The sequence below is a fragment of the Corythoichthys intestinalis genome, chromosome 12 (genome assembly GCF_030265065.1).
Source record: "Corythoichthys intestinalis isolate RoL2023-P3 chromosome 12, ASM3026506v1, whole genome shotgun sequence".
Taxonomy (NCBI): domain Eukaryota; kingdom Metazoa; phylum Chordata; class Actinopteri; order Syngnathiformes; family Syngnathidae; genus Corythoichthys; species Corythoichthys intestinalis.
The window spans coordinates 7,093,436-7,237,614 of NC_080406.1; the positions used below are offsets into that span (position 1 = coordinate 7,093,436).

A 144,179-nucleotide genomic window follows, 5' to 3' on the forward strand; every position below is an offset into this window, starting at 1 on the left:
CCAGCCACGATGAGTGAGGATGATGACCCAGGACTGCTCCATGGCAAATTCCGTTTTAAAAAGCTGCCTAATGGAAATCTGGATAAAAGAAAAGTTGTGTTCACATACTGCTGTGATGAACTGTCCTTCCACCGAAGCACAACTAGCCTAAAGTACCACCTTCGGGCAAAGCATATCTTCGCTAGTGTTTGCAATGACGCTAACACCGCAAACACAAGCCGCAGTCATCTAGCTACACTGGCAGAGTGCGGACTCGGACGTGTCAACAAAAGGACAACAAGTAGGTTGACTACTGCTATCGCTAGATGGGTAGCCAGAGACTGTAGATCCATTAACTTAGTCGAAGACAAGGGCCTTGAAAATCTTATCCAGATAGCATCGGGCGACCCAACATACAGAACACCTTTACGGGCGACTATTGCCACAAAAATTCATGAACTTTTTGAAAATGAAAAGGCAACGAAGGTGGAGCAACTAGCCAGAGTTACGTTTGTTGCACTGACAGGAGACCACTGGACAAAAAAAAGGGTATGACTGGCTAACCTAAGCAGTGTTTCTAAACACCTTTACACACATTTTAGTGTAATGCTTTTCAGTTAAGTGTGTGAAAATTGACAAATTATAAAAAAAAATTTTTTAAATCTCACACAGCTATCAGGCCATTTAGTGTAAAACTGCAAATGCTGCATTTACTGTATTTGTGTGAAATGTTTAATTTAACAGAGAAGTTGTTTACACATTTTTTGAAACACTAGCTATTTTTACTGTATTGTGCTTGTCTGCTCTTTAAGTTGGCAGTTAATTTTGGGCAATATGCCAAACGGTACTTGAGCCACATTGTTAGTCTGAGGCACTTTAATCTGTTAAGCTCTTTTCTGTATAATACTGACAATTTATTTTATTTTATGTGAGCTGAGTTGTTAAATAAAAATGTAAAACTATTTGGTTAAGTATTAATTCATTCATACATCATACAATTCATCTGAAAACAAATTTTAAGTCAATTATAGTATTTTCCTTTTTTTTCCTGAAGAGCAACTTTATTCATCCCGAGGGAAATGTGATTAATCATGATTAATCACACAGTTGGCATATGATTAACTAGATTAAATTTTTTAATCATTTGACAGCACTAATATATAGACCCTACCCACGTGACGTCACAACTCCGCCCTCCTGACTGGTGCCGCTCAATTGTCCGTCAACACATCGTGTTTACCTGTTACGGCTACGTACATTCCTCCTATTTACGGCGTGTTTTTCTGCTCGTTAACATTAATAATCAAAATGGTGAAGGCGTGTGTGGCGGTCGGTTACAATACCAGAGAAGATAGACGGAGAGACTTGAAGTTCTACCGGATTCCGAGAGACCCGGAGAGAAGAGAGCGAGATGGGCTGCTGCAATTCGACGAGAAAACTGGGCTCCAAACGATTACCACAGATTATGTAGTAGTCATTTTATATCTGGTAAGATGCATTTAATATATATTTAGAGGGTTTTGGGCTGACAACCACAATTAAGATCATTGCTAGGCTAATCGCCGACAACATACAAGTATGTATGTAGTGAGAGTGCTATCGCTAAACCATATAAACATTAAAAGCCCTAGCTCCATTGACAAATGACAAGAACTACATTAGACTTGACAGTGGATGTTAGCAAGAACAAAAGATTTTGAATTGAAAATTTCGTAACTCACCTTCCCGAGCACAAGATTCCTGCCGAATTTTCGTGTACGAGGACCTGTTTCACCCAACCAGCAACGTAGCATTTATAAGCCTCCAAGCTCTTAAAGTTTTTCAAACTTTCGTGAGAATAGGCTGATTTTGTGTGGACAAGATAGTTGTAAATATCAGGGTCAGGCAAAGACGGCGAAGACAGCGGGTCGAAAAACATCGATTTAGGCATCAAATATGGATCTGGCGAATGGATAAACTGAAGCTTTTCCACATAACGCCTTTTATGCAACGCATCCAGTGAGTTTACGGCATCCGAAAGCACCGGGTCTTCCATGAAATGCATTATAAATTGCTCGATCAATTGAGACCATTGATAATACAGACACAAAAGGATGGACAATGGGGCGGAACAATACAGCGATCACGTGATTTTGTGACGTCGGTGGGTAGGGTCTATAGACAGTATATATATGTACAGTGTATCACAAAAGCGAGTACACCCCTCGCATTTCTGCAGATATTTAAGTATATCTTTTCATGGGACGACAATGACAAAATGACACTGACACAATGAAAAGTAGTCTGTGTGCAGCTTATATAATAGAGTTCATTTATTTTCCCCTCCAAATAACTCAAAATATACCCATTAATATCTAAACCCCTGGCAACAAAAGTGAGTACACCGCATGGGAACTACGTACATCCCTAAATGTCCAAATTGAGTACTGCTTGCAATTTTCCTTCCAAAATGTCATGTGACTCGTTACAGGAGTCCTGTCGGCATTGCTGCAGAGAATTAGGGTTGTTCCGATCATGTTTTTTTGCTCCCGATCCGATCCCGATCGTTTTAGTTTGAGTATCTGCCGATCCCGATATTTCCCGATCCGATTGCTTTTTTTTTTTGGCTCCCGATTCAATTCCAATCATTCCTGATAATTTTTCCCGATCATATACATTTTGGCAATGCATTAAGAAAAAAATGAATAAAACTCGGACGAATATATACATTCAACATACAGTACATAAGTACTGTATTTGTTTATTATGACAATAAATCCTCAAGATGCCATTTACATTATTAACATTCTTTCTGTGAGACGGATCCACGGATAGAAAGACTTATAATTCTTAAAGGATAAATGTGACTTTGTATATTGTGACTAAATATTGCCATCTAGTGTATTTGTTGAGCTTTCAGTAAATGATACTGTAGCCATTTAACTGTCCTGCCCAAATGCATGATGGGAAGTGCAACCATGACTGTGTGTAGTGGTACCAATTGATATATCTTCTCTGCGTTGGGAAATAACATAGGGTGTTAAGAAAAAGATCTATTACTACCTTTCTTCCCCACATTGCTTCCCACGATATTTCTAAACGTAGGGAGAGGGATTGTAAGGCTTTAGCCAATTAAAAAAAGGCTCCAAAGGCTGCCAAAATTCACTCTACTCATTTTATGCTGCCTTTTAGCTCTATATATAGGTAAAACGGCGCCATTACAGATTGAAAGCGACAATGCGTGAGTGGGTCGTGCAGCGCATGCGTTAATTGCATTAAATATTTTAACATGATAAATTAAAAAAAAAAAAAAATTACCACCGTTAACGGGATAAATTTGATAACCCTACCTTAAGCCTAAAGACTCTGGATGAGTGTAACATATTATGTCTGTAACGTTAAATACAATTAGAAAACGATTTAATTAAAAAATACAGTGGTACCTCTACATACGAAGTTAATCCGTTCCAGGACCTTGTTTGTAAGTCGAAATGGTCGTATGTCGAGCAGGATTTTCCCATAGGAATACATTATAATTCCATTAATTCGTTCCACAGCCCAAAAACCTTCACTAAATCCTTAAAAAATACTGCTGGTACTATTACAAATGGCAATTACACATAGCAAAACAAATAAATTATAAATCAAAATCGGAATAATAATAATAATAATAATAATAATAATTCCTGTATTAATGTAACGAATCGAGTTCTAATGTGGCGGACGTTTTTTGCTGACCCTGAACGCACCGCGGGGCTCACGTGCCAGACAGACCGGTGAGCTTGAGTTTCACTTTCACTTTGAATGTTTTCTTGAGAACAGCTCAATTGTGGCAGACAGAAGGTGTTTTTGTTTTGAATAAGTTGTGAAATAAATGATAAAAACGTGGCGAAGTTGGCGATTTCTCTGGAGATGTTACCACAAAAGGAATTGTCAGCTTAACTTATAAAGACTGGCGAACGATGGCCGGAGGAGGACCGTGGAGATGTATTTTTGAGCCATTTCACGGATGCCCTCCCTACGCTCATATTTTTCTGTCATTTGCATCTTCATTTAGAAGGTAAGCGTCAACTTTTTCCTTGTTTCACCACCTGTACCAACCTTTTCTGAAACCAGTGTTGATTTGTCACACAAGAAAATCCGCCGTGCATTCGTTTGCGGTGCTGCCATTGTCGTCGTATTTCGAGCATGTCGTCGGATGTAGAAACAAATGGCGAGTCAAATTTTACGTCGGATGTCGAAAAGTTCGTGTGTCGAAGCGATCGTATGTAGAGGTACCACTGTATATATACTGTATATTAAAAAAAGGCATGATCGATATTTTTTTGCCGATTCCGATACTTTGAAAATGACGTGATCGGACCCGATCGATCGGGACATCTCTAGCAGAGATTGAAGATCAAATTGGTTTGCATGGCTGTCACCCCAGGAGGAAGCCTCTTCTGAGAGCGGTACACAAGAAAGCCCGCCTGCCCGGACGTCTCATCAGACCTTAGGACATGGTTCCAGTAATCCATGTGCTTTGTTGACATGTCTTCAGCAAACTGTTTGCAGGCTTTCTTGTGTACAGTCTTCAGAAGAGGCTTCCTCCTGGGGTGACAGTCATGCACACCAATTTGATGTAGAGTACAGCGTATGGTCTGAGCACTAACAGGCTGACCCCCAACCTCTTCAATTTCTGCAGCAATGCTGACAGCACTCCTGTTACGAGTCACATGGCATTTTGGAGGGAAAATGACAAGCACTACTCAATATGGACATTTAGGGATGTACAGTATGTAGTTTCTATGGGGTGTACTCACTTTTCTTGCCAGGGGTTTAGATATTAAAGGCTATATTTTGAAGGGAAAATAAATGAATTCTATTATATAAGCTGCACACAGACTACTTTTGATTGTGTGAAACTGTCATTTTGTCAGTGCTGTCCCATGAAAACATATACTTAAATATCTGCAGAAATGCGAGGGGTGTACTCACTTTTATGATACAATTTAATTTGGCCTTTACTCCACTACTTTGGGCTACACTGGAGTCGTTACATTTTTCCTCTTTATTCTACATATTGACTTTATTTTTGCCACAGATGCCAACAGTGGCTGTCTCAGTTTCACCAATCAGACATTGCAACAATTCCCACATGACACCATTATACCAATCAGAGCCTCTGATTGGTATAATGGTGTCATGTGGTAAAAAAAAAAAAAAAAAACATTGACTCAGAGGTGTCAATGTTTTTTTTTTTTTACTAGAGTAGAGGGTACTCATGCTCTTTGGACAGGTGATGTTTCCTGGTTTTGTTCTGAATTCGATGACTTTTGAGGGTCTTTTTTGGCCGAATTTGGTCATCTAATTGGCTATAGTAAAGTATAATAATAACAACAGATCATAGAGATGAAGTTGTGCTGAGGGGGGAATAAAAATCTGACATTATAAGCTGTTCCTCACAATGTTACTCATTACTTGAGTATTCTTTTCAACTGCTTTTTTTTTTTATTTTTTTAACTCGAACCTGACTAAAATTTTGGATGACTACTTTTACTTTTACTAGAGGATTATTATTTAGAAGTAATGCTACTCTTACCTGGGTAGTGACAGGAATCACACAAAACCAAAATAACTCACAGCATTACATACCGCACCATAAACAAACACCGCCAGTAGGAAAATATCATGCTAGCCGTCATAGGAAGCTAACGTTAAAATGGCGTCATGGAATTGTGTTAATGTTTGAAGTATGGAAATATTTTACATTTGGATATTGTGAGTGGCATTTCCTGAATTTCCAGCATTTCATTTAAACTTTGGCAAAAGTTGTGATTTCACAATTAAAACATTTGTGTGATTACTTGTAATTATTGGTCAGTTTTTTGCAGTTATTTTCATAATTTTTGCCATGTTCTTGGACAAGCTGCCATATGTTAAACATACATGATGGGGGAAAAAAAGTTTGACACTTTTTTATTAGGACGGACAGCTTTCTCAAACAAACCACCGCTAACATCACATTTAACGTTGCAGTGTTTCCATATCAATTTAAAGTCAACAACAAAATTATGTACACATTTGTATAAAATGAGTAGTCAATATGTACACAGTATGATATAAAATTACATTCAATTCACTGGTAACTATTAGATTGATACTGTGCTTTTAAATAATCCCTCATAACTCATCCATGTTCTTCCCGTCCTTCCCAAACTTCCACCAAACCACGGTGAGGCCGACGGCCGTCACCAGTATGAGGCAGCTCGTGATCAAGTAAGCAATGGGCAGGAACTGGTTGGGACCGCCGAACCAGTTCAGCGTGGTCAGGACCACCTGCTTCCTGCCTTGGAAGTACTGCACGGGGAAGTCTGGAGGGAAGGGTCGTGAGTCAAGGTGGCAAATAAACAGATACAACTTGAAAAAAATCTTCAGTGGCATCAAAAATATTATCTGCTTATTTGTAAAATGCGTCTGATTAAGTCATGCTGCACTGTGGTTAAACATACAAATTTACATTAACCCCAAAAATCAATATCAACAGGAAAAAAAAAAAAATGCACCCAAATCAATAGAAAGTGACCCAGAGTGCTCGCAAATCAACGGGAAGTGACCCCAAAATGCCACCAAAACAACAGTAAGTGACACAATATCAACAGGAAGTAACCCTGAAACCTCGCCAGATCAACAGGAATGTCAATGGCAAGTTACCCTGAAATGCTCCCAAATCAACCGGAAGTGTACCCGACATACCCCTAAAATTAACAGGAAGTGGCCCAGTATCAACAAGAGGTGACCGTGTTTGCCCCGAAATCAAAGTTACCCGACATTGAAGGGAATTTCGCTGCTCAGCCTTCGCCGCGTACAGACGCACTCTGAAGCACTCTTTTATCTTAACCGATAAGCGCTCAGAGCCAACAAGCACGACTCCCAGTATGGCTCCAAAGAATTTGAAACCTGGAGACTTGGATGAAACAAAATCCTCCATACAGAAGTTGTGACTGGCTTGATTCAAAACCAGAATCAAGAAATCGCCAGAGAGCTCCAGTTAATTCGCGCTGAAAACGAGAAACTCAAGCAGGTGGTCGAGGAGAGAGATGTTCGCATCAAGAAGCTGGAAATTTTGGCTGACGTTTTCGTCCAGTGCCGACGCGCAAATGAGCTCATCATTTCTGGATTACAACTGACGCCTAGCCCAGAGGACACAGTGGCGCAACTGGCAATTGCTAAGCTGAAAGAGTATGGAATAAACATGGAACCGCTGGACATCCGTCGCTGCCTTCTGCTCCCATCTGGGGGGAGAGGACCGGCGACGGTGCTCATGAAGCTGGCAGACCACAAGACCAAGACTGCCCTGCTTAACCAGCGCCGCCACGGGAAAGGGTCGAAGATTTTCTTGAATGACAACTTGACTCGCCGAAATGCCGAAATTGCAAGAAAAGCACGTCAACTCAAGAAAGCTGGGAAAATAGCCAACACCTGGGTCTCGGATTGCAGGATCCTTGTCAAGACGCAGGATATGAAGATTAGAGCTATTACGAGTCTTGACCAACTGACTACAATAGCTGGATAACTGTAAATCCTACACAGCCCACCAGTATAACAACTCGTGGATGTGGACGGTAGCTGAAACTTCTCAACGGCAGGAGTTACAAGAATCTTGAACACATTAAGGATTATCTACCAAAGACCTCAAAGGCTCTGACCTTAAATTGCACGGATATAACATGACGTAAAAGTACGGAGCAACTAAGGGGCGAGGGTGTGTTGCAATTATGATTGACAATCTCCTGGAATGTATTACAATTTCACTCCTAATCCCCAATTGTAAAAACATTTATCTGCTGTGTCTACCGAGCTCCTGATTCAAATGTCTAGTTTACTGAGTATATGGAAAAGATACTGTATAAAACGAATAATAAGCATGTTTTCGTTGTGGAGACAGTAATCTTGGGACAAAATATGTACAGCATGTTGTTTGATTTTCTCATACATTCATGTCTGATGAAACTGTTACAGTGACCTTGTGTGCGCCAATTGTTGCCACTATGCACACCTCAGCAATGTATCCTTTTAAGAGACTTATAAGAAAAGCATTTCGAGTCGTTACTCACACCAGCTGTGATAACATGTCATACACATAGCCACAACAAAATGTTCGACAGCAAACAGATGCAAAAATGTCAGGGCCATGACAAAGTCATAACCTTAAAATTAATAGAGCTGTTTGACTGGGCGCTTAGTCACTAAACCCAGATTGTTGACTGTGTTATTCTACAGTTTTGATGTACAGTTGTGATCAAAAGTTTACATACACTTGTGAAGAACATAATGTCATGGCTCTCTTGAGTTACCAGTTATTTCTACAACTCTGATTTTTCTCCGTTAGAGTGATTGGAACAGATGCTTCTTTGTCACAAAAAACATTCATGAAGTTTGGTTCTTTTATGACTTTATTATGGGTTAACAGAAAAAGTGATCAAGTCTGCTGGGTCAAAAATCTACATACATGGATCTGAAAAAGCGAATCATTGACTTGAACAAGTCAGGAAAGTCACTTGGAGCCATTTCAAAGCAGCTGCAGGTCCCAAGAGCAACAGTGTAAACAATTGTAAGTATAAAGTGCATGGCACTGTTTTGTCACTGCCACGATCAGGAAGAAAACGCAAGCTATCACCTGCGGCTGAGAGAAAATTGGTCAGGAGGGTGAAGATTCAACTGAGAATCACCAAAAAGCAGATCTGCCAAGAATTAGAAGCTGCTGGAACACAGGTGTCAGTGTCCACAGTCAAGCGCGTTTTGCACCTCCATGGACTGAGAGGCTACCGTGCAAGAAGGAAGCCCTTGCTCCAAAAGCGGCACCTTAAGGCTCGACTGAAGTTTGCTGCTGATCATACGGACAAAGATAAGACCTTCTGGAGGAAAGTTCTGTGGTCAGACGAAACAAAAATCGAGCTGTTTGGCCACAATGCCCAGCAATATGTTTGGAGGAGAAAAGGTGAGGCCTTTAACCCCAAGTACACCATGCCTACCGTCAAGCACGGGGGTGGTAGTATTATGCTGTGGGGCTGTTTTGCTGCCAATGGAACTGGTGCTTTACAGAGAGTAAATGGGATAATGAAGAAGGAGGATTACCTTCAAATTCTTCAAGATAACCTAACGTCATCAGCCCGAAGATTGGGTCTTGGGCGCAGTTGGGTGTTCCAACAGGACAATGACCCCAAACACACATCAAAAGTGGTAATGGAATGGCTAAATCAGGCTAGAATTAAGGTTTTCGAATCGCCTTCCCAAAGTCCTGACTTAAACCCCATTGAGTACTTGTGGACAATGCTGAAGAAACAAGTCCATGTCAGAAAGCCATCAAATTTAACTGAACTGCACCAATTCTGTCAAGAGGAGTGGTCAAAGATTCAACCAGAAGCTTACCAGAAGCTTGTGGATGGCTACCAAAAGCGCCTAATTGAAGTGAAAATGGCCAAGGGACATGTTACCAAATATTAGCGCTGCTGTATGTATATTTTTGACCCAGCAGATTTGATCACTTTTTTCTGTTCACCCATAATAAAGTCATAAAAGAACCAAACTTCATGAATGTTTTTTGTGACAAAGAAGTATCTGTTCCAATCACTCTATCAGAGAAAAATCAGAGTTGTAGAAATAACTGGGAACTCAAGAGAGCCATGACATTATGTTCTTCACAACTGTATGTAAACTTTTGACCACAACTGTATGTTCCGTGCCTGAATGTGCGTCCTTAGTTGTATGGGGGACAGGAAACTGATAAGCATATACTTTATCTCGTCCGCCTTTGTCGTCTTCTTCGGTTTGTTCGGGCAAATCATATCACATTTTGTAAATGTCAATGATTGTCAATGATACTGATGATGATGACAATAAAATTCCATTAAAAAATAAATAAAATAAATACCTTTTCTAGTAGTAATTGTTAACTGTTTGTATTATTCTAACATACTCAATATAATAAAAGGCATTTAATCATATTTTAGGGAAACAAGCAGACTATATTTTAAAGCATGAAAGGCCGAATAAATATGGGCAGACAAAAAAGCACGATCTGAATGATTAACAGTTGCAGGATCAGCACAACCTCACCCTGACCAGAGAAGATGGACTTCAAGAACGTAGCCACACCTATGGCTGAGGGGTCGAGATTAACACCGATGCATGCTTCACACAGCAGAAGCGATGGTATCAGATAGCTCAGCGCCTCTCAGATGCTAACGCGGGCTGAACCTCCCGCTTCGGTTGCCTCATTAACCATGACTCGGCAATGGTGACGCACGAACTTTACTGCCCAATTTGAATCAGATTGGCTTGTCAGCCCGTGTCTGACAAGCGAAGAAAACGCAACAGATTAACCTAAACAAAATCCAGCCTTACCCTTCTTCCAACCCATCGCTTGGCTCACCGCAGCCTTCAAAAAGACTTAACGCTTAGCTAACATTTGTCGTTTCTCAGGGGCATTCCATTGTACTCGTGATTTGCTGACCCTGGATCCAGTTTGCCCCCTTGCCTGGGTCTCTCCTTGCTGCATGATTGCTGCCGACTTGGAATAAATTGTCAACTTGCGTTTCAAAGCCTTTTTACACCTTTTAAGATGGAGTCAATACAAAGAGTTAAAACTAGGGTGAACGCGCGAAGTTTGGCCTTTTGGCCGGGGTTCCGCCGGCCCGGGTTGTTGGAAATGAGCTAACGCGGTTCCAGCAGTTCGGCTAGTGTGAAATACTCCCAAATTATCAGGACCTGAGAGCAACAGGAAGTGACCCAGAATCGCCACAAAATTAACAGGAGGTGACCCTGAATAGCCCCAAATCAACAGGAAGTGTCCCAATATCAACAAGAAGTGACCCCGAGTTGCCCCCAAATAAAAAAGAAGTGACCCAATATCAACGGGAAGTGATTGCGAAATGCTCAAAATCAACAGGAAGTGACCCCGAAATGCCCCAAAATCAACAGGAAGTGACCTAATATCAACAAGAAGTGACCCTGAGATGCCCCCAAATAAGAAGTCCCTTTTAAAATTGAGTCAGTAGAAAGAGTTAAAACTAGGGGGACCGTGCAGAGTTTTGCCTTTTGGCCGGGTTGACGGGGTTCTGCCGGCCCGGGTCGTTGGAACTGTGCTAGTGCGGTTCCGGTGGTTCGGCTGGCGTGAAATACCCCCAAATTAGCAGGACCCCATATCAAAAGGAAGTGACCTTGAAATACCCACAAATTAGCAGGACCCGACATCAACAGGAAGTGATTCCGAAATGCCCCAGATCAACAAAAAGTGACCCCGAGATGCCCCCAAATAAAAAGAAAGTGACCCGATATCAACAAGAAGTGACCCGAGTTGCCCCCAAATAAAAAGGAAGTGACCCAATATCGACGGGAAGTGATTGCGAAATGCTCCAAATCAACAGGAAGTGACCCCGAAATGCCCCAAAATCAACAGGAAGTGACCTAATATCAACAAGAAGTGACCCTGAGATGCCCCCAAATAAGAAGTCCTTTTAAAATTGAGTCAGTAGAAAGAGTTAAAAACTAGGAGGACCGTGCAGAGTTTGGCCTTTTGGCCGGGTTGTCGGAGTTCTGCCAGCCAGGGTCGTTGGAAGTGACTCTGAAATACCCCAAATCAACAAGAAGTGACCCCAAGATGCTCCAAAATAAAAAGGAAGTGACCTGATAACAACAGAAAGTGACCCCGAATGCCTCCATATCAACAAGAAGTCTTCTGATATACCAACCATCACAGCAAGGCTACAATTTTTTACTTCCTAAATGATTAAAAAAAGGGGGGTTATACTATATGTTCAAAAAGGATACTGTAGGTAATAGTCACACTGTAGTTTCCTTTCGGAAGGCCATTTTGGAAGGGTTTGTCAGCCCGCTGCAAAATACCGTACAGTTTCTTGAAATTGGGGAAGGCGGCCTCCCGCATCCACACGATCAGGTCTTCATTGATAAAGCCGTTGTTGTTAGGGTCCATCTTGTCCAGCTCGTACGCGGGCTTTTGCCAATAAGGAGGCGGTGCCGTGCCTGTCAGTTTTACGCACTTAGTCAGTTACCGTGATGTGGAATTAGAAAATACAGAAATAAAATTCACCTTCGAAGACTTCAGTCAAGCTCAAATTTTCCACTCGCGGGTTGCGGTACTTGACGTTTTTGTCTGTGTACCAGCTGATGCCTTTGCGTAATAGAGGGACCTCGTACTTGGAATTACCGGAGCCGAGATAATGGAATTTGAAGGTATCTGTGAGTAAGGATCAAAGTGACTACAGTATAAACAGCTTATTTGTGATTTACAATAAGTGTATATTTACCATTAAAGATGCTATTGGCCACAGCGCCACAGGGGGCGATAGGGAGCCCTTTGTCATTGGTGGAGAATGGCTTGCAGTATGAACTGGGTTTCTGTACTAATAGAATCAAGAATGTATTATTATTATTCAGTTTTTTTAAAGAAAACTAAATGTTGTGAAAACTAGCCTTCAAGTTCTTCTTCCTGCCGACCATCTGCGCATCGTCCCTAGAGTCCATGTATCTGCGCAGGTTCTGGTGGAAGTTTTGGAGGCCGTAGTAGAAGAAGACGTCTCCCTGAGACGGCACAGAGCACAAGTTCAGTGAACGCTATACGAGATAGGAGAGGAGGGGCATCCGTTTTGGAAGCTAAATTGATCTCTGTGAAGTTAGCCCTCCATCAGATGCATATTTACCTAAAAATGATATCAATCGTTTGTGCTACGTTTGTGCTGTAAATAGTTTTGTTTGTGCTGCTATTGTTTTTGAGATATTTACATTTCTTTTAAACATCAATCTGAGGTCAACCGGCCCGCCATTTTGATTAAAAATGGCTCAAAATTCTGACAATTGTTTGTGCTAGTTTCTTCTGTAAAATTTTTGTTTGTGCTGCAACAATTTTGTAGATACAGTGCCTTGCAAAAGTATTCGGCCCTCTTGAATCTTGCAACCTTTCGCCACATTTCAGGCTTCAAACAGAAAGATATGAAATTTAATTTTTTTTGTCAAGAATCAACAACAAGTGGGACACAATTGTGAAGTGGAACAACATTTATTGGATAATTTAAACTTTTTTAACAAATAAAAAACTGAAAAGTGGGGCGTGCAATAGTATTCGGCCCCCTTGCGTTAATACTTTGTAGCGCCACCTTTTGCTCCAATTACAGCTGCAAGTCGCTTGGGGTATGTTTCTATCAGTTTTGCACATCGAGAGACTGACATTCTTGCCCATTCTTCCTTGCAAAACAGCTCGAGCTCAGTGAGGTTGGATGGAGAGTGTTTGTGAACAGCAGTCTTCAGCTCTTTCCACAGATTCTCGATTGGATTCAGGTCTGGACTTTGACTTGGCCATTCTAACACCTGGATACGTTTGTTTTTGAACTATTCCATTGTAGATTTGGCTTTATGTTTTGGATCATTGTCCTGTTGGAAGATAAATCTCCGTCCCAGTCTCAGGTCTTGTGCAGATACCAACAGTTTTTTTTCCAGAATGTTCCTGTATTTGGCTGCATCCATCTTCCCGTCAATTTTAACCATCTTCCCTGTCCCTGCTGAAGAAAAGCAGGCCCAAACCATGATGCTGCCACCACCATGTTTGACAGTGGGGATGGTGTGTTCAGGATGATGAGCTGTGTTGCTTTTACGCCAAACATATCGTTTTGCATTGTGGCCAAAAAGTTCCATTTTGGTTTCATCTGACCAGAGCACCTTCTTCCACATGTTTGGTGTGTCTCCCAGGTGGCTTGTGGCAAACTTTAAACGAGACTTTTTATGGATATCTTTGAGAAATGGCTTTCTTCTTGCCACTCTTCCATAAAGGCCAGATTTGTGCAGTGTACGACTGATTGTTGTCCTATGGACAGACTCTCCCACCTCAGCTGTAGATCTCTGCAGTTCATCCAGAGTGATCATGGGCCTCGTGGCTGCATCTCTGATCAGTTTTCTCCTTGTTTGAGAAGAAAGTTTGGAAGGACGGCCGGGTCTTGGTAGATTTGCAGTGGTCTGATGCTCCTTCCATTTCAATATGATGGCTTGCACAGTGCTCCTTGAGATGTTTAAAGCTTGGGAAATCTTTTTGTATCCAAATCCGGCTTTAAACTTCTCCACAACAGTATCTCGGACCTGCCTGGTGTGTTCCTTGGTTTTCATAATGCTCTCTGCACTTTAAACAGAACCCTGAGACGATCACAGAGCAGGTACATTTATACGGAGACTTGATTACACACAGGTGGATTCTATTTATCATCATCGGTCATTTAGGACAACATTGGATCATTCAGAGATCCTCACTGAACTTCTGGAGTGAGTTTGCTGCACTGAAAGTAAAGGGGCCAAATAATATTGCACGCCCCATTTTTCAGTTTTTTATTTGTTAAAAAAGTTTAAATAATCCAATAAATGTTGTTCCACTTCACGATTGTGTCCCACTTGTTGTTGATTCTTGACAAAAAAATTAAATTTCATATCTTTATGTTTGAAGCCTGAAATGTGGCGAAAGGTTGCAAGATTCAAGGGGGCCAAATACTTTTGCAAGGCACTGTATTCTACTTTAGATTTGGAGTGACGACATCACGCAGCCCATCCCATCTACGGCGGAATGGGACGACACGTTCGTTTGTGCCGTAATTTTTTTTTGTTTGTGCCGTTATCGTTTTATAGAAATTGACATATTAAAGAGCGTACAACAGGAGGAAAAAAGTTTTGAATAGCATTATTATGTGAATTAGAATTATATTTTGGGACGATTCGACTATATAAGACAATTTAGCAAAGCGCAGATGACGAGAAATTATTCTTTTAATGTGCCGGTTAGCCACGCCTACCATTATAGGGCTCTAGCGTCCCCAACAGGTGGATGACGTCAGCGGAGTAACGATTTTATCTGATTTAGTATGCAGCTCATTGAGGGGGAATTATTCGGAACGAGGAAAACGCAATGAAGAGAGCCGCAAAATGTCATTGTTTCAGTCTCTCTACTGCAATATTTTGACAGGATACTCTTTTGATCCAAGTATTTTTCCCCAAAAGCTAAATAAATGGCATGGTCATGACAAATAACAGTCTAGTGCTAAATGGAAAATGAAATAATAAAAATGTATTTATTCATGACGACATGGCAAAATTACTCCATAATGGTCAAAACTGTCAACTTCACCTTGACTGTCGCACCTCCCGAACGATATTTTATGCCAACTAAATCGGGCTTATGTCATTTCCCTTCCCCGGCTTCGGAGAATGTAAACAAACCAAGAGGCGTGACAGCTAGCCGACATGCTAACCCAAACAGAGTGATGTTTCAAAGTCTTCGAGGTGGAAAATCACACATAACTAGCCCGGACATTTCACATGACGACTGGGTTGTCGATTGTACTCGCCGATCGGCAACTCGCCCGGCGTAGAGTAATTTACAGCTCGTTCCAACGCTACTACGGACAGGAGAGCTCGCCAAATGGTCAACACGAATATGGCAAAATAATGCTTTACTGCACGGCTAAGACATAAACAGTGAGAGTCATACTAGAGCGGCTGCAGTTGTTGTGCAGCTAACATGTGCAGCTAATGTGTATGAGGAGAGCTTTTTACATACCCATACATGATCAAACGTAAGTAGTCCTTTATTTAAAGAAAGTTTGTTGTATTTACTTTGTAATCGCTTTTCGTAGCACGGGATTAAAAAATTGAATAATATATCGATCGCTTCTTCACACATCTAAGTGGTCCATTTCATTCAGGAGCATAAAATACCACGTGTATTATGAAATAAACATGCTTTTTCGTGTCATAGGCACTTTAATTTCGCAGACCCCCATTTACTGCAAAACGGACCCGTCCGTTGATGCTACATTTTTTTGTGCTGTAAAAATTTTTCATTTGTGCATATTATAGATATTGAGATATACAGTATAGGGCTGCAGCTATCGAGTATTTAAGTAATCAATTAATCGATCAGCTAGTTAGTTCGAATAATCGAGTATTCAGATTAGGAACATTTAATGTGTTGCAAAATAAATTTTAGGATATGTAAAACAAACTCTTGCTACGATTGCACATTGAAATTTTTTTTAATGCAAATACAAAATAAAATTCCAGACTGTTTCTTCAAACAATGCAGGATTGCACTTGCATTTCATAACAGCAATAAATTCATTTAAAACTGAATCAAAATAACTGAGTTCAGCCTCAAACAGTATTAAAAAATGAGGATCTAAGTACAACAAAAGAACAATTGGCTAACTTACATAGCAAAAGTCCGTTAGCTTAAATGCTATAAAATGCTAACTTTTGTTTACAATGCTCTTAACAACTTGTTCAAACACATATTCCCACAAAAACCTGCTAAATATACCTATAAACTAAAGTTGGGGAAAAGAGACAAAATGGCGGACGAGACTCCGGAGTCGGAAAGTTGAAATCACGCAACTCGACTGCGTCGAAATCTGGGGATTACCTGTAATCAGTGTCTTATCTATTAACAAAATAGACCGATTCTTCTGTACGGTTTTAAATAATGCTTAGAGCCTTTCTAGTTAATGTTTTATGAAATACATCAGCAAAATACAACAGATGAGATAAAAGTGACACTTACACCTTACCTTCAAAGTTCTGCTGACTTGAAAGTGTAATTCACAAGTGCAGATCACAGCTGCATTGCTGGCATTCTTCCGCATGTCGTGACAAAAAGCACACCGTCCATTGTCGGTATAGTCCACCTAAAATGACAGGAAAGATTTAAGCCTTCAGTGACGGCACTGAAAGTTTTTATAAGTTTTTTTTTTTAAATTCCAAGAATAATCAATCACCCTATAAAGGGTTAAGATTACAAGACACGTGGGTTCACAACATCAACATTGACCTCCACCTTGACGCTCCCTCTTTTATAGCACATGAAGACACAATCTCACCGCCATCTTGCAGTCATATTAGTAGAAAATAAACTCTACAGTCCCTGACAAAAGTCTTGTCGCTAATCCATTTTGTTGAAACAATTGCTAATAACCTGACTTTTAATGATTCAATTGGTTTCAGAAATGACTCATATGAAAGATAAGACCCTCCCAAATGATGTTGAATGTACAAAAATATATTTGTTTCACTGAAAAAAAGATTTATCATTTAATGAAGACATAAAGGTCCAATTTTGGCAAGACAAAAGTTTTGTCACCGAGAGAAATTAGTGTGAAAACTGAACAAAAAATGTACTTCAAATACAAAAATATGTTACATAACTAGGACTGTCAAAATTATCGCGTTAACGAGCGGTAATTAATTTTTGAAAATTAATCACGTTAAAATATTTGACGCAATTAACGCATTTGCCCCACTCAAACAGATTAAAATGACAGCAGAGTGTAATGTCCGCTTGTTACTTGTTTTTTGGTGTTTGGCGCCCTCTGCTGGCACTTGGGTCCAACTGATTTTATGGCTTTCAGCACCATGACTGAAAATGGTTTAATTATTGACATCAACAATGGCGAGCTATTAGTTTATTTTTTGATTGAAAATTTTAAAAACTTTATTGAAACGAAAACATTAAGAGGGGTTTTAATTAGGGCTGTCAAAATTATCGCGTTAATGGGCGGGAATTAATTTTTTAAATTAATCACGTTGAAATATTTGACGCAATTAACGCACATGTCCCGTTCAGACAGATTTAAATGACAGTACAGTGAACTGCCCAGTTGTTAATTGTGTTTTATGGAGTTTTGCTGCCCTCTGCTGGCGCTTGGGTGCGACTGATTTTATAGGCTTCATCATCCATGAGCATTGTGTAAGTAATTATTGACATCAACAATGGCGGCCTACTAATTTATTTTTTGATTGACAATTTTACAAATTTTATTAAAACGAAAACATTAAGAGGGGTTTTAATATAAAATTTCTATAACTTATACCAACATTTATCTTTTAAGAACTACAAGTCTTTCTATCCATGGGTCGGTTTAACAGAATGTTAATAATGTTAATGTCATTTTGTTGATTTATTGTTATAATAAACAAATACAGTCCTTGTGTACCGCATGTTGAATGTATATATCCATCTTGTGTCTTATATTTCCATTCCAACAATAATTTACAGAAAAATATGGCATATTTTATAGTTGGTTTGAATTGCGATTAATTGCGATTAATTACGATTATTAAATTTTTAAGCTGTAATTAACTCGATTAAAAATTTTAATCGTTTAACACCCCTAGTTTTAATATAAAATTTCTATAACTTGTACTAACATTTATCTTTTAAGAACTACAAGTCTTTCTATCCATGGATCACTTTAAGAGAATGTTAATAACGTTAATGCCATCTTGTTGATTTATTGTTATAATAAACTAATACAGTACTTATGTACCGTATGTTGAATGTACATATCCGTCTTGTGTCTTATCTTTCCATTCCAACAATAATTTACAGAAAAATACGGCATATTTTAGAGATGGTTTGAATTGCGATTAATTCCGATTAATTAATTTTTAAGCTGTAATTAACTCGATTAAAAATTGTAATCGTTTGACAGCCCTATACATAAGCGAATGAAGTAGTGGTGCTGTGAGATCCAAATTTAATATTTTGTATGACTTCCTTGGGCTTGAACGACTGCATCCATGCGGTCCAGCAAGGATTCATACAATTTATTGATGAAGTCATCAAGAACATCAAAGCAAGCAGTCTTGCATGCCTCCCAGAGTTCATCAACATTCTTGGGTTTCGTCTTCCATGCTTCCTTTTTCATCGTGTTCATGTCTGGTGACCGGATGGGCCAGTCTTGGAGGATCTTGATCTTCTTTGCCTTGAGGAATTTTGAGGTAGAGATTGAAGTATGCGATGGAGCACCATCCTGCTACAAAATTTGTCCCTAAGATTTGTTGATATTTCAGACTATTTATGTTGCCTTGCACCCTGTAGATCTCTCACACACCCCTATACTGGAGGTAACCCCAGACCATGATTTTGCCACCACCAAACTTCACTGTTTTTTGAGTGAATTTTGGATCCACGCGGGCTACAGTAGGTCTCCTGCAATATTTGCGGCGACTGTGGTGTAATTCAATGGAAGATTCATCTGAAAAATCCACCTTTTGCCACTTTTCCAGCGTCCATCCTTTTGACAGGCTGTGGTCCTTAGCAAATGCCACACGGCTTTTTAATTGTTTGCACCCTGAGAGAAACCTTAGCTGCCTCTTACATTCCTAACCATAAAAAGGCACAAATTCTGCAGCAGGATGGTGCTCCATAGCATACTTCACTCTCTACCTCAAAGTTCCTCAAAGCAAAGAAGATCAAGATACTCCAGGACTGGCCAACCCAGTCACCTGACATGAACATCACTGAGCATGTCTGGGGTAGGATGAAAGAGGAAGCATGGAAGACGAAACCCAAGAATGTTGATGAACTCTGGGAGGCATGCAAAACTGCTTTCTTTGATGTTCCTGATGACTTCATCAATAAATTGTATGAATCCTTGCCGAAACCATGGAAGTCATACAAAATATTAAATTTGGATCTCACAGCACGACTACTTAATTCGCTTATGTTATGTAATATATTTGAAGTATATTTTTTAATTTCCACACTGCTTTCTCTTGGCGACAAAACTTTTGTCTTGCCAAAATTGGACCTTTATGTCTTCATTAAATGATCAATCTTTTTTCAGTGAAACATATTTTTGTACATTCAACATCATTTGGGAAGGTCTTCGCTTTCATTTGAGCCATTTCTGAAACCAATCGAATCATTAAAAGTCAGGTTATTAGTAGGGTTGTTCCGATCATGTTTTTTTGCTCCCGATTCAATTCCAATCATTCCCGATCATTTTTCCCAATCATATACATTTTGGCAATGCATTAAGAAAAAAATGAATAAAACTCAAACGAATATATACATTCAACATACAGTACATAAGTACTGTATTTGTTTATTATGACAATAAATCCTCAAGATGGCATTTACATTATTAACATTCTTTCTGTGAGAGGGATCCACAGATAGAAAGACTTGTGACTTTGTATATTGTGACTAAATATTGCCATCTAGTGCATTTGTTGAGCTTTCAATAAATGATACTGTAGCCATGCCCAAATGCATGATGGGAAGTGGAACCATGACTGTGTGTAGTGCTACCAATTGATATATCTTGTCTGCGTTGGGAAATTACATAAGGTGTTAAGAAAAAGATCAATTGCTACCTTGCTTCCCCACATTGCTTCCCATGATATTTCTAATCGTAGGGAGAGGGATAGTACGGCTTTAGCCAATTAAAAAAAAAGTCTCCAAAGGCTGCCAAAATTCACTCTACTCATTTTACGTTGCCTTTTAGCTCCCTATACAGGTAAAACGGCGCCATTACAAATTGAGCACGACAATGCGTGAGTGGGTCGTGCAGTGCATGCAATAATTGCGTTAAATATTTTAACGTGATACATTTTTTACATACGGCATCTCTAGTTATTAGCAATTGTTTCTACAAAATGGATAAGTGACAAGACTTTTGTCAGGCACTGTAGACAGACTTACCCGGATTTCTTGCACGCTCTGTACTGTAAGTAGAAGCCAAATTCCCAGCAGCAGACATATGAGCGCCATGAAGTAGAAGAAGGGCAGCACGGTATTCGCCGTCAGCATGGGCGACCAGGCGGGCAGACGCTGCTGCTTGAAGGCCGAGTTATCGGGCCTCCGGGCCAGTGGACCGCTCTTGGCTTTGGCCATGGCGGCGACGGCGTGTGAAACTTAGAGATTTTTGGTCTGATCTCGCTTCCTGTTCCTATTCCTGTGGTTTCACAACGCAAAGACGAACACAGACAAACGCACACACGTCTGACAACGAGGACCCGTGTGGGAGAGGCGGTTGAGTTCTGTTATTTATTAACCACAATCAACAGCCTCTTCCTGCGTACTAATGCTGGCCTTTTTTGTTCAAACTGAACTTGTATTGAAAGAGAAGCAGTTTCATTTCATCTAAGGCAGTGCTTCTCAATTATTTTCTGTTACGCCCCCCCAAGGAAGACGTAAATGTTTCGCGCCCCCCCCCCCCCAACTCTCTACCGCCACTGTAAATAGTATCATTCGTCTATATTACTATTATAAGTACGCCTCAGCCTACCATTGTGTCCTTTTTTTTCTATTAAAGAAAAAAAGTAACATAGATCAACTTATAATAAAGTATAACTTTTTTAACATTGTGTTGCTTATAACAGAAAAGACTTCAGGCGCATCAATTTGCCTGAAGTTAAAAAAAAAAAAAAAGTCACATCCAAACTGTAAAAATACACTCAAGGTACATTTTTGACCATTTGATACTGAAAAATAAAATGTAATAAAATCAGTAAATAACAACAAATTCAAATTGATTAGACACATTTACTCTTCAGGACAACATGCCAAAAAATTTGACCGAAAAAAAACAAAACTGAATAGAAGGGGGGGAAAAAGTCTTTGGACAGAAGGAAAGTTTTTATTTTCGCTGATTCACCATAGTGCTCACTGGTTTACTGATACAACACTGACAAAGCGGGACGATTGTGACAATTGGCAATATTCGGCACATTTTCGCTGAAAAACAATCAAGCGGCTTATCAATGAGATTGAGGTCTAATGTCTTTAAGTGGCGTCTTAACTGATTTGGCTTCTCCGCTATAATCATTTTTAGACTCAGTAAACAGTGGTCTTTCCTCATTTCCCACTATATTAAAAGTCAAAGGCAAACGGCCCGAAAAAAGCGCATTCTCGGCGGCCGAGGGAGAACCGTAGGTGAGGGCGGTGGTCGTGACGATCCCAAGCCGAAAACGGCACTTCTCGGCCGGACACGTGAGAACCGAAGAAGACAGTGGGTCGCTGCGTGAGTCCAGCTCTGCATGAGTCTCTTCCGTGTGCTCTTGCTTACTTCAAAAATACTGCACGCACTTTGAAAATGAGAGCGCCACTGCCACCCACGGAGTGGATGTGCAAGTACACTTTATTCTATCTAGTACGGCAAAAAAAAAAAAAAAAAACATGTTCCCCGAGGTCACTCGCGCCCCCCCTGGCATCGCTCTGCGCCCCCCTGGGGGGGCGCGCCCCACCATTTGAGAAGTACTGATCTAAGGGCACTTTCACATTAGACCAGTACTTCATAAACAGCGGGGCGAGCCAGTGTTGTCACTAGCGCGGTTACTAAGTAATATGTTTTGTAATCAGATCAGGGGCGCCGTATAAGGGTGAAAAGTGATACTGATTCTAATGGCCCATGCCCTGATGGGGGCCCACAAAGAAAATTAGAACATAGGTAATCGTTTGCACATTTAAATAATTATGATTTTAATAGGAATAAAACGAAGGGTTTCTTTTTCTTGATTTGTTTTTGGCAAAAAGTAAACACCCAGCGAGCAGACAGTGGGGCAAATAAATATTTAGTCAACCACTAATTGTACAAGTTCTCCCACTTGAAAATATTAGAGAGGCCTGTAATAGTCAACATGGGTAAACCTCAACCATGACAGACAGAATGTGGAAAAAAAAAAAAACAGAAAATCACATTATTTGATTTTTAAAGAATTTATTTGCAAATCATGGTGGAAAATAAGTATTTGTTCAATACCAAAAGTTCTCAAGACTTTGTTATGTACCCTTTGTTGGCAATAACGGAGCCCAAACCTTTTCTGTAACTCTTCACAAGCTTTCCACACACTGTTGCTGGTATTTTGGCCCATTCCTCCATGCAGATCTCCTCTAGAGCAGTGATATTTTGGGGCTGTCGTTGGGCAACACGGACTTTCAACTCCCTCCACAGATTTTCAATGGGATTGAGATCTGGAGACTGGCTATGCCACTCCAGGACCTTGAAATGCTTCTTACGAAGCCACTCCTTTTTTGCTCTGGCTGTGAATTTGGGATCATTGTCATGCTGAAAGACCCAGCCACGTCTCATCTTCAATGCCCTTGTTGATGGAAGGAGATTTTCACTCAAAAACTCTCAATACATAGTCCCATTAGTTCTTTCCTTTACACAGATCAGTCGTCCTGGTTCCTTTGCAGAAAAACAGCCCCAAAGTATGATGTTTCCACCCGCATGCTTCACAGTGGGTATTGTGTTCTTCGGATGCAATTCAGTATTCTTTGTCCTCCAAACAAGAGAACCTGTGTTTCTACCAAAAAGTTCTATTTTGGTTTCATCTGAACATAACACATTCTCCCAGTCCTCTTCTGGATCATCCAAATGCTCTCTAGCAAACCGCAGACGGGCCTGGACGTGTACTGGCTTCAGCAGGGGGACACATCTGGCAGTGCAGGATTTGAGTCCCTGGCGGCGCATTGTGTTACTGATAGTAGCCTTTGTTACTGTGGTCCCAGCTCTCTGTAGGTCCCCACTTGTGGTTCTGGGATTTTTGCTCACCGTTCTTGTTATCATTTTGACGCCACAGGGTGAGATCTTGCACCAAGTGTTTTATCTATTGCAGATTCAGTCTTCCCAGCCTGGTGCAGGTGTACAATTTTGTCTCTGGTGTCCTTCGACAGCTCTTTGGTCTTGGCCATAGTTGAGTTTGGAGTGAGACTGACTCAAGTTGTGGACAGGTTTCCTTTATACCGATAGTTAAAACAGGTGCCTTTTTTTAAATTAAAATTTTTTTTATTTTTTTTTAAAACCTGTCCTGTTCAGCTGTTTGACACAGAGAATGGAAGTCTAAGTGCCGGATTCTGAACAGTTTTAATGTTTCACATTGAGAGTCTGACATACTCCCATTGTGATCATTCAAAATACCTTTTTATTATGACAAAGCAGCGAACAGGAAGGGATTATGGGGGGACAGAAGAAAAGAAATACAAGAGAAGAAAGAAAAGAAACACATACACAAACAACAACAAGAAATACATTGAACATCTAAACTAGTTACTAATATGCTGGTGCTATCGTCAGCGAGATGTATTTCCGGTTTACACCATGTGGGGGCCTATTGGCCAGTGAAAGAGGAGAATGGGGGTGGGGGTGTCTATAAGCCTATAAGCTAAGTGATTGAAAGGGGTAGAGTGTACACAAATCAGTTCTGTGATCTAGAACCCAGTAATCGTGTGAATCTCTTATGAGTGTAAGCCCGTTGGCGACCAACCCTACGCCGCCGCATCGCCAATCCCGGCACCGGGACCCCCAACCCGAGCATGCCCTACCACATCCAGCAGCACGCAAGCCCCACCGGTTGCGCGACAGCCACGCAGACGGGCGGAGAAACCGCGCGGGCGCCAACCCAGGGCCACGGCCCCCACCCAGCCAGCCCGGGGAGGGAGGGAGGGCGGGCGAGGGGGTGGGGGGGCCATGCGCAGCCCATCCCTCCTCCCGCAGCCCAGCAAAGGAGCCATCGTCCCCCCCCCCCCCCCCCCCCGGGACCCAGGGTGGTCCCCCGGGCCACCCGCGCACCCATCAACCGGCCTTCAGGGATGGCAGGAGGGGACGCATCACCAACCCCATGCCTACAGCCACCCCCGCCCGCCCACCCGGGCCACGAGCCGCAGCCACAACCCCCCAACCGGCACGGCACGCCACGGGACCCCCAGCGGTCCACCAAGCCCCAGGCAAGGCAGGGTCCCCCGCCGGTGCAGGCGACACCCCGCTGATACACCGGCGCCCAGCCAGCGACCCACGACGGAGCGCAGGGCGGATGCCCAGCCAGAGAAGAGAGGGGAAGGCGGAGGCAGGAGAACGCCCAGGAACTGCCACGGGGCGATGCAAGATCGGAGACCCGACCCCCCAACCCACACCCGCGGCCGGCAGCCGAGGCAGAGGGGAGGCCAGACCCCAGGAGCCACGCCATATAGAAAAAGTGTGGGACCCGCCTAACACCCTATTACTGTGGCTGCCAGGTTCCCGACTGGCAAAACAGGTGCCTTTAATACAAGTAACGAGTGGAGCCTCGTTAGAAGAAGTTAGACCTCTTTGACAGCCAGAAATCTTGCTTGTTTGTAGGTGACCAAATACTTATTTTCTACTCTAATTTGGAAATAAATTCTTTAAAAATAAAAAAATGTGATCCCCCCCCCCCCCATTCTGTCTCTCATGGTTGAGGTTTACCCATGTTGACAATTACAGGCCTCCATAATCTTTTTAAGTAGGAGAACTTGCACAATTGGTGGTTGACTAAATACTTATTTGCCCCACTGTATGTATTGCCAGCCACCCCCCAACCGTATTTTGATTAAATGATTTGGTCCGCCCTTCTTTCGATCAGACCAGGAGCAGCGGTGCCCATTAACGCCAGTCGATGACCCGGGAGTGTGCGGAGCGCGGTACTGCAGAAATGTTTTCAAAACAAAAATCGGGTTTTGTGTGCGTCCATGAATGAACGTGAATATTTTTCCTTCATTCTGGAGGGTTCCAGCGATAGGTTGGAGCTGCTACATGTGCGGCTGTTTTGTAGCTTTGCCGTTGAAATGGAGGGTAGTCGGCGAGCATTGTATACAGCATATTCGTGTATCACATTTATGCAGTGAAGCGACATGTTCATTTAGCATCTTTGGGATGTGTTGTAAGTCCAATTGAGTGTAAACTGTTAAGTTGCCATCACGTTTTGTGGCCAAACTGACTATGTGGGTGTACGGCGTACTTCTGAGTTGTGCGTGCACATTCGCGACTGCTATCACGTTTGTGTTTATTGCACTGTGCAATTCATTTGTGTGTTGTTGATTATTCTGTGGTTTGGTTTTTGCGTTTAACCAAAATTAGAGACTGTTTTACGTCCATATTTATAAAGAATTTGTGGATTTAGGCATTTATTCACAAGAATTTTCACCGGAAAAGCTCTGTTTGCATCAGGTGGCCGCTAACTACATTCACTAACAGAATAGCATTGTTCTTCGACATATTTACGTAAAATAAATGCTAACTGCACTTTTTTTTTTAATTTGCTGTTAACAAAGAGCCAAGACTGTTTTACTTCCATATCTATAAAGAATTCGGAAACTAAAGCATTTATTCACACGAATTTTCAACGGAAAAGCTCTGTTTACCTTAGGCGGCCGCTAGGTACATTCACTAACAGACTCACATTGTACTTCGACATGTTTATGTGAAATAAATGCTAATTGCACGTTTTTTGGAGAATCAAAACTGTTTTATGTCCTTATCTATTTAGAATTTGGGGATTTAAGCATTTATTCACAAGATTTTTTCACCGGAAAAGCTCTGTTTACATAAGGCGGCTGCTAGCTACATTCACTAACAGACTAGCATTGTACTTCGACATATTTACGTAAAAATAAATGCTAACTGCACGTTTTTTTTTTTTTTTTTGCTTTTAACCAAGAATCGCGACTGTTTTACGTCCATATCTAAAAAGAATTCGTGGATTTAAGCATTTCTTCACAAGAATTTTCACCGGAAAAGCTCTGTTTACATCAGGCTGCCACTAACTACATTCACTAATGGACTAGCATTGTACTTCGACATATTTACGTAAAATAAATGCTAACTGTACTTTTTTTTTTTTTTTTGCTTTTAACCAAGAATCGAGACTATTCTTCGTCCATATCTTTAAAGAATTCGGAAACTAAAGCATTTATTCACAAGAAGTTTCACCGGAATGCCCTGTTTACATTAGGCGGCCGCTCGCTACGCTCACTAACAGACTAGCATTGTACTTCGACATATTTACGTAAAATAAATGCTAACTGCACGTTTTTTTGTGTGTTTTTTTTGCTTTTAAACAAGAATCGAGACTGTTTTACGTCCAATCTATAAAGAATTCGTGGATTTAAGCATTTCTTCACAATAATTTTCACCGGAAAAGCTCTGTTTACATAAGGCGGCCGCTAGCTACATTCACTAATGAACTGGCATTGTACTTCGACATATTTACGTAAAATAAATGCTAACTGTACGTTTTTTTTTTTTTTTTTTTTGCTTTTAACCAAGAATGGAGACTGTTTTACGTCCATATCTATAAAGAATTCGGAAACTAAAGCTTTTATTCACAAGAAGTTTCACCGGAAAGCCCTGTCTACATTAGGCCGCCGCTAGCTACATTCACTAACGGACTAGCATTGTACTTCAACATATTTACAGAAAATAAATGCTAACTGCACGTTTTTTTTTTTCTTTTGACCAAGAATCGAGACTGTTTTACATCCATATTTATAAGGAATTCAGTGTTTTAAGCATCTATTCACAAGAATCTTCAACGAAAAAGCTCTTTCTGATTCCACTCGGTCAGCTTTGATGCATAATGCAGGCCCCCTATTTATTGGCCCAGCGCCCCGTCAATACATTATGAAGTCTATGATCATCCATAGAAATCTGATTGTATATGCAACTGCAGTCCCAGATCCTCTTTTAAAATCATTGGAAACAATATCATCACATTCCTTTAACCATCAATTTATTGCAGACATCTCGCCAGCACATTGTGTTGAACAAACAACGCGGCACATTTGGACGCATCCTCTGACAAAAGTAAAAAGCATAAAAGAGAGTAAACAAACAGGAAGAAACCACAGGACAAAGCTTTGAAGCTTGTCTCGTGAATCATCAGCTCAGAGTCAAAAGTTGACAAGTTGGAGTTAAAACAGTCCAATTTTGACTTTATCTGCTTTGCATCTGTCGAGGATCCCGCTCTCCAACAGCTTAAAAACGTCCCGTTTGATCTGGGAGGACAAAAAAAGAAGCAGACACACTTGGAGATGAGTACTAAGCCTTTCGCGATATGCAATAAGTTAATTATCGCACGATGTTTACGTATGCTGCGTGCACTCGGCACACGTGCGTGTTCATTGAATATGAGAGTCCTGTTCCTTTAACATATGTTTATTGGTCATTAAAACGCCATAGAACTGAAGTTCAGACATACAAAACATTAGCAGTACTACATTGAGGCTAATGGAAAAAAGACAATGTACTAACCACTTTAGTCTGCTAGAAAAAAATGGCAGTCTTCTCCAAAATGCAAACTTGTGGTTAAAAGTTGACACTTCAAACATGAAAACTCGCTGGTTTACAGCATTTGCAAACGATGCAAACAAAAGAAAAAAAAAACTAATACTGACACCACATGCATAATGAAAACTGAAGACAATTGAGTGCAACGCTTACGGTTAGTGGCTTAGCGAACGTACATCCAGGAACATTTCAAAATATAAGTCCATGTTCAACATGTAAATAAAGATTTCTTAGAGTTAAAGAGTTATTGTCACACACTTCATACTTTACACTAAGAAAAGCTTTTAAATGACACCCATTATGAAAAATATGATTGGCAATGAATTATTTGGCTTCAAATTTTACTACTCATCTAAATGGCTGAATCCAGCTGCTCCCTGTTAAGACCAACACAAGTTTTTGTTTGAGGTAATATGTTTGTTTATGCATTCGTAATTTGGATTAGAGGTATACTTAGCATTTTTTTGTGGGAATATGTGTTTGAATGTTTGGTTAAGAGCTTTGTAAAAAAAAAAAAAAAAAATTTAAAAAAAAAAAAAAAAAAGTTAGCATTTTATAGCGTTTAAACTAGCGGACTTTGCTATGCAAATTAGCCTATTGTTCTTTAGTTGTACTTATATCCACATTATTTGATTATTCATTAGAATCAATGATTACCTAAATAATTGATAGCTGTAGGGTGAAATTCCACACGAAACAAAAATTCAGCTCATGTAAAGCAAAAAGTTGAATAATCGGAATTAAGACACTGGAATTTGACACACTTTTGTGTATTTTATGTAGTTTTGCAATATGAAAAAAGTGGATTCATTACAGTACTTTTTTTTTTGTGTACTTGACTAAAATGACCAAGGTTATAATTTCTACAAGAAATATTTTCAATTTACTAGTCGTCAAAAAATGAATATACCTTCACTGCATGTGTGGAAATTACATAATAATCTGAATTCTTAAACGCGTCCCGCACGAATGCTATTTTTAGACCGCAACGTCGCCATCGTAATGTGAAAGTGGGACATTATAGACATGTCCTTGCATACAATCAATGTTATTTCTGCTTGTTTTCGCCGGTAATTTTTCAAAAAAGAACATGCTGATCAAACACTGCTGTTATGAAACTTGTAGAAACGACTCTAGCCATTACGACATATGAAGGATGTTTTTCTTCAAACCTTTCCCGAAACCAAAAACTCTCAGGAAAAAATATGAAGAATGGATCAACTTGCTCAGACGTCCAAAAGACCAGTTTAACGCCAGCAAGGTGAAGCCATTCATATTTCAGATGCAGTAAACATTTTGTTGGGGGGTTCTACAGAGAACGAAGAGTTAAGCTGTTTTGATATTTTTACAAATTTTTTTAGCGTAGCGTTTTGCCGTGCTGTTTCTGTCTGACAATGACCTGAAAAAATTAAAATGGTATCTGACTGCAAATAAGTAAAAAAAATATAGAATTAAGATGTGTTATTAATTAAAAAATGAAAAGTGTTCGTTGGCTGTCACTGAGTAGCATTTGCGATCGCTACACAAAAATAGTAATGTAAATTGCCCCCAAGAATGGTCAGAGACGTAAGACAACCAGAGGATATAATATATAAGAAAGACAGGGCATACGGTGGTAAAGGATAGATTGTTGAAACAGGAGAATGTCATCGTCAGTGGCGTAAGAAAAAGGTGTCGATAAAAAGTGCTAACTCTGGATCAGGTCAGCTCGTTTTCCCGTCTTTTTCAGCCCTGGACACTCAAGCAATCTCTTTAACTGAACATTTGTATGTTCTTCCACATCATTACCAGTGAATTTGGCACCAGGGACATCATTTTCGGACAAAATTGGTAGGTTTAACTCTCTAAACATCTCGTCCGTACACTATTTCCATTCATTTACTATTGGCACAAACGGGAGGTTGACCCGCCTAGCAAAAATTGCTAATGTCATGAATATTAATGAGCAAAAGTGACGTGTTGGTTGCGGTACGCCATTGAGTTTGGATGTAGATCAACAATGAAGGTCAAGAGCACATTAATAGTGTTTGAAAGTGTAACTTTACACCAACAGGGGGTGGTAACTTACCTCAGGAATACCCATCAGACTCCTGCTCTTTTGGTCTCTCCAGTTCCAGTCCAGAACCAGAAAACGCAACGCTTGCAAATTTAATCCATCTTGAGAAAGACACAGAACAAATGAATGATTTTTATTTGTTTTTTAACCATTCATTGGGCACTCATTTAACTCATTGGATGCCATTTACTGCGGGAGACGACTGGGAGAATGTGGTAGCAAATGATCGTTGCCACCCTCATAGGTATTATGTATTGGACATCTAGTGCCGTCAATGGTAGTGAAAGATGCATTCATAGCCACTACTCCCAGATTAAAAGCATTAGACGTGAGCGTTGTCAGTGGCAATTAAATGATAGGATAACTATGATTTTTTTTTTTTTTTTTTTTACAAAAATGGTCACTTTCCCTTTAAAGGGAACCACAGATAGAAAGAATTGTGTTGTTAAAAGATATACGTTAGTATGAGTTAAATTAATTTGATATCAAAACCCCTCTTGATGCTTTCGTTTTTATACAATTTGTAAAAATAGTTTAACTAGTAGGCCGCCATTGTTGTTGATGACGCAGGGCGGTGACGTCACTGGGTTACGCTGCCAGGCTTCCTTAGTATGACTATAGCGACATGTCATTGTTCAGCAGTTTCAATTTGAACCCGAGAGGAACATTAATGACCATGACAGAAATGTCAGTATTTCACAAAACAAGAAGTAAAAGCAAAACGAACAGGAAAGACGGGATGAGACGAGACGAGAGTAAGACAAAACCGGTGTTCTGCCAAAATGTATAGTACAAGAGTTTACTGAACACACGATATCGAATAGGGAGACAAAAGAAATGGTCCGTGAGAGTTGGTCGGCATAAAAAAAAAAAAACGGAGGGAAAACCACGGTGAGAGGCAGACAAATGAAAAAAAAAACAAGGTGATGGTGCAACTAGCAACGAAGGGATATACAAACTGTCAAATGGCAGCAAGTCAATATCTTGGCAACCTGCCTAGGATTGGTTTAGACCAGGGGTGTCCAAACTTTGTGCAAAAAGGGCCAGATTTGGTGTGGTTAAAATGTGGGGGGCCGACCTTGGCTGACGTCCTTTATGTAGAACAATATATTTAAGCAAATTTTAGCTAGCCATTCTGTGTGTCACATTTGCTTCATTATTTTTTTAATCAATAATTTCAACAATCTCGCAACTAGCCTTTGTGGCGTTTTCTTTCGACTCTCGGGCTCTGCTCTCGGGCTCTTGCGAAATACTGCTGCTGTGAAATTAAACTAGCTTCAAGTTGCTTCAATTTCTCGCTACGTATCTTCCCTGTAATCTTGTCGTACATGTCAGCGTGTCTTGTTTGGTAATATCGCCTCACATTATAATCTTTAAAAACAGCGAATGTCTTTTTGCAAATGAGGCAGACAGTTGTTGCGTATTTTAGTGAAGAATAGTCCAATTTCCACCTATCCTTGACGCGTCGGCCGTGGCAGTCAACTTTTTTTTTGTTTTTTTTGTTGATTGTCGCCATTTTAGAAAATTGGGAGTAAAGGCTCACACGGGGTAATGTTGCTTACAGTGTTGCTGCCTTTTAGTGGGTAAATGAGGAGCAGCATTTAGTGTGTAAGCTACTTCATATGCTGGTAGCAGTACTGCTGACCAATTTAATAAGTCTGAATGCGGGCCAGACGTTATTGATTTTATGACAGAGGCTGGGGGCTGGATGAAATTTGACCACGGGCCACATTTGGACCCCGGGCCGGACTTTGAACATGTCTGGTTTAGACACTACTGATGAGCTGGAATTGGATGCAGGTGATGCATCTCTGTAACAAAACAATCTGACGAGCAGCAGAATGTGACAAAATCATGGCAGTCATCATATTAGCTTCGCATGCTAGCTACTAGCTAGCACAGCTATTCTCCCAGTCCAGCCCAACTACGTTACCACCGCGAGCGTCCATTGCGCGCATAAAACATGGCACCCTCTGTAGGTCAAAACATGGACTAAATATTATAGATTTTTTAAATCAATGTAAATATTTTAAGTGTTTCTTATAACATATTTTGGTAAAACAACAGATGTGGCTTATTAGAGCCTACAAGCCTTTAAGTCTGAAGTTCCCTTTAAAAGGTTCATTTGGACTGTAACCAGTTACCTTTATTAATGAGATCACTGATCCTTCCTGGTGTACCCACTCCTATGTGAATGACTCCCTTTTGCAGCAGCTTCATTTGCTCCTCTATCTTCACACACACAAAAATAAATGACACGAGCACAACGGTTAGTTCTCACACTTAAATCCCTCTAGACATGGGTGGGAAACTATAACTTTACAACCTTGATGTGTTTTGCAAAAAGCTTTACAGCCTTGGCTTCGCCCTTAAAAGTTGTCAGTTGCCTGGGAAAGGAAGGAATCCAATAAAACAGTGTTTAGGATCATCAATCATATTTAGGATTTAGTTTCATTATGGGATTTCAACGTTAAAAATCTTACTTGATTAACTCGATGGCTCGGAGGGCCGAACTGCAGACAATGAGCAGGACCACAGAACCTTTTTCTGTGTGTTGTCTCTGAACCTTGGCCCATTTGGGACAAACTAATAGAAAACATTCATGACTTTTTAGATTTTTTTTTAAACAAGTCCACAAATAGCGAAAAAAAGTCAAAGAAAAATGTCGAATGTAAGGGTGTCCAAACTATGCCCCAGTTTATATTGGCCTGCAGGAAATTATGAAAATATCATTGAACTGGCCAACACAAGAAGCTTGAGTCCAACCTACATTCTGTTGCACTTCTCAGCTTTAAGAATAGATGGAGGCAGTCACTTAAATAGTGCCAGAGCTAGGATGTCAAAATCTGACAACATGTTGAAATCAATGAAGGAAATTGTAGAATTTCAGTATTTGTATTACATTAATAAACTTGTATATTTAATTAAAAAGAAATTAAATGTGATTAACGGATCTACGTATCTAATGAAAACGGCCAATTTGGAGGCCAAATCATGCTTGTCGCCCCCTTCAAATGTTCAAAAAGGTCTCTCCTATTAGGTTTTTTCAATGTAGAGCGATGAAATTTGGGGAGTCGATACATTGTGTAAAACTGCTAAAAGTCTCTTGCACCCATATTCTAAACCCAGCAGAAAATCAGGTATTTTGTATTGAATGTGATTTTTTAAAATCAATTTACAGAGTGCGTCTAGGGAGTTAGTTGGATCCTCCTCAAAATTGGTGAGACTGTTCATGAGACATATGAGCTCTAAAGTTATCAAAATGGTTAGTTTCCGTTCACAGGCCTGGCTTGGGCGGGGTGCCAAAGTCAGTCATTTTTTTGGGCAAAACGCCAAAATCAGTAAAGGACTAATAACTCCCAGTCTTTTTCATATCTGGCATGTATGAAAGGTATCCCAGCCTGAACACGACTGCATTGAAATTTTACCAAAATGGCCTGGCGCCCCCTGCTCGGACCAAGAAACGCCCTTTTTTACTAGACAGGCTTCCCCTCCAAGAGAAAAAAAAACAATTGACATTAAACCTGCATTAGGAGAGCCTTAAGAAATGTTTTCAGTTGCCTGAGAAAAGATATTGTTGTTTTGTTCAAGCACAGGGGTCCAAACAGGAAAGTGAAAATGACCGTCGCCATTTTGTCCCGCCACAAAGTTTGAACAGTCATAACTTGGCAGACATACAACATATCCGCACCAAACTTGACGTGCTTGATGAGAGTCCTGTAGGGGTCATTTGCATCAACTCTGCTGCGCCAACTGGTGGCAACAGAAAATCCCTCATTCTACTTATAAATGTCCAGTTGTTTTCAGGTTGATCACTGTAGTTACAAAACCTTTTGTAATACTACATTTTATGGCCCATGTCTCTGTTTGTTGCCATGGCGACCCTTTGTTCGCCAATAAAGGGAAGTAGATTTCTTCAGGGACTTAGGCAGTTTATAGTGCCATGAAATTTGGCAAACTTTGCCGAATTCACCCAATTAGAAGATTCATTTTAGTTTTAAGCAATGGTATGGCTGCACAGCTCAGCAGTGTCTCCTTTTTTTTGGACCTTCTTTAATAGGGGTTTTTTCTCCTAGGTGTGTGAATGTATTTCAAATCCCATAAAGGAAGCGAGTTTCGAGCATGTTAGGTTCCCATGAGATGATGAGAGGGGGACGATCTGCCACCACCCTGACCTGCGTGCGGTGCCAGTCGCACCAAACTGCGAGGGCCCGTTCAGTTCTGCTTGCAGGCCTAGTTTGGGATTTTTTCTTCTGTTGCTGTCGCTGGACGTTTTCTCTTTGTTCAGCAAGTTTTGTTTCAATACCGTAACTATTTTGGAATATCCTTATACCTCTGGATTATTTTGTTGCCTGTTGCTTTTAATTCATTCATTGTCATTAACAGTTATAGAATAAGTGATCATGATATTAAAACTTTTACTTTAGTAATATTATTTTGCAGTAATGCTACTCTTACTTCAGTACATTTTTTGGCTACTCTCCCACCATAACCAATAAAATGCGAACAATATAATGACAACAATGACACTCACTGTGCTTTAGATAGGATGAGAGGCTGTGTGTCAGGTCGTTGCAGGTCAGAAAACAAGAATCTGGAAAAATATGGGAAAATTTAGAAGGCAAACCCCCTCCACGGATTAAAATACGAAGTCCGAACGCATATTCGCGAGAACTCACCGTGCAGTTTCAGCTCCTCCTGCTCGATTACAGAGCGCTTGTCTGAGAAGAACTGAGTGAGGAAGTTCTGTAGGTCTGCTGGACAGCCTGGTTTTGGGTCAGAGGCGGCCAGCACATCTGTAATGGTCTTCTTCTTCCTCTGGAAAGGGAGTATAAATATGAAGAAATGCTGAGGGTGGACATGAGTCATACTGCTTTGACCTACCTTTCTCTTTTTGGAGGGTTTGGTTGAGGTTTCCTTCTCGTTTTCCTGCTTTGGCACGTTTGACACCTGAAACAACAAAGCACTTTCTAGACAATTTGTATTTTTTTCACTGAAAAAAATTACTCAACTATTTTTGCGGGTTAAATTTCTCAAGGGTGTCATTTATCAGGTTGCTGTCTGTTGATTGGTCGGACACTGGCAAGTTGGGGGGGGGGCGCATGAGTGACACAACCAGACACTGGCTTACCAAACATTAATATGTTACACATTGTGAACATTTGACGTAAAATGTGGCGGATTTTTGTCTCATTCTTTTCTCATCAGACAAAAACTGGCATTTTTCTCTATGTTTCTGTCTTCCAAGACACGTTTTTAGCTCATTATCGTCTCGTCATCATCATGAAAAATTGTCCGTCGACGAAATATTTTCGTTATCGCTGACGAAAACAACGCTGCTTAAGTGTTATAATATTGATCAAAATAATAGGGATTATAATTAGGGCTGTCAAAATTATCGCATTAACGGGCGGTAATTAATTTTTTCAATTAATCATGTTCAAATATTTGACGCATTTAACGCACATGCCCCGCTCAAACAGATTAAAATGACAGCACAGTGTCATGTCCACTTGTTACTTGTGTTTTTTTGGTGTTTTGTCGCCCTCTGCCGGCGCTTGGGTGCGACTGATTTTATGGGTTTCAGCACCATGAGCATTGTGTAATTATTGACATCAACAATGGCGAGCTACTAGTTTATTTTCTGATTGAGAATTTTACAAATGTTATTAAAACGAAAACATTAAGAGGAGTTTTAATATAAAATTTCTATAACTTGTACTAACATTTATCTTTTAAGAACTACAAGCTATCCATGGATCGCTTTAACAGAATGTTAATAATGTTAATGCCATCTTGTTGATTTATTGTTATAATAAACAAATACAGTACTTATGTACAGTATGTTGAATGTATATATCCGTATTGTGTCTTATCTTTCCATTCCAACAATAATTTACATAAAAATATGGTATATTTTAGAGATGGTTTGAATTGCGATTAATTATGATTAATTAATTTTTAAGCTGTGATTAACTCCATTTAAATTTTTAATCATTTGACAGCCCTAGTTATAATTTTAGCCATGATCAAGTTTTTCATACATGTATTTTCATGCAAACCCCTTCTACAACAGAGAAAAAAAACACTCAGTCACTCCAAGTGTTCAAAACCTATTAGCTAATACCTCTTCATTCTTTTTCTTCTTCTTGGCAGTCACATTTTTTTCCGTTAACTTCCTCTTCTCTGCTTTCTTTGGTGCATTTGGCTTTTCTTTCACTGGCTTAGGCTTGCTTTTCTCCTTTTCAGCCTCCCCCTCAGAATCATCTATTGCAAAACAAAACAAAAAGCTGTTAGTTAACATTTAGAGGCTTAAGTAATTTTAATGATATCACATAGACTTCATAATGGTATTGACGGGTCAGATCAATCTTGCACTGCGCCTCGCCTTCAAGTAGGGGACCTCCCACATCAAGAGGAGCTATTCACAAACACGCACGCAGCGATCTAACGCCGGATTTCTGTTGAAAAAGTACAAAAGCATACAAACAGGAAGGATTGTTTCAGGAGTGATTTGTTCAAGGATTCAAGGTATTTATAAATATTTTCCGTACCGCGCATGCATTTTGAAACGTTGTGAAAAAAAAAAATCAATGGGAGAAATTAGCCGCTACTGCATTGGCATCATATTTCGCAATATTTACGTAAAGTAAATGCTAATTGCACGATTTTTTTTTGCTTTTAACCAAGAATCAAGACTGTTTTACGTCCATATCTAGAAAGAATTCTGGGATTTAAGCATTTATTCACGAGAATTTTCACCGGAAAAGCTCTGTTTACATAAGGCGGCCACTAGCTACATTCGCTAACAGACTAGCATTGTACTTCGTAATATTTACGTAAAATAGATGCTAACTGCCCTTTTTTTTGCTTTTAACTAAGAATCGAGGCTGTTTTATGTCCATATCTAGAAAGAATTCGGGGATTTAAGCATTTATTCACAAGAATTTTCACAGGAAAGGCTCTATTTACATAAGACGGCCGCAAGCTACACTGACTAACAGACTAGCATTGTACTTCGAAATATTTATGTAAAATAAATGCTAACTGCATGTTTTTTGGGGGTTTTTAACCAAGTATCGAGACTGTTTTACGTCCCTATCTATAAAGAATTCGGGGATTTAAGCATTTATTCACAAGAATTTTAACTGGAAAGGCTCTGTTTACATAAGACTGCCGCTAGCTACATTGACTAACAGACTAGCATTGTACTTCGAAATATTTACGTAAAATAAATGCTAACTGCAGTTTTTTTTTTTGCTTTCAACCAAGAATCAAGACTTTTTTATGTCCATATCTATAAAGAATTTAGGGATTTAAGCATTTATTCACAAGAATTTTCACTGGAAAAGCTCTGTTTACATAAGGCGGCCGCTAGCTACATTCACTAACAGACTAGCATTGTACCTCGGAATCTTTACGTAAAATAAATGTTAACTGCACGTTTTTTTTTTTTTTTTTTTGCTTTTAACTCAGAATCGAGACTGTTTTAAGTCTCTATCTATAAAGAATTTGGGGATTTAAGCATTTATTCACAAGAATTTTCACCGGAAAAGCTCTGTTGTCATAAGGCGGTTGCTAGCTACATTCACTAACAGAGAAGCATTGTACTTTGAAATATTTACGTAAAATAAATGCTAACTGCACGTTTATTTTGCTTTTATCCAAGAATCGAGACGGTTTTACGTCCATATCTATATAGAATTCAGGGATTTAAGCATTTATTCACAAGAATTTTAAACAAAAAAGCTCTGTCTGAGATTCCACTCGGTCAGCTTTGACGGCCAACAATGCAGGCCCCCTATCTATCAGCCCCGTGCCCGTCAATACATTATGAAGTCTATGGATATGACAGAAAACACTCATCAAAACAGTTGTCGACGAACGGCTTAATCGTTGCAAAGTTGGATAATGTTAGGAAAAATGCAATGCTCGATTTCGGTGACTGTCTGACTCAGGAGCTGATTATTTTCTTTACTTTATGTTTACATTACTTTAGCACCAATCAAAAGTGCGCATGACTGTGGTGAGCAGAAATCTTTCATTTCAATAGAGGTGCAGGTGTACCTAATGCTGTGATTCCACAAGGGTATAAGCATGATCATTGCACATCTGACTCCCATCTTTGACCGTTTATTTCTCCTTCCTCCTTAATACATTAGTACCATCTCATCCATCATCATCACCGCCTGCTTTTGCTTTTCTTAGCCAGGCTCATTACTGTCAGTGGCCTACATAAGACAACGACAAAAGATGAGCATGGGATTGCAGTTCATGATGACTTTTGGCTGTCCGTCGAGACGCAGTTCCGCCCCCTTTTCCAGTCAGTCACAGCCAGACTCATCGATTGTCATTAGTGCAGACGGACGTACACTCCATCAGCTGACCCCCCCCCCCTCCCCCCAACATACACACCCACTAACACGACCGCCAGTCCTCCTCCATTGATGGAGCCAGCCAACAATCTCCCTCATTACAGTAAGGTTGATGTGAGGACACTTGGATGCTACACAACGAAGACCATGAAGGATCAACTTTAAAAACATACCGATTATCTCGTCAACACTCCTTCATTGCAAGTAAGCCTTTTTGCTTAAAAGTACTGCATTATATTAATATTTTTGGTTTGTCGAACCCTCGCTCACCTTTGAATTTTAAAAAGAAAACAAATCAATACGTTAACATTTTGTGTTAACAGGGAAATGATGACTGTGGAATCGTAATAAATGCTCACAACTATTTTCAAATCAGTCGGGACTTTAAAATGCATCCACAAAATTAATGAATCAGCTATGGAATTAACTACTATTATTAAAGAAAATATTAATAAGGGATGACAATCTGACTAATTGCCCTCCCTTAATCAACTATGGTTGGAATTAACAATAACATATGCACACATATATAAAGGGGTTGGAGAAAATAATGGAAACGCCTAACATTTTAGCATTATAATCATTGAACATAATTGTTAAAGAATGGCATGAGGGACATTCTAATGAAGTTGAGCATCTCGTATGACCGGCACAATCCCCAGACCTCAACATTATTGAGTATTCATGGTCAGTTTTAGAGATTCAATTAAGTTGTCGATTTCCACCGCCATGGTCTCTAAAAGAGTTAGAGGGTATTCTAACTGAAGAATAGCTTAAAATTCCTTTGGAAATAATTCACAAGTTGTTGTTGACTCAATACCTCGGAGAATTGAGGTTGTAATTGCCGCAAAAGGCGGACCTACACCATATTTAGTTTTTGTTGATTTTTTTAAGGTGTTTCCATTACTCCTCAACCCATTTTTATTATTTTTTTTATGATTGTTGTCAAGTCCGACCCTTCCTAAAAAGCCGTGTTCAAAGCAAGCTAGGCGCTAATAACGCACAGCTGCACCGTTACCGTAGCGTCTCTCTCGCTTTTTGACACGAAATTGCTGCATGAATTCCGATTTGAGATACAGTACCGGCCGCCGCGACAGTCTGGAAAAATGTGGCCCAGATCGGATTTGAACCACATACGAAAGTGACCCAGATCGGATTTTAAATGGTCCAGTTCTATGCGACTTGCCACGTTCAGACCGTCAAGTTAATGCCTCACTCGAGTCGGAAAAACACTAAAAAATCGGATTCGTGCATTAAGACCTGTAGTATGAAACGTAGCCTAAGTGGGTCTGGCGTGCCACGAAAGATGTGCATGCTGAAAAGCACCTCATACCCACTGTGAAGTATGGGGGTGGGTCAGTGATGCTGTGGGGCTGTTTCGCTTCCAAAGGCCCTGGGAACCTTGTTAGGGTGCATGGCATCATGAATGCTTTAAAATATTAGGACATTTTAAATCAAAATCTGTTGCCCTCTGCCCGAAAGCTGAAGATGGGTCATCACTGGGTCTTTCAGTAAGACAATGACCTTAAAACATATGGCCAAATCTACACAGAAATGGTTCACCAGACACAAAATCAAGCTCCTCCCATGGCCATGTCAGTCCCCAGACCTTGTTTTGTTGGCAAAAGGGGGTTGTACAAAGTATTAACACCAGGGGTGCTAATAATTGTGACACACGTTATTTGATGTCAAATATTTTTTTTCTGTATGTGGGATTTTTTCTCCCCACTGAATGAATGCACTTGTGTTGACGGTTGGATTTTTCTTCTTTTTTTCCATTATGGTCCCATATTATTTGAATTAAAAAAAATATTAGAAGCTAAAAAACACATCTTTTTCATGGGTGCCAATAATTATGGAGTGCACTGTATTAGGCTGAGGGTGCCAATACTTTTGTCCGGCCCATTTTTGAAGTTTTATGTAAAATAATAATGATTTAATTTTTTCCCCATTCTCTTCTGTGTGTTTTCATTTCAAGCAAAATAAATGAAGATATTACTACCACAACATTTGTAACTGCAATCATTTTCTTACAGATATTAAGCATCATCTGACAGACTTGCAGAGGTGCCAATACTTTTGGCCAGCAGTGTAGTTGGGGTTAGTTTTATGAGAATCAGCCATATTTATATGATAGAAGATGGATATCAAACTGTTCCACACATATAAAGCTAGAACAGAAAATCTATGCACTACAAAAGACACAACGCTTACCCCACCCTATAAGCCAAAGGGTCAGGTAACAGGAAATCAATATGAGTCAATGACAGTAGAGGATGTCGACAAGGTAGAAAATGGCTATTGCCTTGTCATCTTTAACCGGTCAATCAATAGTGGTGACTGGTTTTAATGGACGGTAAATGGCGCAGAATGGATACAATGACAGTCAATCGACTAGTACCAGGAAATTACTTTTTTTTTTTTTAAGGGGGAGCCAGACAAATTGCTTTCAGGCTGAAAACGGTGTCATTGTACCGTTGCAATCAGCGATGATTACGGTGGGTCATGACCTCAGATTAGCGGGTTGTAAATGGAACAAGTACGTGCTTAACTCATTGACTGCCATTAGCCTGTTTACATGGAGCCAAATAATACAATCGTCAGATTCTTGCAATATGTGAACTGAAGAGCAATATATTTTTCATGTAATCATGTATAGACGTATTCAATCATTACTGTTTTTTTTTTTTTTTTACTGTCTTCAGGCTTGTTTACAATGTGCCTGTTCGTCTTTATGTAAACATTCGGGGCCTTCCCCTGTAGAAGGAGCCCTTCAATGTCGAGTGGGCAAATCCTGGGCTGGTTTACAATTTGACTTCATAAAATGATTTTTTCCCCTGTCTTTTTGTTCTCAGTTAATTTGATACTTTCTTCCATGATTGGTTCGTAATTCTTATTGTAATACGCTATGATTTGCGTGTTGTCATCTTCTGCTCATTTAATGCAGCACTTGGTAATTTTTCAGTTTTCGTCAATTTTAGTGACGCCGGTGGACAAAAGCGGTAGTGTTTTGCCTTAAGGAAGACTGTTTCTCATGAGAACCAGCGCACACCCGCACAATGTCGTAAAATCCTCAATCTAGGGCTGCAGTTATCAAATATTTTAGTAATCGAGTATTCTACTGAAAATACCATCGATTAATCGAGTAATTGGATAAAACGTTTTTCTCTAGGTAAAGAGCAATTATAAATATCCATAAGAAAACAAGACATTTCACCCAATATTGAACTATTTTTAGACAATCACTGTCATTATTTTAAGATGTACATTGTTGAAAACAGTCAACAATTGCATCTCGGGCAATGTCCACACGTAGCAGGGTTTTTTTTGTTTTTTTTTCCAAAAACGAGGACTCTGTCCTAATACGTCGGGGAAAAATAATTGCGTCCACACCTGCACGTTTGTGTAGAGGAAAAAAAAAAATTCCACAGCCAACCACTTTCATTAATTTTAAAGCACATTCAAAACAATAAAATAACTGTCCAAAATACCCATTATTCAATAAGAAGCACAGTAAGAGTTTGTAAAAAAAAAAAAAAAAAAAATTTTTAAATGGAAGCATAAAAGCGCCTATTTAATATATTCCAAATGTAAAAAATTGGTCTCATGTGTGACGTGAGGACAAAATTTGCCGCAGCCAGTGACGTAAATCTTCGGTTATCAGTGTACACATGATGGAGCCACAAACGCAGAATTCGCAAATCTTCACCTTCCCCGTCGTTTTTAAGAACCCTGGTTTAAATCTGCGTGCGCGTGTGGATGATAAGTCAAACCGTAGAAAAATATCTTCTTTTAGCCAAACTACGTGTGGACATGGCCTCAGATGTGACTGGGAAAATAAAAACAAATTAACTGCTTTCACTAAAAAAAACTCAAGATCTTATTAAAAAAATCGTATTTCTTACCTAAAAATCTCATTACGCTTGATAACACACACTTAAAAGTTAGGTAGGTAGGTATTTTTCCCACGTGTTTCAATTGAATTTCCATATGTGTCAAGCTATTTTTAAGTTCCACTTAAGTTTTAAGTTAGTCTAAATTGTAAGTCCTGATAGGATTTTGAGTTTTTGCAGTGTTCAAAATAATTGTATGATACCTGCTGTATTTGGGCACATTAGGCACCAGTGCTACTTTGTGTTTTATCCAGCAATGATTACCAAGCTAAAATTGACAGTTAGCTTTAATATGTTTTTATTTTACACCCCCATCACTCCACACAGTTTTGTTTCTACAGATTAAATAAAGCCTGTATGTTAGCCATGCATCGACAGTAGTCATAATTAATAGAAACCTAGCCCTCCACAAGGCTAACGTAACGTTAGCAAGGTACAGTAACGTTAATATTATTTATCAGCGCTGAGAAGTCTACTGCTTTAAGATAACAGCTGTTTACTAACAATGGCGAGTGTCATTTCGCATCCTAGTTCTATATACATGTGATATCTATGACACGCATCAGACGCTACCACCATAGCATCATGTGGGCTTAGTTTGTAGCAACGTTGGTGGAGTTTGTAGCGGCTGTCGCCTGCAGTCAGGAATTAATGCTTCTTTCTCTAAGCCTGTGACGTCAGCCGCATTAAAAGTAGTCCGGGCAAAACATCATGCTTAGAGCTGGCAAAATTAACCGATTCCTCGAGGCGGAGAAAATGCCTCGATGAATTTTTAAAATCGAGTTACGCAAATTATTCCAGTAATCGTTTCAACTCTACATCAATCAATCGAAAGTTAATCACCCGGTCACCTGCAGATGGATTAAACAATATTTCTGTTTCCTGTGGTTGTGTGGAGGATGAATATTAATAAGGTAATGAATCCAGTTGTGGCTAAACAATAGCATATGACGGTTAGTTTCAAACCGTCATATTAGGGCTAGGCGATATGGCCTCAAGTACGTATCACGGTAAATTGTGCAGAATTACCTCGACAACGATAAATTCGCCCAAGCGGGCTGTTATATAATTTGAAATTTTGAATCAATGCATGACATACAAATGAACCGTTTCTCGTTAAATTTATTTACCAGCTTTCATTTTAACAATTGCACATGCAGTCTAAACATTAAGTATATAAAAAAAAAAATCTTGTAAACAATAAGAATTCCAGTGTGAACATTTATAACAGCTTGTATGACTTGAAAAATGTACAACATTATAAAAATCAATATGACAGCTGTCCAAACATGTCATTGTAACACAAATGACTTGCAGCTTTAACAGTACACTTCAGACAACTTATTGGTAATGGCTGCTGTGACATAATTATTCAACACAAGTGTTTACGTCAGGTTTCAGTTTTTTTTCCCCATAACATTTTTTAATGCATGCACCCCCCACACAGACACAAACAGATTAAAGCTGTATTGCTCTGATGCCAATGAAACATTTGAAATTTTATGATGGCAGAATAAAGCAAACACATACAGAAAAATAGCTGTGGCCATTAAACTGTCATATTACATATAGGCTTCACTGTTGGATTATACTTTATGCTGAGTGCTTTACCATCATGAAAGCTTTCAGAGAAACAACACAGAGATACCAAATAAAGCAACATAATAATTGCTAGATGATGTCCGTGCCCAGTCCACTCATTAATTTCAGCCTTTCGACAAGGTTAGAGCCGCAATCCGACTCCATCACGTTCATTTGTACCGTTAGCCGCTAGTGTTAGCCTGTGGCTTGGCTACCAGAAGAAAGCACTGAAAGCATCCTCTCCTGAAATCGTGAGAACCAGGGAGGACAGCGGGTGAAAGCCCGCCTGGAACCCGCCAAGAGTTTACTTAATGTCGCGTGAAAGTTTGGCGAAGCTCCCTTAAGCCCGGTGTTCTGACAAATTTTGCAACCCATCACCTGTCTTCTGTTTGTTTGGCTTCCTGAATACCATGTGACTCCATACGTTAGCGCACTGACTGCTTTCTTAAAAGGGAATGAACATAGCCGAGTCAAAGCGTGATGAAAAGACTATATTTTCTTGTTTTATTAAATTACCGAATTTACCGACATGGTCAAAATTACGTCGGTCATCATGAAGAATTTCAGTAACGGTAAATTTTCGGTTTACTGCCCTGCTCTACGTCATATGGCTTAGTAGAGGTGTGCAAAATTTCCGATTCTTAGATTATTCGCGATTCGGCCGTGGAAGATTCGAGAACGATTCACAAACATCCAAATTCCGATTATTGAAATATGCCAAGTAAAGCGGAAGTACAACACACTCAGCGCGCCGCGCGGTCAATGAGCAACGGAGCGAGAGTAGCTAAACATCATGCTTCTCATTACCCGGCCCCTCGGGTAATGCCAATGCTCAACTCACGGCTCTAGCTCAACTCATGCCACGAGATAAAAAAACACAACAACATACCTGAAGCTGCTACAAAAGTACGTCATCCACATAATGTTACGGTAGATATCATTTATATAAGACTAGATGCACTTTGGTAGTGGTAGCGTTTGCAGCACATCTACAAAAAGCTAGATGCAGACGTAGTAAACGGCCGCCATCTTAAAGCAGTACACTTCTCTGCAAGGCTGTTGTAGCGAACCTTCCAAGCAAACCTAATTAACTTTTTATCTAAAATACTCCTAAATCGGTAAAATATTGACTTGAATCTATCTTTAAAATAGTTTTAAAACTTTCACATGTCAAAGTTGACAAAAGGGAAATTATGGATTAACGGGAGCAATTTTAACAACTTTAACGGTTGATTCACAACATTAAATTAATTGAATGTAGTTTAAAGCTGCTGATACAGAATGGGGACTGGAGTTTTTTATTTACTGTTATTTTTGTATATTTGTTTACTGCTATATGTTAACTTGATACTGAAATAGTAGTTTGGTTTAGCATGAGAGTATTTTTGAACAATTTTGGAACTAATGTACAAAACATGTATTAAAAAAATTTTTTTTTTTAAATTTAAAAAAAAAAAAAAAAAGGAGGGGGGTGCATTAATAATCGTTTTATAATCGAATCGGAGCCTCTGAATCGTAATCGTAATCGAATCGTTAGGTGCCCAAAGATTCCCAGCTCTATGGCTTAGTGTGGCTAACCCCCCCACCCCACACGAACTCTCATTTTGTGGTGGTCAGGCCAGCGAGTGAAAGCCGGCCAATGTTTATTCTGTAAATCCTGGTTGCCCCCCATTTTTTCCCTCCTCAGTCAAAACTTTTTGTTTCTTTTGTTGCTCTGCCATCTTTGCAGAATTTGCGTGAAAGCGTTCACATTGACTTTAAATTGAATGGGGAAAGGGAGAAGTGACATATAACGTAGTCAGCACATTTATTGGTTTTTTTTTGTTTTGTTTGGGAGAGTTTCTACCACCCACCTCAAAGTTAATTAGTGCCGGTGAAAGTTACCTATAGAGACCCCCTCAAATTATAAAAGCGGTGTCATTCAACTAGTTGTCAATCGACATATTAAAGTTGAAAAGTTACCTAGGGTTGCTTTAAGAGAATGAAAAAACCTGTAAAAAGAGAAAGTCGACTCCGCCTACCATTTGCCTCGACTTTTTCTCTTCAGAACCTTATCAATGGCCATTTTTGTTGCTGGCGACAGGCCTAAGTATTAGTTCTCTGAATGTCTTATCATCTTAAGACCTCATTCACACATGCTACATCTGCTAAACCCTCAAGTGACAGCAATCATGTGAATTACACTTCCAACAGTGATGCAATAATTGTGGAATCTCGCATCTTATGAGTGAGCGCAGGACTTTTGTGTGTGTGCGTGGGCGCGCAGGAAGACACAAAATAGCAAACAGTAGAATTTCGCAACAGTCCGTCAAAGAACTCTTATTTGGGAGGAGAGGAGAAAGAAAAAACAAATCGCAGAGGACAGTTTACATCAGAGCCCAAAAATGTCGAGCATATTTATTACATTATGGAACCGCCAAGCAGTCATTGTTTGGCTTTCCAACTCGATGCCTGCCATGTGATTTATGGACCTGGGTAAATTCAATAATGAATAGACCACCTACAGGCCAAATCACCCGCAAACTACTTTTGGAAAAATCAGTAAGTAAGGTTTCATTTGTTTTGGGAGAATAACATGCATCGTAAATGTTTCAAGAAGCTCAGATTTAACGATAATTATTTTTTGACAAACAAATTTATGATGACAAAAATTACAAGAAACCAGATTATTTTCTTATTGAGTGTGAACATGAAGATATTGACAAGACATAGAGACTGCTTAGCAAAATGAGGACAATTTGGGGTATTCAATCAGCCTACCATGCCTTTATTGAACAGAAAACACCAGAACATAAGAACGGCAACTACCACTCTCAGTCATGGTTGCCACAACTACCCATGAAACGTTGCTGGCGTAACATATACTAAATAACAGCTGCTACAGTATGAATATCCAGTTGAAAAAAAAAAAAAATCTATTTTAATTTTGTACATGATACCGTAAAGTTGAAAGCCAACTGTGACATTGCAATCGCAATAGACGCATCTTTTGCCGAAAAGATGGCGATCAAACCCAGAGAGAGATCAAACCCATCTAAGAACACTTACAGACACATAAAGTACAACTGTGTAAAATTTCGTAAAAATCTGCCCAGCCTTTTCGGAGTCCATAAGGGAACGAACACACAAACACACAAAGTTCCATTTATCTATAAGTATAGATATCGATATTAGTGCAACAACGATTAATCACTTGAGTAGTCCGATGAGAAACAAGCTTCGAATCAAATTTTGCTGCTTCGAGTATTTGCTTAGAGTGGTGTTGTAATGTTTTGTTTTGAAAGTCTTTGCATTTAGTTTTATTGATTTGGGTGGACACACTGCACTCTAGTGGCAATAGTGAATATGACATAACACATTTAACTTGGCTGAATGCAGCTGCTCCCTGTTTAAACCAACACGAGTTAAAGTTTTTGTTTGAGCTAATATGTTTTTTAATGAATTCGTAATTAAGTTTATGAGTATAATTAGCTGTTTTTTGGTGGGAATATGTGTTTAGAGCTGAAACGAGTACTCGAGCAACTCGAGTTTAAAAACTGATCCGAGTAATTTTATTCACCTCGAGTAATCGTTTAATTTTGACAGCTCTAAGCATCACGTTTTGCCTGGACTACTTTTAATGCGGGGCAACGCGCTGATGTCACGTGCGTAGAGGAAGAAGCAATTAAAAAATAAATAAATAAATAAATAAAAACAATTTACTGCAGCCGACAGCTGCTTCAAACGACGCCGATATTGCTAAAAACTAGCCCGCATGATGCTACGGTAGTAGCAGGTATTGTCTGATGCGTCTCATAGAGATCCCATGTATGTTGAACTAGATGCGAAATGACATAGTCAGCGGCGTTAGTAAACAGCCGCCATCTTAAAGCAGTAGACTTCTAAGCGCTAATAAATAAGTTTATAACGTTACTGTCACTCGCTCACATAACGTCAGCCCTGCGGAGGGCTAGGTTTCTATCAGTTATGACCACTGTCGATGCCTGGCTAACGTGTCTTACATACAGGCTTTATTTAATCTGTGGAAACATAGCGCTGTAGAGTGATGAGGGTGTAAAATAAAACTTAATAATGCTAACTGTCAATTTTAGCTCAGTAGTCATTGCTGGATAAAAAACCAAGTAGCACTGGTCCCTGATGTGCTCCAATACAACAGGTATCATACATTTATTTTGAACACTGCAAAAACTCAAAATCCTATCAGGACTTACAGTTCAAACTAACTTAAAACTTAACTAGAACTTAAAAATAGCTTGACACAAATAGTAATTCAATCGAAACACGTGGGAAAACACTTAACTTTTAAGTGATGTGTGTTATCAAGCGTAATGGCATTTTTAGGTAAGATACATATATATATTTTTTTTTTATAAGATCTGAAAGTTTTGAGTGAAAGCAGTGAATTAGGTTGTTTTTTTTTTTTTTTAAATCTAGTTACATCTGAGATGCAATTGTTGGCTGTTTTTCAACAATGTACATTGAAAATAAAGACATTGATTGACTGAAAATGGTTGAATATTAGATGAAATGTCTTGTTTTCTCATGTATATTTATAATTGCTCTTCACCTAAAAATATATGTTCTATCCGATTACTCGATTAGAATTTTCAGCCGATTACTCGATTACTAAAATATTCGATAGCTGCAGCCCTACATGTGTTTGAATGATTTGTTAAGAGTATTGTAAAAAAATGTTAGCATTTTATAGCATATAAGCTAGCGGACTTTTTCAATTGAAGTTCGCCAATCGTTCTTTTGTTGTGCTTACAGTAGATCCTCATTTAATTTCTTTTATACCGTTTGAGGCTTAGCTCAGGTATTTTAACTGCATAGTTTAAAAAAACTGAAATTTTATTTTGTCTTCGCATGTAAATGCTCTTTTTAAAGTGCAATCTTAGCGAGCCTTTTTTTTTTTTTACATCTCCTAAAATCTATTCTGCAACACATTAAATATTCCTAATCTTATTAATTGATTATTCGAAATATCTAGTTGATAGATTAATCGACAACTAAAATAATCGATAGCTGCAGCCGTAATGGATAGCTTTTATTGTGTTAGCTAAACCGCTAACACCGTCTGTAATGGTGTTGTGCCAAAAGGCCTGTGAATGCCATTTCATCAAGTTTTAAAACGGCAAATTAAACAATATAAAAAAATCTAAATGTCGATGTGTTTCATGCCTCACTCATTTATCAACTCTTAAGTTCCAGGAAATGCATCCTTCTGTTGAAAGTTGTCTGTGCGCTCGCTGGAAACAAGCAGATCCCAAGAAACACGACTTTTAGATGCCTAACATCTCCAAGAATAGCGAAATTCTTTTTCCAATGAACGACGGGCAAGACAACAGACGCAAGTGCGAGAGAAGACGCGCAAGAGCAGATCTTTCCCGCGATGACATGTTATTCTTGCTCAGTGTTTTGGAGGGAGAGCTTCAGGTGGGATGGCCATATTTGGAAGTAGTCAAATATAGAACATGACTCATAAGACACATAAAATATTCAGGAAACTGATTATTGTGTTGTTGGTCACGCCAGGCGAGAGATGAAGTCATTGCCGTGTTGAAATCAGAGAGGACCGACTCGGCTCTACTGAAGGCCCACTACGGTTTTATTGGATTGGAGGGGGCGCTACGTTCCCTGCACGGAGACTTGCTGCAGACGCGACAACAGGACCACCTACACGATGTGTACAAAACAGCTATGTATGAGGTACCAATAACAAGAAAGCAGACACCATAGGGAGTCGCTAATCAAATTTAATGAGGTGAACTTTGCGCCATCTGACAAAAGCGGATTAATTACTGCTGCTTCATTGCGCGTTGAGTAAATTTGTGCTTCCGGAGAAGCAATTAAAGCGTAATGATTTAGCGACCCCCCTGGATTGTTTTGGTTTCGCTTGATTGAGAGTACTTTGCAAGTTCTCATCAGGATCTTCTCTTGTTGCCGAGATGATAGAAAAACAATCCCCAAATTAACGCTGATCTTTCTGAAATTTAATGAATTCCTGGCATTCTAACTGCATTGTGTATTGCTTGATCCTTTTTTTGCAGCTTATGAATTTTATACAGTCCCAGAAAAGGTCAAACAACCTGTTGCAGGAGCAGCTTCTTGAGGTATCCAATGCTCACTGGTATGCTGTTAGCAGAAGTGAAGTGCAGCAGGGATACCACCGGGATTTCGTTCAAAAGAATAAGTGCTTTACGACGCTACTGGAGGACGACCAAGAGAGGTTAGTCAGCGCATCACATCACGGAATGGTTCATACTACGGAAAAGAAATTTGTGAAAGTTTTGGTGGATCATGGTCAGAGGTGGGCAGAGTAGCCAAAAATTAGCCAAGTAGCTAAGTAAGAGTAGCGTTACTTCAAAATAATATTACTCGGGTTGTTCCGATCATGTTTTTTTCCTCCCGATCCGATCCCGATCGTTTTAGTTTGAGTATCTGCCAATCCCGATATTTCCCAATCCGAATGCTTTTTTTTTTGCTCCCGATTCAATTCCAATCAGTCCCGATAATTTTTCCCGATCATATACATTTTGGCAATGCATTAAGAAAAAAATGAATAAAACTCGGACGAATATATACATTAGAGCTGAAACGAGTACTCGAGCAACTCGAGTAACTCGAGTTTAAAAACTGATCCGAGTAATTTTATTCACCTCGAGTAATCGTTTATTTTGACAGTTCTAAGCATCACGTTTTGCTCGGACTACTTTCAACGCGGGACAACGCGCTGTCACGTGCGGAGAGGAAGAAGGGAAAAAAAAAAACTTACTGCAGCCGACAGCCGCCACAAACGACGCCGACGTTGCTAAATACTAGCCCGCACGATGCTACGTTGGTAACAGGTACCGTCTGATGCGTCTCAGAGATCACATGTATGTTGAACTAGATGCAAAATGACAGACTCGGCCGCGTCTGGGCAGCGTTAGTAAACAGCCACCATCTTAAAGCAGTAGAGCGCTAAGCGCTAATAAATAAGATTAACGTTACTGTCGCTACTAGCTCACGTAACGTTAGCCCTGCGGAGGGCTAGGTTTCAATTAATTATGACCACTGTCGATGCGTGGCTAACGTGTCTTACATACAGGCTTTAATATAACGTAGCATTGTGGAGTGATGAGGGTGTAAAATAAAAACTCCATCATGCTAACTATCAATTTTAGCTCAATAGTCATTGCTGGATAAAACACCAAGTAACACTGGTCCCTAATGTGCTCCAATACAGCCAGTATTATACATTTATTTTGAACACTGCAAAAACTCAAAATCCTATCAGGACTTACAGTTTAGACTAACTTAAAACTTAACTAGAACTTAAAAATGGCTTGACATAAAGAGAAATTCAATTGAAACACGTGGGAAAAAATCCTAACTTTTAAGTGATGTGTGTTATCAAGCGTAACGGCATTTTTAGGTAATATATATATATATTTTTTTAAGATCTAAAAGTTTTTTGAATGAAAGCAGTGAATTAGTCTTTTTTTTTTTAATTCTAGTTACATCTGAGATGCAATTGTTGGCTGTTTTCAACAATATACATCGAAAATAAAGACATTGATTGACTGAAAATAGTTCAAGATTAGATGAAATGTCTTGTTTTCTCATGTATATTTATAATTGCTCTTCACCTAAAAATATATTTGTTTTATCCGATTACTCGATTAATCGATAGAATTTTCAGTAGATTACTCGATTACTAAAATATTCGATAGCTGCAGCCCTAATATACATTCAACATACAGTACATAAGTACTGTATTTAGTTTATTATGACAATAAATCCTCAAGATGGCATTTACATTATTAATATTCTTTCTGTGAGAGGGATCCACGGATAAAAAGACTTGTAATTCTTAAAGGATAAATGTGACTTTGTATATTGTGACTAAATATTCCCATCTAGTGTATTTGTTGAGCTTTCAGTAAATGATACTGCAGCCATTAAACTTCTGCCCAAATGCATGATGGGAAGTGCAACCATGACTGTGCGTAGGAGCACCAATTGATATATCTTTACTGAAACAACATAGTGTGTTAAGAAAAGGATCAACTACTACCTTTCTTCCCTACATTGCCTCCCACGCTATTTTTAATTGCTGAGAGAGGTATTGTAAGTCTTTAGCCACGTAAAAAATGGCTCCAAAGGCTGTCAAAATTCTCTCTACTCATTATACGCTGCCTTTTAGCGCTATCTATAGGTACAACGGCGTCTTTATAGATTGAACGCGACAATGTGTGAGTGGGTCGTGCTGCGCATGCGTTAATTATTTAACGTGATTAATCATAAAACATTAAATGCTGCCGTTATTGCAATAAATTTGATAGCCCTACTTTAAGCCAAAACTACTCTGATGGAGTGTAAGACATTTTGTCTGTAACGTTAAATACAATTAGAAAACGATTTAAATAAAAAATATATATTATTAAAAAAAGGCATGTCCGATATTTTTTTGCCGATTCCGATACTTTGAAAATGACGAGATCGGACCCGATCGATCGGGATTATCGATCGGGACATCTTTAAATATTACCCAAGTAAAAGTAGTCATCCAAAAATGTACTCATGTACAAGTAAAATAGTATTTGGTGAAAAGAATACTCAAGTATTGCGTAACATTGTGAGTAACTGCTTGCAAATTTGATTTTTTTTTTTTCCTGATGAATGAACTGTTGTTACAACTGTTACAGTAACCTATTACATAATCACATTAGGCCAAACACACACAAAACCCCCCCCCCAAAAAAACCCAACAATTATTGAACTCCGGTGAGAGAAGAAATTGACAGAAATGAAGCATGATTCGTCCAACAAACATGAGTGCCCTCTGGTGGAGAAAATAGTTTTAGTGTAAATAGTTCCGTCATAGTTACTATTAATAATGGAAGGGACAATGGGAAATTACCTATATTACTGAACTCATTTTATAACACATATAAGGTTGCTTGAAAATTGGTGGGGACAGTTTGAGTATATCTTGAAAAGTTGGTATTGTTATGTCCCTACCATTCCTCTGCAAACCTACGCCCTTGCTATAGACTGAAGCTCAAATCAACATGACGTCTTTGTCTTCCAAACTCTACAGTTTAAGTAAATATCCATCCTGTCCCTCTTGATATAAAAGATGTACAGTGATTTAAGTGTTTCAGCACACAGTCGAAAAACATCTGCACGTTTAGACGTACACGTGAGCACTTTTGTTAATCTGTATTGCCTGTTCAAAGTTCCACCACTTGTACAGCTCATTGCAGCCCGGACTTGGTTCAACCCCCAAGTGTGTCCAAGTTCTAATTGCGCTTGTAAACATATCAACATGCAATTATATGTACCATGTGCTTTTGCCACCTAACTTTGCTCCTAGCCAGTACCTCTACTGAAGCAAACAGGATAAAGATTGATGGCGGCTAGAATGTTTCCCCCTTTCCAAATAGTGACTACATTCAGATGTGGCCTGTGGGTATGGCTGGGTTGGTGAGTATGGCTAGGCCTGGTGTAGCTATGCAATCTTAGGCCTACACTGACTCTAGTCCTGCCAGAGTCCACTCTGTAATCTAATTATGGAGTTTTTGGAAGGGTAGCCTGCATTTGTTGGTAAGGGAGCGAACACTTAAAGCCATCCGCCACAGGAGCACGTTGCAATTTAAGACCAAAAATAATCACAACAAACGAGACACTTTGTTTGCAGCAACTCTATACAAATACAAAGCAGTCAAGACACTCATGAACAAATATACAGTGGGGCAAATAAGTATTTAGTCCACCACTAATTGTGCAAGTTCTCCCACTTGAAAATATTAGAGAGGTCTGTAATTGATAACATGGGTAAACCTGAACCTGAGAGACAGAATGTGGAAAAAAAAAAAACAGAAAATCACATTGTTTGATTAAAACAAAAAAATATTTGCAAATCATGGTGGAAAATAAGTATTTGGTCAATGCCAAAAGTTCATCTCAATACTTTGTTATGTACCCTTTGTTGGCAATAACGGAGGCCAAACATTTTCTGTAACTCTTCACAAGCTTTTCACACACTGTTGCTGGGATTTTGGCCCATTCCTCCAAGCAGATCTCCTCTAGAGGAGTGATGTTTTGGGGCTGTCGTTGGGCAACACCGACTTTCAACTCCCTCCACGGATTTTCTATGGGGTTGAGATCTGGAGACTGGCTAGGCCACTCCAGGACCTTGAAATACTTCTTACGAAGCCACTCCTTTGTTGCCTGGCTGTGTGTTTGGGATCATTGTCATGCTGAAAGACACAGCCACGTTTCATCTTCAATGCCCTTGCTGATGGAAGGAGATTTTCACTCAAAAATTCTCGATACATGGCCACATTCATTCTTTCCTTTACACCACAGGTGTCAAACCGATTCCAGAAAGGGCCAAGTGGGTGCAGGTTTGCTTTCCAACCAATGAAGAGGGCACCTTTTCACCAATCAGACCTTTTACATGTGTAATCAGTTAAACTTTGTCAGGTGCTGTTTGTTTCAGCAGGAAGTTCATTGGTTAAACTCTCTTCACGGAATCGGTTGGAACAAAATCATGCACCCACTCGGCCCTTTCTGGAATCGGTTTGACACCTGTGCTTTACACAGATCCTGGTCCCTTTGCAGAAAAACAGCCCCAACGCACGATGTTTCCACCCCCATGCTTCACAGTAGGTATGGTGTTCTTCGGATGCAATTCAGTATTCTTTCTCCTCCAAACAAGAGAACCTGTGCTTCTACCAAAAAGTTCTATTTTGGTTTCATCTGACCGTAACACATTCTCCCAGTCCTCTTCTGGATCATCCAAATGCTCTCTAGCGAACCCCAGACGGGCCTGGACGTGTACTGGCTTCAGCAGGGGGACACGTCTGGCAGTGCAGGATTTGAGTCTCTGGCAGCGCATTGTGTTACTGATTGTAGCCTTTGTGACTGTGGTCCAGCTCTCTGTAGGTCATTCACTAGGTCCCCCAGTGTGGTTCTGGGATTTTTGCTCACCGTTCTTGTTATCATTTTGACGCCACGGGGTGAGATCTTGCATGGAGCCCCAGATCGAGGGAGATTATCAGTGGTCTTGTATGTCTTCCATTTTCTAATAATTGCTCCCACAGTTGATTTCTTTACACCGAGCATTTTACCCATTTCAGATTCAGTCTTCCCAGCCTGGTGCAGGTCTACAAATTTGTCTCTGGTGTCATTCGACAGCTCTTTGGTCTTGGCCATTGTGGAGTTTGGAGTGTGACTGACTGAGGTTGTGGACAGGTGTCTTTTATACCGATAATGAGTTAAAACAGGTGCCATTAATACAGGTAACTAGTGGAGCCTCGTTAGACCTCGTTAGAAGAAGTTCGACCTCTTTGACAGCCAGAAATCTTGATTGTTTGTAGGTGACCAAATACTTTCCACTGCAAATTTTGAAATAAATTCTTTAAAAATCAATAAATGTGATTTTTTCTATTTTTTTCCCCCCTTATTCTGTCTCTCATGGTTGAGGTTTACCCATGTTGACAATTACAGGCCTCTCTAATCTTTTCAAGTAGGAGAACTTGCACAATTGGTGGTTGACTAACTACTTATTTGCCCCACTGTAAACCTGTGAGTTTCCAATAGCGTAATGATAAATAAGACCAAACGCCACAAGGTTGTACAGTATGGATAATCTTCAGAGGGAAAAAATGACTAAAGAGTTCCACAAAACTCAGGAAATGTTATCATGCATGAAGTCACGCAAGTCTTTCGTTCAGTTGGCCGCTACAACATCCAGTGTAGTGAGAGTACCTAACCCCAGATGCCCAAATACCATAATACTTTCTAAATTCAACGTCCGACTACAATATCACGAGCCGATTCCTTCTCATCTTACTTGGCACGTGAAGAAAAAATACTAAAAATGCGTTGAAGTGTCATGTTATTTGACAATGTCCAACTAAGTATGACCGCCTGTGTCTACTTAGCTTTTTTTGTCTGACAGATTGCACAAATCTTTTCTACACATGCAACATTGCCACAGATTGGGCAATCATTTAATAATGCCAGATGTTAAGAATCGAACAGAACATCTAAGGCCATACAAATCTGAATGAGACCCCGAAAACGCAACACCCTGTTTTCAATTAATTTTCGAGTTATTCTTCTCCGCTAGTTTGCATGACGAAATGTTTGAACCGTTATGTCAATCCCTTCAAAAATCCTTCAATCTGCTTCTGTTTCTTTTCAAAGAGTTTCTTCTAAACAAAGTGACAATCATTTTTTCTTCTTCTTTTCAATGTTGAAGTTCCAACAGCACCCAGGTGCAAAACAGATGTCATTTTGACCCATGTAAGATACAAACTGTAGGTTGAATTCCAATCATTGCGTATCATCTCCTACGCGCTACTATGATTCCTGTTGCGTGTCATGTGCACGACATGATGAAACAATGCGGAGGCTCTAGCCGCTTGCCAAAAGATTACGCATGTTTCATATGGTGATGGTCTGTCATTGGGTGACAGCACCTTCAACATTAAAGACTTGCATGAGTAGGGATGGAAATTGATAGATTTTACGATTCCAATTCCATTATCGATATTGCTTAATGATTGGATTCTTTATCGATTCTCTTATCGATTCTAATTTGGGAAAAAAGAACAAACGTTTTGATTGGCATCGTGTTTGTTTAATCAGAAGTCACAACCTTACAAACTCACAACAAGTTCAAAAGAGGCCCAAAGTCTCAATGTTAACTGTGGAAATAAGTGGCAAATACACAAGAATGTGTAACATTTTACTGAAACATTTTTCTAATAGGAAAAAAAAAAAAAGGTATATATTGGCAAATCGGTCGTTGTTTTGCCTTTGGCAATATGTGTTAAAGTGTAATATTTACCATTATATTGAAATGCATGCCTTTTAGTTTTTAGTGTGCTTTCACGCTCAAGTGGGGGCGCCCTTGCGTTTCCTCAAGCGAAGAAGAGCGGCTACAAAATATCCAAGCGAGTGAGCGAGTTAGTGAGAGAGGGAAACACTGCAACGAGCTTACGTTCTTTGTTAATGTTTGTAAAATGTCTACAGAGGCAATGCCTGTATGTAACATCTTTTGTGTTGTTGTTGTTGTTGTGTGTTTCCACTCGTGATCGGACACTTAAATCAACTTGTGTAGTGGTTTGAATGATGTGCTAATGCTAGCGAACGTATGCCAACCGTTTTGTGTTATTACTAAGGCTGTAACGGTGCACAAAAATCTCGGTTTTGTACGTACCTCGGTTTTGAGGTCACGGTTCGGTTCGTTTTCGGTACAGTAAGAAAACAAAATGCAAAATATAAATGTGCTAGTTGTTTATTACACACCTTTCTGCTTTCAACAATAGAAACATTAGCCTATAAAAAGCTAGAATTCTGCTCAAAAAGTAGCGGGCATTTAAAGATAATCCAACAACAATTTGCCTTTCAGACCCTTCGTATTGGTCAGCTTTCTTTCTGAAAGAAAGAAGAAAAAAGAAGTCCTGTGCTAAAGAGAAAAGCAATCCCAATGACAAAGATTTTAACATGTATTTTACATATGAAATGCCTCAATGAATCTTTTATTTATTTATTTATTTTTTTTAATGAACGGTTTTCATAAGCTTTATTGGTGGATTTTCTCAAATTAAAGCGCCACACAGAGATTAATAAATTTAATTGTGTAAGCAGGATCTGTGTATTATTCTAATAATTCAATTACAGGTGTTTTAGCTCATTTCAATTTATTTTATTTAAATGAGCTGTTATTTATTTTATTGTGTTTATATTTTACAAATTTGATGTTGTATTATTCATTTATATTGTATATTTTATGTTGTATAACTTTACTTCCTATGTGAAAATTAGTTCCTACTTGTTTTGTTTTGATAGGAGGGTTTTGTATTGAACACGGGGCCGTGTTGGTTATTATTATAGCAGAGAAGATCAACAGACAAGTCAACTGTGCCCCGATCTACCACTCAAGAGATCTGATGGACTCAAAAAGTGGGTTACGATTGCATATTAGTTTGAAAATCAACCGGATCCACCGTATTTTTACACAATTGACTTCCGGTCTGCCCGATCCTAGCTACCGGTAGTAGTAATGGCGCAGGAGGGCCTCGTCTCGCGTCAAATAATAAACTCTGCCGTTCTTTTCACGTGCATCGCGTTGAGCCGCTTCTGGGACGCGTCTAACACACGGCCGCACTGCGACTGGTGTGCATTGGCTGATTGACTTTAACGCCCACGTTTCACTGCGTTCTCGCGACGGCCACGTTGCCGCGCCATTGACTTTTCTGGATGATACTGTCCTACCTTGTTGGTCCTAATTATAGTAGAGAAGATGGAGTAAATATAATCTGCACAAAGAAACTGTAACCCGATCGACTCTCAGCGTCGAAAAGTAAAGGTTACACTACGTCAGAAACTCGTTCGGTACACCTCCGTTCCGAACCGAGCTCCCAGAACCGAAACAGTTCAATAGAAATACACGTACCGTTACACCCTTACTAGTTATGGTACTTGGTAACACTTCTTTTGACAGTGGCGCCATAAGACTGTCATTAGACTATCATAATTATGGCATGAGGCTGTCATGAACATTAATTAATTCTTATAACAGATGTCATTTAGGGTTATCCAGCAAAATATCTCACTTTTGAATGGATGTAAAAGATCCAAGCTGGACATAAATGGAGTTAGCGACGAGAGATGTCCCCGATCATGTCATTTTCAAAGTATTGGAATCGGCAAAAAAATATCGGCCATGCCTTTTTAAAAAAAAATATATATATATATATATTTTAGTTTTTAATTAAATCGTTTTCTAATTGTATTTAACGTTACAGACATAACATGTTATGTTTCACTCTTCCAGAGTCTTTAGTTTGGGCTTAAGGTAGGGTTATCAAATTTATCCTAATAACGGTGGTAATTATTTTTTTTTAAAAATGTATCACATTAAAATATTTAAGGCAATTAATGCATGCGCTGCACAACCCACTCACGCATTGACACGCTCAATCTGTAATGGCGCCGTTTTACCTATACAGAGAGATAAAAGGGAGCATAAAATGAGTAGAGTGAATTTTGGCAACCTTTGGAGCCTTTTTTTAATTGGCTAAAACCTTACAATCCCTCTCCCTACGATTAGAAATATAGGAAGGAATGTGGGAAACCAAGGTAGCAATTGATCTTTATCTTAACACCTTATGTTATTTGTCAACGCAGAGAAGATATATCAATTGGTAGCACTACGCACAGTCATGGTTCCACTTCCCATCATGCATTTGGGCATGACTACAGTATCATTTACTGGAAGCTCAACAAATACACTAGATGGCAATATCTAGTCACAATATACAAAGTCACAAATCTTTCTATCCGTGGATCCCTCTCACAGAAAGAATGTTAATAATGTAAATTCCATCTGGAGGATTTATTGTCATAATAAACAAATACAGTACTTTTGTACTGTATGTTGAATGTATATACCGTATTTTCGGACTATAAGTCGCGTTTTTTTTTTCATATTTTGGCTGGGGGTGGGACTTATACTCAGGAGCGACTTATGTGTGGAATTATTAACACATTATGATATAATTTCACATGTTATTTTGGTGTTTTGCAGTGACACTGATGGTTTTGTCAAGTCATTAGCATGTTCTTATGCTATAGTTATCTGAATAACTCTTTATAGCAGGGGTCTCAAACCGATTCCACAAAGGGCCGCAGTGGGTCCTGGTCTTTGTTCCAACAGATCCAAAACAGACAGTTCAACCAATGAGGTTTCTGCTAAAGTAAGCAGCACCTGACTGCAATTAACTGATTACACTTGTTAGACACCAGATTGGTGAAAAGGGATTGTTCTCGTTTGGTTGGAATGAAATCCAGTACCCACTGCGGCCCTTTGAGGACCGGTTTGAGACCACTGCTTTATAGCTATGGCCACGTTCGCGTTCTGCCTTTGGCAGTGTATGTTCAATTGTATTATTGACTTTTTTATCTTGAAATGGATGCATTTAGTTTGTGGCGATTTCACGCCCACGTGAGGGCGCACTCGCACTTGTTTACATGAAGAAGAGTGCTCACACGCCAGAAGAAGACGGACAGCTACGTAGCTCTGAGTGAGTGAGTGGGCGAGTTAGCGAGAGAGAATAGACGGCTGCAAACCTACTTTCATTGTTTATGCTTTTAAATCATCTCTACAGAGGTAACGCCTGCGTGTATCATCTTTTCTGTTGTTGTTGTGTGTTTTCCACCCGCAATCGGACACTTAAGAGCCAGTTGTGTGGTTGTTTGAACGATGTGCTAATGATAGCGAACGCATGCTAACCTGTTACTTATTACTATTAGTACCTAATTATCATTTATTTACGTTGATGCTAACCTGTTTTCTATCGAGGACCAAATTGATTTAGCAAATTATACGTACGTCCAGCATTGTCTTTTGGGAGTTCGCAGTATAGCCAGGACCTAGCCGTAGCGTAGGACAGTATATTCACATTTCGTTGTTCATGCACTGTACACTGTACATTTATTTAGGATATTGTTCTCTATTGTATTTTTATATTAAATTGCCTTTCAAGATGACATGTCTGTTCTATGTGTTCGATTTTATCAAGTAAATTTCCCCCCAAAATTCGACTTATACTCCGGTGTGACTTGTATATGTTTTTTTTCTCTTCGTTGGGCATTTTATGGCTGGATCGACTTATACTCAGGGCGACTTGTAGTCCGAAAAATACGGTATTCGTCCGAGTTTTATTCATTTTTTTCTTAATGCATTGCCAAAATGAATATGATCGGGAAAAATTATCGAGAATGATTGGAATTGAATCGGGAGCAAAAAAAAAAAAAGCAATCGGATCAGGAAATATCAGGATCGGCAGATACTTAAACTAAAACGATCGGGATTGGATCGGGAGCAAAAAAACATGATCGGAACAACCCTATTAGTGACATAATTTGCCAGAGAAACTATGCAATCGAGACAACCCTAAACTCTTGTCCTTAGGTCAGAATTGGGTAGAATTTTGATGTTTCTTCAAAATTGTGAAGATACAAAATGGGAATGGAACACTTAGCTGCAGCTCTTAATGCATAGGTGCTCTTTTCACTATTTAATTTTTAACTTCCTAGATAATTCTGCCTTTCCCCCCAAACTTTGGAGGTTAAACATTAGTCGTGTTGTAAGGAGACAGCATTCCAATCCACACGCCCACGACTCTCGCTGCAGAGTTCACAAAGTCCTCGTTCCCAACGCAGAGCTGACATCTGCAGCGCTTCTCCTCAATTACAAGCATGAGCCCATCCCGCAAAGACCTCTCCAAGAAAGCCGTCAAGCGTGGAGTGATATGTAATGCGGCCTCATGTACGAGGACGACCGATAGTCCTATTTTCATCCAGGGGTGTAATTTAACTAAAAATGAGGCATTTTTTAGCTTCTGCCTCTGACAAATGGGGCAAAACCAAACCTAAGTACTGTATATCCTGAAATTGTTGTCTCTGCTGTAATTCCAGTGACTTGAACAAAGAACAAAACAAGAACCACAAAAGCCATTAAAACTGTTTCCATCAAACCCGATAGTTTTCTTATTTTTGTTTCCAAACAGTGCTTTATTATTTTCTCCCATTGTGTAGTGTCCTGAAGTAGCAGCGTTTACAAACCAACTCTTGAGAAAGAATGAAATTACTTCACACTTGACTCACAAAGGACACATCAGAATGGTTTGAAGCCACGCAACAGGAATAAAAAGCAATCATGATGTCATTACAGTAATCGCCCTCATTGGCACTATTCACAAATTCACCTATTCATGTTTTTTTTTTTCATCTCGAACAGAATTTGTTAAACATTGTTTAAATTTTTGGTGCTTTTTTTTTTTTTTTGAATGATCAAAGTAGATTTGAACCAACTCGCTTACAATGTGTAGGCAGAACAACTGACTTTAAGCCTCTTCACAAACAACAACAATAGCTTGTCATTAATTAAATCAAAGGCAAGTCAAACTCACAGTTTCAAAACGAAATTAATATGATTAATGATCACATGACAACAAACCTAATAGCATAACTAGGAATTAATGAAACAAATGGAACAGTAACTGAAAATAATTACCACAGAAATTGGAAGTTCGAATGTTATATACATATGTAGCGCTGCAATGCATGCTAGGAGGCATGTTGGACAACAGTGTTGACAGCAGGTGGCAGCAGAAATTGACTGTCTCCCCCAAGGAGGCAGTGATGGCCAAAAAGCCGAGCGCTTCCATTTTAATGCAGACATTGCACCACCCTCCACACACAATCCCATCTCGGTGCTGGGTAATGGCTGCCAGCCGGGAACCTGGCAGCCACAGTAATAGGGTGGTAGGGGGGTCCCACACTTTTTCTCTGGGTTATGTACTGTCCTACCGTTTTGATCCTCATTACAGTAGAGAAGACAGAGTAAATATAATCTATAAAAAGAAACTGTAACCCGATCGACTTACAGTCTCGAAAAGTAAGGGTTACATTACGTCATAAATTCGTTCAGTACGCCTCCGTTCCGAACCGAGCACCCCGTACCGAAACAGTTCAATACAAAAACATGTACCGTTACACCCTTACTGTTCATTGTTAATCACTGCTGCACCTGAAAAGAAAACCATGTCGGATGCTCGACGAACAACAGCGCGCCGATGACGCCGCCAAGCAAAACTGCGGTTAAACATTTTATAATTTCATCTAATAAAAAAGCTATGACGAGTTGAAACAGATTTTAAAAGATTTTTTTTGGGGGGTGGAGGGGAAGACAGAAAAAACATATGGATATGATTGTCAACCGGTGAAGTGATGATGTCATCTCACAGTCAGGTTATCAGGCCCCAAGCAAAACCGGCTACAACGCACACATAAAAAAAACTCCACTGCTTAAAACATATGTGCGAAACACATGCACACACTTAGATGAACTCCTTGGACATGCCAACACGTTCTGTCCTTCCCATTAGCCTCTTTGGCATGGTTGTACAATGAGCTCATCTGGAATGGGCTCAACTCCAGTAAAAACACACGAGCACCAACGCACACGGTCATATTTCCATCACTTCAGACGACATTAAAAACTTTCCTGGAGACTTAACCCTAACTATAACCACTGCATGCCATAGCGGCGATTCTCAACCTTACAAATCACAACTCTCTTTGTCGCCAAAATGATTGCCTGCTGAGTGTGTTAACAGATTTATGGTCCCGCAGCATGAGGAATACCTGACGCACACATCCACACACACAGCAGTCTAGGCTATAACCATATAAGGATTGGCCGATGATGTAATGGGTGCCACTGGCTGCAAGAGAGAGTCCATGCGCGGAGCACTTCTCATAATGTTTGGTTTTCCGCATGGAATGTCCACATCACTAGGATCACCGGGAAGCGACAAGAGTTGGGGCCAACTAATATCTGCGGATTTGTTAGGAAAAACATACAGGAAAGCAGGTAGGAATATTTGAAAGATGAGATTTGAGGAATTTGTGCTTGTACTTTAAAAAAAAAGTTGGATTATCACTACGAGACAAGCGGTAGGGAACGAAACAAACTTTTGAATTAGCTTCTCAGTACCAAACATAACATCTTTATGTATTCAAGAGAGAAAGCTTTAAAATTTTAACATAATTTGGGGAAAAAAGGAAAACTCGGAACTGTCTGTGACTCAATGGGAATGCATGCCTTTCCGAGCCGCGCGTCTAAATGCAATTTGTACAGCACAGACGGGGGAACAATGGGACGTGGTGTTAAAGGTACTGAAGGGTAGCGAAGAATCTTAATTAACATACGCTACACGCCAAGGGACCATCTGTTGTGCTTGTGAAATATCCTAAATCACGGTGCCTAAGAGACCGCACGGACGACTGTACTTACACACATGACACCGAGACATGTGTTAAGGTTTACAGGTCGATACGCAGGAGAGAACAAAATGTTCTATGTTCTCGAGTAAAGCGATTCAGTTATCCGTAGGATTTAAATAAACGTTTATGCTGGAAGTAAACCACCACGGGAAATCATTTGTTTATCAGCCGTGGCCAAAAAGTGAGGAAGTTTAAACATTACCTCATGTCCTTTCTGAATGTTACGCTGTAAATCCATTCAAAGTAGAGCTCAAACGAATATTCGGGCAATTCGAGTAACTCGAGTTTAAAAACTCATCCGAGTAATTTTATTCACCTCCAGGAATCGTTTAATTTTGCCAGCTCTAAGCATCACGTTTTGCCCGGACAACTTTTAATGCGGGAAAACGCGCTGACGTCACGTGCGTAGAGGAAGAAGCAATTTAAAAAAAAAACAAAAAAAAAACACTGCAGCCAACAGCCGCTATAAACCACGCCAACGTTGCTAAAAACTACGTCCGCATGATGCTAGTGTGGTAGCAGGTAGTGTCCGATGAGTCTCATAGATATCGCATGCATTTAGGACTAGATGCGAAATGACAGACTCGGCCGCGTCTGGGCAGCGTTAGTAAACAACCGCCATCTTTAAGCAGTAGACTTCTCAGCGCTAATAAATATAACGTTACTGTCACTCGCTCACGTAACGTTAGCCCTTCGGAGGGCTAGGTTTCTATTACTGGTGCACGATAATAGGAATTATGACGTCATACCGATGAATCCAATAACATTTATAATCGGACCGATAATATGTACTGTTCTGGCTTTACAGTTTAAACACTAGTATGGGAAATTGGTTGACCATTTGCGGTGCATTGCTCCCACCTGCTGGTCAGAATAATTCACTGCATCTATTTTTTGTTACAGTAGTTTGGTTCAATCACTTACACATTGCGGTGTCTAGCGGTAGCATTGACAGTCGTGAATGCTTTCTGTTACGTTTCCGCCTCGGAAATATATGTAAGTATTTTATGTTTACTATAACATATAGATATGCAATATATGTTTACTTCTGTGGTGAAGGGTCATATGTACAGAACTTCATAACTTGTGTTAAAGAAGCCAGCCAATACTTTAGTAGCTCAAGCTAGTGTGCAATGCTATACAAATAGTAGTTGTGTATATAAGTGGATTGTGCAGTTTGTTGTATATTGAGTATGGAATATGTGTATTTTTCTGTTGTACTTTCACAATATTAAGACGAGTGTCTTTCCATAAAAGCAAGAAAAGACCAAGCCTTGTGGTTTATGGAAGTGCATTCATTCTTAGCTGGCTGTCGGGCGGTGCAGAAGTGAAACACACTGTTTTGTTTACGTCATTATGAAAAATCTGATGAGATCAAAGGCAAATCTATGTTGAATCCACCACTATTTTTTTTTTTTAAACCTCCAGTTGTTCAAAAACTCAGGTTATACATTTAAAAAATTATATATCTATTATCGGTTATCGATATCTGTATCGGCTTTGAGGAGCAGGAAGTTATCGATATCGGTTTCAAAAAATGGATATCGTGCACCCCTGGTTTCTATTATGATCACTGTTGATTCGTGGCTAACGTGTCTTACATACAGGCTTTATTTAATCTGTAAAAACACAGCGCTGTAGAGTGATGATGGTGTAAACATAATAAAGCTAACTGTCAGTTTTAGCTCAGTAGTCATTGCTGAATAAAACACCAAGTAGCACTGGTCCCTAATGTGCTCCAATACAGCAGGTATTATACATTTATGTTGAACACTGCAAAAACTCAAAATCTTATCAGTTGTTACAGTTCAGACCAACTTAAAACTTAACTAGAACTTAAAAATAGCTTGACACTAGAGCTGAAACGAATACTCAAGTAACTCGAGTTTAAAAACTGATCCAAGTAATTTTGTTTACCTCGAGGAATCGTTTAATCTTGCCAGCTCTAAGCATCACGTTTTGCCCGGACTACTTTTCATGCGGGACAACGCGCTAATGTCACGTGCATAGAGGAAGAAGCAATAAAAAAATATTAAAAAAAACCTTTCTGCAGCCGACAGCCGCCACAAACGACGCCGACGTTGCTAAAAACTAGCCCGCATGATGCTACAGTGGTAGCAGGTAGCATCTGATGCGTCTCATAGATATCACATGTATGTTGAACTAGATGCGAAATCATGCGAGTCAGCGGTGTTAGTAAACAGCCGCCATCTTAAAGCAGTACACTTCTCAGCGCTAATAAATAAGATTACCGTTACTGACACTCGCTCACGTAACGTTAGCCCTGCGGAGGGCCAGGTTTCGATTAAGACCACTGTCGATGCGTGGCTAACGTGTCTAACATACAGGCTTTATCTAATCTGTGAAAACATAGCGCTGCAGAGTGATGAGGGTGTAAAATGAAAATATGATAAAGCTAACTGTCAATTTTAGCTCAGTAGTCATTGCTGGATAAAACACCAAGTAGCACTGGTCCCTAATGTGCTCCAATACAGCAGGTATCATACTGTAACGTTGACAAAGAGTCACCCGCTTCGTTAGGTTGCAATTATGTCTTTTTTGGGAACTTGTGGAACGACAACAACAACAGGAAGGCACGTCTCTCACTCTCCCGCACGTAATGCGGTGCATTCAGGAACGCATGCAAATATCGCCACATTATAACCTGACATTTATTTTGAACACTGCAAAATATCAACATCCTATCACGACTTACAGTTTAGACTAACTTAAAACTTAACTAGAATTTAAAAATGGCTTGACACAAATGGAAATTCAATTGAAACACGTGGGAAAGACACCTAACTTTTAAGTGATGTGTGTTACCAAGCGTAGTTACATTTTTAGGTAATATATATATATATATATATAGTTTTTTTTAGATCTAAAAGTTTTTGGAGCGAAAACAGTGAATTAGTCTTTTTTTTTTATTCTAGTCACATCTGAGAGGCAATTGTTGGCTGTTTTCAACAATGTACATCGGAAATAAAGACATTGATTGACTGAAAATGGTTCAATATTAGATGAAATGCCTTGTTTTCTCATGTATATTTATATTTGCTCTTTACCTAAAAAAAAAAAAAAAAAATGTGTTATCAAGCGTAATTAAATTTTTAGGTAAGAAATATATATATATGTATATATATATATATATATTTTTTTTTTAAATAAGATAGTTTTTTGAGTGAAAGCAGTGAATTTTTTTTTCTTGTCACATCTGAGATGCAATTGTTGGCTTTTTTTACCAATGTACATCGGAAATAAAGACACTGATTGAGTGAAAATGGTTCAATATTGGATTAAATGTCTTTTTTTCTCATGTATAGTTATAATTGCTCTTTACCTAAAAAAAAAAAAAAAAAATGTTTTATCCGATTACTCGATTAATCGATAGAATTTTCAGTCGATTACTCGATTGCTAAAATATTCGATAGCTGCAGCCCTAATTCAAAGGCATTCTTTAGAAATAATTAATGTTCCTTTTTTTTTTCCTCCCCAACTCTGTACAGATTGAAGCTCCTGATTGTCAAGGAACGGCAATATCAGGAGTTAAAGGAGACTATCCGAGAGCGAGACATATCGCTACTTAAAGAGGAGTTGAAGCAGTTGAAGGCTTTTGCTTCACTGCTTGTAAAGGAGCATAAGCACTTGAAGGAGTTGCACGAATGTCATGTCAAAGAACTGAGCGCCATCGCAAAAGTTATTGACCGGGACGCCAAAGAACTTTGGCAGCCAAATTCCATGCATCCAGAGGCGGAGCGACACAGTTCAGCCAGCTGCTCGCCTTACGCCATGACAGCTCAACTAGCCGACGGTGCGGCTCAAAATCAGCCGCTTAGACACCAACACTCCGGTGTTGGACGCCGGACAGATGCTCTGGAAGAAACGAGAAGTTCCGCAAGGGAAAATAAGGCAATGCAGCAGCCCGGCGATCGGGAAACGAGACAGCCGAGCTCTCTGTCAGAAGTGGAGGTACTGAGGCGAAGGGTGGTGGAAATGGAAGGGAAGGATGAGGAGCTTATCCGCATGAGAGACCAATGCCGGGATCTGGATAGCAGACTAGTGAAGGAAACCAAAAACTGCTCTAGCCTGAAGATTGAGGTAAATAGGCTGAATGGGCGAATCAGTGAATTAGACCGCATTGAGGAGACTTTGGGTAAAAGCAAACAAGAGTGTTGCAGTCTGCGGGATAGCTTGGAAAAAGAGAGGGATGTCAGCAAGATGCTTTCGAGCGAGGTGGACTCCCTGAAGCTCAAAGTGAGGGAGCTGGAGGCAAGTGAGCTCCAACTGGAGAAGAGCGAGGTGGCAATCAGACATGACCTGGCCACACTCAGGTCCCTAACGGCGGCCTTAGCAGAAGATAGAAAGACCATGTCGGAGAGGCTGCAGGAGGCCGAGGAAAAGCTCGGAAGGCGGGGGAGCAAAAACTCTGCAGGGAATACTAGAGAAGAAAATGTGGAACAAAAGATAACAGGCATAGCCAAAGAGAGGGATGAGTTACAAACCAGGCTCGCGGGAGAGCAGCAGAAAAATGTGGAGCTTGAGAGTAAAATGTCGATGATGAGAAAGAGGTTACAGGTTTTGGAGAACCGGAGAGAAAAGGAGGAAAAGTACACGCAAGGCTCCAACAACGCCAGCCCTCGCTGCCAAACGGAAGAGAACAAAGCCAAACAACTCATGTGGGAGCTGGAGAGGCTACAGAAAAGACTGCAGGACAAAGAGATGATGGAGAAAGAACTCATGAAAGTCGAGGACAGCTATGAGTCTCTGGAAAAAAGTTTCAAGGAGGAACAGATCAAATCCATGTCTCTGCTCAAGGAACTCGACTTGGCCAAAAAGGAGCTTTCCAGCTACAAGCAGGCGGAAAAGCAGGACGTAAATCAGGAGCATCTCCTCCTTTGCCGTCTTCAGAAGGAGCAGGTTAAATCGAGGCTGCTGGGGCGAGAGGTCAGCGCCCTCAAGGAGCAACTCCAGCAGCTGATGGGCACGGAGGAATCCATTAGCAGGGTCCAAACAGATCACTCCACGCTACAGGGTAAACTGATGCAACAAGAAGTCCGGAACCGGGAACTCGCCCGAGAGATGCGCGACCTTAGCAGCGAACTCGACAGATACAGACGCTTAAAAAATGAAGAACATTATCGCCCCACCAAAGAGGTCCAAACTGAACCAGCGGCCAACCTGCCTCCTGACTGCCAACTTCCCTGCATAATTAACGAAACATTTAGCGAGAAACACGCTGAGGACGATCCGAACCACAACGCCGAAGTCATAGACAGCCGCGGCACGGCTCTCGTCAGCAACCTTAACAGCTTGAACACTGCCAACAACATCGTGAGCCAAAACAGAAGCCATGCAGCCAACGGAGTAAATGTGCACCAAGCGGCTAACGGGGATGTGATGATGCTCGCGCACACACCGGGGCAGCCGCTGCAAATCAAGGTAACGCCTCATCACATTCTCAACACGGCCACCCTCGAGATCAGTAGTCCTACTACGGACGCCTCGGCCTCCTACACCAGCACGGCCTTCATCCCGTCTGGTGGAAATACACCAAACCAAAGAATCACCATCATCCAGAACAAGTCGCCGCCTTCCAGTCCCGATCGCTCCATCTCCCTGCTTAACGGAACACCGGTTTCTCGAATGATGAGTCCCAATTCGTCCCGCTCAGCGACGCCTGACCTCCCGATCCAGATCTTGACGGTCAGGACGTGTTCGCCGGAACCGGCTGACCTCGGGAGTCAGGCCTCCTTTTGCAAGACGCCCGATCGGCAGAACAGCTGGCACCACGTGTGCTCCGGCAGTCCAGACTCGAACCCTAGCATCATCACCACGGAGGACAATAAGATCCACATCCACTTAGGGAACCCGTACCTTCCGTCGCACAGCATGCAGCCACCCGTCGGGCCGTACTACCTTCGGCATGAGCAGAGGACTCAAGTACTTGCAAATGGCTGTCATGTCAAAGGTGTCGGCAAGATTACAAGTAGCATTACCATATCTCCTGCCACGTCTCCTGCCTCACACTCCCCAATGTAGCAGCAACCATTTTGATGAAGCCAAAAATGTTTGAATGTATCTTGCTAAGTATATACTTCTTCCACTTACATTACACCATTAAATCAATACATTTTTACATTTACAGTGGGGCAAATAAGTATTTGGTCAACCACTAATTGTGTAGGTTCTCCCACTAGAAAATATTAGACAGGCCTGTAATTGTCAACATGGGTAAACCTCAACCATGAGAGACAGAATGTGGAAAAAAAAACTGAAAATCACATTGTTTGATTTTTAAAGAATTTATTTGCAAATCATGGTGGAAAATAAGTATTTGGTCAATACAAAAAGTTCATCTAAATACTTTGTTATGTACCCTTTGTTTGCAATAATTGAGGCCAAACGTTTTCTGTAACTCTTCACAAGCTTTTCACACACCCTTGCTGGTATTTTGGCCCATTCCTCCATGCAGATCTCCTCTGGAGCAGTGATCTTTTGGGGCTGTCGTCGGGCAACACGGACTTTCAACTCCCTCCACAGATTTTCTATGGGATTGAGATCTGGAGACTGGCTAGGCCACTCCAGGACCTTAAAATGCTTCTTAAGAAGCCACTCCTTTGTTGCCCTGGCTGTGTGTTTGGGATCATTGTCATGCTGAAAGACCCAGCCACATCTCATCTTCAATGCTCTTGCTGATGGAAGGCGTTTTTCACTCAAAATCTCTCGATATATGGCCCTATTCATTCTTTCCTTTACACAGATCAGTCATCTTGGTCCCTTTGCAGAAAAACATCCCCAAAGCATGACATTTCCACCCCCATGCTTCACAGTGGGTATGGTGTTCTTCGGATGCAAATCATTATTCTTTCTCCTCCAAACACGAGAACCTGTGTTTCTACCAAAAAGTTCTATTTTGGTTTCATCTGACCATAACAGATACTCCCGGTCCTCTTCTGGATCATCCAAATGCTCTCTCAGGAACTGCAGACGGGCCTGGACGTGTACTGGCTTCAGCAGAGGGACACGTCTGGCAATGCAGGATTTGAGTACCTGGCACGCATTGTGTTACTGATAGTAGCCTTTGTTACTTTGGTCCCAGCTCTCTGTAGGTCATTCCCTAGGTCCCCCCGTTTGGTTCTGGGATTTTTGCTCAGTTCTTGTTATCATTTTGACGCCACGGGGTGAGGTCTTGCATGGAGCCCCAGATGGAGGGAGACTATCAGTGGTCTTGTATGTCTTCCATTTCCTAATAATTGCTCCCACAGTTGAGTTCTTTACACCAAGCGTTTCACCTCTTGCAGATTCAGTCTTCCCAGCCTGGTGCAGGTCTACAATTTTGTCTCTGGTGTCCTTCGACAACTCTCTGGTCTTGGCCATAGTGGAGTTTGGAGTGTGACTGACTGAGACTGTGGACAGGTGTCTTTTATACTGATAATGAGTTAAAACAGGTGCCATTAATACAGGTAACGAGTGGAGCCTTGTTAGAAGAAGTTAGACCTCTTTGACAGCCAGAAATCTTGCTTGTTTGTAGGTGACCAAATACTCATTTTCCACTCCAATTTGGAAATAAATTATTTAAAAATGAAACAATGTGATTTTATGTTTTTTTTCCCACATTCCGTCTCTCATGGTTGAGGTTTACCCATGTTGACAATTACAGGCCTCTCTAATCTTTTCAAGTGGGAGAACTTGCACAATTGGTGGTTGACTAAATACTTATTTCCCCCACTGTACATCTTACATGCAATCATTTGGTAAAATACCTTATCTATCTGATATTTTTGAAGCAAACTTTGTACAACTTGTTTCTACTACCTGCATGAGAATGACCTGAAACAATGCAATACAATCTATTAACCGCCTAATGTGTGGACATTTCTTTCAGAAGCTAATTTATCAGCATGTGCTATAAAAACATTTGTTGTTCATTCTTTATTTTTCTTATTAAAAGTACAAGTACAAATAGCCAGCAACAAAGATTGCTAATTGAAAAGTTATGTTTTAGGCATTCATTTTAAAGTACAGTGATCCCTCGTTTTTTTGCGGTTAATGGGGACCAGAACCCGCCGCGATAAGTGAAAGTCCGTCAAGTAGCGCACCCCCTCAATTTTATCTATTTTTTTATTATTAATTTGGTGTGTTCAATGTATTAATTCAGGTTTAGCATTGAAAAGATACATATAAGACATGTTTTTTCACTTTTTTTCCCCAAAGTATAATTGAAAATATATATATGCACCATAATTTTTGTACTATAAGCCGCTACTTTTGTCTTAATTTTGAATCCTGCGGCTTAAAGTCCAGTGCGGCTTATTTGTTGATTTATTTGGGTTAATAGGTAACAATTTTTTTGACAGCGGCGTCATAAGACTGTCATAAGATCATCACAATTATGACATGACACTGTCATGAGCATTAATGAATGCTTATAGCAGATGTCATATAGTGTTATCCAGCGAATTATCTCACTTTTGAATGGATGTAAAAGATCCAAGCTAGACATAAATGGAGTTAGTGACATGATTTGCCGGATGACACTTAATGACATAAGCATTCATTAATGCCCATGATAGCGGTCTAATGACAGTCTTATGGTGCCACTGTCAAAAAAAGTGTTACCAAATACCATAACTAGCAATTAATTAAACAACTAGAACAGTAACTGAAGACATAATTAGCATAGAACATGAATTTTGATTGTTATTTACATTTGTAGCGCTGCAGTGCATGCTAGGAGGCATGTTGGATGACAACAGTGTTGACAGCAGGTGGTAGCAGAGGTTAACTGTATCCCTTAAGGGAGCAGTGGTGGCCAAATGAAGCTTCTTGAAGAAATGAAGCTTTGCAGCCAATTGTTTCAAAGCTTCCTGGTGGTTCATAGGTTTTATGACAGTCTTATGATGCCGCTGTCAAATAAAGTGTTACTGGTTAATATGTTTTGGTGTAAATATCCCATAATACAGTGAGGACAGCTGGGGTTCATAGTGCAGTGCGGCTTATCTATGAACAAATGCACTTTTTATATCATATTTGATGGGTGGCGGCTTATAGTCAGGTGCGCCATTTAGTCCGACAATTACAGTAGTACAATAAAACATGTTTCAGACTGAGAGCTGAAGTGGATTTTTCCTCTCATTGGTTAGTGAAAAAACATTGTTAAAATTAGTGTTTAATATATTTGCCAGAAGCACAATAAATTAAATTACTTTGTTGTGAAAACTAATTTATTTTAGCACTTCAGTTCATAGTGAAACATTTCCCTATTTTATTCAACAAGTAGCTACAGCTAACAGAAACCTAAAACGTATTACTCTAGCACAGTTGTTTTCAAACTTTTTACATCAAATACTACCTCAAAAAAACAACAACTTAACTCTACAATTAACAGATCATCAACCAGTTTGACGAAGCCAAAAATTTGTGATTGTATCTTGCCAAGTAAATACTGTACAGCAGTGGTGTCCAAACTATTCCACATAGGGCCGCAGTGGGTGCAGGTTTTTGTTCAAACCCGTCATGACGACAACCTTTCACCAATCTGGTGTCTCACAAGTGTAATCAGTTGATTGCAGTCAGGTGCTGCTTGTTTTAGCACAAACTTCATTGGTTAAACTGTCTGTGCCCGATTGGTAGGAACAAAAAACAGGACCCACAGCGGCCCTTGAGGACAGGTTTGGACACCCATGCTGTACAGTGATCACTCACTACTTCGCGCTTCAAACTTCAGTCTATTTCGGATTCTTTTAATTAAAAAAAAAAAAAAAAAAAATACAGTATTTTATTTGAAAATGTTTAGATATATGCTTATATGGACTATTTTAGTAGTCGATTAATCGATAAACAAGTTCATTCGAATAATCGAGTAATTGGATAAGGATTAGAAGAAATGAAAATACCTGAGCTCGGCCTCAAACAGTAGCAAACAATAAATAAATAAATGAGGATCTAAGTGCAACAAAAGAACAATTGGCTAATTTACATAGCAAAAGTCCGCTAGCTTAAATGCTATAAAGTGTTAACTTTTTTTTTTAACAATGCTCTTGACAAATGGTTCAAACACATATTCCTATAATAAACAGCTAAATACACCAATAAACTAAATAACAAATGCATTAAAAAAAAAACATTAGCTCAAACAAAAACTTAGCCAATGTTGTTCTCAAGAGGGAGCAGCTGGATTCAGCAATGTGAAATGCATTATGTTATATTCACTGTCGCCACTAGAGGGCAGTGTATCCACCCAAAACAAAATGCGAACACTTTCAAAACAAACCATTACAACGTCACTTTAATTAAACAAATACTTGAAGCACCAAAATTTAATTCAAATCTTTTTCTAATCAAATTACTCGAGTTGATTAATCATTGCAGCACTACAATTTACATACACAATATTACACATATAAGGCTTATTTTTGTTGTTTTATTTATACTTTAGGGAAGCATTTTTTGAGCATTTTAATTCAATAGAATAGCATATGACCTAAAATGCATTATTCAGGAGCAGTTCTTCTCAAACTTTTCACAAAAAAATACCTAAAAAAAAAAAAAAACACCTTTACAGGTAACATCATCGGCAATATTGAAATACATAAATGTGCGAGACGGAAATGTTTAAAGATAAAATTGCTGACTTCTATTTAATATTCAAAGCCACATTTTGGAACATTATCACTGCACTTAATAGTACGTAGGAAAATTATGCGAATGGATTTCACTTAAATAGTATTAAACATAAAATTTAGATGGAAATTTTGTCTAAATAAATGTTGGATAAATAAAATGTGAATCTATTGTTTTTTTTTAATGCATCTGCCAGCCCTAACAGTTCAAATGAAATGGACGTGATGGCATTAATACATGAATTTTCTAAAAATGTAACATTTAATGCAATTTGAATAAAGCATTTCCTTGTTTAATATATCTTAAACATTTTTACATTCTCAAGATTAGTTCCTTTTTAACAGAACTGAAATATATAACTATTTTTAATTTGACATTCTCATATATTGATGAAGAAAGAGGTTTAAGTTCCAATTAACACATGAATGCGACATTTAAAAGATGTAGAGTTGAAGTGATGGCATTTTGTGACAGTTAATAATTACATTCATTCATTCATCCATTCATTTTCCATGCCGCTTTACACTATGTCAAATTTGTTTTTGTCGTGGGGAAAAACGTTTGGATTGCATACAAACAAGCTTGTTCACAGGTTTAGTTTTTACATGCTGCTTATAGCTGTTCAAAGACATTGACTCTAGTATTACAGAGATATTTATGGTTTTTCAATTAATTATAATCAACGGTCTATCATAAACAGGTTCTCCGCTTAACGTGTAAAAACTACAGGAGTGCGCGGCTGCCCTCTACCGACCAGAGGAATGAACTACGCTGGTAAGTAATCGACACTGGAAGATTCCGTGTTAAACAACCACACTGTTAAAAAGAAATGACAAGCGATACGGACGGATAACGCCCTTTTCGGAAGTAAGTTATATGTACAGGAACGGTCAAGATACGTTAAAAACCGGCGTGTGACGTCATAACTATAAAATCCATGCTACATGCGAGTGCGCACGTGTGTTTACGTCGTTCACGTGCTCTTCACGTGTTGTACACGTACACAAAGAACGTAATATCACGTTATATATAAAGGGAATTTAGCACACAAGTGAGTATACGTTGCAATTTTGTGGTACTAAAGTACTTTCAAAGTTACCGGCAAGTGATACGTGGCTAAAACTAGCTTACAGTGAGCACCGGCAAGCCTCACGACAAGTACTAGCGAGGGGTAGTACTTGTAGTCGCACAGAAAACATGTAGGCGCACAAATATTAGAGAAATGAGGTATTAGATTAGTTAAAAATCAGATTTTTACCAGATTTAGCGTCATGCTGCCACCACTCGTCACCCAAGTCGTCTCCCATTTTGCCTGATGACGTTTTGGAGAGCACGTCCAATCAAATAAACCGCTGTGAGGAAAATCTGGGGTGCGTTCAAGAGCAGTACGTTGAGGACTACAGTTTTGGAAATGTCAATCAGATTGACTGGCGTGTTGCGTTGCGTTTTATGAAGCTAACCTTAACATCTTGGTCTCATCTGACCAAAGCACACGGTCCCAGTTGAAGCCTGGGACCGTGTGTATTTTTGTGTGGGTCCAAGATTGAGCTTTTTAGCAACAAACACTCTAAGTGGGTCTGGCGTGCCACGAAAGATGCACATGCTGAAAAGCACCTCATACCTACTGTGAAGTATGGGGGTGGGTCAGTGATGCTGTGGGGCTGTTTCGCTTCCAAAGGCCCTGGGAACCTTGTTCGGGTGCGTGGCATCATGAATGCTTTGAAATACCAGGACATTTTAAATCAAAATCTGTTGCCCTCTGCCCGAAAGCTGAAGATGGGTCGTCACTGGGTCTTTCAGCAAGACAATGACCCTAAACATATGGCCAAATCTACACAGAAATGGTTCACCAGACACATCAATCAACAATCAAGCTCCTCCCATGGCCATCTCAGTCCCCAGACCTTGTTTTGTTGGCAAAAGGGGGTTGTACAAAGTATTAACACCAGGGGTGCTAATAATTGTGACACACATTATTTGATGTCAAATAATTTTTTCTCTATGTGGGATTTTTTTCCCCACTGAATGAATGCACTTGTATTGAAGGTTGGATTCCCCCCCCCCCCCCCCCCCATTAAGGTCCCATATTATTTGAATTAAAAAATATATATCAGAAGATAAAAAACTAGGGCTGTCAAAATTATCGCGTTAACGGGCGGTAATTAATTTTTTAAAAATTAATCACGTTAAAATATTTGACGCAATTAACGCACATGCCCCGCTCAGATTAAAATGACAGTGTAATGTCCGCTTGTTACTTGTTTTTTGGTATTTGGCGCCCTCTGGTGGCGCTCGGGTCCAAATGATTTTATGGGTTTGGGGAGTGAGCATGGTGTAATGACATCAACAATGGCGAGCTACTAGTTTATTTTTCGATTGAAAATTTTACAAATTTTAATAAAACGAAAACATTAAGAGGGGTTTTGATATAAAATTTCTATAACTTGTACTAACATTTATCTTTTAAGAGCTACAAGTTTTTCTATCCATGGATCGCTTTAAGAGAATGTTAATAATGTTAATGCCATCTTGTTGATTTATTGTTATGATAAACAAATACAGTACTTATGTACCGTATGTTGAATGTATATATCCGTCTTGTGTCTTATCTTTTCATTCCAACAATAATTTACAGAAAAATATGGCGTATTTTGTAATGTAATGTAATGTATGTAATTAACTTGATTAAAAATGTTAATCATTTGACAGCCCTATAAAAAACACATCTTTTTCAGGGGTGCCAATAATTATGGAAGGCACTGTATGAGGTTATGCAGCATCATTTAAATGTACATAGTTATTTATGTTGTGTCAGCAACATATGAGGGTATGTGATACTGTGATGATACTGTTAATTTATGTTTACTAATACTACTACTTACTACTACTTCCCCACCATAGATAATCATACCCAAATGAGGAATATTACGTTTTTAGACATATTTTAATGTAAATACATTATTAGGGATCTCATCAGCATTCTGTTATTTTAAACTAGTTTTGGTAAATGTCCTTCATTACCGTAATGCATTGCTTTTAATGGGAATCGCCCAAGCATCAAGAATAAGTGTAGAACGAGACAATTTCAATTTCCATTTTCATGCTGATATTATTTGCAGTACTAAAATTTCCGGGAATTTTGAGTGAAATGCATATTTTGGCTACTAGTATTCTTTCTACTCTTATTGCTAAATTCCTTGCTTTAAGTGCATTTCCAAATGATTATAATGAGTTTTTCACCATTTACATTATGTAGTATATATTTGCATCTGAAAAACATTCAACTTTCTGCCATCCAGTTTGTTTCAAGACATTTTAAAACTTTGAAATGAGCAGAGGATGCTTAGGGACGTGTTCGGATTTGGAACGGTGCCGCAATGCTGCAGCTGGAGAGGAGCGTAGGGACAGCTCCTCTGACATTAATTGCATACTGCATGCATTTAATGTTTAAATTACATTTGTTTTTTTTTTTTGTCTGATTGGTTTTTTTTTTTATTTGGCAATGGAGGCAATTTTTGATTAAAACACCCTCTGTCCGCTTTTAAAAAGCCTAATTATGATAATGGATTCAGAACAGTTATGATGTGTGTTACCCTTGAAAATTTATAGAAAAAAAACAACTCATCAAGAACAAAGCAAGGTCTCTGAATGCATAAATACACTAGAGGAGCATTCTATCAGACAAAGGGGGCGAAAGCACAAACTACACTTAAAAAAAATAAATAAGGATGCTTTTTGGAACTAGATTGTATTATATGCTCTTGTCAAAAAATCACAACCACACGTCTTTCTGCCATTTGAAATGAAAGGGGAAATTTGGACGTATATGTCCGTCAATGGCATGGCCTTACTTGGGTTCCATTTGAATGTCAAAGGGCTGTAATGGTAAGTGAATGGTCAAAAATCACAACCACATGTTTTTCTGATTCAATTCAAAATGAATTGGAAAATTTGGACGTGCATAGCCGTCAATGGCATGGTTGTGCATGGCTTGCAAAAAATACCATATACCAAAAGCTATTTTGCCACATACCCCAAAAATGCAACATACCAAAAAAAAATGCCACAGACCAAAATCAATTTTGCCACGTACAAAAAAATGCCATATACCAAAAACCCTTTTGTCACATACAAAAAACAAAAAGGCCACGTACCAAATAAAAATGCCTTAAACCAAAATCCATTTTGCCACATACCAAAAAATGCCACATACAAAATAAAAATGCCACATACCAAAATGCATTTTGCCAAATACAAAAAAAATGCCACAAACCAAAATCAATTTTGCCACATACCAAATAAAAATGCCATAAACCAACATCCATTTTGCCACATAGCAAAAAACAAACAAAATATATATAAATATAAAAAAAACACATACCAAAATCCATTTTACCACATACCAAAAAAATACCACATACCAAAATCCATTTTGCCACATACAATAAAAAAAAATGCCACGTACCAAATAAAAATGCCTTAAACCAAAATCCATTTTGCCATATACCAAAAAAATGCCACATACAAAATAAAAATGCGATATACCAAAATGCATTTTGCCAAATATAAAAAAAAAAATGCCACAAACCAAAATCCATTTTGCCAAATAAAAATGCCATAAACCAACATCCATTTTGCCACATAGCTAAAAAAAAATTCCACATCCAGTACCAAAATCCCTTTTGCAACACACAAAATAAAAATGCCATACACCAAAATCCATTCTGTCACACACCAAATAAAAATGCCATATACCAAAATGCATTTTGCCAAATACCAAAAAAATGCCACGCACCAAAATCCATTTTGCTACATACGAAATAAAAATGCCATAAACCAACATCCATTTTGCCACGTATGAAATAAAAATGCCATAAACCAACATCCATTTTGCCACATAACAAAAAAATTCCAAATACCAAAATCCCTTTTGCCACACACCAAATAAAAATGCCATATACAAAAATCCGTTCTGTCACACACCAAATAAAAATGCCACACACCAAAATGCATTTTGCCAAATACCAAAAAAATGCCACGCACAAAAATCCATTTTGCCACATACCAAATAAAAATTCCATGAACTAACATCCATTTTGCCACATAACAAAAAAAAAAAAAAAGAAAATTAAAAAAGCTTTTTGGAACTATACTGAACAAAAATATGAATGCAACACTTGTTTTTGCTCCCAATTTTTTTTTCAACCCAAAGATCTAAAACATTTCCACATGCAGATTTAATGTAGATTTATTTATTTAGAGTGACAATGCATATTAACAACACAACTAATTGTAAAATAGGCCAGCATTAGCCAAAAGGCTAGTTTTCGTCCTAGGCCAAATGAACAACCCCTAGCAAAAAGTACTCACTCAGACATTTTATCATGGAGAACAAACTCAGATAAAAAGCTTGAAAAAAAATAATGAATTAGTTCAAAAGTGCAACTCTTTAGGATTCAGAAACACTAAAAGAAATGATTAAAAAACATTGTGGTGGTCAGTAAATGCTACTTTTATAGAGCTAGAGCAGGGAAATATGTATGGAATCACTCCATTCTGAAGAAAAAGAATATAGAATCATGAGAAACAAACAAAGAAATAACAATCAAAACACACCTCTAGTATTTAGTAGCACCATCTCTGGCTTTTATGACAGCTTGCAGCCTCTGAGGCATGGACTTGATGAGTATTCTTCATCAATTTGGTGCCAACTCAGGGGGCCTGGCCACCCTTAAAATCCGCTTGTGGTCATCACTGCAAATTAAAAACCGAATATCCATAGGTGGAGGTTGTGAATGCACATCTTCCAGTGCCATTGACGGCATCTGATGTCTCAGTCAAAATGTTAAGTCAAAAACTCCCAGTCAAAATGGATAGGACATCAATGGCAGCTAGTGAGTGAACTTACTTGGCCAAAAATAAACTAATCCGCCCCACATGAGATTTAATTGCCATAAATGAGGCCTGCGAACAAAAATGAGTTTGACATTAAATGATCACTGCTGCTGAGCAGCTAGGGCACAGATGCACACCAATTTTACTGCTACACGATCACAGTTTGGCATTTCCTACAGCCATCACATTTCTTTGCCTTTCCCTTCCGCGGTAATAGATTAAACACAAAAATCCATACACCAAACACCTGTAGCGTTTATCTTTTAGATGCTCACCGAACTGAAGACAAGCAAAATTTGCTTTGGGCGTTCATGAGCTCTACTCTTTTATTGTTTGCTGCTCAGAGAGCAGCACCAGATAAAAGTGCGATAACATAACGCCGTATACAATATGATTTGATAAGATTTTATTAATCCCTGAGAGGAAATTTTAAAGTAGCAGAGCGCCGCCGCATCCATATTAGCGTAGCGGTAATCTCATTTTTGCTAACAATGTGGACAAAAATAAATAAACCCGCATTGCTGCCAATAACGTGAAATAAACTTACTTAATGTGTGGGCTGGTAAAAAAAAAAGGTTGTGATAACAGAAAATAAATTGTTCTTATAGGCCGACAGATGCTTGATTGTGCTTCTAATTGCGCGCTGCAGCATCACATTTAACGTGTTAATTTTCATGTAAGCAGCTGTTACTCCACACACTCATCACAAAGTGGTATTTTTAGTCGCTTTTGTGTTGAAAACAGAGTGACAATGAAGTCGAAGAAGAACAGAATGCTTTCACAAAGCTCCCAAAATATTAATTATTGCCGCGGGCCATACTATATTTATGAAAAAATTATGCAACCGTTGAACGAATGCTTAAAATAGTGATTATTTACTAAACTTTAGATAAGAAGAGCAGTAGATAAAGTTTAGTGGTGTAATAGAACTTACATTTTTTAAACTAAATGAAACAGACTGTTATGGAGAGATGTAATGAAATGACAAGCAATGAGAATGCTTGCTGTTCTAAATGCATCCAACCCAGGGGTGGAACATATGTGAACAGGGCCCGGGCGCGATGAGCATAAACGGGACCCCCTGAGTGTAAGTCTTGCATCTGCTGTACAACTGCGCATGTACAAACCCTTCGAAATTATGGGAAAATTAATGTTTTGAGCATTTAGCCTTCGCCACTAACTTTCATTGAAATGAGTTTGCCAATAAATTAAAACGAGCTGGCATCAGATTAAAACGAGAAAGCCCTCAAAGAACGTCATGAAAAGCTTTTCTTGACGGCAAACAATGTTTTTGTTTTTGTCAAAAATCACAGCCACACATGTTTTCTGCCATTTAAAATGAATGGAAAATTTGGACGTGTATACCCGTCAATGGCATGGCCTTGCTTGGGTGTGAACTGAATGTCATTGCGCTGTAATGGTAAGTGTATTGTCAAAAAATCACAACAACACATGTCTTTCTGCCATTTGAAATGAAGGGGGAAATTTGGACGTATATATCCGTCAATGGCATGGTCTTACTTGGGTGCCATTAGAATGTCAATGCACTGTAATAGTAAGTGAATGGTCAAAAATCACAACCACATGTTTTTCTGCCATTCAAAATGAATTGAAAATTTGGACGTGCATAGTCGTCAATGGCATGGTTGTGCATGGCTTGTAAAAAATACCATATACCAAAAGCTATTTTGCCACGTACCAAAAAATGCCGTATGCCAAAAACCATTTTGGCACATACCAAAAAAATACCACATACCAAAATCCATTTCGCCACATACAAAAAAAAAAAAAAAATGCCATGTGCCAAATAAAAAGGCCGTAAACCAAAATTCATTTTGCCACAAACCAAAAAAAAAAAAAAAAAAAAGCCACATACCAAATAAAAATGCCATATACCAAAATGCATTTTGCCAAATACAAAAAAATGCCACAAACCAAAATCCATTTTGCCACATACCAAATAAAAATGCCATAAACCGACATCCATTTTGCTACATAGCACAAAAAAAAAATAATAATAATAAAAATTAAAAAAAAACATACCAAAATCCATTATGCCACATACCAAAAAAATTCCACATACCAAAATCCATTTTGCCACACACCAAATAAAAATGCCATATACCAAAATCCATTTTGTCACACAGCAAATAAAAATGCCATCAACCAAAATACATTTTGCCAAATACCAAAAAATGCCATGCACCAAAATCCATTTTGCCACATACCAAATAAAAATGCCATAAACCAACATCCATTTTGCCATTAAAAAAAAAAAAAAAATTAAAAAGCCACATACCAAAATCCATTTTGCCACATACCCAAAAATATCCACATACCAAAATCTATTTTGCACACGCCAAATAAAAATGCCATATACCAAAATCCATTTTGTCACACACCAAATAAAAATGCCGCATACCAAAATCTATTTTGCTACAAACCAAAAAAATGTCGCATACCAAAATCAGTTTTGCCACATACCCAAAAAAAATGCCACTAACCAAAATAATGCCACATACGAAAATCCATTTTGCCACATACCAAAAAATGCCACATACAAAAATAATCTTTTCCACATACCAAATAAAAATGCCATATACCAAAATCCATTTTGCCACATAGCAAAAAAATGACACGTACCAAAAAATGCCTCATACTAAAATCCATTTTGTCACATACCAAAAAAATGCCATACATCAAAATTCATTTTTGCCACATACCAAAAAAAAAAAAAAAATGTGCCACAGCCGAAGCCATTTTGCCATAAACCAAATACCACTTTTCGTTCTCGGGCCTGCTGGTAAATTGTGGTAATTGAAAGAAGTGACATTTATCCGATTAATCGATCAATGATTTAATTAACTGTCCGATTAATCGATTATAAAAAAAAATAATCGTTATTTGCAGCCCTAATTTTAGCACTGATACAAAATAAAACTACAGGTTTCCTTTCGAAATAAATTTGGCACACTTGGTCGAATTGGCCCAATTAGAAGATTCATTTTGGTTATGAATACGGGTGTGGCTGCACAGCTCAGTTGTGCCTCCTTTTTTGTAGGACCCTCTTCAATAGGGGTTTTTCCCCCTTGGTATGTCAATGTATTTCTAATCAAAAAGAGAGATGAGTTTCATGCATGTTAGGTTCTCATGAGACGTTTAGAGGGGGACAATCTGCTACTACCCTGACTTGTGTACCGTCCGAGTTGCGTGACGTCTGAGTTGCGCCAGAATGCGGTGGCCCCTTCAGTCCTGCTTGCAGGCTTGGTCCATTATATGCTCTGTCTGGTCAAAGATTGCCACAATTAACAACCTTGTATTACATAATGACAACCTTTTAAATTATTCTTATCCTGCTTTCATTCACTGAAGTGCACACTTAAAGTAGAGGGGCACTGACATTAACAAGCATTTCCCCAAAGAGATTATTTTTGTGCCTAATTAAATAATAATTGCTTTTCATCGTCTTAAATAATGTTTTGTCACTCTGTCTTGCCTTATCATTCCACACTGGCCCAAGCTATCCATAAAGCATATACACAATGTTGTGACTGTCATGTTGGCTTGCCACAATGAGAGCAGATGGGTGGGCGAGCTCGACAGTACATTGGAATAAACAGGAAGTGACCTTGAGCTTTTCAAAACTTCACCTCGCATAACTTCCTGCGTCTCCACAACTTAACTGTATTCATGAGCATCTGGCCTAGCCTGACCTGCATGGTGATTCACAGCATTTCAAACACTACGCAAATCTTTGTTTTCTTCTTCTTTTTGTCTTCCGTACTGCAACTTTAGTGTTTTCTTCTCTCGTGCTGACATTGATATAAAATTCAAGTAGATAAAGTCACATTATGCCTGTTTGTATGACTATACAGGGGGGCAAATAAGTATTTAGTCAACCACTAATTGTGCAAGTTCTCCCACTTGAAAATATTAGAGTGGCCTGTAATTGTCAACATGGGTAAACCTCAACCATGAGAGACAGAATGTGGAAAAAAAAAACAGAAAATCACATTGTTTGATTTTTAAAGAATTTATTTGCACATCATGGTGGAAAATAAGTATTTGGTCAATTCCAAAAGTTGATCCCAGTACTTTGTTATGTACTCTTTGTTGGCAATAACGGAGGCCAAACGTTCTCTGTAACTCTTCACAAGCTTTTCACGCAGTGTTACTGGTACTTTGGCCCATTTCTCCATGCAGATCCCCTCTAGAGCAGTGATGTTTTATTTTGTTTTATTTATTTTGTTACTTCCGGTCTCCAGTCATGTGAATTTGCCTATTAAGCTAAATATTTAGTTCCGACCGTTTCCTGATTTAAGATTTAGGATATAAGTTTAAAATTTAAATTAAATATTTAGTTCTGGATTTAAACAATCAGGTCCAAAACTTCTTATTTAAAAATAAATATTTAAGTTGCTAAATAATGTTGTAAATGCAAACCCTGACTCTAAAAATTTCACACCATTTTAAACACTGTGTGGCGCTAAATGTTAGAAAATGTTGTCGTAATTTTGAGCATGTGCTGCTTTACAAACGGCGCCCCATACAGCTATGTCAAATTCAGACAACTCACGTTTCATTCAACCAAATTGTAGTAACCTGCCCCTTCACATCCTCAGTAACGGTAACGGCGTTGCAAAGATGGGAAAAGTAGTTTATTACATTACTCACTACTGATAAAATAACGCCGTTAGAAACACCGTTATACTCTAATGCCGTTATTAACATCACCGCTAATTAGAGATGTCCCCGATCGATCGGGTCCGATCACGTCATTTTCAAAGTATCGGAAGCGGCAAAAAAATATCGGCCATGCCTTTTTTTAATATATATATATATTTAAATTAAATCGTTTTTTAATTGTATTTAACGTTACAAACATAATATGTTACACTCATCCAGAGTCTTTAGTTTAGGCCAGACATGTCCAAAGTCCGGCCCAGGGGCCAAATGCGGCCCGTGGTCAAATTTCATCTGGCCCCCTGCCTTTGTCATAAAATCAATAACGTCTGGCCGGTACACAGACGTAATAAATTGGTCAGCAGTCCTGCAACCCGCATATGAAGTAGCTTACACACGAAATACTGCTCCTCATTTACCCACTAAAAGGCAGAAGCACTTTAACCCTTTATCGCCAAATGTATCACATTTGATACACCTAAAATTTCATGATTTTGAGATTTAGAATTTTGACATTTCTTTTTGAAAAAAAAAATGATGGATGCAAGTCAACACATGCATCTGCAGGTTCCATGAGAAAAAATGATTTAGCATGGGTTATAGATGTTAGAGTGCTTATTACACATATTCATTTTGACATTTCGTTTTACAAATTTGAAAAAAAGGTTTCATTAGGACCTTATTTTTAAAATTTTGGGATTCTCTGATAATTGCTTCATGTAGCAGGTATTTAAGGGCTAAGCAACATTACTCCGTGTGACCCATTACTTCCATTTTCTAAAATGGCGACAATCAACAAAAAAATGAAAGTTGTGACAGCCGACGCCTCAGGGATAGGTGGAAATTGGACTATTTCTTCACTAAAATATGCAACAACTGTGTCTTGCCTCATTTGCAAAGAGACAGTTGCTGTTTTTAAAGATTTCAATGTGAGGCGAGATTACCAAACAAGAGACGCTGACATGTACGACAAGATTACAGGCAAGATACGCAGTGAGAAATTGAAGCAATTTAAAGCTAGTTTAATTTCACAGCAGTAGTATTTTGCAAGAGCTCGAGAGTCGAAAGAGAACGCCAAAAAAGGCTAGTTGGGAGATTGTTGAAATTATTCATTTAAAAAAAAAATATAAAGGAAATGTGTCACACTGAATGGCTAGCTAAATTTTGCTTAAATATATTGTTCTACGTAAAGGACGTCGGCCCCCCACATTTTTACCACCCCAAATCTGGCCCCCTTTGCAAAAAGTTTGGACACCCCTGGTTTAGGCTAAAGGTAGGGTTATCAAATTTATCCCGATAACGGCGGTCATTAATTTTTAAAAAACACGTTAAAATATTTAACGCAATTAATGCATGCGCTGCACGATCCACCCACGCATTGTCGCGCTCAGTCTGTAATGTTTTACCTATATAGAGAGATAAAAGGCAGTGTAAGATGAGTAGAGTGAATTTTGGCAACCTTTGGTGCCTTTTTTAAATTGGCTAAAGCCTTACAGTCCCTCTCCCTACAATTAGAAATATCATGGGAAGCAATATGGGGAAGCAAGGTAGCAAATGATCTTTTTCTTAACACTTACATTATTTCGCAACGCAGAGAAGATATATCAATTGATAGCACTACGCACAGTCATGATTCCACTTCCCACCATGCATTGGGCATGGCTACAGTATCATTTACTGAAAGCTCAACAAATACACTAGATGGCAATATTTAGTCACAATATACAAAGTACCAAGTCTTTCTATCCGTGGATCCCTCTCACAGAAAGAATGTTAATAATGTAAATGCCATCTTGAGGATTTATTGTCATAATAAACAAATACAGTACTTATGTACTGTATGTTGAATGTATATATTCGTCCGAGTTTTATTCATTTTTTTCTTAATGCATTGCCAAAATGTATATGATCGGGAAAAATTATCGGGAATGATTGGAATTGAATCGGGAGCAAAAAAAAAAGCAATCAGATCGGGAAATATCGGGATCGGCAGATACTCAAACTAAAACGATCGGGATCGGATCGGGAGCAAAAAAACATGATCGGAACAATCATACTGCTAATAAGTATTTTCATCCAAAAGACTAACATAAAAATGAAAAGGGCTCCCAAAACCACTGTACAACTTTTTAGTTTAGTTTCATTTATCATTCGGACAGACCTCCTTGTCCAGCATTCGTTTCAAGAGTTTCTTTATTTGTCATTACCCAAGTGCAATGAAATTTCCTTCCAGGGTTAGGGTTAGGGTAAGCATTTCCACTTTTCTGCAAGACTATCACACGTCTGAGAGAGTTCTTGCATGACTGAGTGCAATTAGTCACACTCAGGTAGAGAGATTGTAGGTGCCAACACACTCAAATTCCTATTCTCAGTGTCAAGCAGTTGAACAGCACAGGTTAAAAAAGAAAAAAAATCCTTCCAGGTTCAGCCCGGCCGAGACAATTACATCACATATTACATGGGGTACATGATGAAAACAATAGGAATATAAAGATGTTTGTAAGGTAAGTTGCCACGAACTGCATGTGAAAAAAAGTTGTTCGAGAGTTTAAGAGGGCGCCCGACACGCTAAGGTTTATGGTAGCGCTAACGCCAACACGGATACTAACGCGAGTTACATTTTGTGAGTGATGATAAAACATACCCGGTGAAGATTGGCGGGGGAGGGGTCAACGCAGGGTCGCGTAGCACAGGTCACATGAGTGACACTGCTACGATGCTGGCTAACGTACTACACGTACAATAAGAAAATGTCACACGTGGTGAACATGCGACAGAAACTATGTTGCATTTTTGTGTCAATCGTCTCGTCAGACAAAAACTGGCATTCGTCTTGTTATGTTTTAGTCTTCCACGACACGTTTTCAGCTCATCATCACGTCATCGTCATGAAAAAAATTGTATTTTTATTATCATCGTTCACAAAAACAACAATTTTCAATATTTTCATACTTTCCTGAGCGCTTTATACTGTTTGGCGATCTGGCAGGTAACTCTGCCAGTACCTAGTGGTGGATGACGTACTCACTTTTTTTTTAGTACATTTTTTCTTAGATACTTAAGTAAAAGTACAAAAGTACTTGCTTTACTTAACAAGTTAAAAGAAAAAGTATTTTCTGCCTATGCAAAAATGTAATATACATATACAGTGCCCTCCATAATTATTGGCACCCCTGGTGAAGATGTGTTTTTTAGCTTCTAATATATTTTTTTTTAATTCAAATAATATGGGACCTTAATGGAAAAAAAGAGAAAAATCCAACCTTCAATACAAGTGCATTTATTCAGGGGGGAGAAAATCCCACATAAAGAAATAATTATTTGATGTCAAATAATGTGTGTCACGATTATTAGCACCCCTAGTGTTAATACTTTGTACAACCCCTTTTGCCAACAAAACAAGGTCTGGGGACTGAGATGGCCATGGGAGGAGCTTGATTTTGTGTCTGGTGAACTATTTCTGTGTAGTTTTGGCCATATGTTTAGGGTCATTGTCTTGCTGAAAGACCCAGTGACGACCCATCTTCAGCTTTCGGGCAGAGGGCAACAGATTTTGACTTAAAATGTCCTGGTATTTCAAAGCATTCATGATGCCATGCACCCTAACAAGGTTCCCAGGACCTTTGGAAGCGAAACAGCCCCACAGCATCACTGACCCACCCCCATACTTCACAGTGGGTATGAGGTGCTTTTCAGCATGCGCATCTTTTGTGGCACACCAGACCCACTTAGAGTGTTTGGTTCCAAAAAGCTCAATCTTGGTCTCATCTGACCAAAGCAGACGGTCCCAGTTGAAGCCTGGGACCGCTGTTATATTACCATGTTTACCCATAAAATCCTCAAAAAATCCAGCTGTGGTCATTCACACCTGTGTCTGGCACTCGGTGATACATGCTACATTGAGTTTTTGGATCGAAACAAGGTAAGTACGTGATAATATCTCGTTAAAGTCATGGTGTCTGTAATTCTGCTCTCGCGTGCTCTCACCTCCAGACAGGGTTCTGCTGTTTAATTTTTTTTTTTTTTTCAAAAATGCCCTCCAGTTCAACAATTTTCTTCCCCCAGAAAATTTAGATTTTAAGCTTTCCAATGATGTATCACACATGCATATCGGACAATTTTGAAATTTGGACAAATTGGGGGTCTCAGATCGGAACTTCAAGTCACCTGATTGTTTTTCACCATATCCATTTTGTTAATTCTGTCCTCAGGTGGTTTTGGCTAAGCAAAGCAAACGGCCGTCTCTAAGTCACGTGATCTGTTCGAAAATTAATTTTGACCCATTATAAAAAACTTTTTTTTTTTGCTCATTACATTCATTTTTGTTGTTTGTTTTATTGCTTTACAACTTTTATAGACAACATTTTACCGGCAAAGTTTTAATTTTTTTAATTCATATATTGGAAAGTCAATTACATGCAATGAAAATTTCGGCCACCAGGAAGGGCTATACCCCCCGGCCTCCTATTAATCTCCGCGTATGTTTTTATTTACTTACTTTTACTTTAATTACATTCCACCGCTACCAGTACTCCATGTAAATTTGATGTTGTAATTAGAGATGTCCCGATCGATCGGCGTCCCGATCGATCGGCATCCCGAAGTATCGGAATTGGCAATAAAATATCGGCCATGCCTTTTTTTTAATATATATATATTTTCTAATTAAATCGTTTTCTAATTGTATTTAACGTTACAGACATAATATGTTACACTTATCCAGAGTCTTTAGTTTAGGCTTAAGGTAGGGTTATCAAATTTATCCCAATAATGGCGGTAATTAATTTTTAAAAAAATGTATCACGTTAAAATATTTAACGCAATTAATGCATGCGCTGCACGACCCACTCATGCAATGTCATCGTTTTACCTATATAGAGAGATAAAAGGCAGCGTAAAATGAGTAGAGTGAATTTTGGCAGCCTTTGGAGCCTTTTTTTAATTGGCTAAATTCTTACAATCCCTCTCCCTACGATTAGAAATATAATGGGAAGCAATGTGGGGAAGCAAGGTAGCAATTGATCTTTTTCTTTACACTTTATGTTATTTCCCAACGCAGAGAAGATATATCAATTGGTAGCACTACGCACAGTCATGGTTCCACTTCCCATCATGCATTTGGGCATGGCCTTCAGTATCATTTACTGAAAGCTCAACAAATACACTAGATCAGGGGTGGGCAATTAATTCCACAAAGGGCCGCAGTGGGTGCGGGTTTTTGTTGCAACCCATTAAGGGGACACCTTTTCACCAATCTGCTGTTTTACAAGTGCAATCAGTCGATTGCAGTCAGGTGCTTCTCATTTCTGCTGAAACCGCATTGGTTAAACTATCTGTGCTGGGTCAGTTGGAACAAAGACCAGGACCCACTGCGGCCCTCGAGGACCGCTTTGCCCACCCCTGCACTAGATGGCAATATTTAGTCACAATATACAAAGTCACAAGTCTTTCTATCCGTGGATCCCTCTCACAGAAAGAATGTTAATAATGTAAATGCCATCTTGAGGATTTATTGTCATAATAAACAAATACAGTACTTATGTACTGTACGTTGAATGTATATATTCGTCTGAGTTTTATTCATTTTTTTCGTAATGCATTGCCAAAATGTATATGATGGGGAAAAATTATCGGGAATGATTGGAATTGAATCGGGAGCAAAAAAAAGCAATCGGATCGGGAAATATCAAGATCGGCAGATACTCAAACTAAAACGATCGGATCGGGAGCAAAAAAACATGATGTTTGTTGTTGTTGTTTGTTCGGGCTGAACCTGGAAGGAAATTTAGTTGCACTTGTGTAATGGCAAAGAAACTCTCACTCTCTATCTCTCATGTGATTTAATAAATGAACAGCCACTAAATGATTAAATAGTAATATTGTTATTACAACGAAAGTATTCGTATAAATTATGTTACATGGATGTAGATTCAGATACATGAAAGAAAAGTTATACAAGGCTGTGTAGGCATGCTGGGGGTGGGGGGGTTAGAGGTAAGCTAAAAGGCATTTCAGGGCAGGCATTGTTATGGCGTAGGTCCCACTTAATGTCAACCACGCCAACTGTCGAGATACATGGGTCAGGCTGCACCTGATGGACGCTTTAAGGCCACACTGCAAAGTGCTGGGAATGCACAATGACAGTGTAGAGGTTAGAGCCCCGTGTCCAAATGGGGGTCCTCAAATGATGTGCTGGCGCTTCAAAACAGCGTGGGGTCACTAAAAGTTACTTTAGACAGAAGCTGCATCTCAATTTGGGACGGTGACCCTGAAGAAAGAAGAGTTTGCAGCTACTGTTTTGTTTTTTTTCTCCATACTCTACTTACTGCTGATGCAGGCATCTTAAAGCCGAGAAAACAGCTTAACTGGCTTTAAAAGCAATGCATTTAGAATAACTTCGGATAATGGGAGCGGGTTTGGATAACATAAGGGGTAACTCTGTTTGAATACAAACAAGTGCTAAACAAAAACAATACGTAGCGATTCAAGTCAGGTGACGGTACAATTAAAGATGATTTATCGGAATGACAATTAGAGATGGGAGTAGTAACTAGTTAATTGATCCAGTACTTCAATATCAAACAATCATGCGGGATATATATTTCATCTACTATGTCCAATTTTTCTCATTGTGAGTCATACTTTCCATTTTTTAAAAGTGCATACAAAACAACTAGTTGTTTTGCAACACATCTGTTGCTTAGCAACAGACAGATAGCACATATCCAAGAGTTCATGACATGTTCTATTGTCGAATCAATAACACTCAATTGTATAAGAGCTATATTTATTTTAAGGCGAACAGTTTCTCGATGGATAAGAGGGATGTCACGTGACATTTTGTGTGACCTCTAAAATAATGCTCAACAACACGGAGAAATATTTACAAGTACACAAGGGTCAATGCAAAGAAGCACTGGCACATGGCCATCGACTGTTAAAAGACCCCGCTGATTCGTGGACAAGTGCATTGTTGAGTACCATTATCACAGATATGGCATTCAAGCTAACTAACTATTGAATAGCAATTAATTGATTACATTCTGACAATTAGAGATGCAGTATAAATACACTGATCCCTCGCTACTTTGCGCTTCAAATTTCTTTTTGTCAATTAAAAAATACATAAGTGCAGATGAGCTGTCCCGAGCCAATCACATAGTCTCACTTTCCCGCCTGCTGCTCTTCATGGTCAGGCAGTGCACTAGAGTTGCTTATTAAAGTTAACAATGATTGACAGACGTTAAGGTTTGATCTTGCCAGAGATGCTTGGAAGCCAAAACTTCAAAGCGCCGCATGTGTCAATCATCATTCAGCTTGTTAAACATTTGCTGCTGCGATTTTGCCATGTGGCAAAACTGATTTTGCCAGGTGGCTTTTTTTGGGCCATGTGGCAGAATTGATTTTGACATGTGGCATTTTTTTGGGGGGGTATGTGGCAAAATGGATTTTGGTTTGTCGCATTTTTGGGAGCGGGGGGTACATGGCATTTTTTGGGGGGGTATATGGCAGTTTTGAAGGCCATGCACGTGCATGCCATTGACGGCTATGCGTGTCGAAATTTTTTCATTCATTTTAAATGGTAGAAAAACGTGTGGCTGTGATTTTTTACCATACACTTGCATTACAGCGCATTTACATTCAACTGGCAACCAAGTCAGGCTATGCCACTAACGGCTATGCACATCCAAATTTCCCAAAATCCACATTCATTTTGCCACCAAAAAAAAAAAAAAAAAAGGCCACATGTCAAAATCAATTTTGCCACATGACAAAATCAATTCTGCCACATGGCAAAGGAAAAATGCCACATGGCAAAATCCATTTTGCCACATGGCAAAGAAAAAAATGCCACATGGCAAAATCCATTTTGCCACATGTCAAAGAAAAAATGCCACATGTCAAAATCCATTTTGCCACATGACAAAAAAATGCCACATGACAAAATCAATTCTGCCACATGACAAAATCAATTCTGCCACATGGCAAAGGAAAAATGCCACATGGCAAAATCCATTTTGCCACATGGCAAAGAAAAAAATGCCACATGGCAAAATCCATTTTGCCACATGTCAAAGAAAAAATGCCACATGTCAAAATCCATTTTGCCACATGACAAAAAAATGCCACATGACAAAATCAATTCTGCCACATGGCAAAGGAAAAATGCCACATGGCAAAATCCATTTTGCCACACGGCAAAGAAAAAATGCCACATGGCAAAATCCATTTTGCCATATGTCAAAGAAAAAATGCCACATGGCGAAATCCATTTTGCCACATGGCAAAGCAAAAATGCCAAGTGGCAAAATCCATTTTGCCACATGGCAAATACCACTTTTGGTTCTAGCTGGCTCTCCAATTCTGCCCTTACAACATAGTATGGGAAGACAATCTAAATGACCTACTGTAATTTTCGCACTATAAGACGCACCTGACTATAAGCCGCCACCCACCAAATTTGACACGAAAATGGCACTTATTCATAGATAGGCCGCACTGGACTATAAGCCGCAGCTGTCCTCATAAGACCAAATGAACCACCATGAAGCTTTGAACCAATTGGTTGCTTCATTGCTTCACGAAGCTTCATCTGGCCATCGCTCCTCCCTTGGGGGATACAGTCAACAACTGCTGCCATCTGCTGTCAACACTGTTGTTGTCCAACATGCCTCCTAGCATGCACTGCAGTGCTACAGATGTAAACAACAATCAAAATTCGTGTTTTGTGCTAATTATTTCTACAGTTACTGTTCCAGTTGTTTCATTAATTGCTAGTTATGGTATTTGGTAACACTTTAATTGACAGGGGCGCTATAAGACTGTCATTATATAATAATTATGGCATGACACTGTCATAACCATTATTGAATGCTAATGACAGATGTTATTTTGTGTCCTACAGCAAACTGTCTTGGATGTAAAAGATCCAAGCTGGACATAAATGGAGTTAGTGGCATAATTTGCCAGATGACACTTAATGACATCTGTCATAGGCCCATGATAGTGTCTTGTCATAGTTATGACGGTCTTATGACAGTCTTATGACGCTGCTGTCAAATAAAGTGTTACCTATTAACCCATATACAGTGGGGCAAATAAGTATTTAGTCAACCACCAATTGTGCAACTTCTCCTACTTGAAAATATTAGAGAGGCCTGTAATTGTCAACATGGGTAAACCTCAACCATGAGGGACAGAATGTGGGGGAAAAAAATCAGAAAATCACATTGTTTGATTTCTAAAGAATTTATTTGCAAATCATGGTGGAAAATAAGTATTTGGTCAATACCAAAAGTTCATCTCAATACTTTGTTATGTACCCTTTGTGGGCAATAACGGAGGCCAAACGTTTTGTATAACTCTTCACTTGGTGTAAAGAAATCAACTGTGGGAGCAATTATTAGCAAATGGAAGACTTACAAGACCACTGATAATCTCCCTCGGTCTGGGGCTCCATGCAAGATCTCACCCCGTGGCGTCAAAATGATAACAAGACCGGTGAGCAAAAATCCCAGAACCACACGGGGGGGACCTAGTGAATCACCTACAGAGAGCTGGGACCACAGTAACAACGGCTACTATGAGTAACACAATGCGCCGCCAGGGACTCAAATCCTGCACTGCCAGACGTGTCCCCCTGCTGAAGCCAGTACACGTCCAGGCCCGTCTGGGGTTCGCTAGAGAGCATTTGGATGATCCAGAAGAGGACTGGGAGAATGTGTTATGGTCAGATGAAACCAAAATAGAACTTTTTGGTAGAAACACAGGTTCTCATGTTTGGAGGAGAAAGAATACTCAATTGCATCCGAAGAACACCATACCCACTGTGAAACATGGGGGGGGAAACATCATGCTTTGGGGCTGTTTTTCTGCAAAAGGACCAGGACGACTGATCTGTGTAAAGGAAAGAATGAATGGGGCCATGTATCGAGAGATTTTGAGTGAAAATCTCCTTCCATCAGCAAGGGCATTGAAGATGAGACGTGGCTGGGTCTTTCAGCATGACAATGATCCCAAACACACAGCCAGGGCAACAAAGGAGTGGCTTCGTAAGAAGGATGACAAGGTCCTGGAGTGGCCTAGCCAGTTTCCAGATCTCAACCCCATAGAAAATCTGTGGAGGGAGTTGAAAGTCCGTGTTGCCCAAAGACAGCTACAAAACATCACTGCTCTAGAGGAGATCTGCGTGGAGGAATGGGCCAAAATACCGGCAACAGTGTGTGAAAAGCTTGTGAAGAGTTACAGAAAACGTTTGGCCTCCGTTATTGCCAACAAAGGGTACATAACAAAGTATTGAGATGAACTGTTGGTATTGACCAAATACTTATTTTCCACCATGATTTGCAAATAAATTCTTTAAAAATCAAACAATGTGATTTTCTGTTTTTTTTTTCTTCTCCACATTCTGTCTCTCATGGTTGAGGTTTACCCATGTTGACAATTACAGGCCTCTCTAATATTTTCAAGTGGGAGAACCTGCACAATTAGTGGTTGACTAAATACTTATTTGCCCTACTGTAGATGTGTTATGTTTTGTTACTTTGGATGGATATCATAGTTGGACTATTTGTTGTTTTAAGTTTTCAGAATAAGTCGGTGTATACAGCAAGTGCCTGTAAGATCAGTCTGCATTTTATTGAAATGGAGTCAGGCTGTGAGTCGTCTAAACACCTCAAAGGTCGGCACTCATTGATTGCTACTCAGCAGTTGGCATTTTCACCAATCTAATTTTCATGTTGTTACAAACTTCCAACATCGTGTTTTTGAATGTTATCCTGTTAAATTTATGCAGCGCAAATGGATCAAGCGATGCCACGTTGCAGGAGTCAATGCGGTTATAATAAGGAAATAATGAATTTTCTGCATCTTTTTCTTGCACCAACCAGTTCAGGATTAACAAACTCAAAGTTGTGAAATGCAGTATTGTGTTGGATCCCCTGAGGTGTACCAAATGAAGGGTCCGGTGCATGTGTTGCCGAATTTGGCCTTTTCCTTATCGATATCAGTCACTGTTATTTTGGAAAACGTGACTTTTGCCGCTGTGCCCTTTAAAGTTGCCTCGCGATTCCCAAAATATGAATCACAGCCTGTCTTTACAAAGACTTTGAATCTCAAAGGCCGTTCAGCAGTGAAGCAGTCTGCTGATTATTAAGAGTAAAGTTGTTGCAAAACAGTTACAGGCATAATAATGTATTTATCTCCTCCGACATTTGCATAACAATGGCAACCGCCTTCGGTTGATAGCTTCACCCTCAGTCGGTGGGATGCGGCAGATGTGATATCTCCGTGCATATGCATCATATCTGCTGTGGTGCGCGCTACAAATGTGTTGTGGTTCAAGATGATTTATTTCCCCGCCCATGTCGCCTGTACTACGTGGTTTAACAGCCGTGCTCCCGTTACTCCGATAGCTCCAGATAAACACGGCTTGGACAATAACAATCTATGCGGGTTGGGCATATTTCACCCCGAGTAAACCGATATTACCGAAAGCAGGAAGACAGGAAACATATGGTATGTAGGCCAAATACAGTGGTATGAAAAAGTATCTGAACCTTTTGGAATTTCTCACATTTCTGCATACAATCTAGTGCTGCAACAATTAATCGATTAACTCGAGTATTCGATTAGAAAAAAAAGATTCAAATTAAATTTGCTGCTTCGAGTATTCGTTTAATTATAGCGGCGTTGTAATGGTTTGTTTCGAAAATGTTTGCATTTAGTTGCATTGATTTGGGTGGATGCACTGTTCTCTAGTGTGCCTCATTTCACATGGCTGAATCCAGCTGCTGTCTGTTAAGACCAACATAAGCTAAGTTTATGTTTGAGCAAATGTTTTTAATGCATTTGTAATTTCTTTTATAGGCATATTTAACAGTTTTTTTGTGGGCATACGTGTTTGAACCATTTGTTAAGAGCATGGTAAAAAAAAAAAAAAAGTTAGCATTTTATAGCATTTAAGCTAGCGGACTTTTGCTATGTAAGTTAGCCAATTGTTTTTTGGTTGTACATAGATCTGCATTTATTTTTTTTTATACCGTTTGAGGCTCAGCTCAGGTATTTTCATTTTTTTATGTTCCTTATCCAATTACTTGATGATTCGAACTACGTAAGTACTTCATTGATAAATCGACTAGTAAAATAATCGATAGCTGCAGCCCTATTTTGAACACTGCAAAAACACAAAATCCTATCAGGACTTACAATTTAGACTAACTTATACTTAACTAGAACTTAAAAATAGCTTGACACGAATAGAAATTCACTTGAAACACGTGGGGAAAACTTTTAAAGTGATGTGTGTAAGCGTAATGACATTTTTTGGTAAGAAATATAGTTTATTTATTTATTTCTTTATTTTTTTTATAAGATCTGGAAGTTTTTTTAGGGTAAGCCGTGAATTAGTTTGTTTTTTCTAGTCACGTCTGAGATGCAATTGTTTGCTGTTTTAAACAATGTACATCAAAAATTAAGACATTGATTGTCTGAAAATGGTTCAATCTTAGGTAAAATGTCTTGTTTTCTCATGTGTATTTATTATTGCTCTTTACCTAAAAAATGCTTCATCCGATTACTCGATATTTTCAGTCGAATACTCGATAGCTGCAGCCCTAATACAATCACAATCAAATGTTATCTGATCTTTGTCAAAATCACACAGATGTAAAAACAGTATCTGCGTTACCTAAAACCACTCAAACATTTATAGGTTTTCATATTTTAACGAGGATAGCATGCAAACAACGACAGAAGGCGGAAAAATAAGTAAGTGAGCCCTCTGCCTAAGGAGACTTAAAGAGCAATTGAAACCAATTTTTACCAAACAATTCAAGTCAGTTGTGTGCCCAATCACTAGTGAGTGGTTTAAAGCTGCTCTGCCTACTATAAAACACACACCTGGTAAGAATTATCTTGGGGGCAGTTTACATGGCGACACAAAGACGCAATGACTGAGTAGCGGACTCGCGTGCATATGGTGTCGGCGAAGACGGAAGGCAAAAAATTCTGCATCCTGCCTCCGAAGTGGAAGAATCTGATTGCGGGGGATTGAGGGGGGCTTCCTCGGCATGCATATTAAAGGCTCCCGCGGCGCGAGACCGCGCCGTTAACGTCAGCACTCGTACACATCACCCTGGGCGTGCGGAGCGGTGCTACTAAACATTAAAAACAGCAAATATGGCGGAATGTCGGCTTTAATTTACTGTTTTAATTATATTTTTAAATTAAATATGTTGAATATTTCAATTTTTGTGCCTTTTTGAACAAAAGAAAAATGCCATTGCTTCGAGTGGGCGGGCATATTTTTTTCCGGGCTGAGGGAGCTTGGTCGGGTCAAAGTGCATCATTCTCTGTCGCCCTGTAAATCTGCACTGCCCCCTAGGGCCTGGCATGAATACTACATCGTTTTCATGCAGAATTGCGACATTGTTCGAATGGAGACGCAAATGCAAATGCAAATTTGAAATTTTTCGTATTCTCGGAGAGTCACCATGTAAACGGCCCCTAAAGCTGCACTGCCCACTATAAAACACACACCTGGTAAGAATTGTCTTGGGGGCAGTTTACATGGCGACTCCGCGACACGAAGACGCAATGACTGAGTAGCGGAATTGGCTCGCATGCATAAGGTGTTGGCGAAGACGAAAAATTCTAATTCCTGCCTCCAAAGTGGAAGAATTCAATTGCGGGGGCATGAGGTGGGCTGGCTCCGCATGCATATCAAAAACTCCTGCTGCGCGGGATCTGCGCCGATAACATCAGCACTCGTTACGTCACATTGGGCGTGCGCAGCGGTGCTATTAAACATTAAAAACAGCTAATAGCGGAACATCGGCTTTAATTTACTGTTTTAAAAATATCTTTAAATTTAAATATGATGAACGTTTCCATTTTTGTGCCTTTTTGAACAAAAGAAAATGCCATTGCTTGGAGTGGGCGGGCATGTTGTCTTCCGGGCTGAGGAGGTCAAAGTGCATTATTCACTGTCGCCTTGTAAATCTGCACTGCCCCCTAGGGCCTGGCATGAATACTACATTGTTTTCATGCGGAATTGCAACATTGTTAGAATGGAGACGGAACCATATAAATGCAAACATGAAATTTTTCGTCTTCTCGGCAAGTCACCATATAAATAGCCCCCTTGATGAGAAGCATTGTCTGATATGGATAATGGCTCGGTCAAAAGAGCTGTCTGAAGACCTGTGATCAAGGATTGTTGATTTGTATAAAGCTGGGAAAGGATACAAAACCATCTCTAAAAGTCTGGATGTTCATCAATCGACAGTTGGAGAAGTTGTCTACAAATGGAGAGAGTTTGGCATTGTTGCTTCTCTCCCAAGGAGTGGCCCTTCCACCAAAGATGACGCCAAGAGTTCAGCGCAGAATACTCAGAGAGGTAAAAAAGAACCCTAGAGCGTCTGCTAAAGACCTGCAGAAATCACTCGCACAGTCTAATGTCTCTGTGCACACATCAACTATATGTAAAACAATGGCCAAGATTGGTGTTCATGGGAGGACTCCATGGAGGAAGCCACTGCTGTCTAAAAAAAACATTGTTGCTCATTTAATGTTCGCAAAAGGCACTTGGACACTCCACAGATGTTTTGGCAAAATATTTTGTGGACTGATGAAAACAAAGTTGAATTGTTTGGAAGTAACACACAACGCGATGTTTGGAGCTCACCAACAGCTCAGCAACATCAACACCTCATTCCCACCGTGAATCATGGTTTGGGGCTGTTTTGCTACCTCAGGGCCTGGACAACTTGCAGTCAATAATGGAAGAATGATTTCAAAGGTTTATCAGGATGTCTTGCAGGAAAACCTGAGGCCGTCCGTCAGACAGTTGAAGCTAAAAAGAGGACGGATGCTGCAACAAGACAATGATCCAAAACACAGAAGTAAATCAACTTTGGAGTGGTTTCAGAAGAAAAAAATATACGTTCTGGAGTGGCCAAGTCAAAGTCCAGACTTGAACCCCATTGAGATGCTGTGGCATGACCTAAAGACAGCGATTCATGCCAGACATCCTAGGAATCGGACTGAACTACAGCAGTTTTGTAGAGAAGAATAGGCCAAGATTAGTCCCTATCGATGTGCCAGACTGATCTGCCGCTACAGGAAGCGTCTGGTTGAAGTTATTGCTGCCAGGGGGGGCACAAAATACTAAATGTGATGGTTCACTTACTTATTTTACCTCCTTCTGTCATTGTTTCCATACTATCCTCGTTAACATATGAAAATCTATCAATGTTTGGGTGGTTTTAGTTAAAAAAGACACTGTTTTTACATCTGTGTGATTTTGACAAAGATCAGAAATGCAGAAATTCCAAATTCCAAAAGGTTCTGATACTTTTTCACACCACCGTACATGAGAGCATTTAATCAAGTATGAATCAAGGTGGGTAGAGTAGCTAAATATTCCCTCAAGTAAGAGTAGAGTTACTTCAAAATAATATAACTCAAGTAAAAGTAGTCATCCAAAAAATTTACTCAAGTACATATAAAAAGTATTCAGTGAAAAGAATACTCAAGTAACAAGTAACATTGTGAGTAATGTTTTTTAAAAACAATATAAAAATAAATCAACAGGTAATCACCTGAAATGGCCCAAAATTACCTCGTTGCCTAGCATTGGCTACCACTGATGGGCATAGAAGTGGGAGGGTCCCGTTTGAAGTGGGAGGGGTTAATTTGCTGCCACCCGATGGCGGCGGACGTGTTTCCTCCCTGCTCCTGCTATCTTCGTCAGTCTAGTGTGTCTGCCTTTTTTGTATTTCCTCTGTGGATCAACTGTTGCTGGTCTCTCATATAAAAATGGATCTGATTAGTTGGTCTCTCAGCGCAATTGACAAGATTTCTTCAACAAGACATGGTGCACCAGGAGAGCCGTCTATCCCCCAGATGGTACCTTTGCCGCTGGATACGTGAGAGATTCATGGGATCACTGGAAGCCAGCGTGTCTTACTGTCCTATCTGTGGGAGATATCAAGGATATTTGGCTGTTTGGCGTGACGGTCGTGGGTTCTCTCTGCTTGGTTTAGGAGGTGCCCTGCTCTATTGCAAAGTTTCCAAGACTGCAGCTTTCAAGGAAATCAACAAATTGACCACGGATCAAACTGTGCGATTCAACGCATTGAAGGACCGCGTCGAGGCTCGGATCGAGAACGGGCTCTGTGGACTCACGGTTCGGTCCGAGGAAGGATGGAGAAAAGTGGATGCTACCTGGTGTCAGGTGACGGAACTGACTGCGACTATTGGCAATGACTTAAGGGTCCTGAGGTCTCACATACGCCCTGTGGAACGCAAATTTGACTGAAGACCAACCGTATTTGGTCATATTAAATTACTTATTCGGCTTAATTCGATGATAATTTTCCTTTCCCGAACACCCTTATCCCACCCCTCCCTTCTCCTGGAGAGAGTCGCGCAGATGGCTCATCTCTTGCTCTTGATTCTCTTCCCAAGGCCGGTCGCAGGGCCCTGTGACTCTTATTTTGTCTACAGATACACTGTACTGATACACTTGTGCATACACACACTCACACACAACCTCCCCCCTAGTCCGCCACCGCCTTTTTCTTACTATCCCTGCCCCCCCCCCCCCTTCTTCCAGCCATGACTGGTAGTTCATTTTTCGTACAAAAAATCCCTGCACGTGACCTGTGCATCGTGTTATATCCCTGCTATGTTGTATGATATATGTGTGTACGGTAACTTCTGTAACTGCTTTACTTGTAACTTGCGCTGTAATTTCGTTGTCATCTGTTGTCATCTTGTGAGAGCTGGTGTCAATGACAAATAAATCTCTGAATCTGAAATCTCCCAGTTCAAATGGATTGGACATCTTCTCGTGATAAACGTACATCAGAAGGATGAAGTTAGCTTGTTTTTCTGTTTATGAGTTCCTTTGTAGAATATCTGTTGGGTCTAAAACTCGTTCTTTAACTTAGTTATTTACCCAAGGCAAGCTGACAAAAGGCAGGGAATAAAGTGAGACAGAGTCAGAGAGTTGACGTTTTTCAACCTGCAGGTTGGGAGAGCCAGGAGACATGTTCCGCGACCAATGTCTCATCGAACTCCCTCTCCGAACTTTTATTGAGGGCTTGTTGGTGGGCGGAATACAGTTACAACACTGTTGTCCAACGTGGCAGGTTCGATCGGGCAAGTTCCTTATTCTAGTCATTGATTGAACAGTCACACTCTTGATTGAATTAACAGTCACACTCTTGATCGGGCAAGATATCTTTGTTTTGAACACACATTTGAACTGAAAGTACTGTGGCTTGGTGGAAAAATACTGAGACGTTGTGTCATGAATCAACGTATGTGTGTGTATCTATTTATCAGCAGAATGTGAGCAATTGCTGGTAATAAAAATGTAAGCACATGATTATGGGCTAAAACTGTATTCTTCATAATAGCTGTGGGAGAGCAAACTGTCATAATATATACGGCATACAACTTATCTTGCAATATCCTGGAATAATTTTCTGACCAATGTATCGATAATCGTTGTATCGCCATATCGTGAGACCAACGTTATCATGAGCTTTGTATAGCACATTGTATCGTGAGGTACCAAGAGGTTCCCACTCCTACTTTCGAGTGATGTTGATGCAATAATTAAACACTCTCTGTCTGGTTTATTATTTTTTTTACTTTGCTTTAAAGACGCCACATGATTGAACACGCCGGCGTGATCATAGGACTTCCAGATGCAATCTCGTGTTTGGAAGTTTGGTATAATGGAGCCATGTGATTATTGTTGCGACATCTCATTGGTGAAACTGCTAGAGCCACTATGGGCATCCCTGACAAAAATAAAGTAAATATGCTGAATAAAAAGGAAAAATGTAGTGTAGCCCAAAGTATACATGCATTTTACAGTAGCGTAATATTAATATTCTAAACGTTTGTCGATGTAATAAATGTAGCTGCAACATTCCTGTCTCCAAGTACAATCATTTAAAAGAACCACATCTTTTTCAATCTGTCTTCAATGACCAATAATGATAAAAAATGCACCCACTAATCCTCTTAAGGCCGCCTCTTTACTCACTGAGTGCACAGAAGACATCATTGGGAGAATGATAAGATGGCAGCAGAATGGAAAGCACTGAGATAAAGGGGAGCAATATTGAGTTTCACTTGGAGCAAAGCAGTAAGTGGCTAAAAAAAATAAAAATCATCATGTCCCAGAGGTCATGAATAAAAGACCAAGAAGGGAATAATTTGGGGCAAAGCGGATACAGAACGAAACATTTTGGATGTGAATATGATTGGAAACTAAAGTCTCCTGACCATGATTTTCTCCCTCGATGAAATAGGGCTGAGCCAAGGGCATAGGTTTGTTCTCAATATTGGTAGGGACGATAGAACAGCATAACCTGCATGTGCACTTTTTGTTGGGGACAGGACATTAATAAGACCAAACAGATTAGGTGAACGGGGGTCAGGGCAACATTTCTCACCAATATGAACCATAATTAATTGATAGGCTAAATGATTAATGCAAAATAAATCTGTATTGACTTATACTAACTTTGACACTGCATATTTATAACATCTTAATCTGATCATTTTTCTTAAACCTCGTCGAATTATTTTCTACATCTTGTTTTGAGTGTTAAAGGCTAGTTAACAGATTAATGCGTCAGATTTTTCCCTTACTTTAAATGTTAAATTGTTCTTATTAAGCCCATTCAGCTAAAACTTGGTCATTTTTCACCTAAATCAAGACAAAAATTACTTTCAAATAATGTTTTGATGTAACAGTATCTATTCTTGAATTAAGAAAATTTCTGACAAACATGCTCGTTTTAAAGATTAAATATACAAACTTTTTGCTTAAAATAAGTCTGTTAAGCTTATTTGCAGCCAGCTATTTTTCTTATTTCAAGAAATCTAAATGAGTGAAATTTACTTAAAGCACTGGCAGATAATTTTACTTATTTCTAGTAGATTTACACAGAAAACAAGGGATGGTTTTTTTTCTTCCAGTTTTAAGGAGGTGGGTTTTTGCAGTGCATATTTATTGGTTGAGGTGATACGCTGTTCGATTCAAACCGTTTTTTTTTTAAAAAAACAAACTACTAAAGAATTAAGAAAGTGAGTGTATGGGGCGGGAGGAGGGGGCGCGGATCAAGTCATCAGCCAATCAAACGTACGTTTAAGGAATAAAAATGGACTGGCACATTCAGCAAGTGAAAAGCGGTCAGTGCAAGTCGGGACATAATGAAAATAATTCACCCGGCTGTGTGTTTGGTATCATTGTCATGCTGAAAGGAAAGACCCAGTCACATCTCATCTTCAATGCCCTAGCTAATGGAAGGAGATTTTCACTCAAAATCTCTCGATACATGGCCCCATTCATTCTTTCTTTTAAACATATGAGTCGTCCTGGTCCCTTTGCAGAAAAACAGCCCCAAAGCATAATGTTTCCACCCCCATGCTTCACAGTGGGTATGGTGTTCTTTGGATGCAATTCAGTATTCTTTCTCCTCCAAACACGAGAACTTGTGTTTCTACCAAAAAGTTCTATTTGGTATTTTGGAGAATTACACATTCTCCCAGTCCTCTTCTGGATCATCCAAATGCTTTCTAGCGAACCGCAGACAGGCCAGGACGAGTACTGGCTTCAGCAGGGGGACACGTCTTGCAGTGCAGGATTTGAGTCCCTGGCGGCGCATCGTGTTACTGATAGTAGCCTTTGTTACTGTGGTCTCAGCTCTCTGTAGGTCATTCACTAGGCCCCCCCGTGTGATTCTGGGATTTTTGCTCACCGTTCTTCTTCTCATTTTGACGCTACGGGGTGAGATCTTGCTTGGAGCCCCAGATCGAGGGAGATTATCATTGGTCTTGTGTGTCTTCCATTTTCTAATAATTGCTCCCACAGTTGATTTCTTTACACCAAGCGTTTTACCTATAGAGCCTACCCACGTACCACGTGCTCGCTGTATGGTTCCGCCCATTTGTCCGTCAAAACATAGTGTTAACCTGTTACGGCTACGTACATTTCTCCTATTTACGGCGTGTTTTTCTGCTCCTTAACATTAATAATCAAACTGGTGAAGGCGTGTGTGGCTGTTGGTTGCACTAACAGAGAAGATGGAAGGAGAGACTTGAAGTTTTACCGTATTCCGAGGGATCCAAAGAGGAGAGCGAAATGGACGGCTGCAATTTGACGTGAAAACTGGACACCAAAAAATCACCACAGACTATGTAGTAGTCATTTTATATCCGGTAAGATGCATTTAATATATATTTAGAGGGTTTTGGCCTGACAACCACAATTAAGATCATTGCTAGGCTAATCGCCGACAACATACGACGTAGTACGACATAGTTTCAAATTCAAGATGTTTGTGACTTCCCTTTCTTCCACCATCGTTATTTTTTGAATAATATTTAGCTGGTACCAAGTGAAAGAAACTGGCCTCGTCTACGGGGCTGACAAATAACCACAATTAAGATCATTGCTAGGCTAATCGCCGACAACATACACGTATGTATGTAGTGAGAGTGCTATCGCTAAACCATATAAACATTAAAAGCCTTAACTCCATTGACAAACGACATGAAATACATTAGACTTGACAGTGGATGTTACCAATAACAAAAGATTTTGAATTGAAAATTTCGTAACTCACCTTTCCAAGCACAAGATAGATTCCTGCCGAATTTTCGTGGACGAGGACCTGTTTCACCCAACCAGCAACGAAGTATTTATAAGCCTCCAAGCTCTTGAAGTTTTTCATATTTTCGGGAGAATAGGCTGATTTAGTGTGGACAAGATAATTGTAAATATCTGCGTAGCAGATGTCAGGCAGACAGGGCGAAGACGGTGGGTCGAAAAACATCGATTTGGGCATCAAATATGGATCTGGCGACTTTATAGAACGAAGCTTTTCCTCATAATGCCTTTTATGCAACAGATCCAGTGAGTTTGCGGCATCAGAAAGCACCGGGTCTTACATGAAATGCATTTTAAATTCCGCCATCAATTGAAAACAATGCTAATACAGAGTCAAAATGACGGACAAGTGGGCGGAACCATACAGCGAGCACGTGGTACGTGGGTAGGCTCTATTGAAGATTCAGTCTTCCCAGCCTGGTGCAGGTCTACAATTTTGTCTCTGGTGTCCTTCAACAGCTCTTTGGTCTTGGCCATAGTTGAGTTTGGAGTGTGACTGACTGAAGTTGTGGACAGGTGTCTTTTATACCGATAATGAGTTAAAACAGGTGCCATTAATACAGGTAACGAGTGGAGCCTTGTTAGAAGAAGTTAGACCTCTTTCACAGCCAGAAATCTTGCTTGTTTGTAGGTGACCAAATACTTATTTTGCACTCTTATTTGGAAATAAATTCTATGAAAATCAAACAATGTGGTTTTCTGTTTTTTTCCCACATTCTGTCTCTCACGGTTGAGGTTTACCCATGTTGACAATTACAGGCCTCTTCAATCTTTTCAAGTGGGAGAACTTGCTCAATTAGTGGTTGACTAAATACCTATTTGCCCCACTGTAAATATGGCCACTGTGCAAAAATGTAAGTGTAACACAAATGACTTACAGCAAGAGGGGCTTGAACAGTACACTTCAACCATAGGACCGAGTAACAGACCACTTATTGTTAATGGCAAGTCGAAATCACGCAAGTCGGGTACGTCGTAACCCGGGGACTACCTGTACTTTACGTGAATATGCAGCGAAACGCATTCCCCAGCCTCTCCTTCTTTTTGACCAATGAGCTGACGGGACAATGACAATACGAAATCCCACTCTTCTCATGGTACGGAGTTGGCAACCTTCAATGATACCAGTGTAAAAAAACAAGGAAGGAAGAAAGAAAAGAAAATGTAACTTGCTGTATTTTCTAAAGTTGTTTTGGTGAGTGTTTTTTTCTGTAAACATCAAGTTGCGCTCCAAGAAGAATGAGGCAGAAACAATTAGCTTCAAAAGCCAAGGCCATGAAGTGTCTAAATGAAGTCAGATTGACATTACAACAATTGCTTTGTACGGAGCCCTTAAAGGGACATTGAAAGAAATAAAATCAATTTAAACCATCTGGTGCACACTAGATACTAAGTAGTGCCCACTTGAAACTAGCTGGTGCCCACCAGAAAGTATGTGGTGAGCACCACACTGTTTTTAATGCGCAAACAGATGTAAATTCAAACTATCTGGTGCGTACCAGATTGTATGTGGTGCGCACTAGAAACTATCTGGTGTAAACCAGATAGTAAGTGATGCGCACCAGATTGTTTCTGGTGTGAGTCAGATAGTATGTGGTGTGCACCAGATTTTTTCAGGTGCGCAAACAGAAAGAAAGTAAAATTAAGCCATCTGGTGCGCACCACATTGTTTCTAGTGCGCACAAGAGAGCATGTGGTGCATACCAGATTGTTTCGAGTGCACAAACAGAAATAAATTTAAACCATCTGGTGTGCACCGGATCGTAAGTGGTGCGCACCAGATTGTTTCTAGAGTGTAAACAGAAGTAAAATAAATTCAAACTATCTGGTGCCTACCACATTGTATGTGGTGCCCACTAGAAACTATCTGGTGCACACCAGATTGTTTCTGCTGCGCAAACAGAAATAAAGTAAAATTAAACCATCTGGTGGGCACCACATTGTTCCTAGTGCGCAAACAGATATAAAATTAATTATAACCATCTGGTGCGCACCACATTGTTTCTAGTGTGCAAACAGAAAAAAAAAATTAATCTCGCTGGTGCGCACCACATTGTTTCTAGTGTGCGCCAGAAACACTCTGGTGCTCACCAGATAGTATGTGGTGCAGAAAAGATAGGAAGTGGTGCGCATCAGATAGTATGTGGTGTGCACCAGATTGTTTCTGGTGCACAAACAGAAATAAAATGATATAAAACCATCTGGTGCGCACCACATTGTTTCTAGTGTGCGCCAGAAACACTCTGGTGCGCACCAGAGAGTATGTGGTGCACACCAGATAGTAAGTGGTGCGCACCAGAAACAATCTGGTGTGCAAACAAAAAATAAAATTAGACCATCTGGTGCGCACCAGATTGTTTCTAGTGCGCACCAGATAGTATGTGTACATACCAGATTGTTTCAAGTGCACGAACAGAAATGAAATACATTTAAACTATCCGGTGCGCGCCAGATAGTATGTGTACCAGATTGTTTCAGGTGTGCAAAAAGAAAATACATTTCAACCATCTGGTGCGCACCAGAAAAAAATGGGTGCATACCAGATTGTTTCTGATGCGCAAACAGAAATAAAGTAAAATTAAACCATCTGGTGGGCACCACATTGTTTCTAGTGCGCAGAGAGATATAAAATTAATTAAAACCATCTGGTGCGCACCACATTCTTTTTAGTGCGCAAACAGAAATAAAGTAAAATTAATCCCTCTGGTGCACATTAGATAGTATGTGGTGTGCACCAGATTGTGCACAAACACAAATAAAATAACATAAAACCACCGCACCAGATGGTTTTATCTTATTTTATTTCTAACAATCTGGTGCGTACCAGATAGTATGTGGTGCACACTAGATACTAAGTGGTGCCGTTTGTGGTGCGCACCAGAAACAATGTGGTGTGCGCGCACCAGAAACAATGTAGTGTGCGAAATAAAATAAAATTAAACCATCTGGTGCGCACCACATTGTTTCTAGTGCGCACCAGAAACAATCTAGTGTGCACCAGATAGCATGTGGTGCATACCAGATTGCTTCGAGCGCACAAACAGAAATCAAATAAATTTAAATCATCTGGTGCGCACCGGATAGTAAGTGTTGCACAGAAGATTGTTTCTAGTGTGCAAACAGAAATAAAATACATTTAAACTATCTGGTACACACCAGCTAGTATGTGGTGCACACTAGAAACTATATGGTGCACACCAGATAGTAAGCGGTGCGCAAACAGAAATAAATTAAAACCATCTGGTTCGCACCACATTGTTCGTAGTGCGCACCAGATAGAATGTGGTACGTACCAGATTGTTTCAAGTGCGCAAAAAGAAATAAATTTAAACCATCTGGTGCGCACCACATTGTTTTTAGTGTGTGCCAGATAGTATGTGGTGTGTACCAAATTGTTTCTAGTGCACAAACACAAATAAAATAGATTTAAACCATCTGGTACGCACCAGATAGTATGTGATGCGCACCAGATTGTTTCAAGTGCGCACCAGAAACAATCTGGTAAATTTATTTAAGCTAAGCATTTAAGCTAGCGGACATTTGTTATGCAAGTTAGCCAATTGTTCTTTTTTGTTCTTAAATAATCATTTTTAAAAATTATTTTATATCATTTGAGGCTAAGCTCAGACGCTAATTGATTCCAAGATTGAAGTACAGCTCAAATAAATCCTGTATTATCATTTTTTTTAGCACGCGAGAGCGTAGCCTCAAATGATATAAAAAAAAAAAACTAGAAACTGCAATTTCTGGAGAAATTACACCTGGTCTTTCCTATGTGGTATTACAGATCGTAGCCCCGCCCAAGGCTATCAATATGGGGAAAATTTTGGATGTCCATGGCTGTCAATGGCATCGACTTACATAGGCGTCAATGGAATCCAAGTACATTGGCATCAATACAATGGAGAAACATGCCCGTCAATGGCATTAAACAAAGTAAATGCCATGAGAAATGAATGGGAAATTTGGACGTCCGTGGCCGTCATTGGCAGCACCATTGAAAATGAATGGGAAAAATTTTGGACGTCCATGGCCGTCAATGGCATGGACATCCATACAGTCAGTTGAATCCAAGTACATTGGCATCAATAGATTCGACATGCATGGCCGTCAATGGCATCAATGCAATGTAAATTCAATTGGAAATCCCATTGTAAGTGAATGGGAAATGTTCTCATTTGAAATGAATGGGACAGTTTTTTGCAAGTTTCCGGGGGACCGTAATTTTTTTTCAAAATTCTGTATACAACTTTTATGCCCCTCACCCTCACGGAATTTTTGATGCTCAAATTGTGATATTTGGTCAAAAAGTGAAGGACTAGCTAGATTTTGAAAATTTTCTTTGTTTCCCATTTAAAATGAATGGGCACGTTTTTGGCAAATTGCCGGAAAACCGTACATTTTATCAAAAATATTTTCATTGTCACTTTTATGCCCCTCGCCATCCTGGAATTTTTTATGCCCATCTTGTGTGTTTTCGTCAAAAATTGACGGACTAGTAACATTTTGAAACTTGTCTTTTTTTCCCATTAAAAATGAATGGGCAAGTTTTTGGCAAATTTCCGGGGAACCGTATATCTTTTTCCAAATTGTGTTAATAACTTTTATTCCCCTCACCGTCCTGGAATTTTTGATGCCCAAATTGTGATATTTGGTCAAAAACTGAAGGACTAGATAGATTTTGAAACTTTTCTTTGTTTCCCATTTAAAATGAATGGGCACGTTTTTGGCAAATTGCCGGAAAACCGTACATTTGATCAAAAAATGTTTCTCTGTCACTTTTATGCCCCTCGCCATCCCGGAATTTTTGATACCCTACTTGTGTGTTTTCGTCAAAAATTGACGGACTAGTAACATTTTGAAACTTGTCTTTTTTTCCCATTAAAAATGAATGGGCAAGTTTTTGGCAAATTTCCGGGGAACCGTATACTTTTTTCAAATTGTGTTTATAAATTTTATTCCCCTCACCGTCCTGGAATTTTTGATTCCCAAATCGTGTGATTTAGTGAAAAATTGTAGGACTGGATACATTTTTAAACTTTTTTTTCCTCATTAAAAATTAATGGGCAAATTTTTGTCAAATTTCTGGGGAACCGTAATTTTTTTCCAAATTCTGTATATTACTTTTATGCCCCTCGCCGCCCTGGAATTTTTGATACCTATATTATGTATTTTGGTAAAAAATTGTAGGACTATATACATTTTGAAAATTGCTTTTTTCCAGAAAATGTCCGTTTACGGGCGAACGGAAAATTTTTCGGGGCCGTTTTGAAAAACAGCCTGCGTCGTGCGAAAATTCCAGACATGTCGATACTTGAACGGTGCCGATCGGTCAAGCGGTTCGGGCTGTGCGATGCGCCGAAGGATTCCCATTCAATAAAAAAAAAAACAGAATAACATATACCTGATCTTTCCAAAGGAAAGACCAGGTAATAAACAACAAACAAAAGAACATTTGGCTAAGCTGCATAGCAAAAGTCCGCTAGCTTAAATGCTATATAATGCTGACGTTTACCAGATTGTTTCTGGTGTTCTGGCGCGCAGAAACAATCTGGTGCGCACCAGATGGTTTGAATTTATTTCAATCCTGTCGATGTCCCTTTGGGGGCTCCGTAGCTCTTTGTTAATGCAATCACCATAGGGAATTGGCATGCTACAAATGAGCTATTAGCCTCATGTTAGCTCCCTTTCTATTTTTATGCCCACATGCCTTGTTATCCTGTGACGGTCTGCGTACTGGCACATCATGGATGTGTCTGTCATAATCTGCTAATTGGCTGGAACGGTTGTTGTTGATGTCAAACGAATGTCTTGCCATCCTTATGCGCTCTTTAGGAACCATGTGGCGAGGAAACGAGGAATCCTGTAAACGTCCATAAATCGTTTTTAGATCTCGGTGATGATAGGACATCAAAGTACGCGTGCGTGTGTATTTTAAAGATGATTCTTGTGCGAAGCTTTGTCTCGTCTCCGCTTGAGCAGGCAATTGCTTATTGGCATTTCACAATCAGGAGTGAGCAGCTGTTGCAATTGATAACAAACTGACGGTAATTGCATCAAGATCGGTGTCGCTAAACCGCGTCGAAGTCCATAGAATCATTTTTACCTGCGTGGTCCCTGTAACATTGAGCTAGCAAAACGCCATAATGCGTTTTGTGTCTTTTTTCCCCCAACTTAATCTCAGGGAAGTGTTCTCACTCGCTCTAGCTGATGGGAAGAGAGTTTTTACAAGTGGCAACACAAAAGATTTTATTATTGGCCGCTTGTTCCGCTGTCGGCGCTGATAAGAATGAGGGGAAAAGCACGCCGCCAGCAGAATCTTGCGGCAAATAAGTTCTACATCCACCCGTCGGAATCCAAATAATTGAGATTCAAGCTTTTTCCCCTACCCTACAACAGTGGACGTTATGCAACTCTGTCACAGTTGATATTCTGATGTACGTTTAGACATTGTACAAGTCGGTAATTGCTTTTGATTGCCTCTGGTGACACACACACACACACATCAAAATCAGTAAACTTTTAGGAGGAGATTTAAAAGACTTCAGTTCGTGAAAACAACAGATGGAACTCTATTAAAAGAGCGTAATCAATCAAAAGCTAGTGACTCACTTCAAATACTGTGATCCAATCCAGGGGTGTCCAAACTACAGATTTCATTGGATATGGCCCGCCTACATTCTGTGGCAGTTCTCATCTTTAACACTAGATGAAGCTTGTCACTTAAACAGTGCCTCACCATTAGCCCAGGGTTCCAAACCTGATTTACAGTTCCAGCAGAGGTGGGTAAATTAGCCGAAAAATTTGATTCAAGTAAGTGTATCATTACGTCTCAATAATATTACTCAAGTGAAAGTAGTTATCCAAAAATTAACTCAAGTACAAGTAAAAAAAAGTATTCGTTGAAATGAATACTCAAGTAATGAGTAACATTGTGAGTTGCTGCTTCCAATGTATGATTGTTTGTTTCTTTTCTCAGCACAACTTCATTCCTATTAACTGTTAGTTTTATACTGTACCTATTACTTTACAATATTCGGCCAAAAAGATGACACAAAAATCATCAAATTCAGACCAGAACAACTCTATGAAACATGACCTGCCCAGAGCATATTAGTGTCCTCTAGTGGAGAGAAAACATTGCTACATTTGATTGGTATAATGGAGTCATATGGTTATTGCTGTGACGTGTCATTGGTAAAACTGAGACAGCCACTGTCGGCATCTTTGACAAAACGACAATATGTACAGGTAGTCCCCGGTTTACGAACAAGTTCCGTTCCAGTCGGAATTAACCATTTAAATACTTCAAAACATCCTCTGAATAAAAATAAAACTCCAAAATCATGTATTATACTTCATTGTAAAGTCCTCACCAAGACTTTGGAGCTAAGTCGTAGCTAGACAGCAAGCTAAGCTCCGAAATGACGATGTCATCCACACTTGTAGAATGAAACTAAATTAAAATGACATTAAATAGGTCTCATCTTCAATAACAGCAATTGAAATTTGCTTTTACAAGTAGCTGCTAATACAGCAATAGAAATGTGCTTTTACAAGTAGCTGCTAATACAGCAATAACTAACGATTAGCATCTATCAGTTAGCGTCCGCACATTATCAAAAACAATCACATAAACTCGCCCCAGTTATTCCTCAGGTAAATGTAACGGAGTAAATGTAACATCTTACTACTCACCTCCATAAGCCGATTTTAAGGGACCTGGGGGGACCTGGTGGCCGAAACATGTTAACGGGCGGTAATTAAGTTTTTAAAATTAATTACATTAAAATATTTGACGCAATTAAAGCACATGCCTCGCTCAAACGGATTAAAATGACAGCACTGTGTAATGTCCACTTGTTTTTTGTTGTTTTTTGGTGTTTTGTCGCCCTCTGCTGGCATGCGACTGCTTGGGTGCGACTGATTTTATGGGTTTCAGCACCATGAGCATTGTGTAATTATTGACATCAACAATGGCCAGCTACTAGTTTATTTTTTGATTGAAAATTTTACAAATTTTATTAAAATGAAAACATTAAGAGGGGTTTTAATATAACATTTCTATAACTTGTTCTAACATTTATCTTTTAAGAACTACAAGTCTTTCTATCCTTGGATCGCTGTAACAGATTGTTAATGTTAATGCCATCTTGTTGATTTATTGTTATAATAAACAAATACAGTACTTATGTACAGTATGTTGAATGTATATATCCGTCTTGTGTCTTATCTTTCCATTCCAACAATAATTTACAGAAAAATATGGCATATTTTATAGACGGTTTGAATTGCGATTAATTACGATTAATTAATTTTTAAGCTGTGATTAACTCGATTAAAAATTTTAATCGTTTGACAGCCCTAATTCTATTCTATTCGTTTTGCAAAGTTTGTTTCAGTAGTGGAAATATAAATATATTTATTTTGCAATATCCTTAAACCTCTGGATTAGTTTGTTGCTTGTAGCCCTTAACTCATTTACTGCCACTGACATCATTATGCTTGGAATTTTTTTAAAATGTGAAGGCTGGCATGGAATGATCATGTTTCACTGCACCCCACTCCATTTTGACCGGAAGCCTGGCAGCGACCGTTCCTGTCAGCCCTCCCAGTTGAAATGTATTCGACGTCTATCGCCGTCAATGGTAGCCAATGAGTTAAAATGTATTTATTTTTAAGTACAGTATTAAACACCAAGTCTTTTCCCCCTGATTTTGATCCTCTGTTTAACAAATGAAAGTGGAAAGATTTCAAGTTGGCCCTTGGCATTGTAAAATTTGCCCCCCGATGGATTTGCAGCATAGAGAAATACTTTTGTAAAAATGAAAAAAGTAAACAAAATGTGAAGGTGGGTTTTAGTCCTGCTATTACTCCTTTGATTGAGGCTACTGTATCTGGTTCATGAAGTATTATTATGTTAAATGTAAAGATTAGATGGGCATTTCACATTACTACCAGCAGATGGTGCTCAGTTCAGTGTTGTGACTAGATGCACAAGCTGCTGTGATATAGTATGTACGCACAGTGATTTTTAGGTAAATTAGCCGACATGTTGAATCTTCCTTAGTTGCTGCGTGGTCACTTCCGCAGAGAGAGAGAGATTCTCCTAAGCTTTGGAGGTCAGAGAAGGACAGGAAGCTCACGTCTCAGCGCCGACTTGGCAGCGCGGATCCTGGCACAGTGGCGCCAGTGTGGACTCTTAAAGCAGCATTTCTTTGCCTGACCACCCTCCCCTGCTTTGTCTGCCCCAGTGCCCCCCTTCCATTATTTTGCCCGTCAGCCTCCGTGGCCCTCGGAGCATCTGCGCTCCCTCCGTGCTTGCCATATGTCTCTCATGCCTTGAGGCCGGAACCAATAACTTATTTATTCTCTAACACATAAATGATCAATTCTCTTATTTTCCATCCAATTCTCCTCTTGACCTACTTCTGTTTTCTGTATCACACAAACACACAGATGGACGTCAGATGGGTGGAGCGCCCACAAGTGCATGGAATATCCATCAGACACCTTTAAAAGCCAGTGGTCGCCCCACCTCATCGCATGATCATCTCGTCCAGTTTCGCCGTTAGTTGCTTTGTGCGTTACTTGTGTATTCACTGACTTGATCCCTGGCTCATGAACTTTTCTCTTGTCCCAGGAACGAATAACACTCTGCCGTTGGGACCTGCTGTTTCCCCTGAGTGTCGTCCACCTCTCGCCTGCCCAGCCTTCATCCAACTCATTTGAATAAACACAACCATCATTCTATTGTGTGCGCTGGGAACCCCTCCATTCCACGACACCTAACAGTGTCAGTGATCCCACTAACAAAAACCACCAGTTCACAGCACCAGGCCAAGTCACTCCTTGACATCTGATACGATAATTATTCAATGGTTAGTGAATATTTGCTTTTACCAATGAAGGCTCACAATTAGGGTTGTTCCGATCATGTTTCTTTGTTCCCGATCAGATCCCGATCGTTTTAGTTTGAGTATCTGCCGATCCCGATATTTCCCAATCCGATTGTTTTTTTTTTTTTTGCTCCCGATTCAATTCCAATCATTCCCGATAATTTTTCCCGATCATATACATTTTGGCAATGCATTAAGAAAAAAATGAATAAAACCCGGACGAATATAGACGTTCAACATACAGTACACAAGTACTGCATTTGTTTATTATGACAATAAATCCTCAAGATGGCATTTACATTATTAACATTCTTTCTGTGAGAGGGAACTTGTAATTCTTAAAGGATAAATGTGACTTTGTATATTTTGACTAAATATTGCCATCTAGTGTATTTGTTTAGTTTTCAGTAAATGATACTGTAGCCATTTAACTGTTCTGCCCAAATGCATTATGGGAAGTGCAACCATGACTGTGCGTGGTGGTACAAATTGATATATCTTTTCAGCGTTGGGAAATAACATAGGGTGTTTAGAAAAAGATCAATTACTACCTTGCTTCCCCACATTGCTTCCCACGATATTTCTAATCGAAGGGAGAGGGATTGTAAAGCTTTAGCCAATTAAAAAAAGGCTCCAAAGGCTGCCAAAATTCACTCTTCTCATTTTACGCTGCCTTTTAGCTCTATATATAGGTAAAACGGCGCCATTACAGATTGAACGTGACAATGCCTGAGTGGGTCGTGCAGCGCATGCGTGAATTGCGTTAAATATTTTAACATGGAATTTTTTTTAAAAATTAATTACCGCCGTTAACGGGATAAATTTGATAACTGTACCTTAAGCCTAAACTAAAGAATCTGGATGAGTGTAGCATATTATGTCTGTAACGTTAAATACAATTAGAAAACGATTTAATTAAAAAATATATATATTAGGTCTTTCAAAATTATCGCGTTAACGAGCGGTAATTAATTTTTTAAATTAATCACGTTAAAATATTTGACGCAATTAACGCATATGTCCCACTCAAATAGTAATCTGCTTTTTGGTAAGTTTTACAGCAAGGCTTTTTGTGCTGTCTAACAGCGAACTCTTGTGGTCGCTTTGCGACATAGTTAATTGTTTTCTTGCCAGTTCAATATGGCTGAACGACGTCTCGGGCTGACGCCTACGTTGTAATGTTGTGCTTATATGATCCTTGGACAAGATTTGTCTGTAAGTATGGTTGTTGTAAAGAATGTACATATTATGTTAGTAAGAGAAATGTTATATTTTTTGTATGAGACGCTTTTTGTTTATGTTTAGTGAACCTGTATAGGGTGCTAAGCTAACGTTGTGGCTAATGCAATGCTTGTGTACTATTTTTTTGTAGTTTTACGACGGTCTAAAGAGGACAATGGTTTGAGGCCATTTTATTAATAAATCAGATGAAAAAGGAAGAAGTCTGATTATTAAGGCGTCGTTCACTAGCTGTCTAGCTTTGGAAAAAGTAGTCGCTTCGGAGTGAGGACAGCATAGACAGATTTAAATGACAGTAGAGTGAAATGCCCACTACAGTCCTTATGTACCGTACGTTGAATGTATATATCCATCTTGTGTCTTATCTTTCCATTCCAACAATTTATTTTACAGAATATATATATAATTTACAGAAAAATATGGCATATTTGATAGATGGTTTGAATTTCGATTAACTGCGATTAATTAAGCTGTAATTAACTCGATTAAAAATTTTAATCGTTTGAAAGCCCTAATATATTCATTTCCATGCCGCTTTTTCCTCACGAGGGTCGCGGAGGTGCTGGAGCCTATCCCAGCCAACTATGGGCAGTAGGCAGGGGACACCCTGAACTGGTTGCCAGCCAATCGCAGGGCAAGCCCTAATATATATATATATATATAAAAAAAAAGGCATGTCCGATATTTTTTTGCCGATTCCGATACTTTGAAAATGACGTGATCGGACCCGAGGGACATCTCTACTCACAATAAAGTACCGATTGCAATAATAGTATGTTCCATGATTGAGAACAGTAAGAGACATTTTAGTGATTGATAACTATAGACCTGTTTAGCTCTTGATAAAACTGCCTTGTCATTCTGACCGGTTTAAACCGGCCTAGGTTGCACAGGTCAACTTCAATACATTTAAGGAATAATATTGTTGCATTATATTATTTACCAAATGCTATTGCTTCATGAAATGTATTTGATGAGATAGTTATTAACTCATTCACTCCCAGCCATTTTCACCGGAGCAAGGCCCTTCGCTCCCGGCCGTTTTACTGGATTTTGACTGATTTTGCAAGGCCCACAGAAAATTCTGTTCTATTGCTATATAGACATGGAACCCACCAAAAGAAAGCTTAGACTGTCTTCTTTCAGCAGAAAAAAGTAAGTTCGTATCTTTTTTCATTCTTTAGAAATAAGCATTAGAAAATAGCTTAGTTTGAGCAATTTTCCAATTTCTGAAGAAAAAAAAGAGAAATTGAGCTTTTGTGAAAGCATACATTTCAGACATAACTTTCACTTTAACATAGCTATTTTTTGTTTTAGTTACATCCCAAACATCTGAATATTGTTTTCCTTTTACAAAATAACAGAAACAACAAGACAAATAGAGCTTTTGATAGCAAAGTAACAATTTATTTACTTATAACTAACTGAAAGATGACGCTATTGTGGCCGCGACAGCCGGTTAAACTTTTCCCTCATCGCCGCCTGTTTCAAAAAGAGGAATTTTTTTGAGTCTCTGCGGGCTCTGCTCGCGAGCAGCACGGCCACAACGGCATCTAGTGGTCCCGGTCGTTCTGCTCGGTCGTCCGCCCCCTGGCATCCATTCGGTTGTCTTCCGCCGGCGCCCCAGCTTTGCAGCTTGGCCGTTCGTTGCCGTTGAATAGATTGAGGGTCTTACAAAATGCGCTACTGCCCTTTAGTGGCCAGTTTTATTGCTTTAAAATGGATTTTCAGCTTTGTGCTTTGGAGCTAAATTGAATCAGGACCCAGAGATGTAATTTTTGGGAAAAAAACTAACAGTAAAAGACGTATAAATACGTCTTTGGGACACTGAAACAATTAAAAATAGAACGTATCTATATGTTTTTGGGAGCAAATGAGTTGTTATTTAAAGGTTGCCCAACCATGTTTTTGGATAATATCAATGGCTAAACAATTATAAGCATAGTTTCATTATTTTTTTTAACGCAACCCTTCCAGATTGTTTGTTTAACCCATAGCAACGCCCCTGACAACGAAAATGCTTTTCTTCGGCAATCTTCGGAAATTACGTCACACCGGGAAGTGCGAGGGAAGTCCGCCATAGAACAGTATGGTTTGTTGCATTGCTTCTCGGTAAGATGCCACGGCGGTGTGTGGCGATGTTTTGTTCTCACTCAAACGAAAAGTTGTATGAGCGGCCAAAGGATAGCAGGGCACGTAAATGGACATCTTTCGTTCGCACGAAGCGAATGAATTTCACGCCATCATCGAGTAGTGTTCTCTGCTGCAAACACTTCGAAGATGTCTGCTTCCTTAACCGGTCTGCTTATGATCAAGGATTTGCCAAAAAGTAAGTGTGATTTTTGGATAGATGACTGATGACTTTATCAAAGCAGAGCTGCCAATTGTTGTGGAATGTACAGTAGAAGCTGGCGACGTTAGCCGAAAGCCAACTCGTGGTAATAGTCGTGGCATAGTTGTTGTTGTGGTCGCTAGTGTTACGTCCCAAGGACGGCTCGCGAGCCACACAATTTCACAAGTGGCACAAAATTTACACAACAAACTCGCAATGAATATGGTAAATGGTGTTATACAGCGCTTTTCCACCTTTCAAGGCAATATGTACAAAATGTAGATGAAGCGCGGCTTCAGGGTAAGCCCAGGCCAAAACAACAAACAAAAGGAATCTACACTTGAACCCCATCCGCTAACTAAACCCTGATCATGAAAAAGAACGAAGAAAAGACAGCCACTAACCTCGCTTCTTACGTTAAAAAAAACAGGAGAAAACTGGTTGAACAGAAATGGCAACTTACCCCTTCTTGCTTCAGTGCTCTTATTTACAGTGGTGAACAAAAACGATCCAATAACGAATAAACACAAAAGACCTCACCGAAAAAACGGGAGTGTATCAGCCTAGCGATCAAATGCAAATGAGCGTGAATGGCGAGCTAACAGCTGGCGAGGAGGACCGCGGCAGAATGCTGTCAAATGTGAACGTTGACAGCTCAATTCCCGCAGTGAATCATGGGAAATGTAGTCTCGGGACAACACTGAAGTGGTGCTTTGTAATCTGTTCGCTTGTGTGAAAAAAACTACATTTCCTCACGCCATTAGACGCCACTTCCTGCTGATAGCCCCAGGAAGTAGTAGTAGCTGGTAGTACGAGGCGAGGCGGAGATGAGCGACAAGTAAAACTTCGCGGTCGAATGTGGCGGCAGTCCGCTATTATTTTGTTTTCTTATTGTTGCCACAATAAAGTGGAGAAAGCCATCAACGACTCATCTCCTTCTTACCCCCCAACGTTTTTATAGTATTATTTTATATGCACGAGAGCTGCCGGATCTGCCAAAATGAACATGCAGTCTGATTATTATTGTTTTAAACAATGTCATCAGATAGACAAAAACATAAAATTATGTGCAAATGCCTGCATATTCAAATCATGAAAATAATAACAGCCTAGATCTTACCAATCTTGTAATCTTGATGGATCTTGTCTCCATTCCATGTCAGGTAGGCTAGGCACATTGTTTGCATCCTGATTAGCATCTGGCTAATACATTTTAGGTCCAACATAAAATTCCAAGCTCCTCTTCTTCCTCCAACTCTTCAAAAACTTGGATCTTCTCCCTTGCGCTCGATCTATTGCTTATATCGCTGTTTGAATCAATGTTTGAAGGGCTTTGTATGGCGGCCATATGGAGCGCTGCCATCGATGTTCTCGGTGTGACGTATCACTTCCGGGTTCGGCCCCTTTCAGGCTCGAACTTCGGAAACGCGATTATTTTGTCAAATATACAACATATAAATTATTTTTTCATGCTTTATTTGTTGGACAATGTTTAATTACTTTAATTGTGACCCTATTTGGCATGTCATGAAATTACTTCACATTAGAGCTTTAATATTTGCTCTTATCAATTGCTGCCCGCAATGACGAAATGCTTTTGCTTATTATTGTTCACAAAGAAAGAATGTTTTATCTTGAAGAAGCCTCTTGCCTGGCCAAGGGCAGAAGAGGCCGCTTTGCTTTGCTGAAATGTGCTGACACACATGTATACAATTCCACCTACATGCACACACATAGTCAAACAAAGACAAGAGGTGTGGCCAGCTTGCCGGTATGAACCCGACATCACCTGTTACACGCGAACCCTACGTTCCCGCTTCGACACCGTACGATGGTGATTTCTGTGCTTGCCATGCCTTTCTAGTGCAATGCAGGCTAGTATTCAAACAACACACAGCCACTTACTGGTGAGATAGGGAAAAGATTGGCTGTCCTCATTGGCGGTCTGTGAGGCGCCGCTCTTGACTAGGTGACCCCTGTATGGGAAGAAGGTTCGCCTGTGTGTGCCACATACTCCCATTTCACCTATGAGATGCGTAAAATCTTTGACCACGCAGTTCGCAGCAAAGGGGCCGCCAAGAGACTCATGTCCACTCAACAGGGAACACGCTGTGTCACTGAGTTCTCTACTGAGTTCCAGACGTTAGCCACAGAGAGCCGCTTCAATGACGAAGCACTACAGGAGGTGTTCACAAGTGCCTTGAATGAGGGCCTCAAGGACCAATTGGCCGCCTGAGATGCACCTAACTCTCTGGGCGACACTCAAGGGAAACACCATGTCCAGGTCTCGACGGGAGTGTGTAAATCGTTCCTGAGACAAGAGAAAAGTTCATGAGCCAGGGATCAAGACAGCGAATAGATAAGAAAGGCACTGTCATTATATATTTTCATTTATTTACTTAGACATATATCTGTTCATTTCAAATCGTTGCACATAACCATTCTTTGTTCTCATAACTGTTTACTAGGACTTTTTCCCCCTTTGTTTTATCTAGGTAGGGCCCGGCACTAGGCTGCGGTCTGGTTTTTTTCTCTGTTTGTGTAGAAGGCAAATATAAACTGTATGAACTTGAAGGTCGGTGCAGATCGACATTGGAATCTGTCCCGGACGGTTTCTTTCAACAAATGTACACTCTGTACTTTCTTTTTTGTTCCTGAATTGTGTGACATCATCTCCTGTTCGTTATGAGAATTAAAGAACCTGTAAAATGAAAAACAATCGATTTTTTTTCTTGTTCGCCACGATGCAACTGACAGCGAAACCAGACGAGATGATTTAACGACGAGGTTGGGCGTCCACTGGCTTTTAGGGCGCTTTCACACTAGCACTGTTTGGTCCGTTTTAAACGTACCAAAGTTCTTTTTCTCAGATAGTCCGCTTCGTTTTGTAAATGTGAATGTGCATCCGAACTCTAGTTCGGACTAAACAACCGAACTCTGGTCCGCTCAAAAACCGTGGATCTTGGTCCGCTGTAAGCTTTGCTACTTTATGTGCAGTGTCACAGCGTGGAGCTGTGATGCTCTAGGCCAGGGGTCCCCAACCTTTTTTGCACCACGGACCGGTGTTATTTGGGTCTTTTTTTTCACGGACCGGTGTTCTGACAAATTTTGCAACCCATCAAAAATTGCAACAATGCGGTTCTGCGCATGCGCGTAATGTTAAACATAGCTGCAAAATGCGCAAATGCAGCGATTCCAAAGTAAACACTACAAACTTTCTTGAAAGAAAGGAATTTTAACTTACATTTGATCATGGAAAGACTTGTAGAAAAGTTCTCCTCAGATTCATCCTGCCATGTAAGCTGCACACAACAGCTGTACACCGCGCTCACCATTAACAACTTCGCCATGTCATTAAACATTAATTAAGAAGCCCGCTTCACAAATATACGATGTTGGAAATTGTAGCAGGGCTTTCAATGCTCTTGTCGCGATGTCAGGATATTCCAGAATGACTTTAGTCCAGAACCACGGTAGAGTTGTTGTCTCGAATGTACGTTTAATAAGGTCGCCGTCATTTGTGATCTCTCTGTTTATTCACAAACGGGTCACGAACCCACTCCTTCGCAGTTCGTGGGTCTTCGAGGTTGTAGGCTCGTCAGGTGCCCTTTTCGCCGTAAAAATATACTTTTCGCCGTAAAAATATCTCCAAAGACGTCTGTTTTCCAGTTATCTTCGCTCGTGTGGGGGGTAATTATTTCCGGGAATAAATGTGCTGCGCCCGCGGCCTAGTAATAGGTTATTATCGAGGACAAGCGCACATAGATATATCATATACACAAACAAGATGTACTGCTAGCAGTCCAATCAATGGACTTCTATGACAACATTGTAATCTATCCTGTAGTATTATATCTATAGTAGACCTGAGGTATTGGTGTGTTAAGCAGGGGCACAGGGTTAAATCGGCCAGAATGCGGTCGTTATTAAATTATTATTTCTGTGCGGCCCGGTAGCAAATGCAACACGGACCGGTACCGGTCCGCGGCCCGGCAGATGGGGACCCCTGCTCTAGGCTGTGACGATACATGCAGGGCCTCCTTGGAAGCGGAAGTATAGCGCGGAAGCTATTTTGTCAGGAATCCTGCCCCCTGAGCCCTGCTCCTTCTCTTGTGTGTATGTGTGTGTGTGTGTGTCTGTCTGTCATTATTGCAGGATTGGACAGATGGGTGAGCCTGGGACCAGGTGCAGGTGATCATCGTTTACGGCTTGCTTAAATCAGTCCCTGGGCTCACCAAATTGCCAGATCAACAACTCCACTCCACGAGTTTGTGACTCTAGCTAATGAAAATCCCAGAAATCTGTATTGCCTCACTTGAGCTCATTTTGCCTTTGTTCACGGATCCTGCTTTGCTCGCCTGCCTTCACAGCTCACCTGCTCACCCACCAACAGCCCGCCTGACCATTTGGACACAGACTGGCCTTATTCCTGCCTCTGACGAGGGCAGACATGTTTTTCCTCCCTGCTGCTGCTTGCTGTTATCTTCGTCAATCAGCCTGTCTGCTTTTTTTCCTCTGTGGATCAAGCGCTGGTCACTCATACAAAAATGGATCTGATTAGTTGGTCTATCAGCGGAATTGACAAGCTTTTTTTCAACAAGAACACGGTGCACCAGGAGAGCCATCCTGCCCTGACGGGACCTTCGCCGCTGGTTATGTGAGAGATTCATGGGATCACTGGAAACCAGCGTGTCTTACTGTCCTCTTGGTGGAAGACATCGAGGATATTTGGCTGTTTGGCGTGACGATTATGGGTTCCTTCTGGTTGGCTTAGGAGGTGCCCTGCTCTACCGGAAAGTTTCCAAGACGTCAGCTTTCAAGGAAATCAACAAAATGACCACGGATCAAACGGTGCGATTCAAGGTCTTGGAAAATTGCGTGGAGGCCCGGACCGAGAACTGGCTCCGTGGACTCAAGGTTCGGTCCGAGGGTGGTTGGAGAAAAGTGGATATTATCTTGCGCCAGGTTGATGACCGAACTGTCGAGGCAGACCGCAACAAATGGCAATGACTTAAGGGACCTGAGATCTCGCCTACGCCATGAGGAGCGTGAATTTGACTGAAGACCAACAGGATTTAGGCATACTAAATTACTCATTCGGCTTAATTTGATTATAATTTTCCTTTCTTTTCCCGATCACCCTAACCCCCCAGCCCTCCCTTCTCCTGGAGGAGACGTGCAGATGTTGATATTTTTTGTCCCTGATCTCTTCCCAAGGCCGGTCACAGGACTCTGCGAGTCTTATTTTGTCTACAGACACGTACAAATACTGATACACTTGTGCACTCACACAATCACACACAACCTAACCCCCCCGCCAATCCGCCCCCGCCTTTTCTTGCTATCACTTTCCCGCCATCCCTCCAGCCATGACTGGTAGTTTTCCTTTTTTACGTACAACTATTCCCTGCACATGACCTGTGCGTCGTGTCATATCCCTGCTATGTTGTATGATATATGTGTTCCGACTTGTAACTTGCTCTGTAATTTCTGAAAAAGAGAAGTGGCGGCGTGGAACAAAGTCTGCAGCGGCCCGATGCTCACTCATCGAATGGAATTTTGTTGCATCTGTTGTCATCTTGTGAGAGCTGGTGTCAATGAAAAATAAAATCTCTGAATCTCAGACTACCTTCAAATGCCGTAATAAACAATTGTTACCACTGCCACCTTGCCTCCCTTCTCTGCGCTTGGGTTCCCTGTTCACCCAGAAGCCCAACATATTCAAAATCAACAATGGTAAGATGACAGATGCTTAAACATGGCCAAATGTTGTTGTGCTGTGCTAAGCAGTTGCATTTGATTGACAGAATTGGGTTCTAACGTGGCGATTGTGTTTTGCATGCTGCATCCTGAACGTACCGTGTGAGAGTGACTGGCCGAGACAGGCAGAGCCTCTCAGGGCGGTCCTTTGGTCAGTCTCGCTCTCCTGTTCAGGGTGTACCTCGCCTACCGCCAATAGTTAGCTGGGATAGGCTCCAGCACCCCTACAACCTCTGTGAGGATTTGCCAGCTCAGCTGAAAGGGACATTTGCCTGGAACTTTACTGGCTGGCGACCTAGTCACAAGTAGTTACATGCTCGTGTTATGTGTGAACGCACTAGGTAATGCACCACTTTAGAGTTCAGAAGTTGATCTTCGAGCTTCGGAATTTGAATGGGTGGGGGACTCTATGGCTGATTAACACTGAAAGTCCCAGGTTTTTTTGGCTCTAAAGAAATACCAGAAAGGTTTCAAATGACCCCTACACCAAACTGACTACTTTGCTTTGTCAAACAATAGACCACTCAAACAAGCAATCAAGCAACCTAGGTGTGAAGGGGGGGTTTCACTCTGGATAGCTGCAATTAGCATCTTGAATATTTGAAAATCCAGACTTGTTAACTCCTGGGTTAGTGTAAAAATGATGAGAGGGTCATGTAACATGAAATTAAGACTAGCATCCAGAACTGTTGCTAAACCAGACTGTCTACATTTTAGAAAATTTAGTGTTAGAACTAGGGCTGTCAAATGATTAAAATTTTTAATCGAGTTAATCGCAGTTTAAAAATCAATTAATGGTAATTAATCGCAATTCAAACCATCTATAAAATATGCCATATTTTTCTGTAAATTATTGTTGGAATGGAAAGATAAGACACAAGATGGATATATACATTCAACATACTGTACATAAGTACTGTATTTGTTTATTATAACAATAAATCAACAAGATGGCATTAACATTAACATCCTGTTAAAGCGATCCATGGATAGAAAGACTTTTAGTTCTTAAAAGATAAATGTTTGTACAAGTTATAGAAAATTTTATATTAAAACCCCTCTTATTGTTTTCGTTTTAATCAAATTTGTAAAATCTTCAATCCAAAAATAAACTAGTAGCTCGCCATTGTTGATGTCAATAATTACACAATTCTCATGGTGCTTAAACCCATAAAATCAGTCGCACCAAAGCGCCAGCAGAGGGAGACAAAAAACAAGTAACAAGTGGCCATGGCACTGTGCTGCCATTTTAATCTGTTTGAGCGGGGCATGTGCGTTAATTGTGTCAAATATTTTAACGTGATTAATTTAAAAAATTAATTACCGCCCGTTAACGCGATAATTTTGACAGCAAATCCCGTCAAGCACCTTTATTTTGTCTTGACGAGTCCAACATTCAGTTGTCAAGGTTCACAGTTCATTATGGTGAAGCACACAATGGCCAAAGAACTTTCCACAACAGCTCAAACAGCTGTTTTGTCACAGCAAACACAAGTTTCAGTATACAGTATATACTGTAAAAAGGTTGTCCGCCCGATTGCCTGCCTGAGCAGTCCACAATCTAACCCTGTGCTTTTGCAAGTGTGAATGGGAATGACTAATGAGGACCTCAAAGCTCAAAAAAGATATGCTGATTAGAGTCAGATGACCCTTCACTGGTAACAAAAGTGATTTGTATCAACTGATCCACTCTTGGTAGTTCGAGAGTGCGCTTAGCATAGGAAACTAGAGTACCCGGAGAAAACACATTCAGGCACGAGAAGAACATGCAAACTCCCCACAGAAAGCTTGGTATTGAACCCTTAATCTCAGAACTGTGACGCACACATGCTAACCACTGTTCCACCGTCTCCTCCTCTATCCACCCTCTAGCTGACTAAAAAAGGGGGCTTCAAAGGGGCTTGAAGAGCCTAGGTAGGTGCTTTGAGCCACGCATAAGCTTTGACTGTCATACGCGAAGACAGACTGTCCCTTTAATCAGCAAAGTTGAACTTCATGTAGCGAGACAATCGTAAGTCACGTCAACTTACATCTCCGCACTGGCTCATGGGTTGTACCTTGCAAAGGGCAAGCTGCACGGTGAACTTACGACCACCTTTTTTCCCTCAGAAGACAATGTGCTGTGACTGGAATTTAGAAAGAAATTTGAATGTATTTTTAACAATGTGAGTGGAACATGTGCCACTTACATGAGTAATTACTATTGCTTTTTTTCAAAACAGCAGTTTCCAAATGCCTTATGTCAAAATACGCTCGCAGGGCCGGACTGGGACTGTCAGGCCGGGAGCCTTTCAGCAAACATGCTCTCCCCAAATCCCTCTCCTTACTCCACAGACGAAAATGTGGATCAAGCTCTGTATGTGATGCGGGTACTTGCAATACTGTAAAGTCACAGTCTTTAAATCATTTCTAAAGTAACGATTTAATGACATAATTTAAGACAGGTAAATGATCACACAAATGTTAAAAATATACTAAATATTAGATACCAATAACATGCGTATTTGCATAAAGTGGGTGAGGGGAGGGTCAAACAGATGATGCGCGGCGCTGTAATATATATGTAATGTAGGGCTGTCAATACAGATATCCCGATCGATCGGCATCCGAGTCCAATCACGTCATTTTCAAAGTATCGGAATCGGCAAAAAAATATCGGACGTGCCTTTTTTAAATTTATATATATATATATTTTTAAATTAAATCGTTTTCTAATTGTATTTAACGTTACAGACAAAATGTCTTACACTCATCCAGTCTTTAGTTTTGGCTTAAAGTAGGGCTATCAAATTTATCGCGTTAACGGCGGTAATAACGTTAAAATATTTAACGCAATTGGCGCATGCGCTGCACTACCCACTAACGCATTGTCGCGTTCAATCTATAATGGCACCGTTTTACATATACATAGAGCTAAAAGGCAACGTTAAATGAGTAGAGAGAATTTTGGCAGCCTTTGAAGCCTTATTTTAATTGGCTACATCCTTACAATCCTTCTCTCAACAATAAAAATTTTTGTGGGAATCAATGTGGGGAAGAAAGGTAGTAGTTGTTCTTTTTCTTAACACCCAACGTTATTTCCCAACGCAGAGAAGATATATCAATTGGTACCACTGCGCACAGTCATGGTTGCACTTCCCATCATGCATTTGGGCAGAAGTTAAATGGCTACAGTATCATTTACTGAAAGCTCAACAAATACACTAGATGGCAATATTTAGTCACAACATACAAAGTCACATTTATCCTTTAAGAATTACAAGTCTTTCTATCCGTGGATCCCACTCACAGAAAGAATGTTAATAATGGAAATGCCATCTTGAGGATTTATTGTCATAATAAACAAATACAGTACTTATGTACTGTATGTTGAATGTATATGTTTGTCCGAGTTTTATTCATTTTTTCTTAATGCATTGCCAAAATGTATATGATCGGGAAAAATTATCGGGAATGATTGGAACTGAATCGGGAGCAAAAAAAAAAAAAAAGCAATCGGATCGGGAAATATCAGGATCGGCAGATACTCAAACTAAAACGATCGGGATCGGATCGGGAGCAAAAAAACATGATCGGAACAACCCTAGCTGTCAAACGATTAAAATTTTTAATCGAGTTAATCACAGCTTAAAAATTAATTAATCGTAATTAATCGCAATTCAAACCATCTATAAAATATGCCATATTTTTCTGTATTTTATTGTTGGAATGGAAAGATAAGACACAAGACGGATATATACATTCAACATACTGTATATAAGTACTGTATTTGTTCATTATAACAATAAATCAACAAGATGGCATTAACATTATTAACATTCTGTTAAAGCGATCCATGGATAGAAAGACTTCTAGTTCTTAAAAGATAAATGTTAGTACATGTTATAGAAATTTTATATTAAGACCCCTCTTAATGTTTTCATTTTAATAAAATTTGTAAAATTTTCAATCAAAAAATAAACTAGTAGCTCGCTATTGTTGATGTCAATAATTACACAATGCTCATCGTGCTGAAACCCATAAAATCAGTCGCACCAAAGCGCCAACAGAGGGTGACAAAACACCAAAAAACACAAGTAACAAGTGGACATGACACTGTGCTGTCATTTTAATCTGTTTGAGCGCGGCATGTGCGTTAATTGCGTCAAATATTTTAACGTGATTAATTTAAAAAAATTAATTATCGCCCGTTAACGCGATAATTTTTACAGCCCTAAATAGAATAGAATAGAATAAACGCATACCACATACACACAAGAGTTCACTTTATATCTGCAGTGTTTCACGACTCATGATTTCAAAGCTGCTGTATGTCAAGAACCAAAATGAATTGAATTGAACTTCATTAAGTGTGGTGGTAATTGCTTTTGCGAGGAAAGTATTTTTAGTCTGACTGCAAAAAATTCAAGAAAATCCCAACCAAGATGGTTCATTGGATTGGATTGGTTAATTTTTTTCTGTACTGTACATTTTTTTATGTAAAGAAAAATATGAGTATGAACTACTTCTGTACCTGTACCTTTTAATCTGTTTGAGCGGGGCATGTGCGTTAAATGCGTCAAATATTTTACCGTGATTATTAGGAAAATTAATTTCCGCCCGTTAACGCAATTTTGACAGCCCTAATGTAATGTAATATATAGGTAGAAGTGTTGTTAATCTTACTTGAAAAAAGTTATTAATTACAGTTACAAAGTACTTCTCCCAAAAAGTAATTGCGTTAGTAACTCAGTTCCCTGAATATAAGAGTAATTAGTTACTTGGCAAAGTAACTGGTGATAATTTTCATGTTTTTAAAAAAAAAAAAACAGGTCACACAATGTGAAGTTTAAAGGGTTTTTGGGACAATTGGCCCTAGCCCAATTCTATACCCTAAACTTAACTAGACACAGGGGTAATGCGGATATTCCAATAACTAGATAGTAACATTTGCTATGTGTGGAAGTCATTTAATGTTGTGAATCAACCGTTAAAGTTGAACAAATTGCTCCCGTTATTGCATTGGTTTCCTTCCGTCTACTTTCGACATGTGTGAGTTGTTAAAACTGTTTCATCATTTACAGATAGATTTAAGTCAAGATTTTGCCGATTTAGGAGCATTTTAGATAAAAAGTTACTTAGGTTCGCTAGGAAGGTTCTCTACAACAGAGCCTTCCTGAGAAGTCTACTACTTTAAGATGGCGGCTGTTTACAAACGCATCTAGTTCTTTATACATGTTGCTAATGCTGCCGTGTCTGTCATTTGCATCTATATATGTGATATCTACCGTAACACCACTTTATACAAATGTCTTATATGTATTAATATGTATGTATGAAAAAAAAAAAAAACACTTTTTTTTGGGGGGGAGGGTGTCGCTACTCCGCGGTTTTTCACTTATCGCGGCGGGTTCTTGTCCCCATTAACTCATTTTGCTCCCAAAAACGTATAAATACATTCTATTTTTAAATGCTTCTTTGTCCCAAAAACGTATTTATACGTCCTTTGCATTTATTTATTTATTTTTACAAGAAGCATCTATAGCTTCCGATCTATCTGAGAAACAAAGAACAAAGCTCAAAACACATTTTAAAGCAATAAAACTGGCCACTGGAGGGCAGTAGCGCATTTTGTCAGACCTGATTCAACAGCAATGAACGGCAGGGCAGCACGGTCGGAGCGCTGGCGGCATGATGCCAGGCGGCTGACGACCGAGCAAAACAACCGAGAGGACGCCTGGGATGCCAGGTGCTGGACGACCGAGCAAAACGACTGGGACCACCAGTGCAGCGGGCTCGCCAAGCAGACCCTGTAGAGACTCAAAAATAATCCATCTTTGTGAGACAGACAACGATGAGGGAAAAATTTACACAGCAGACGCGGCGACAACGGCGTCATATCAGCGACAACAGCGTCCTCTCTCAGTAGTCATGTGTAAAATAAATTGTTACTTTGCTATCAAAAGCTCTATTCGTCTTGTTCTTTATGATATTTTGTAAAAGGAAAACATTATTCAGATGTTTGGGATGTAACTATTTTAAAAAAAAATAGCTGTGGTAAAGTCAAAGTTATTTTTGAAATGTATGCTTTTGCAAAAAGCTCATTTTCTCTGTTTTTTATCAGAAATTGGAAAATTGCTCAAACTAAGCTATTTTCTTAAGCTGATTTCTAAATAATGGAAAAAGATAAGAACTTACTTTTTTTCTGCTGAAAGAAGAGAGTCTAATCTTTCTTTTGGTGGGTTCCATGTTTATATAGCAATAGAACAGAATTTTCTGTGGGCCTTGCAAAATCAGTCAAAATCCACTAAAACGGCCGAGAGCGAAGGGCCTTGCTCTGGTGAAAATGGCTGGGAGTGAATGAGTTAACCGCGAAAAACGAGGGATCTCTCTAAAAGCTTCTTGTGTGGGCCATTTTCAATTATATTTTATTACATTTTTATTTTATTTTTGTTTGGATACCCCCGTCGTAAAAGATTTGCCCCCTCCCCCCCCCCAAAAAAAAACAAAAAAAACCTTAACTTCCAACCTGCTCAAGGTGTCAGCCAATCATTGCAGTCGTGCGTGCTAGCCAGACACTGTACCACCTGCTAACCACTTACTAGTGTTCGTAACACGCCAGCTTCGAGACAAACATGTGAACTTCGTAACACGCCAGCTTCGAGACAAACATGTGGACTAATGGCTGAAAGAGATGAATCAGTAACGTAAAGGTGAAAACGACTGCAGGCTGGAAGAAAACGATGTTGACTGGCCGCTAAAGGAGGGCATTTATGAGGGCCAATGATGAGACCACCACCCATCACCATTTGACATCATCAAGGTAGGTTACACTAATAAGACAATGTCTTTTAATAAATTACAACCAGCTACTAATTAATGTGTCTAACATTGGTCAAATAAATTAATAAATGCAATGGCTGCCACCAAAAATTGCTTGTAGAATATAGGGCGCCGTTTATAAAGCAGTAAATGCTGAAAATTACGACATTTTCTCTCATTTAGCGCCACACAATGTTTAAAATGTGGTGAAAAATCTTTAGTCACTTTTTTTTTGCACATTTAAAACCTTATTTAGAAACTTAAATATTTTTATTTTTTAAATAAGAAGTTTTGGACCTGATTGTTTAAATCCAGAACTAAATATTTAATTTAAAGCTTAAATTTATGTCCTGCATCCTAAATGGTAAATCTGGAAACGGTTGGAACTAAATATTTAGCTTAATATGCAAATTCACATGAATGGAGACCGGAAGTAACAAAAGCTGGCGCACACAAAATACTCTTTAAATAGTTTCTTCTAAATGTGTATTTTATAGAGGTGGGGATCTTTGGGCACCTAACGGTTCGATTACGATTCAGAGGCTACGTTTTGATTATAAATCGATTATTGATGACCCCCCCACCCCCCCACCCCCGGTATTAGCTGCTTTTAATGTTTTGTACATTAGTTACAAAAACTTGGAGAAAAAAAAAAAAAAGGCTCACAGGCTTAAATAAATGACTATTTCAGTATCAAGTTAACTGTTAAAAACAATAAATAATATACTCAAATCCCCATTCTGTATCAGCAGCTTTAAACTATTCAATCAATTTAATGTTGTGAATCAACCGTTAAAGTTGTTAAAATTGCTCTCGTTATTCCCTAATTTCCTTTCCCTTCTACTTTCGACATGTCAAAGTTTTAAAACTATTTTAAAGATAGATTCAAGTCAATATTTTGCTGATTTAGGAGTATTTTAGATAATAAGTTAATTCGGTTCACTTGGAAGGTTTGGTACAAGCCTTGAAGGGAAGTCTACTGCTTTAAGATGGCAGCCGTTTACTAACACCCGCATCTAGCTTTTTGTACATGTGCCGCTAACACCACCGAGTGTGTTGTTTTGCATCTAGTCCTGTATAAATATATCTACCGTACCATTATGTGGACGTAGTTTGTAGCAGCTGTCGGCAGCAGTCAGGTATGTTGTTGTTTTTTTATCTCGCGGCATGAGTTGAGCTAAAGCTGTGAGTTGAGCATTGTCATCACCCGAGGGGCCGGGTAATGACAAGCATGATGTTTAGCTACTCTCGCTCCGTTCCTCACTGTGTCCCGAAGACCGCGCGGCGCGCTGAGTGTGTTGCACTTCCGCTTTACTTGACATATTTCAATAATCGGAATTTGGATGTTTGTGAATCGTTCTCGAATCTTCCACGGCCGAATCGCGAATAATCTAAGAATCGGAAATTTTGCACACCTCTAGTATTTTAGCTATACAGTGATACCTCAGCTCACGAACGCTTAAGCTCACGAACTTTTCGCCTCAAGAACATTAAATTCGCGAGCATATAGTCTCTGCTGACGAACTAGTTTTCGGCGGACGAACAGCGCCACGAGAAGCTGACGCACGCTCACGGCGTCCCAGTTCGTCCCCTCCCTTTCGTTGAGTGCGGACGTGGTTTGTGTTTGATAGACATTTTGGGCTATATTGAGTGTACTTTTGCTATTATGGGACCGAAAAAGAGTTACCTACATTCCTTATGGAAGGTGACTCGTGTTACCAATTCGCCCTCGACTGGTAATTGGCGGTGCTTTCAGCTTCCCACCGTAGTGAGAAGTGGACCGGCGAGTCACGTTGGCTCGTTGTCGTTGGTTGTCTTCGGTTGGCCGATTTCCTCTCCAGAAAGGTGGCGGCGTGCATACAAACACCCAGAGGCGTCGGATGGCTTTTATTAACAACCAAAAGCATGTGGGGGGCACAGCAGTGGAGTCTACGCTAACTGCGCACTTTGCCGGTAACACTCTCCTTCCAAACAGTAACTCCCTCCCTCCCTCCTCCTCCCACTCCATTCCATCAAGCCATCAACTACCATCACAAAGGTAAATAAAACGACTTTATTATACAGTACAGTTTATTTCTTTAATTATAATACAATAGCACATTTATTATACATAAAATAAGGTATATTTTTGTGTAGTTTTAAGGCTTATTTAGTAGAAAATTATGTTTTATGGGGACCTGGGAACGGATTATTCTCATTTTAATGGTTTCTTATGGGAAATAAATGTTCGGAAGACGAACTTTTCGCCTTACACACACTTTCTGGGAACCAATTATGTTCGTGAGCTGAGGTATCACTGTATATTGTTATAATCACAATGACTCATGTCCAAGAGCCGACCGACTGCTTGGGTAGGTTTTATTCATTTAATTTCATCAACGTAAACAGACAGTCTGAGTTGCTCCAGCTTTTATTTTGTTACTTCCGGTCTCCAGTCACGTGAATTTGCATATTAAGCTAAATATTTAGTTCCAACCGTTTCCAGATTTAACATTTAGGATATAGCATATTAATTTATGATTAAAAATAAATATTTAGTTCTGGATTTAAACATTCAGGTCAAAAACGTCTTATTAAAAAAAAATATATATATATTTAAGTTGCTAAATTGCGTTGTAAATATGCAAAAAAAAAAGTGACTCAAATTTCAAACCATTTTAAACACTGTGTGGCACTAAATGTGAGAAAATGTTGTAATTTTTAGCATGTACTGCTTTACAAATGGCGCCCCATAGTAGCATGGCTAACATGATTCACGTTACATATAGAGGTGTACTATTTTATTTTTTACAACAAATGGGTACAATTACTATCATGCTTATATTACAAGCTATCACCTGTTATTTTTCTTCCCCACTATGTTGAGCGGTTCAGAAAAGTAAACATTTCTGCCCCCCCAAAATTATAGCTGTACCCCCCCCCCCACACACGCAAAAAAGTAATTAAGTAAATTTTACACTGAGTAAATATTAAAAGTAGTGATGCACGATAATACATTTTTCAACTGATAACGATAACCAATAATTTCCTCCTCGTTCCAACCGATAACCGCTAATGTCAAGCCGATAATTTTATTAAAAGATTTATGTAAAAATTTAAAGTATACACAAGAAAAAATATTACTGTGCAAAAATTTAATATACTGTATATATAATATATAATTGGATATATAATTTAAGCTAGCGAAATTTTGCTATGTAAGTTAGACAATTGTTCTTTTGTTTTGATGTTTTATAGCGTTTGAGGCTCAGCTGAGGTAGTTTAATTTTTTTATGTTCCTTATCCGATTACTCGATTATTTGAACTACTTAATCGATTAATCGACTTCTAAAATAATCAATAGCTGCAACCCTACAAGGATGTGACAACAAAATGGGAACGTAGACATGAAAACAACAAAAAGAACAGTGTGAAATCAGAGTTTTATGATTTTCCAATGTGATAATCAACAGCAAAGGCAAAATTAATCTTTGTCAATTTGAAATTTGAATGGGATTTCCCTTCGGTATTAGCTTGCTAGCTTAGCTTAGCTTTGAATTTGGAAAAAAAAGCTTTTATTTTATTGGGGTTCAGTACCTTTAGCAAGGTTAAGAACTCATCTAACCTGGCTGAATCCAGCTGTTCCCGAAGATTTTGTTTGAACTAACATGTTTGTTTATGCATTCGTTATTTAATTTAGGAGTAAATATAGCAGTTTCTTTCCTCGGAATATGTATTTGAACGATTTGTTCAGAGCATTGTTTAAAAAAAAAAAAAAAAGTTTAAGCTAGCATTTAAGCTAGCGGTCTTTCACTACAGGTATGCAAATTAGCTAATTGTTATTTTGTTGTGCTTAGATCATAATTTTTTTAATAGTGTTTGATACTGATAAATGATACTGTAGTGACTTAACTGTTCTGCCCAAATGCATGATGCAGGCATGCAAACTGGTTAGGGGTGAAAAAGGTGACAAAGTAACGTTGACACACGACATGCGCGGAAAAGTGCATTTCATAGTGCAACCAGAAACGTCTCGAATTAAACACAGTACATAATAATTTAACATATACAAGTCTAAATCTCTCATCTTGAAATCAGAACATATAAGACGCATTAAGTAGCAAATTATACAAAATCTAAATGATAAAATATACAGTATGTCCCATTTGCATTAAGCAGAGAACAGCTGTACAGCATAAAATATGAATTTACAGGTACACTATAAATTCCATTCACTTAACTATTATGTGTTAGATAGATAGAATAAAAAATTACAAGTCTTCAAAAGCATTAACTGTAGTCATCATAACTTTATTTACATTCAACCGAAGCAATTAGTCCCATGGTCCTTTACTTCGATTGATAGGGCATCATACTGGATAAACAGAAGTACACCTGTAGGCTGTTTTATGAACGGGGGTGTGTACGAACAGTGCGGGAATGGGGGTACTTTCAAATGCGACCTGTAGCGGAGCTCTCCGGTTTGATAAACTCTCGATGGCTAAACAAATGAAACGACCTCCACAACAAGGCAAAACACTTCCCTTTCTGTAATCATCGGAGAGTATAGAGCAGGGGTGTCCAAACTTTTTGCAAAGGGGGCCAGATTTGGTGTGGTTAAAATGTGGGGTGCCGACCTTGGCTGACGTCCTTTATGTAGAACAATATATTTAAGCAAATTTTAGCTAGCCATTCTGTGTGTCACATTTGCTTTATTATTTTTTTAATCAATAATTTCAACAATCTCGCAGCTAGCCTTTGTGGCGTTTTCTTTCGACTCTCGGGCTCTGCTCTCGGGCTCTTGCGAAATACTGCTGCTGTGAAATTAAACTAGCTTCAAGTTGCTTCAATTTCTCGCTACGTATCTTCCCTGTAATCTTGTCGTACATGTCAGCGTGTCTTGCTTGGTAATATCGCCTCACACTATGATCTTTAAAAACGGCGAATGTCTTTTTGCAAATGAGGCAGACAGTTGTTGCGTATTTTAGTGAAGAATAGTCCAATTTCCACCTATCCTTGACGCGTCGGCCGTGGCAGTCAACTTTTTGTTGTTGTTGATTGTCGCCATTTTAGAAAATTAGGAGTAAAGGGTCACACGGGGTAATGTTGCTTAGAGTGCTGCTGCATTTTACTGGGTAAATGAGGAACAGCATTTAGTGTGTAAGATACTTCATATGCTGGTAGCAGTACTGCTGACCAATTTATTAAGTCTGTGTGTGGGCCAGACGTTATTGATTTTATGACAGAGGCTGGGGGCCGGATGAAATTTGACCACGGGCCGCATTTGGCCCCCTGGCCGGACTTTGGACATGTCTGGTATAGAGGGGCCTTAAATAACTCGTTGTCAAAAATATCTGGTGACCATTCAGAACTTTACTAACAAAGCCCTGAACATGACTTGTATAGAAGTCACTAGTTCATCACTCTAGTTACCTCATTGCTCATGATTAAAAAAAAAAAAAAAAATTATCGTTAACAAGCGCTTTACAAAGGGGCCTTAAATAACTCGTCACAACGCCAACTGCCGACAATTCAGATCCCAACTGACCTTTGCTAACTTTACTAGCAAAACCCTGTGTGAAAGGCGCTAGTTAGCCCCTCCGCAGTTAGAGCTAACTTGTGTTATAGACAACATTACAAGCGCAGGAATTGATCGAACGACACGATTGAATGATTTATGAAGACTATTATAGGCCATCACTCAAACTTTTAGCTTTAAGAAGTTAACAATTTTTGACATTAATCCCTTACCTTGCCGCAATTTCCAACGGGTCCGGGCGAGAAACTGGGATGGAGAGGGGTTCGGCCTCCTCATTGCTGATTGGTGTTAACTGTGCTCGTCACTCTTGTCAGTTATTTGTTGTCACGAGAAGAGAGTGATAGGCAGGGGTGAAAGTGGGCAGGAACGGTCAGGAACGCAGTTCCGGTATAAGATTCAGGGCCGGAATGCAGTTCCGGTATAAGATTTAGTGACGGAATGTTGTTCCGGTATACGGTGCTTTGATTCCGAAAATATAACGGCAACTGTCAAAACGCTATGTAAAAAAAATAAATACAAAGCTGCCACACATGCATTTAATCTCCAAGGAGAAAACAATCTACCAGCAGCAGATTTACATACACAAGTGTTAACAAGCATAATAAAGTGCTTGTGTAGCGTCATCCGTTTTCACCGATATTTATTATTTATTTTATTCGACGGACGGCATGGCGGTTTCACCAGCTGCTGCAGTTATTTGAGTCTGACGTTAACGAGTCACGTCAATGTGCGAATGCACGCAGCAAAGCAAAATGGCTGGACTCATTCATCTGTTCAATTGGCTGACATACTGACATGCTATCACCAGAGATGGCTCTGATTGGTTCAAATGTGCATGCTTTCTGAAACAGAAAAAAAAGGGCAATGCAACAGAAAATGGATCAAATCTTTAAGAGCAAGGAAAGAGTTCAGGTGTCTTATTTATCATATTTAGTTTTATTTGCTGATGGGGAGGTTCAGAACATCTTAGCTGTCAATCTGCACTTTGGATTTATATTTTTTCATTTATGTTAGGCTACTTATTCATTTCCTTATGATTTAAAAAAGTCAATGTTGCGCGATCTTCAAAATATATTCCATTTCACTCTGCATAATATAAGTCATTTGTACTTAATTTTCTGGATGTCTGTTACTTTTATCTTTATTATTTAAAAAAAAACAACAAAAAATAAATGTTTACATTATCTTCAATTTTAATATACATCCTATGTTATTAAGTAGTTAAAATTGAGATTTGGCATTTAGTATGTGAGGAAATGAGGGGGGGAAAAATTAGGAGATGGATGTTGGGGTTATAGCTGTTTTTGTTAAGTTTTATTTTGCAAATCATCGAGAAAAAAAAAAAATACAATTTTGAATGAAAATCATTTTTTGTATGTTATAGAAATAACCGACCAAAACAGTTTTTTCTTTGCATTTCAGCAGTTTTTACCCCCCCCCCCCAAAAAAAAAGAAAACAAAAGAAAACAAAAAAATAAATAAATACCATTTCTGGCTCCGTGCCGACCTTCACGTTGGGGAGTTCCGGCAAGAAATTCTAACCACTTTCACCCCTGGTGATAGGTCTAGGTCATAGGACTAGAGTGTAGTTTTGAGCATGGACTACGGTTTTGAAGTCAACTGTTTCACTCGCTCGTTGAGACCCCCAGCCCCGCCCCATTTTTTTCTCCTTGGATCTACGTGATTCAGAAGAATGACCCATTTTGATTTCAAAACGGCGAAATTTCGCCGAAAGGTGGCAAGTTTGCATGCCTGATGGGAAGTTGGGCAACCATGACTGTCAGTGGTAGCTGCAAATGGTATATGTTCTGCGTTGTGTTCAACAAAGCATGTCGTCGTTCTTCCCCACGTCGCTCCCCACAATAGTTATGTCTGTTGTGAAAGAGACGTCAAAGCTTATGCCAATAAAAGGCGCGTTCCAATGAACGCCTGTGTCAACTCACATTTCTCTGCCTTTTCGCCCACAATGTGCCAAAATGACGTCATTGATGGTAAACTGTTTGAGGCAATGCATGAGCGGGTCATTCCGTGCATGAGTTAAATGAGTCAAATATTTTATCGTGATTAATTAAAAAAATGAATTACCGCCCGTTAACGCGATAAATTTGACAGCACTTAAAAAAAAACAACAAAAAAAAAACAACTAAAAGTAAAAAGTAAACCTCGCAAAATCTGAGCTATAATCTTGTTTTCCTGTCTTTTAGGCAGGTAGTGATGTGGGCGAATCATTCCGAACAACCTTTGATTTTAAGGGACAGTATGTTCCCCCTTCCATTATGCCTTATCCCTTACAACACCACCCATTTCAGCATCCAAAAGTCCGTACACACATCACAAAATTTTAAGGGCAGGCTAACGACGCCCAGAGCCACATTAACATGGCAAAGTCGGCGTGACAGCAGCTTTGCTACTCTGCTGTTATAATAGAGTGAATATGCTTGCAGTTTGGGCCGCTTTTAAGGGGGGTAGAGAGCAGCCCCCTCTAAAGTGTGTTATCATGTAGCCCCAAGTGATGCTGGAGGCTAGGGATGGGGAGGAGACAGGAGTGTAGGAAGAACAGGAAGGGAAGGACTGCATCATAGAAGGGCTTATTTCAGAGTTCAAAGCAAAGGAACGTGACCGTGAGCCCAGCGTCGCAAGAATGAGTGGGCTGTCGACGAGCTTGACAATCGTTCGTTGCCTCGGCATTGAGTGAAAGGGAGGACGACAGTGCGGCGCTTATCGGGGACGACAAGGGGAACACCGCAATCAGTTGCTATCCTTGGTGTGACGAATCAATGCAAAGTATACGGAGAGGAGGCAAACGCATGTAGTGTTTCACAATTCGAGTTATGGGGTTGGTTGCATAAGTGGAGTTTAAGGGGGAGCCAGGGGGAGCAGGCCCCCCCTTGTGACTTTCCTCTATATCAGGGGTGGGCAAACCTGTCCTCGAGGGCCGCAGTGGGTCCTGGTCTTTGTTCCAACTGACCCAGCACAGATAGTATAACCAATGAGGTTTCAGCAGAAATGAGAAGCACCTGACTGCAATCAACTGATTGCACTTCTAAAACAGCTGATTGGTCAAACTGTGCCGTCTTAATGGGTTGCAACAAAAACCCGCACCCACTGCCGCCCTTTGTGGAATAGTTTGCCCACCCCTGCTCTATATATAAAAGGTGTAAAGCAATAAAGCAAACAACAAAAATGAATGAAATGAACAAAAAATGATATTTTTATAATGGGTCAGTTTTTTTTCAAACAGATCATGTGACCAGCACCTTAGACGGTCATTTGCTTTGCATATTATTTAAAAAAAAAAAAAAAAAAAAAAAAAAAAAAAAAAATATATATATATATATATATATATATATATATATATATATATATATATATATATATATATATATATTTATTTGTAGGGAAATTTATGATTTTAATGATTTTTTTCTTTGTTTGAAAATATTTTTTTTGATTGAAGTTTTATACACAAATGGCCTACCCATTATATGGCCCAAACACAAGAAGGATTGCTAAAATCAAAGAAAACTTTTAAAATTAAAAATCAAATGTTCAAATGCAAATATTTTAGTCTCAAATAATTTTTGGTATTTAAAAGCTTTTTTCTATGATTGAATTTTCTTTTTTTGATTGAAGTGAGTTTTCATTTGAAAATATATTTTTTGTTTGAAGCAACTTATTTTTTGATTGAATAATAAAGACACAAATGCCCAAACGCGAAACATTACTTCAGTCAAAAAATAGTTGCTTCAAAAAAAAAAAAAAAAAAAAATTCAAAAAAAAAAAAAAAGGCTTTCAAATGCATTTTTTGATCCAATAATAAAGACACAAATCTACCTCCATATGGCTCCGCCCAGGGGATACAATATTTGACTGGGGTTACTACATTGGCACGACACTGGCGGGCATACCATATTCAGTGGATGACGATCTTGGCGAAAAGTTTTAACTGTCCTAAGCAGCCTGATTTAGAATTCCCCTCATGAATGACGGGAAACCAAAAAATGGTCATTTTCAACTTATTAATATAAATATTCTTGTAAGTTAATTTGATTGCTGACACTGCATTTTGGGGTCATCAACATGTTGTGCCCCACCTCCCCCCGGCCCAAAAGTCAAACTCTGCCTGTGGTTGGTTGTGTCATTTTTATGAATAGTAATGTCCCGATCCGATCACGTGATCTGAAATCGGGTGAAAAATGCGGTTGTCTACAAGTTGCAAAATAATGAAGACGGACAAAGATATTGTCAAAAGAAACCAAAAACGTTTATTATTGTTTGTAATTTATGAATTACCGAGGTATGGGATTGGTACTCTGTATCGGCAGATGCTCAAAATCAGGCGACTCGAATTCAGGTGCAAAAGTATGTGATCGGGACGGCTCTAGTCATGACAGAAGTAGGCATGTGCCGGTTTGAGATTATGACGGTATGATAACCTTAAGCAAAAATTGAAGTTGCTCAACATTACAGTCGAACAAGAAGCCTTGGTAATAAAGAACTGGACTTAAACAACATATGATCAAATTGATTTTATGTTGAACACATAACACTACTACTATAATATTAATTACTTGAATATAATTGGAGAAGGAGAGCAAGAGACAGATCGCGTGTGTATGACTCGTATCATTATTTACACATTACAAACACACATCCGCCCTCTCTCAACACAGAAAGTCGCCAGAGAGTAAAAACACCACACGTTGTTTTATGAAAATGTTATTTTGAACAGATGTTTACGATGGCGAAAAACTTTACAAAAGTAGGCTAATGGTAGAGAGGAAACTAATTAGCCATCATGGCATGCTAACTAGCCACGTGATCTGCCTTGTTAACAACCTTACGGTATAGTATTTGTTTAACCATCGCTAGGCACACTAAACACACTGGAGTGAACACTCGTAGCTGGTGGGAAACGTTCATGACAGCGTTTACTTTCAGTGGTATGAAAAAGTATCTGAACCTTTTGGAATTTCTCACATTTCTGCATAAAATCACCATCAAATGTGAGCTGATCTTTGTCAAAATCACACAGATGAAATAAAAGTGCTTGAACTAAAACCACCCAAACATTTATAGGTTTCATTTTTTAATTAGGAACATATACAATAAAAGACAGAAGGGGGCAAAATAAGTCTGTGAACCATCACATTTAATTCTTTGCCACCAATAACTTCAACCAGATGGTTCCTATAACTACAGATCAGTCTGGCACATCGATCAGGACTAATCTGGGCCCATTCTTCTCTGCAAAACTGCTGGAGTTAATTCAGATTCCTGGGATGTCTGGCATGAATCGTTGTCTTTAGGTCGTGCCATAGCATCTCAATGGGGTTCAAGTCTGGACTTCGACTTGGCTTCTCCAGAACGTGTATGTTCTTCTGAAACCATTCTGAAGTTTATTTACCTCTGTGTTTTGGATCATTGTCTTGTTGCAGCATCCATCCTATTTTTAGCTTCAACTTTCTGACAGACGGCCTCAGGTTTTCCTGGAAAACATCCTGATAAACTTTTGAATTCATTCTTCCATTAATCATTGCAAGTTGTCCAGGCCCTGAGTTAGCAAAACAGCCCCAAATCATGACGCGCCCTCCACCATGCTTCGCAGTGGGGATGACGTGTTGATATTAGTGAGCTGTTCCATTTTTCCTCCACACATAACGTTGTGTGTTAATCCCAAACAATTCAACTTTGGTTTCATCAGTCCATAAAGTATTTGCCAAAACTTCTGTGGAGTGTTCAAATGCCTTTTTACAAACATTAAATGAGCCACAATTGTTTTTTTTAAGACAGCAGTGGCTTCCTGCATGGAGCCCTCCCATAAACACCATTCTGTGCCATAGTTTTACATATAGTTGATGTGTGCACAGAGATATTAAACTGTGCGAGTGATTTCTGCAGGTCTTTAGCAGACACTCTAGGGTTCTTTTTTACCTCTCTCAGTATTTTGCGCTGAACTCTTGGCATCATCTTTGGTGGACGGCCACTCCTTGGGAGAAAAGCAAAATTGCCAAACTCTCGATTTGTTGATTACTTCTCTTGCTGTTGATTGATGAACATCCAGACCTTGAGAGATGGTTTTGTATCCTTTCCCAGCTTTATACAATTCAACAATCCTTGGTCTCAGGTCTTCAGACCATGATGCACATCAGACAATGCTTCTCATTAAAACATTTCTTACCAGGTGTGTGTTTTATAATGGGCATGGCAGCTTTAAAACACTCATCAGTGATTGGGCACACACCTGACTTAATTTTTTTGGTAAAAATTGGTTTCAATTGCTCTTGAAGTCTCCTTAGGTAGAGGGTTCACTTATTTTTTCCCCCTTCTGTCATTGTTTGCATGCTATCCTCATTAAAATATGAAAACCTATATTAATGTTTGGCTGGTTTTCATTGCAGCAGACACTGTATTTTCATCTGTATGATTTTGACAAAGATAACATCAAATTTGATGATTTTTTTGCAGAAATGTGAAAAAGTTCCAAAAGGTTCAGATACTTTTTCATAACACTGTAGCTTAAATTTTATGTAAACTGATGGATGATGGTCACGTAAATGTGAAATCTTGTTGGAGGTCCTGCTGTCCTTCCTCCTCTAAGCCGCCGCTGTTTTTTTCCCCCAGTAGCCGAAGTACTCCCATATTCACGACATTATCTTTTTTGAGGGGGGAAAAAGCGCAGGTGTCGTGTCACTGACCAGAAGCTAGGATCACAATATTGCCTTAATATGAAAATATAATGTATTTTCATTATGAATTCATAAAAAGTTGTGTTCAATAGAATATGGGATCTATTTGAATGCTATTCTGAGATGGATACCAGTCTTTTGTCGAGTTGTACATGAAGCTACATTGAAATTTGTTAAAACCTTCATATCTGCTGCACAGACGGAGATTTTCTTTTGCATTAAAAAAAAATCCTGCATTTTAACACATCCTTGCTTGCCTGCAGAAAGGCCACCTGCTTCTTTCGGTGTGCTGCTGCAGCTGCGCCATTCGCTTTACGTTTGTAAATAAATAAATAAAATCATACCTGCCTTCGTTAAATTGATTAGAGCATTTATTGAAAGCGCATCCTGTTTTTTTTTGTTTTGTTTTGTTTGGTTTTACAC

At 39.5% G+C, this 144,179-nt stretch overlaps 3 protein-coding genes across 5 annotated transcripts; 1 reads left to right on the top strand and 2 right to left on the bottom strand.

Annotated features, from left to right (window-relative positions):
* Positions 1-5,728: 5,728 nt before the first annotated feature.
* On the bottom strand, positions 5,729-20,850 carry tmem30c (transmembrane protein 30C). The gene is made up of 7 exons (XM_057851507.1): positions 20,474-20,850; positions 16,557-16,673; positions 12,433-12,540; positions 12,267-12,357; positions 12,050-12,196; positions 11,770-11,982; positions 5,729-6,311 (listed from the first exon to the last, which is right to left on the bottom strand). The coding sequence occupies exons 1-7, from the start codon at positions 20,663-20,665 to the stop codon at positions 6,121-6,123; spliced, it is 1,059 nt and encodes a 352-aa protein (XP_057707490.1). The 5' UTR covers positions 20,666-20,850; the 3' UTR covers positions 5,729-6,120.
* A 6,430-nt stretch (positions 20,851-27,280) lies between these two features.
* cmss1 (cms1 ribosomal small subunit homolog) lies at positions 27,281-75,648 on the bottom strand. Its single transcript, XM_057852214.1, has 10 exons — positions 75,501-75,648; positions 36,038-36,177; positions 34,795-34,860; positions 34,590-34,728; positions 34,445-34,504; positions 32,394-32,496; positions 32,237-32,297; positions 32,055-32,142; positions 29,923-30,011; positions 27,281-27,562 (listed from the first exon to the last, which is right to left on the bottom strand). The coding sequence occupies exons 1-10, from the start codon at positions 75,547-75,549 to the stop codon at positions 27,479-27,481; spliced, it is 879 nt and encodes a 292-aa protein (XP_057708197.1). The 5' UTR covers positions 75,550-75,648; the 3' UTR covers positions 27,281-27,478.
* Positions 37,538-75,261, top strand: LOC130926894 (filamin A-interacting protein 1-like). 3 transcript variants are annotated; one of them, XM_057852213.1, is made up of 5 exons: positions 37,538-38,489; positions 48,965-49,195; positions 49,295-49,468; positions 49,810-49,988; positions 67,126-75,261. In XM_057852213.1, the coding sequence occupies exons 2-5, from the start codon at positions 49,046-49,048 to the stop codon at positions 69,656-69,658; spliced, it is 3,036 nt and encodes a 1,011-aa protein (XP_057708196.1). In that variant the 5' UTR covers positions 37,538-38,489; positions 48,965-49,045; the 3' UTR covers positions 69,659-75,261. The 3 variants fall into 3 exon arrangements, with proteins under 3 accessions (XP_057708196.1, XP_057708195.1, XP_057708194.1); XM_057852212.1 differs by lacking the exon at positions 37,538-38,489 and adding an exon at positions 45,270-46,300; XM_057852211.1 differs by lacking the exons at positions 37,538-38,489; positions 48,965-49,195 and adding an exon at positions 45,271-46,300 and having other exon boundaries at positions 67,126-75,260.
* Positions 75,649-144,179: the final 68,531 nt, after the last annotated feature.

Excerpts from the sequence above, each read along its gene's own strand:
- tmem30c (XM_057851507.1), bottom strand. The coding sequence starts at position 20,665 with ATGGCCAAAGCCAAGAGCGGTCCACTGGCCCGGAGGCCCGATAACTCG. Across the intron at positions 11,983-12,049 it reads CTTGACTGAAGTCTTCGAAG|GCACGGCACCGCCTCCTTAT; the intron begins GTGAATTTTATT and ends TAAAACTGACAG. Across the intron at positions 6,312-11,769 it reads CAGTGTGACTATTACCTACA|ACTTCCCCGTGCAGTACTTC; the intron begins GTATCCTTTTTG and ends CCTTCCCTCCAG.
- cmss1 (XM_057852214.1), bottom strand. The coding sequence starts at position 75,549 with ATGGGAGACGACTTGGGTGACGAGTGGTGGCAGCATGACGCTAAATCT. Across the intron at positions 34,729-34,794 it reads AACCCTCCAAAAAGAGAAAG|AGGAAGAAGAAGACCATTAC; the intron begins GTAGGTCAAAGC and ends CTCCCTTTCCAG. Across the intron at positions 32,298-32,393 it reads CGAGCCATCGAGTTAATCAA|GCAACTGACAACTTTTAAGG; the intron begins GTAAGATTTTTA and ends TTCCTTTCCCAG.
- LOC130926894 (XM_057852211.1), top strand. The coding sequence starts at position 45,983 with ATGAGTGAGCGCAGGACTTTTGTGTGTGTGCGTGGGCGCGCAGGAAGA. Across the intron at positions 46,301-49,294 it reads AACTACTTTTGGAAAAATCA|GCGAGAGATGAAGTCATTGC; the intron begins GTAAGTAAGGTT and ends TGGTCACGCCAG. Across the intron at positions 49,989-67,125 it reads CTGGAGGACGACCAAGAGAG|ATTGAAGCTCCTGATTGTCA; the intron begins GTTAGTCAGCGC and ends AACTCTGTACAG.